The 144,179-nt window shown below is 38.6% G+C and overlaps 6 protein-coding genes, 1 long non-coding RNA gene and 2 pseudogenes across 10 annotated transcripts; 3 read left to right on the top strand and 6 right to left on the bottom strand.

The window, feature by feature from the left end:
- Nucleotides 1-2,849: 2,849 nt before the first annotated feature.
- LOC110892075 lies at nucleotides 2,850-4,720 on the bottom strand (annotated as a pseudogene).
- Nucleotides 4,721-21,054: 16,334 nt separating this feature from the next.
- On the bottom strand, nucleotides 21,055-23,118 carry LOC110904109 (agglutinin). The gene is made up of 6 exons (XM_022149933.2): nucleotides 23,037-23,118; nucleotides 22,567-22,599; nucleotides 22,251-22,472; nucleotides 21,876-22,169; nucleotides 21,548-21,775; nucleotides 21,055-21,469 (listed from the first exon to the last, which is right to left on the bottom strand). The coding sequence occupies exons 2-6, from the start codon at nucleotides 22,567-22,569 to the stop codon at nucleotides 21,212-21,214; spliced, it is 1,005 nt and encodes a 334-aa protein (XP_022005625.1). The 5' UTR covers nucleotides 22,570-22,599; nucleotides 23,037-23,118; the 3' UTR covers nucleotides 21,055-21,211.
- A 41,102-nt stretch (nucleotides 23,119-64,220) lies between these two features.
- LOC110892100 (agglutinin) lies at nucleotides 64,221-65,792 on the bottom strand. Its single transcript, XM_022139437.2, has 5 exons — nucleotides 65,670-65,792; nucleotides 65,352-65,576; nucleotides 64,983-65,273; nucleotides 64,592-64,819; nucleotides 64,221-64,515 (listed from the first exon to the last, which is right to left on the bottom strand). Exons 1-5 carry the CDS (start codon nucleotides 65,670-65,672, stop codon nucleotides 64,258-64,260), a joined length of 1,005 nt encoding a protein of 334 aa, XP_021995129.2. The 5' UTR covers nucleotides 65,673-65,792; the 3' UTR covers nucleotides 64,221-64,257.
- Nucleotides 65,793-83,392: 17,600 nt separating this feature from the next.
- LOC110892111 lies at nucleotides 83,393-84,837 on the top strand. Its single transcript, XM_022139442.2, has 2 exons — nucleotides 83,393-83,638; nucleotides 83,705-84,837. Exons 1-2 carry the CDS (start codon nucleotides 83,458-83,460, stop codon nucleotides 84,835-84,837), a joined length of 1,314 nt encoding a protein of 437 aa, XP_021995134.1. The 5' UTR covers nucleotides 83,393-83,457.
- A 753-nt stretch (nucleotides 84,838-85,590) lies between these two features.
- LOC110892163 (agglutinin) lies at nucleotides 85,591-125,406 on the bottom strand. The gene is made up of 4 exons (XM_035987102.1): nucleotides 125,250-125,406; nucleotides 124,861-125,154; nucleotides 124,530-124,757; nucleotides 85,591-85,842 (listed from the first exon to the last, which is right to left on the bottom strand). The coding sequence occupies exons 1-4, from the start codon at nucleotides 125,391-125,393 to the stop codon at nucleotides 85,591-85,593; spliced, it is 918 nt and encodes a 305-aa protein (XP_035842995.1). The 5' UTR covers nucleotides 125,394-125,406.
- On the bottom strand, nucleotides 91,042-96,880 carry LOC110917117. Its single transcript, XR_002580348.2, has 7 exons — nucleotides 96,637-96,880; nucleotides 93,293-93,456; nucleotides 92,704-92,966; nucleotides 92,399-92,620; nucleotides 92,083-92,221; nucleotides 91,671-91,775; nucleotides 91,042-91,201 (listed from the first exon to the last, which is right to left on the bottom strand). It is a non-coding gene; the product is annotated as an uncharacterized LOC110917117 (long non-coding RNA).
- LOC110892125 lies at nucleotides 100,520-101,341 on the bottom strand (annotated as a pseudogene).
- Nucleotides 101,975-109,226, top strand: LOC110917123. 4 transcript variants are annotated; one of them, XM_022161741.2, is made up of 7 exons: nucleotides 101,975-102,159; nucleotides 105,052-105,142; nucleotides 105,244-107,795; nucleotides 107,876-107,969; nucleotides 108,055-108,782; nucleotides 108,922-108,992; nucleotides 109,073-109,226. In XM_022161741.2, the coding sequence occupies exons 3-6, from the start codon at nucleotides 105,253-105,255 to the stop codon at nucleotides 108,923-108,925; spliced, it is 3,369 nt and encodes a 1,122-aa protein (XP_022017433.1). In that variant the 5' UTR covers nucleotides 101,975-102,159; nucleotides 105,052-105,142; nucleotides 105,244-105,252; the 3' UTR covers nucleotides 108,926-108,992; nucleotides 109,073-109,226. The 4 variants fall into 4 exon arrangements, with proteins under 4 accessions (XP_022017433.1, XP_035842992.1, XP_035842991.1 ...); XM_035987099.1 differs by having other exon boundaries at nucleotides 108,055-108,792; XM_035987098.1 differs by having other exon boundaries at nucleotides 108,055-108,805.
- Nucleotides 125,407-140,514: 15,108 nt separating the features above from the next.
- LOC110892175 lies at nucleotides 140,515-141,625 on the top strand. The gene is made up of 2 exons (XM_022139460.2): nucleotides 140,515-141,043; nucleotides 141,400-141,625. Exons 1-2 carry the CDS (start codon nucleotides 140,724-140,726, stop codon nucleotides 141,539-141,541), a joined length of 462 nt encoding a protein of 153 aa, XP_021995152.1. The 5' UTR covers nucleotides 140,515-140,723; the 3' UTR covers nucleotides 141,542-141,625.
- Nucleotides 141,626-144,179: the final 2,554 nt, after the last annotated feature.

Genomic DNA, 144,179 nt, shown 5'->3' with positions numbered 1-144,179 from the left:
GTCAAACCAGGAGGACGGTTGACTTGGTCAACTTACAGGACTGACAAGGACATCGTTTACATCGTGACCGAATACAGACAAAGTACAGACACAAGTGCACCAACAATAATAACTAGGGAAAGGCCTGGTGTGCAGGCTGGAATATTATTATCGAAATATATATTAAATTATTATCGAAATATATAGTCAAATTGCAGAGGCCACACCAATGCCTTATGAAACAGCGAAACATAACAAATTTCCGTTATGTTGTGAGATATTATCGAAATATATATTAAATTATTATCATTATCTTTTTTGTATTTATCTCACTACTAGGTTTAAACCCCGTGTATTAAATGGGCTGCATAAATTTAATTTTATATAATAAATAATAAAAAAATATCTTTAAAAAAAACTCGTGTACTGCACGTGTTGAATTAAATATAACGTCATATGTTAACACAAGCAGTCGTCAAGATTTTTTAAAAAAATGAACTTTGATGTACTATTTACTTATTATAACATTTTAGTTTGTTTTTTATTTATTATTAGGTAAAAATCACATTTGTTACATGGGGTTTCAATCCGGTTTTATGATACATTCAAATTATAAGATACAATGATTTTAGTTAATTTTATGCACCTTCATTATTTGTTTATTTCATTCATAAAACTTGTCTCAAATTTATATTCAAGAGGGTTTACGGTACAAAAAGGTGGAGATCGATCCCCACATTTTTATATATTTCATCATTATCGAGAATTAAATTCTCTTTTTGAATGAAGTATAGAATTGTTATATTTAAAAAATGATATTCTTTCTAAATGTTGAGGCAACCTGCGGTAAATGATGGATTTAAACCAATTATAACAGTTCTAATTCTAATATGACTCAAATATACTAAATTCAAAACTTAATCAACAACTATAAATACCAATTTTTAATAATAAAGTATAAACAAATCACTATTATCCTTTAATTCTCTTCCAAGACACCCATGGGAATTACCATGTCATCCCTAATGAACCCATAGTATCGCTTCAGTTAATACTCCCTTTCGATATCAGCTTCCATCATGCCTATGCCAAACTCCTCTTAAACATGTTAGCAGTTTGCTCCAGCTTGTTAACATACTTGAAGTCGATGTCCTTTTGCAACACTTTCTCATGAATGAAGTGATAGTGAACTTCAGTATGTTTTGTTCTAGCATGGAATGTAGGAGTAGGATTCTCACATAACCTAATCGAGGATATATTGTCTCCAAATAAAGTCACCTTGCTGCACATTTTCTGATGTAATTATTTCTGTAGTTGTACCAACCAAACACTCTCCTGAGTAGCCATTGCAGCTGCATAATACTCTGCTTTAGTATTAGACGGAGACATAATTGGTTATCTCTTGCAACTGCCCCCTTGTTATCATGATTAGAGTAAAATAGCGAAAGATAAAAAAAAATAAAGTTGCAGATGGTGGAGGGGTTTTGGTACATCATTACATCACTTAGTTCTCCTCCTTTATCCTATTCCATGGGTGTTAAAACAGGTTTTGAGCACTCAATTCCGATCTTTGTTAAGAGATCCACCACGTATCTTTGTTGATGTAAAATAATGCCATCGTCTTCATACTCTAGTTCTAAACCCAAAAATGACTGCAAGTCATTCATATGAAAGCGATAAATATGATTTCTTTTCAACTGATACACCACATGTACTAAGTCTCCAGTGATGATCAAATCATCTACATGCACTAACCACTGCGACTTGATCTCCCTCAGTTCGTAAAAACAAACTTGTATCGGTCATTGTAGGTACAAAACAATTCAATTCTAGGAACTCACGAATTTTCCCAATTCAGGCATGAGGTGATTGTTTTCACCTGTACAAGGCCTTTTTTAATTTGCAAACGTGTTCAAGAAAATCCTTGTTCACAAATGCACTCAGTTGCTCCATGTGGATAACCCGATCCAAATCCCCATAGAGAAACATTGCTCTTGTCCACTTGACATAAATCCAACTAAGAGAAATACTTGCAACTATGGCTATATTAACTCAAACTTATGTGAGCTTTGCTGCGGGACTAAAGGAATCCTCATAATCGGTTCCAAACTCATGCAAAACCCGTAGCAACTAAACGAGCCTTTGTATCACACTATTGAATTGCAGGCTTACATTTAATTTTAAAGACTCGTTTACACATAACATATTTTTTGTTGTTTGGTTTGGGACTCAGTTCCCAAGTTGGATTTTCATGCAATGTTTCTAACTCGTACTCCAAGGCTCGTACCCAGTTTTGGTCGGTTAACGCATGTTGAACAGTTTCTGGTTCCCTTTCTTGATACTCGGCTATAACCACATTGGCTGGATTGTGTGTTGGAGGAGGCTAGAAGTAGTTTAAAAAGGTGTCCGTATTGGTGGTTAATACAGATATTTGGATCCTATGGATAGTCCGAAAACAGATGAGGAGATCAAGATTCAAGCTTTTACTTGGGTCATGAACAGGGCGAGGAAGATTAGTTGTGATTTGGAAAAAAGTGATGCTCATGCCCATTTTCTGGAGTAGTTAAGGTGTAACCTTTTGTTATGGAGATGTAGTATTTACTTTTTGTTTGCTTGTTCTTGGTTTTGGATTTGATTGGGGTTTTCTTGCTAGTTTCCTATTAGATTCTTTGAATGAAATATTCATTGTTGCTGTAAAAAAAGGTTAAGTGAGCATGGTATGGCTCGTTGTGAAATATACTTCATTTTCTATAACTGACAGTTGGAAGAGAAACTAAGGCAAGTATATACAAAAATTCCTTCAAAAAAGAACACAAAATAATGACTTTTGTGTAAACCTTTTGGTTATAGTGCCCATAATGTAAAGGTTTATGATGCTAACATACAATATTGCTATGATTCAGATTTATGTCATAAATAGCAAACATTTAGAAAATCCTGAGTTTCGGGTCCACGAGTTCTAAATAATCAAGTTGGCATAGTAAACTGACAAACATTAACGAAATTCAAAGCAGCGTTACAAAGGAATTAAAAAAAAGGTCCATGCAGCTTTGAGGTCAGAAGTACTCCATATGAACAGCATAGCGCTTAAAAAACCATTATTCTTGCCATGAAAACCAACTACTTTCCCAAAAGACGCTGGTGAACTATAAGAAACATACCCTGCACTCCTTTCTTCTCCATAAGGGCCATGGATCCTCAAATTTGTATGAAATTTAATAGAAAGTACAGCTTCTAACCCATGAAACCCTTTAACAGGCCCACAAAACCCAGATATTCCAGTCAAAAACTCGCCATTATCATCCAAATTAACCTGCAAATAGCATGGTTTTGTTTACAGCCAATATGAATAAAGAAATTAGTGACACAAAAAAATTGTGTTAAAAGTACATACCAGATGTATTTCAACTCCATTTGTTCCTCCATGGATTTGTGACAATACAGATTTACCATCCGATTTCAGATATTCAAATTGCAGGCCATAAATGACATTCAGCTCTCCTAAATGAACGCGCACTTGTTTGATAGTAGAAAAAACTCCATCATCCCACGGTTGGCCTCCACATGCTCCCCACGGGCCTGCATCCCTTGGCAATGTCATTATAGACTTACTACAGCATAACTGTAAAGTAAAATAATAAGATAAAAAGGACTATTTCAATCCGCTTCAGAAAAGAAATACAATCAGAGACTTTAAAAGATTACAAGAGAATGAAACCTCATTCTTTATTTTGCCTTCATATGTAGAAGTTGGAGGTGATGCGGGTGATTTGTGTATCGCATAAACCCCAATAGCATTGAGGTAATAACTCTCTGAACGCCCATGAAATCCGACAATCACCTCGTCTTTGACTTCATATGAGAAAGCAGTTCCCTTATCAATGCCATACGGGCCATAAAGGTTCAGATTTGTCTTAAAGCATATCGACTTTACTACTAAACGATAAAGGTTCAGATATGCACTTACACTACCAACTGTCCCACTTATTGACATCAAATATTCATTAGGAGAGTCCAAGGAAATCTGCAAAAATAGAAACATAAGTCGTTGGACGTTGATGCTAAAATATGTGTGAAATGAAATCAAACAACAGTCAGTGAATATAAGTTACCATGGTAATTTTGCTGCCATTCCTATGATCTTTGCGACCAAAGAATGAGCCGTTGACATTATAATATGAAAAATTGGAAATATAAGCCGTTGACACTATAATATGCGTAAAATGACATTAACCAATAGTCTGAGAATATAAGTTACCGTGGTTACTTTGCTGTTAGGCCTGCTAATCTTGTCACCAAATAAAGAACTTTGAGGTTCACCTTTACTGCAGTTGGTTTGAAATTCGATAGAGTCAAGAACAGTTCCATACCGAACAATTATCTTTTCGATAGGGCTTTGAAGAATATAAACCCATTTATCCCCATCTGAACCACCCCATGGTCCATGAGTTATTAATCCTTTAAAATCGCTTGTACCTCCCTGCAAATTAAACAAAAGAATCGAAACTCAAACAACAATGTTTAAAACAGAAAATATATTAAGGAAATTGTAACATTACCATCTCCATATTGATATTTGGTTAGTTGCCTACCTGCAACAATCAGCCCTGATTAGAAAGTAGAAGTCAATCAGCTACTCTATATCACAGACTCGTAACCTTCAATTATCCACAATCAAAAACTAAATAATTTAATTATTGATCTTTATCTCACAGCCTAAGAAAATTACTTTGAATAAATGATGCAATGCAACTCACCCTGAAATGTAAACAAATGCATTGCACAAACCCCCTCACCATTAGATTTTAGTTTTAAAACAATATGCGTAACTAAGAGTACTTTGAATTAAGTGATGCAACTCACCCTAAAGTGAATTCTTAGTTCAAAACCAAATTAAAAAATAACACCCTAATCGAACAATCAATCGACAGACATAATCATCCCCAGCAAATAATGTACAAAAAAACAGATAATCCCAAACACTAATAAAGTTTCACCGAACAAATGCTCTGAAAATTTTACGCAATTGAAAGAACCTACCTGCAACTACAGAAAATGGTGATGAAGAATGAGAATCTATGAGCTATTACGGTATTTAACAACCGTGGGAAAGGCTTTATGTGTTTGTGTTAGGCCTGGAAGACGAACAGGCAAGTTGTAGAGGCGGCATCAATGTCTTGTATTGAAAACAAGCAAAACGCAGGAAGACGACCAGCTGATTAACCGTTTGAATTTAAATTTGATTTTTTTTTTTCAATTAATGCAAGTCGTGGAATATTGGGGGTGGCACTAGGGGTGCAAACGAGCTGAGCCGAGCCAGAGCTCGACCAGGCTTGAGCTCGAGCTCGATTAACTTATGAGAACTCGGGCTCGAGCTTGGCTCGATTCGAGCTTAGTTTTCAAAGCTCGAGCTCGATTCGTTTGTATTTTCTCAAGCTCGAGCTCGGCTCGGGCTCGACTCGTTTATTATCTATTAATTGGTATATTAAATAAAAATAATATAAATAATAGACTTTTTAAGCTCGCGAGCTCGATAAGCGAAGCTCGGGCTCGGGCTCGTTTACTAAATAAGCTTATTTTTAGGTTCGAGGTCGGCTTGTAAACAAGTTTAAATAAGCTCGACTCGGCTCGGCTCGTTTACATTAAGGCTCGACGAGCCTAACGAACTTCACATGCGAGGCTCGAGCTCGGGCTCGATAAACAAACGAGCTTTGTTTTTAGGCTAAAGCTCGACTCAGGCTCGATATGGCTCGGCTCAATTCGAGCTTTTTCTCGAGCCGATCTCGAGTAGCTCGCGAGCCGCTCGGCTCGTTTGAACCCCTAGGAGGCACTCTAGGGTAATACGTCTTTGTCCCAATCTATCAAATCCTGTCATGTTTGGACTGCGGATATTTGAAATATGCATAAGACCATGTGTAGTGGTTTTATCAATAATGTCCCCACTCTTAGGCGTTGTCTGCCACGTAGCAGTCCAGTCAGCAAGTGGGCATTATTGGGCGTTTTTACAAAATGGGCGTAGTGGGATAATGCCCAATAATGCCCCAACCAATCATTACACAATTATTGTTTTTTTAAATTAAAAACTAATAATACTTCATTAAATAAAAAAAATTACAATATTTAATATAAAAAATATAAAAATGGGTAAACTTAAAAAAATACTAAAAAAATAAAATACATCAATTTTCGTCTTCGCTTTCGTCATTCTCGCCAACCCCGTCTTCCTCGTCCTCCGTTTCTTCTTCACCCTCATGTGGGATATACCGAACCGACCACGTGTGTTGTTCCAAATCAACCATTAACGCGGAATGGTAGGGTTCGTAGCGCAATTCTCGTGCATTATTCACTCTTTCTTCCATTGACGCTTGCGGATGCTCCTCCTAAACGGCTTCCGGTACATAATTTTGGCATATCGCCTTTCCTTCGTCTGATCCAAAATCATGTTATGCATGATTATACAAGCGTACATAGAATCTCTCATTTTTTACCTGGTCCGTGCACAACAAGGATTTCTCAAATATTGCCATCGTTGTTTAAGAACCCCAAAGCATCTCTCAATGTCTTTTCGTGAAGACTCTTGAACCTTTTTAACGTGTGCACTTTTTTCATCGATAGGATCACTAAACGTCTTCACGACAATCGAATATCTAGGATAAATTCCGTCGCACAAATAATATCCATGAGGGTAGTAGTTTCCGTTTGTGTAAAAAGACGCTTTTTGAGCTCTTCCAGAACTCCAGTCCTCTAACAACGGAGATTGTTCAAAAAAAATTATATCATTGCATGACCCGATCACACCAAATTAAGCCGACCAACCCCAAACGCTTTTGGGTCCCTTTTTGTCACCCCGTGTGTGTTGACCTCGCCATGCGGTCAGACAGTTATCCCAACGCCAATGCATGCAATCCAAGATCCCGATCATACCTGGCAAACCATGCTCACTAGAATGTACCTCGTAAATCTTTTGATGGTCGTACCATGTGGGCGTTCTCAGATAACGCGCACCGTACAAATTTATAATACCTTTAACAAACGTATACAAACATAAGCTAAAAAAATACCTGTAATGTTTATAGTAAAGTATAGGAATGTACCACGACAAAAATGCTCCAAGGTGTCTTGCGTTGTTTTCTCGACCATTTTTAAATACTCGTCGTTGATGTCGGTCGTGTTTCCGTAAGCAAGGACTCGTAGCGCCGATGTACACTTTTGAATACCGGTGAATCCAAGTATCCCTTTCGCATCCGCTTTTTGTTTAAAATAATCAAATTTGTTTTCAAAGTCGTCGATGATGCGTAGATACAAACGCTTACTCATTCGGAAATGACGCCTAAAAACTCTACCTCCTCATCGGTGGATTCACCATCATCCGCTAAAAACTATCTATAGTAATAATTTGCAATGGATGAGGAACTAGGGGAAGCCATTTTTTTATAAAAATGGTTTAATATTTGATATTGTAGAGGCTTTTGTTTGTAAAAATGGAGTGGAAGTGTGTGTGTATATATATAGGTGAGAAATGAAAAAAAATAATAAAACTAGTTGTTGCCTTTTTTACCATTGCAACATATTTGATTGGTCAAATTTTCGCCCCAACCACGTGATTGAAAACACACCAAAACCAAAAAAAGAAGAAACACGCCCAGGGGGGCGGTGGGTGTGCAGTGTTGGGCGTGTTTGGTGGCTTTTTTGGAAAAAATTCCACTACGACGGTCTAAGGTATGGTGTAATTTACCTCCTTCATTTCTTTTCTCGACTGCGAATATTTGGAATATGCATTATGTGACACCTATGCCTCCACGGCCATCAAACAAATACTAAATCAATGAAATTTTGTGTTTCAAACCTGGGATTTGTAAAATATGTGTATCGTTTGCACACATCAATTCTTGTTTGATTTCGGGCTTTAAATCGCTTTCTGGAAGGTTATACGCGATCTGATGCGTATATATAACCAGTTTAATGCAACAAACACTCCGGAACAGTGAAATAGGCTTAACATACCTTAAATAACCTTTACATAACTTAGAAATAAGTTTTGGAAGGTTTGGTATGGCGAAATCAAGTTTATTCGCCTACAGGGACTAATTCGACAAACTGCGAAAGTATGCCGATTTGTACTGTAATGAACATTCCGGAACTTGATCATAAGTTAAATACGCCCCTAAATATCCTTTACATGCCTTAGAAATAGGCTTTGAGGTATTTGGTGCGCAAAAATAAACTTTCTTGATCAATAGGGACTAAAAGCGTCAAAAAGTGCATAAGTTGCATTTTCGCGCATATCTTACTTTCTGAATATATCCGGACATCCGAAAATATATGTAATAATTAAAATATTATGTTTTAGTGATTGGCTTGATAAAATCCATTCGTCGCTTAATTTGGATTGTTTTTGCGTTCGTTACGACTTTCGTCGTAATTAACCGAATAACGTGATTGTACGGCCAAACGAACCGACATCCGACATATTTTTGAGCATGTTTCATGTCCCCTATACTTAGGCATCATTGTAGAGTCTTGAAAATGGCATAAATGGCCTTAAACATGTCGGAAATGAGCTTAGAAACATGCAGTGACCAAAACTGCAGCTTTTGAAACTTATTTGCTGATCAGAGGCTCAGGCGGCCCGCGTAAGATCTCCCTTACTCTTACGCGGCCCGCCTAAAACTGTCAGAACTGCTAAAACCATTTTCCAGCAGGTTTCCAGCTGTTCCAACTGATTTGGGGGCTTGCAAATGGTATTTTTGAACCTATGGGCTTGTTTTCAAGTGCCCAAGGTATTACAAATCAAGGGGTACACATGTGAGGCCCGGATTAAAGCTCGTTTTCCAAGAAACGATCCTAACGGTTCTTGTTTTCCTATAAATACCCCCACCCTCTTTGTTCAAAACCCACATTTGTTTCGGAGATTTCTCTAAGTTGGGGTGTTTTATCACTTCATACCTGAGAATACTTGGAAATCAAATCTCTTGTAGACCCTTTGTAAGTTCTCTTTCGTTCTTTTTATGCGTTTTTAAATCAAACTGAGTTTGACTTTCTGCGTTGAGCAGTTTATGATCAACACAAAGTTCGTTTGAACTTCATAATGTGAGCGTAATCACGATGGTTATAGTACCTAGTGACTATACTTACTGATTACCACGTTATTTAGGCGTAGTGACGAGTCGTAGTTTCGGCCAAAATGCGTATTCTTGCGTATTTTGTAACCAAACTACTTTTAGATATGAAAACCATTTGTTTTGATACCAAACCTGTTTTCAAACCTCGTTAAACATGTTTTTAACATGTTTAACTCATCACTTTTAGATTTGTGCTTATATAGGGTCGTAAGGTAAGCGTTCTAAACAATCGCTTATACTTTCGAACCCGACCCATTTGGTCGATCATTAGGATCCGACCAAACACATTAGGTGACCATAGTTGTATAGGGAGTAACCTTCCAAGGTTATACCTTATGGTCACTTAGTTTAAGAAGTTGTATGATAGGTGTTTTTATGCCTTAGGAAAATGACCAAAATGCCTTTTTATGCATAATTGATATTTAAGCATTTGTAACCCAAACTTTTGTCATTTAACTGATTATGCAACATAATTAAGTATGTTAGGGCATATAATACTTGTCATAGGACTAGTTAGGCGGTCCGAACGCGTGTTACGCAAACGACGCGTTAAAGTAGCGTAAGCTACCTAAACGGGTCGTAAGCACTTAGGTTAGGTTTCATTTTAGTATGTAGGCTTTGTTAGACCATATCATATGAGTTCCAATACTCATTTGGTTAACGAAACCTCATACTATCCGATCTTCCGATTTAGGTTCGGATATTAATGTAGTTACCTATATTAGGTGTCGTTCGATTCCGTGATCCCTCTAGCTTTGCTTGGTTGTTATTCAAGACTTCTAAGCACCCTCATGTGAGTACATAGTCCCCTCTATTACTGTTTTTCAAACATTTAGGGGTGAAACACATGTGCCTACTTGTTACTTTCGTGCTTTCCATGTTTTCATATCATATATACTTGCTATGTTTATTAGTACACTATTAGTACATGATTTCATTATGTTTTATGCTATGTATGTCCATTTAGTGCATACTCAGTACATTGATTTACATTACATTTCTGCTATATATGTTGATTGAGCATGCTAGCACATTGTTTTACATTACATTTTATGCTTTGTATGTTAACTTAGCATTACTTAGTACATTGTTTTACATTGCATTTCACGGGGCGGATGTAATGTATTAAAATCATGGTGGATACGCCCCTGGTACTTCCTATATATAAGTGCTTTTAACACATTATATATCGTTGCGTTATCTAGATCACTTGGGCAAGGTTATCAAAACAAAGTTATATTACAAGGTTTTTCTAACAATATAAACCATACGAGTTTTATTAACGAGTTTTTACGAGATGTTTTACAAATTTTTGGCTTTCTTAAACAAATGTTTTGGGGTTAAGAACCATGGCTATGAGATTTTATAAGGTATAACCAACTTGATTTGAGTTGGTTAGTCATGATGCAATGCTATACTTTACAAAACAAGGTTTTTAATAAGGTGTTGCAACATGTAAACTAGCCATGGATCCGAAACTCATACAAAACCTATGTACTCGCCGGCCTTTTTATGCTGACGTATTTTCACATGTGTTTCAGGTACCATAGTTGATGATGTTTGATGATGATACTTGTGTACGATCATATAGGAATGGACGGGGCCTTAATGACCTAATAACAAGGAAAGTTTATGTGTTCCTATTTTGTTTCTTATTCCAATTTAATGTAATACATTTAATTCAATAATTAAACGGTTTAATCCATGGTTGTGAAAGAATGATTCTGTTACAACATTCCCCAACGTTTCCGCCACGTTTTGTTGTTTTATGTGGTCGGGGTGTGACAGAAAAGTTGGTATCAGAGTCAATGGTTATAGGGAATTAGGTTATTAGTAATGCTTTGACCTAGACAATAACCTTCCTAGGACCCTAACACAAGTTATCTTGTGTTTAGATTTTAAACAATACCGTCACTTGTCCTTAGGTGAAAACCACAATAAGAATATAAATTTAAATCTGCTTTGAAAGCTAATCATCTGTTCTAGGATGATTTATTATAAGGTTTCGAACCTTCAAAGTTTTCAAAATCTCGTCAGAGTTTGTGTCTAAATAATGTGAACACGTGCAAACTGGAAGGGTGGGTGCATTTACCCGGAGTTTTCTGTCTAAGGCTAGAGTGTTCGTACAAATCCGTAGTATCGGACCAGTCACTCTTACCTGGGAATTCTTGGGGTGAGTGTCCACTTATAGGCGAGCATGTCTTCGCGATACATTATGAAGACCTATTTACTTTGATTCATCCTTTGAGTGTCATTTGTTTGCTTCGTGGTTCAAACCAATGACCATCACCCATGATTTTGGTTGGTAAATGTAACATCCTATTCTTACCCAATGCCATTTCATTTGTTTTCTCTTTTGTTTCCCCTTTTTAGAATGCCTCCACGACGTGAAAACCAGGTACCCAATGAAGAGCAGGCAGTTATCATTACGCAGCAAATGAGTGTTGCAATCCCGAACATCGTTGCTCAATGCAACCAAGCTCTCAACAACAATAATGCCCCCTGCAACTTCAAGACGTTCAACTGGGCTAAGCCATCAAAGTTTTCTAGGTCTCAAGGAGCGACTGCACTTCTGCAATGGTTCGAGAGTCTAGAGAGCACCTTCAGACATGTTCAATGTCCAAACGAGCGAAAGGTAGATTTCGCATCTAGTGTCTTTGAGAGACGAGCTTTAACATGGTGGAATGGTGTGATGAGAGATAGGGGTGCCGATGTGACACTGGCTCAAACATGGGAAGAGTTTCGAACTCTGATGATGAAGGAATTCTGTCCTCGTCACGAGATCAGGGCCTTGGAAAGGGAATTCGACAATCTTAAGCAAGGCAGCGGTGAACATCGAGCCTACACTGATCGATATGAGCAGTTGAGCCTGTTGTGTCCTACCATGGTTACGCCTTTGGATAAGGCGATCGAAAAATACAATGATGGTCTCCCTGACCCAGTTCAGGACATTGTTACTGGTAGTAATCCTACCACAGTTAGACAGGCCATTGAATTATCTGCTACCCTAACCGAATATCAGATCAGAAAGGGCAAACTTTTCCGAAAAGGCGACAAGAAACAAGCAGCTAATGCTCAAGAGGAAACCAAGGAAAGCAAAACCGAACCTTCTAAGAAACGTAAGGCTTCGCAGAATTGTGCGATTGCTGCTCAACCCAACCAAAACACCCACAACCAACCAGCTCAACCTCCTGCAAGGAAACCTTATGCCGGTACTGCACCAATATGCAACAAATGTAATGCAAACCACTTAGCTCACCTACAGTGTCGTTTGTGTGCATCATGTGGGCGACTCGGTCACCTGGCAAATGCTTGTCGATTTAACCCAAACCAAGGTGGTCCAAACCAACCTCAAGTCAACCCTGCTGAAGCTCGTTTTCCACCAGGTCCTTGCTTCAACTGTGGCGAGATGGGCCATTTCCGAAGAAATTTCCCAAAGCTTGCTAATGTGAATCCAACGCAGGGATGAGCATCGGACCAACTAGAAGACAATGTTGTATAGAAATAATCAAGCCTTATGTATTATTTTCTTTTGTTGTCAAGGTCCATGAAACAGTTGTTGTTGTTTATAAATAAATCTTTTTATTTTAAATTGCAATGTACAAATGTGATGGCATGTATAAACAATGTATCCCCTACAATACCGACAATCAAGGAGTCGTATTCCTTGAAGAACAGACTACCCCCAAAATTCTTCCATTTTATGATCTCTTGCGTACTCCACAAAAATCCTAAATACATGTTTCTTCCAAGGAAACGAAGTACAAGGCGCAAGTTACAACTCTGTACGAATACCCAAAGTACCACTATAAATCCTTAATAGGGTACCTAAGGGTATTTCCATATGTCCTAAATTGTTGTGTACCTTAATTTGAATATTGCGTTTCCTTGAAAACGAAATAGAATTTTTGGTAGATCATCCTATCTTTTCAGATAGATTCTTGAGGACGTTGAAGTACATTGATTGGGTTCCTGGTATACCTTGAATACCCATGTACAATCGACAGCAAGTTAATAACAATTAATAATAGGACAATAACAAATAAATAACCAAGATAACAATTATGTGAATATATGTTTATGTGTTTAGTTGTGAATTCAATTACTCGCCATCCAAATCCTCATGGAACTTTCCATATTTTTTTTGCGATGGATTCATAGTAGGATATCCAAAGGTACTAACTTAAATCCATAAGGGTTTCTACGTCATAGTCAAAACCCTTGGATTGTGAAGTACTATTCCGAAGTTAAAGACATCCTCCATTGATGTAGTTAAAGATTCCTCTTGGGTAGTTTAGTTAAAGAAATTGATTCGTCAATCTAGTTAAAGACATCCTCTATTGATGTAGTTAAAGAGATCATTCGTCGATTTAGTTAAAGAGATTGATTCGTTAATCTAGTTAAAGATATCATGTGTTGATATAGTTAAAGAGGCCCTCTGGTGGTCTAGTTAAAGAGATCATTCGTTGGTCTAGTTAAAGAGATTGATTCGTCAATCTAGTTAAAGATATCATGTGTTGATATAGTTAAAAAGGCCCTCTGGTGGTCTAGTTCAATAGATTGTTCGTTGATCAAGTTAAAGAGACTCTATGGTAGTCTAGTTAAATCACCACACGATTATTCGTTTGATTTCTTCCCGTACATAGTATAAGATCACTGTGCGGACTGTGCAAGGAATTACAAAATTATGGATGCATACATAATTATGAAATTCAGTGCCTGGAAACCATAGTAAGAATTATCATGTGTAAGAACCAATAGTGGCAACAATAACGAAACGTGAACAATGTAATGGGGGTACGGTGGACGCACCAATAACGCTTTATATACTTGTATATAAGTGTCCCTCTCACATTGCAAGCATGATGTTATTTAAAGTTACTAGAAGTTCAGGACTCTAACCAGTGTTGTTTGATCTTTTCAACTTCATGTTTCAAGCCCTCACAAGTTTCCTCTAAAATAAATTTTGGGATGAAATTTCCTAAAGTAGAGGAGACTGTGACACCTGTGCCTCCACGGCCATCAAACAAATACCAAATCAATGAAATTTTGTGTTTCATACCTGGGATTTGTAAAAATATGTGTATCGTTTGCACATATCAATTCTTGTTCAATTTTGGGCTTTAAATCGCTTTCTGGAAGGTTATACGCGATCTGATGCGTAAATATAACCAGTTTAATGCAACAAACACTCCGGAACAGTGACATAGGCTTAACATACTTTAAATAAACTTTACATAACTTAGAAATAAGTTTTGGAAGGTTTGGTATGGCGAAATCAAGTTTATTCGCTTACAGGGACTAATTTCTACAAACTGCGAAAGTATGCCGATTTTTACTGTAATGAACATTCCGAAATTTGATCATAAGTTAAATATGCCCTAAATATCCTTTACATGGCTTAGAAATAGGCTTTGAGGTATTTGGTGCGCAAAAATAAACTTTCTTGATCAATAAGGACTAAAAGCGTCAAAAAGTGCATAAGTTTGCATTTTCGCGCATATCTTACGTTCTGAATATATTCGGACATCCAAAAATCTATGTAATCCTTAAAATATTATGTTTTAGTGATTGGCTTGATAAAAATCAATTCGTCACTTAATTTGGATCATTTTTGTGTTCGTTATGACTTTCGTCGTAATTAACCGAATAACGTGATCGTACAGCCAAACAAACCAACATCCGACATATTTTTGAGCATGTTTCATGTCCCCTACACTTAGGCATCATTGTAGAGTCTTGAAAATGGCTTAACGGGCCTTAAACGTGTCAGAAATGAGCTTAGAAGCATACAGGGACCAAAATTGCAGCTTTTGAAACTTATTTACTAATCAGAGGCTCAGGCGGCCCGCGTAAGATCTCCCTTAGTCTTACGCGGCCCGCCTAAAACTGTCAGATCTACAAAAACCATTTTCCAGCCTATTTCCAGCTGTTCCAACTGATTTGGGGGCTTGCAAATGGTATTTTTGAACCTATGGGCTTGTTTTCAAGTACCCAAGGTATTACAAATCAGGGGGTACACATGTAAGGCCCAGATTAAAGCTCGTTTTTCAAGAAACGATCCTAACGGTTCTTGTTTTCCTATAAATACCCCCACCCTCTTTGTTCAAACCCCACATTTGATTTTGAGATTTCTCTAAGTTGGGGTGTTTTATCACTTCATACCTGAGAATACTTGGAAATCAAATCTCTTGTGGACCCTTTGTAAGTTCTCTTTCGCTCTTTTTATGCGTTTTTAGCTTAAAAATCAAACTGAGTTTGACTTTCTGCATTGACCAGTTTATGGTCAACACGAAGTTCGTTTGAACTTCATAACGTGAGCGTAATCATGATGGTTATAGTCCCTAATGACTATTCGTACTGATTACCACGTTATTTAGGCGTAGTGACGAGTCGTAGTTTTGGCCAAAATGCGTATTCTTGTGTATTTTGTAACCAAACTACTTTTTGATACCAAACCTGTTTTCAAACCTCGCTAAACATGTTTTTAACATGTTTAACTCGTCACTTTTAGATTTGTGCTTATATAGGGTCGTAAGGTAAGCGATCTAAACAATCGCTTATACTTTCGAACCCGACCCATTTGGTCGATCATTAGGTTCTGACCAAACACATTAGGTGACCATAGTTGTATAGGGAATAACCTTCCGAGGTTATACCTTATGGTCACTTCGTTTAAGAAGTTGTATGATAGGTAGTTTATATGCCTTAGGAAAATGACCAAAATGTCCTTTTTATGCATAATTGACATTTAAGCATATGTAACCCAAACTTTTGTCATTTAACAGATTATGCAACATAATTAAGTATGTTAGGGCATATAATACTTGTCATAGGACTAGTTAGGCAGTTCGAACGCATTTTACGCAAACAACGCGTTAAAGTAGCGTAAGCTACCTAAACGGGTCGTAATGGGTCGTAAGCACTTAGGTTAGGTTTCTTTTTAGTGTGTAGGCTTTGTTAGACCATATCATATGAGTTTCAATACTCATTTGGTTTACGAAACCTCATACTATCCGATCTTCCGATTTAGGTCCGGATATTAATGTAGTTGCCTATATTAGGTGTCGTTTGATTCCGTGATCCCTCTAGCTTTGCTTGGTTGTTATTCAAGACTTCTAAGCACCCTCCAGTGAGTACATAGTCTCGTCTTTTACTGTTTTTCAAACATTTTGGGGTGAAACACATGTGCCTACTTGTTACTTTGGTGCTTTCCATGTTTTCATATCATATACTTGTTAAGTTCATTAGTACACTATTAGTACATGATTTCATTATGTTTTATGCTATGTATGTCCATTTAGTGCATACTTAGTACATTGATTTACATTACATTTCTGCTATGTATGTTGACTGAGCATGCTAACACATTGTTTTACATTACATTTTATGCTTTGTATGTTAACTTAGCATTACTTAGTACATTGTTTTACATTGCATTTCACGCTATGTATGTTCATTTGTTGCATATGCTTATCCAGTATATGGGCACATTGTTTTATATCTTTTTGAACCATTTGAAGCTGATTGAGTTATGTGAACCATTTGTAACCTATGATTTATGTGAACCATTTGTAACTGTTTGAACCATTGGGTTTTGGGAAGTGATTAGGTAACGGGGCGAGTGTAATGTATTAAAATCATGGTGGATACGCCGCTGGTACTTCCTATATATTAGTGCTTTTAACACATTATATATCGTTGTGTTATCTAGATCACTTGGGCAAGGTTATCAAAACAAAGTTATATTACAAGGTTTTTCTAACAATATAAACCATACGAGTTTTATTAACGAGTTTTTACGAGATGTTTTACAAATTTTTGGCTTTCTTAAACAAATGTTTTGGGGTTAAGAATCATGGCTATGAGATTTTATAAGGTATAACCAACTTGATTTGAGTTGGTTAGTCATGATGCAATGCTATACTTTACAAAACAAGGTTTTTAATAAGGTGTTGCAACATGTAAACTAGCCATGGATCTGACACTCATACAAAACCTATGTACTCGCCGGCGTTTTTATGCTGACGTATTTTCACATGTGTTTCAGGTACCATAGTTGGTGATGTTTGATGATGATACTTGTGTACACTCATATAGGAATGGACGAGGCCTTAGTGACTTAATAACAATGAAAGTTTATTTGTTCCTGTTTTGTTTCTAATTCCAATGTAATGTAATACATTTAATTCAATAAAACGAAACTGTTTAATCCATGGTTGTGAAACAATGATTCTGTTACAACACTCCCCGACATTTCCGCCACGTTTTGTTGTTTTACGTGGTCGGGGTGTGACACATAAGGTAATATCTGGTAATCAGGTTTGAAGGAAACTGGTCCAATGTATTATTAAAATTGGGTGTTGGCTTATATGGAAACACAGGAATGAAGTGGTATTGAAATCGAGCAGAATAGATATCGGAAGCACCTTGGTTGAGCTATGTACCATGGGTTTCTTATGGAAAAAAAAGGTCCAAACTGGAGTTTAATTGGGATCAGTGGCATAGATTTAATTTCTGTAGTTAGAATGTAATTTGGCTGGGTTTTTGGTCTGTATGTATGTTTGGTTTCCAGCTTGTGCTGTTTGTCTGTGGTGAATAAAGGTTAACTTTCCAAAAATAATATCCGGTCATGTTAAAAAAACTTAAAAACCACCTTTTAGTCACAAAACACTGGCAGCCTTACCGTTGCCATAAACTATTTTTTTAAAAATTTTAAAGTCAAATGGCTCAAACAATCAAAACCCACCAACAATTCCCAAAGTCATCTATGACCTCAAACAACTCAAATGGTTCAAAGGTACTCCTTAAGGCAAGCCATACCAGCTTATTGAAATTGGTAATGTTAGACTAAACAGGGAGGCACGGTTGATCTCAAGGGGTGGTTGGAGGAGATCTATTAAACCTAAGGGTTCTAATCGCATTATCACTATAGTTGTATTAATAATTGTTTAGATAAATGTTAAGTTATTTAGATAAGTATTAATGTGTCCTAGTCCTACTTTAATACGTATTAGTAGTAGTATAAATAGGAGGTCTTATTTATGTTTTTGTATTCAGTTTTTATCATCAATAAAAAGAGTCGAACATTGAGTTCAATCCCCTGTGTTCTGAGTCGTGTGTTCACGGAAGAGTCGGGTTGGTTCAATATCGCAACAAAGTGGTATTATAGCTTATAATATCGAAAGCTGAAATCCGACGCAAAGGATATGTCCGATCATAGATCAAGACTCGCAGGAAAAGAACAAGGCAAAAAGCATGGCTAATTTATAGATGAGTGGAGGAATCAAAAAGCTAAATCAGACAAACTACAAGACGTGGATGACTTATCTCCAAGGATAGGATCTCTGGCAAGTCATGAATGGAACCGAGACCCTGGTACCCACCAACGACAAAACGGAGCAGCCGGGAAGTGGCAGATTAAGGCGGATCGGGCGATGTTTGCTATAAGACAGCCTGGGATACTCTCGAATCGTTATTCTCAAAAAAGAATGATGCTCAACTGCAGCTACCGTAAGGAGAATTGTTAACAGCCTCTCAAGGTAACTTAACTGTGGCCCTGTATCAGGAAGGTAAAATACTTGTGCAGAGAAATTGGAAACCTCGATGCCCAATCAAGAATCAATGAATCACGAATGAAGCGGATTCTAATTCATGGCCTAAAACCTGAATACCGCAACTTTATTGTTGCGATTCAAGGCTGGGCGACTCAACCGTGTCTGGTGGAATTTGAAAATCTTGTGGCCGGTCAATTGCAAAACAGATGGCAGGTGTCCAGATCAAATCTGATTAGACAAGGCCCTTTATGCAGGAAAAAGAAAAGGTGGAGGAGGTAATAAACCATGGAATAAAAATAAATGTAATGATACGTTTAAGAAATCCGATTCAAATAAAAAAGAAGGAAAGCAATATAGAAACCTCAGGAGAACGTAAGGTCAAAGGTAATCGCAGGTTCCCCTTACAATTGTTATAATTGTAACAAACGTGGACACATGGCAAAAGACTGAAGACAACCGAAAGTATAAGGAAACTCGACAGCTACAGTCGAGGATGAAAAAACATAGAAGCTGAAGCCTTGGTTGCACAAGTAGTAGAGGTTACTTTGGGGAGGTCATTCTGTGGATATTAAAATTAAATGGATTGCATGGGAAAATATTCTCAAGCTTAAGTCTATATAGGGGTGTTAAACGGGTCGTGTTCGCGGGTTGGCGGGTTCAACCCGACCCGAACCCGAAAATTTTACACAAACCCGAACCCGACCCGAACCCGAAAATTGTATTATACATAAGAACCCGAACACGACCCGAAGTTTCGTGGGTTGACCCGAACACGACCCGTTTCAACCCGAATTTTTTTATTTTTTTCTGAAATTAATATATTAAAATTAAAATTTACTTAAAAACACAAATGTATATAATAATATCATATTTAAATTATAAAATCTATGTTAATTTCTCTTTTTAAGTTATAATCATTGCATAAAATACACACCCCATTTAATTTATGACATAAAATATATTGTAAAAAAATATAATATAATATAAATGTATTAACCGGGTCAACCCGCCAACCCGAACAGGTTGACCCAAATCCGACCCGTTAACCTAAACGGGTTCGCGGGTTCAACCTGAAACTGACCCGAACCCGTTTAGACTAAACCTAAACCCGCGAATTTCGTGTTAGGTTCGTGTCGGGTTTTCGGTTCGTGTCAGAAATTCACGCCCCTAAGTCTCTAGTGGGTATAGATGTTAGGGTAGAGAAAGTTAGACTTGGCTCTTCTTTCTAAATGGAAGTGGAGAGCTCTTTCGGATCCTAATTTCATATTGTCATCTTCTATCCAGGATATCATAATATGTCGTCTTTCTTTAGATGAGTTGAATAAGAAATCTTTGGTTGATCTAGGGACTTATATCTATTTGGTTTATAAGGATCTTAATTCGTTGGGCTAAAACTATAATTGGGTCAACCAAGAAAAAAAAGTCAGCAATAGTCACACAACTTGGTTCTAGAAATACTCTTGGTTATGATTCTTGGAGTTTGGGGTAAAGAGCCCAATGGGTGTTTTTTTACCGGTTCATGCACTTGGATAGAAGATTCCCAACAGGCAGCTTTGGTTGTCTCTGTCGATTGGTTTAACTGGGCTCCTTTAAAAGTCAGATGCTTTGTTTAGAGGCTATCGTGTTCCGATGGTGGTTCTGTTGGCTTCGAGGGGGGTTTGTACCCATCCCTTTCCTGTTCTTTGTGTGTTGGAAAATGAAGACCAAGACTACCTTTTAATTTAGTTCCTGGTTGCAAAGAAGGTTTTGTTAAAAGTTCTTGGCTGGATTGGTGCTAATGTGACCTTGCTTCATTCGGTTACAAGGAGGACTGAGGTGGCTAGATGTAGATAGGGCTGAGTTCAGGTTAAAAAGGTCTCTTTATTGGTGGTTTATACAACTATTTGGATCCTATGGATAGTTCGAAACAATTGGAAGTTCGCTACTAAGAGATCAATGGGTGTGCACAGAACAGATGTGAAGATCAAGATTCAAACTTTTACTTGGGTCATAAACAGGGCGAGGAAGGTTTGTTGTGATTTCGAAAAATATGATTCTCATGCCCGTTTTCTGAGGTAGTTAAGATGTAATCTTTTGTTATGGAGGTTTAATATTTTCTTTTTGTTTGCCTGTTTTTAGTTTTTGGCTTTGTTTGGGGTTTTCTTGCTAGTTTCCTGCTAGCTTCTTTGAATGAAATATTCATTGTTGCTGTTAGAAAGAGTTAAGCGAGCATGATATGGCTAATTCTGAAATATACTTAATTTTCTATAATTGACAGTTGGAAGAGAAATTGAGACGAGTATATACAAGAATTCCCTCAAAAAGAAACACAAAAAACTGACTTTTGTGCAAACCGTTTAGTTATAGTGCCCTTAATGTAAAGGTTAATGCACAATATGCAATGTTGCTGTGTTTCATATTCATGCCATAAATAGCAAACATTAAGATGATCCTGATTTTCGACTCCACAAGTTCTAGAAAACCAAGTAGGCATTATAAACCGACAAAAAAACAATAACCAATTTCAATGCAGAGTTATAAGTGAATTAGAAAAAGGTCCACTCGGATTTGAAGTCAGAAGTACTCCATATGAACACCAATCGCACTTAAAAAACCATTATTCCTGCCATGAAAACCAACTACTTTCCCAGAAGATGCTGTTGAACTATAAGAAACATATCCTGCACCCCTTTGTTTTCCATAAGGCCCATGGATCCTCAAATTTGTATGAAAACTAATAGAACCTATGGCTTCCATTCCATCAAACCCTTCAACAGGCCCATAAAACCCAGAAATTCCAGTAAAAAACTCACCATTATCATCCAAATTAACCTGCCAATATCATGGTTTGTTTACAGCTTAGATGAACCAAGAAGTTAGCAACAAGAAAAGATAGTTTATTGTACATACAAGACTCATTTCAACTCCATCTGTTCCTCCATGGATTTGTGACATTACAGATTTACCATCTGATTTCAAATACTTAAATTGCAGGCCATAAATCACATTCAGCTCTCCAAAATGAATGCGTACTTGTTTGATAGCAGAGAAAACTCCGTCATCCCAGGGTTGACCACCACATGCTCCCCAAGGGCCTGCATCCCTTGGCAATGTCATTATACACTTACTGCAGCTTAACTGTAAAGTAAAACAATCAATCAGCAAGATATTAAAAAGCATTTCCGCTTCAGAAAAAAATATACCAGCAGAGAGTTTAAAAGATTACAAAAAAATGAACCTCGTTCTTTATTTTGCCTTCATATGTAGAAGTTGGAGGAGACGCAGGTGATTTGGGTATCGCATAAACCCCAATAGCATTGAGGTAATAATTCTCTGCACGCCCATGAAATCCTACAATCACCTCGTCTTTGACTTCATATGAGAAAGCAGTTCCCTCATCAATGCCATACGGGCCATAAAGGTTCAGATTTGTCATAAAGCATATTGACTTTACAATTACACCATGTTGAGAACGACTACCAACTGTCCCACTTATTGACATCAAATATTCATTAGGAGAGTCCACGGAAATCTGCAAAATTGGAAATATAAGCCGTTGACACTATAATATGCGTAAAATGACATTAACCAATAGTCTGAGAATATAAGTTACCGTGGTTACTTTGCTGTTAGGCCTGCTAATCTTGTCACCAAATAAAGAACTTTGAGGTTCACCTTTACTGCAGTTGGTTTGAAATTCGATAGAGTCAAGAACAGTTCCATACCGAACAATTATCTTTTCGATAGGGCTTTGAAGAATATAAACCCATTTATCCCCATCTGAACCACCCCATGGTCCATGAGTTATTAATCCTTTAAAATCGCTTGTACCTCCCTGCAAATTAAACAAAAGAATAGAAACATTATAGTTTAAACTTTAAACAACAAAAAAGAGAACAGAATATGGGTTATTAAAACAGTAAAATTACCATCTCACTTTTGATTCTTAGTTTGTTGCCAACCTGCAACAATCAGCCCAGATTAGAAAACATAAATCAATCAGGTAGCATGTCTCACTCATCTGCTTCAGTTCTCCACAGTCCAAAACTAAATACTTTAATTATTGCCATTAGAGTTCAGTTTTAAAACATGAAACATAAGCGTTGCATTTCAAAATATTTAGTGAGTTACCAAACATGACACCGTCAAATTAAACTTTTTTCTTTTCTAAAGTAAGTTCTAAAGGCACAACCAAATTAGAGATAATTAAACCCTAATCAAACAAACAGTAATCAATCAATAGACCGAATGATTTCCAGCATAATTAAGCTAAAAGTTTAGCTAATTTTCTAGTTTTCAAATGCCAAACACAGTTTATGTACAAAAACAAGTAATCACAAATGCTAATAACCTTTTTTGATTGAAAGCTCTGAGAAAACTACGGAAATAAAAAACGAACCTGCAACTACAGAAAATGCTGAAGAAGAATGAAAAGTTATTAGCAATTACGGTATTTAACAACTGTGGGAAGGCCTGATGTGCATATTGTTAGGCATGGAAGACGAACAGGCAAGTTGCAGTGGCGATATAAATGTTTTGTATTGGAAACCAACCAAACGCAAGGAAGATGACCAGTTGAATAACCATTTTAGTTTCAATTTGACTTTTTTAATTAATGCTAGGCTTTTCACAATCAGTAAATTATTTTGTTAATGGTAAACAATGAAAAAAAAATCTATAACTCAAAAAGTGAATTATTAGGGACCTCTCACGGGTTCGAACTCACATTAAAACACCGTCGTCACCTATGCCGGCAAGGCGGGCCGGTAGGATTTGCCACAAAGAGTACCCGTGAAGTTGTTGTTCGATGCATGTGTTGACCATTAGGATTTGTGGGTGGGCTTTGATTAGTTAAGGGGTTTGACTTTATTAAATTTAAAAAAAATATATATATATGGCAAGAGTAAGGCGTCGCCAATGTTTTGTGACTATTGGGTAGTATTTAAAATTGTTCACATGGTGAGATTTGATTGGTCGGGTCAAGGGTACTACCCGTGGGTGCCCCTTCCCCCTAACTAATAGTGTTTGGTATATAAAATGAGAGGCGGAATGTAATGAATTATTACGAGAGAATGAAGAAAATAGTGTTTGATTGGTCAATGAATGGAATCACATATTCCATAAGTCATTTCATTCTCTCAAAATCATTTCATCCACCCCATGTTTTTTTCATTCCATCCCCTCTTGCAATATTTAACAACACCACAATTCACCACCTTCGCCACCACCCACCACCATCACCACCCACCACCGACGCCATCGTCACCTCCACCCACAACCCGTCACCGCCACCACCACCACCACCCACCCGCCACCGTTGCAACCCACCACCACCACCACCAACCACCACCGCCGTCAACACCACTCGTCGCCGCCACCACTAACCACCACCGCCGTCGCTACCCCCTGCCACCTCCACCGCTACCAACCACCATCGACGACCGTTGCTTCCACCCCTCGTCACTGCCACCCGCCTCCACCATCACTCACCGCCGTCGCCACCCACCACCGCCACCTATAACCACCTACAATCACTACCACCGAGCACCACCACTCACCGCTGATTTTGTTCTTTTGTTTTTCTTTTATACCAAACAATACACAATAATAGTTTATTCCATTCCCGCATGGTAACCAAACAAGACGTGAAATGTAACAAAACAAGGCATGAAATGAACAAAATGGTAATAATCCATTGCATTCCCTCTTGCATTCCATTCCCACATATCAAAGAGACCCTAAGGTAGCGTTTGGTATGCAGGAATGAGAGGTGGAATGGAATGGAGCATTGTGAATGAATGAAGAAAAGAGTGTTTGGTTGGTCAATGGAATGGAATCGTCCATTCCAAAATCTATTTCATTCCCTCAAAATCATTCCACCCATCCCCCTGTTTTTTTTTTCATTCCATTCTCTCTTCACCCTTCATTAACAACACCACAACCCACCAACGTTGCCACCACCCACCACCATCCATCCATCCGCCGCTGTCACCCACCCGTCGCCACCTCCCACCGCCGCCGCCACCCGCCTCCGTCCCTGCCACTGCCATCGCCGCCACCCACCGTCGTCGTTGCCACCTCCGATCACCACCACCACCACCCACCTTTGATCATCGCCGCTGCCACCTTGGATCACCGTCGTCGTCGCCACCAACCTCCGCCACCGCTATCAACCGCCACCACCGCCGCTACCACCTGCGACCACCGCCGCCACCCACCACCCCGGTCACCACCTGTCGTCGTCTCCACCCACCACCATCGCCGCCGCTACGACTGCCACCTATCACCACCCACCTACATCCGATTTTATTCCTTCGTCTTTTCTCGCATACCAAACAACAAAAAGTAATGCTTCATTTCATTTTCACATGGCAACCAAACAAGACATGGAATGGTAATAATCCATTCCATTACCTCATCCATTTCATTACCTCCTCCATTTCATTCCCTCATCAATTCTATTACCCCATACCAAACATATCCTAAGTGTAGTATGGTGTTTTGTTCCAAATGGTGCGTGTTCTAATTCTATTACGGACATTGATGTACTATTTAGGAGCACATTTAATGAATGTGTGCGTTTGTCATTCAAAAAAAAAAACTGAAAAGGAATATATTAGTTTTTTAAATATAAGGACTAATCCCTATACCAGTACTAGAACCATGTTCAATGAAAGATAGCGTCACTTAATTTCACGATGGAGAATTTAGGGCGTCAATCGGTACCATCACCAACGTGAAAGGTTTATCATTACACTAAACCAATTGGGAAGCTGAAGACTACTAATAAGTAAACGGTTTTCGCATCAAAGAAGTTTATTTTAAAACGGGGTTATACATGGTGACCCATTATCCCCTTTCTTTTTTCATAATCGTCATGGAATGACTTACGCTATGTTCCCGAGTTTAATAAATGAAAGAAAGGAAGAGAAAGGGAATTAAGGAGAAAATAAAGGGAGTTGAGAGAAAAGATTTAATTAACTACCGTTTTCACAAGTTCCAAGGAAATGAAAAGAAAAATGAAGATTTTATGTATTAATTTTCTCTTTTTTTCCAAATCTCTACAGTTTGGAAGGATTTGAAATGATTGAAATAAACATAAATTTTCTTTCATTTCTCTCCACTTCCTTCCTTCCACATCTCTTCTTTTCAATTGTTAAATGGAACTCAGGAACACACCGTTAGTGCAATCATGCACTCATCTTGTGAAATAAGATTTTAATGGTTTTGTACTACCTAATAACCAAAGGGCATGGGGTCTAGTGTTGGAATAATGTTTACCTCCAGGATTTCATTCATGTCATGTGGTAGACAAAATGTGTAGATGTGTGTACATTGTGTATTATTTAGGACCACTTCAACGTAGGTTTAGAAAATATTTGAATTATCCGTTCAAAAAATTCCATCCCACATCACCTATGTTGACATGGCATCGCCTGGAAAAAAGTGATAAAGTCTAAAGATCAACACGGGCTTTTAGTTGTCAGCCCTAGAACACTCAATTTGCCTTTGCTTTAGGCAATGGGGTATGGGGCGGGAGTTTGGGCATAGGTTGGGGGGAAAACGCCCAAGGCATCATCTTGGGTGGGCTTGAGTTGAGGCGTCGCACCTTGGGGCTTGGCTTTCAAGCGGGCGTGGGACGGGGGAGCAACTGACAAGGCGGGCTGTGAATGGTTATAAATATATATATATATATATATATATATTAGAAAAAAAAGCTGAACCCAAGCCCCAACCCAAGCCCCACCATACCCCCTTCAAAGTGGGTTGAAGACTTAAGTTTTGAATTTCCACGTGTCAACCAATGTCCCAACCCAAGCCCTACCATACCCTCATGGTCTTATGTTAATTATTTAACCCCTATTTGCGTGTATTTGAATATGGAAGGACTATATTTACTTGTTGATAAATATGGAGGGTCTAAGTTGATATGTTGGTTTAACATTGATTAGTTTCCTAATTTACAATATCTAATCTAATCTAATCTAATCTACTATAATAAAAAAAACAACTTTTGAACACGTGTCATTCATTGAAGGTATCATCAAATTTTTATTTATCTTATATTAACTAAATTAATAATAAATTAATATTAAATCTTATCATACTTTAATAAAATATTATCCTCAAATCTAAATTGTTAATTTAATATATTTTTAAAACAAATATCTCTCTTATCTACTTATCTTATATTAAATATGTAAATAATAAATTAATACTAAATGTTATCTTAATTTATTAAAATGTCACACCCCGATTTCCACACGTTTCACCGGTGGGCCCGGTGGGAGATTACCGTGACGTAGTTGGCAACATCATAGTCAAACCACACAATATATGAAGGCACAGCGGAAGCATAAAGATAGATTATATTTCAACCATCGAATGTAATATCCAAGTATCACGAATAGTCGAAATAAATCCACAGGGGATCAAAATAAAATAGAAATATTGTTCAACAGATAATAGCATTCCAAGCTTGCGAGACTCTAACGATGCTAAGGAGTGGCCAGCCTATTTCGTGTAGAACCTGCATTTAATCTTTTGGGGAAAATACGTCAGTTTACACTGGTAAATGCATTCAACCGAAACTTTTGAAAAAGGTTTAATAAAATTGATTTGAATGCACAAGGCATAAACTCTTTATAACTTGGGATAATTTATAAATTAAATCTTGTAAAAGAATTATATGTTCACTATGCGTTCGGTCGTCCGGGTCGTGCCGAGTTTAAGGTTAATAGACACGCCACATAGCATAAAGCCGTGGCGGGAAAACCAACGGTTATACCTTTAATACTATAGACACATTTTCGGGTGTACGCCTACACCCGTGTGTCGGGCTCGTGGCCATTTAGTAAAATGATGCCAAGGATATCCGAGACATGGTCATTAAGCTCCCAAAGGCGTAAAGCCAACAAAATAAATTTTTAAACGGGTCACATTGATAATACCCAACTACTAATGAGTTGGGTCAATTGCCCGACCAAGCGGTATTTTTTTTATATACCATAACCCAAGCTCGCATAACGGAAAACAAGTTAAAAGTATTTACCTGAGCAAGTAATAATCCTCAATCAAACAAATGCAAGTATCTTTTACTAGTCTCCTATTCTGGAACGAAGGGTTATAATAACCTATTAGAATCCTAACGGGTCTTTAATTTAGCCTTAGCTTAGACCGGTCAGTTTCGAAGGATTAATACGGTTTAATCGCGTGAAGGGCGAAAACCGGGAATGGAATGTGGTTTGGACCCAACAAGTTTGAAGACTTGTTTTATATGGGTATAATAACCACGCTCTGGATTTTGAAGTGAGAACGATAAGGTTTGACCCGTTTAGGCTAAGTTAATATGCTCTAAAGAGGTTGTGGTATCAGTAGGATACCTTCCATTATGCCCATAACGAGTTTAAATCCAATATACGCCCCGAAGGGGTATTTCGGTATTTTTAAAGATTATAAAAGAGCTTTCCGAGTTCTACAGGAAATCTGAGTTTTCCGAACAGTTTATAAAGTTCAAAATACTTTATTTATTACTTAAAATCAGTAGCAACTGGGATCGGGTCAAAATACCATGTAGAACTCAAGTTATGTCCGAAAAGGGTATATTCGGTATTTACCGAATCGATGCCATAACCGTAGGTTATGAGCAGGTTAAAAATAATTAAAAATCTTTAAAAATCCCAAAAATATTTTACATCAGTGTGTAAAAGGTTTGGTGTCGAAATTTGTGCTTAGATAGGCATTACACTAAATGCGCCGTTTAATTACTAAAGTTTCCGTAATTGCGCTATTTAGCATAACTCCTATTCTAGACCTCGGATTGACGTGAAATTTTAGGGACATGCTTAGAAATCAGTAACTAAGGTTATTGTTCTTTCACATATCCAAAATTCTCGTTTTAAAGTAAAAAGGGCGTTATGGTCAACTTTTGAGCTTTTAACGGAAATGTGTGAAAGACTAGGACAAACAACGAACCGGTCACAGAGGGTTATACCATCACGTAACCTGGTCCTAAGAGAGTCCTAAGGCATATCTAAATCATACCATAACGGGTCAGAACTGAAGTCAAAGCAAAAGTCAAAACTTTGCGACTTTCGGCTCCGAACCGAGTCAAAACAGTAAATGGTAGGATCAAACAAGCTTAGACTAATTATAATACTTATTATCATGTTTTATGAGTGTCAAAACAGGTTACATGCCATCTACATTACTGATTATGCATAAAATCGAAAGTTAGCATTCTGTTAACTTTTTCTAAGCAAGTTTGACTCGACATTTGGACTAGTTAGAGTGGGAATCAGAGGGTGCCCTTTTAGGGGTTTAAAACCCACATGATTACCAACATATATCTACTTTTATTTCGATAAATCACTGGACCATTTGTGATTAACCGTTAAGTCAATCGTTAATTACGACGGATTGACTTTTAAGCTATAACTAAGCAAAAACTAAACCACAAAGGGTTAAACATACTTACAAGAGTCCTATGCACGACTAGTGAAGCTTAGAGAGAATACTTGAGCTCCAGAGATGATCAGAAAGCAGAATGAAATCAGAAAGCAGAATGAAGGTGTGAAGAACTTGGTTGCAACTCATGGCCCTTTTATAGTAAATTTGGGACCTTAGATCATTGCCACACAAGTCTACAAGAGTTCTAAGATCACCAACATGTGTCCCTGAGTGCTAGGGGACGTTTAGGGGGCGCCCATGCTCTCATTATTGCACATAAAGTCGGTTAAAACACTCAACAGTACTTCTGTCCGAATTTTATGCATCTGGTGGGCTGGCGCGGCCCGCGTAAATGATACATCAACTCTTACGCGGGTCGCCTAAATCCTAATGTCAGAGCCCATATCTATACTGTCTGCGCGGCCCGCGTAAGATCCTTTGATTCTTTAACGCGGCCCGCCTGAGACCTGTTTTTTCAAGATTTTCAAATCTTTTTAATCATTGCACTGGCCTTTGGCGTTTCGTAGAGGTAACTTTGCGTTTTGGCCCTCGTAAATTTACGTATAAGGGCCCGGGACTTTTACCCAACTTATTAACCCTTGGTTAATTTATTATTACCCGAAAAGTTATAACTTTTAAAGTTTGCGCTTTTAACCCTTCGCATATGATTTTGATCATAACTTTCTCGTTTTAAGACGGAACTTCGCGAAATTTATATCGCGCATTCTAGTGAGTATAATTTACCATAACAAAGCCTCGGGTATGCCCAAAGATCACTCAGAGGTATAACTTAAACATGTTGACACATTTGGCCCCTGCAGTTTGTAATTCCTCACTTTCTTCCACAATTCGTTCCGTACGATCCATGATACATTCGTTTGAAGGTACGAGCATCATTTTGGGTTACTGTACAATATATTTATCCCTCGTTGACATTTTTAACCCTCGAATTTACATGCTTTCAATGTTTGTCAACTTCAGTCCTTTATTTAGTATTTAACACCACATGTAAACCTAAGACACGTGTCAATACATTATTGGATGCAAAAATTTCGAGGTGTTACATCCTCACCCCCTTAAAAGAAATCTCGACCTCGAGATTTATTGAAATAATGAGGGTACTTTTCTTTCATCGTGGACTCTACCTCCCACGTATACTCGGGACCTCTACGGGCATCCCATTTTACCTTCACAATTGGTATATAGTCCCTGCGAAGTTTCTGAACCTGTCGATCCTTGATCGACACAGGTTTTTCAACAAATTTTAAGCTCTCGTCGATGTGTACATCTGTATGCGGTATAACCAATGATTCGTTAGCGAAACACTTCTTCAGGTTACAGATGTGAAACACATTGTGGATACCACTAAGCTCTTCTGGTAAGTTTAATTTGTAGGCAACCGATCCGACACGTTCGATTACCTCGAAAGGTCCAATATATCTCGGGCTTAACTTGCCTTTCTTACCGAATCGCATCACCCCCTTCCAGGGTGATACCTTAAGCAATACCTTGTCGCCTACTTCGAAATTGAAAGGCTTACGCTTCAAATCTGTGTAGCTCTTCTGCCTGTCTCGGTCAACTTTCAATCAATCGCGAATTTGGACAATCTTGTCCGTTGTTTCAAATATTATATCGGGTCCTGTCATTTGGACATCTCCAACTTCTGCCCAACAAACGGGCGTTCTACACTTTCTACCATATAGGGCTTCAAAAGGTGCAGCCTTAATGCTCGTATGGTAGCTGTTGTTATAGGAGAACTCGACTAAGGGTAGGTGGTTATCCCAACTACCACCTAAGTCGATCGCACATGCACGAAGCATGTCTTCCAACGTCTGTATTGTACGCTCACTCTGTCCATCTGTCTGAGGGTGGTAAGCCGTACTGAAGTTTAGTTGTGTGCCCAAAGATTGTTGGAAACTTTTCCAAAAGTGTGGCGTGTATTTGGTATCTCTATCAGAGATAATAGACACATGCACGCCATGAAGGGCTACAATCTTATCTACAAACAACTGGGCTAACATTTGGAGCTATGAGTCTCCTTTGTGGGTAGGAAATGTGCTGACTTAGTCAGTCTATCAACTGTTACCCATATTGTATCGTTTCCCTTCTTTGTCTTTGGTAACTTGGTGATGAAATCCATTGTCACCATTTCCCATTTCCACTCGGGAAGTTCAGGCTGTTGTAGCAAGCCTGGCGGCTTTTGATGTTCAGCGTTTACTTGCGCACAAGTCAAACACTTTGCTACATAGGTGGTTATAGACTTCTTCAAGCCTATCCACCAAAAGTTTGCCTTCAAGTCCTGGTACATTTTATCAGCTCCAAGATGAATGGAATATCTGGAACTGTGGGCTTCCTGAAGGATAACGTCATGAAGACCTCCATAAACAGGAACCCATATCCTTCCATTCAATCTTAGAATTCCGTCTTTGCCATAGGATAATTGTTCTTCAGTTATTCCTAGCTTTTCGTTACGATAGTTAGCTTCTAACACAACTTCTTTCTGTGCAGCTAACAATCTCTCATTCAGACTGTTCTTGATTTCAATGCTCTTGGCATTGATTCTTATCGGTTTCACTCTTTCTTTCCTGCTTAGGGCATCTGCGACTACGTTGGTATCTTATTTCACAGTCATAATCGTTCAGAGTTTCCATCCAACGTCGCTGCCTCATATTCAAATCTTTTTGATTGAACAGGTGCTGGAGGCTCTTGTGATCAGAATAGATCACAAATTTAATGTCATAAAGGTAATGCCTCCAAAGCATTAGTGCAAATACAACGGCACCCAACTCCAAGTCATGGGTGGTGTAATTCTTTTCATGCACTTTCAATTGACGTGAAGCATAGGCAATCACCTTGACCTTCTGCATAAGCACACAACCCATCCCGGTGTGTGATGCATCACAATACACTACGAATTCTTCCATTCCTTCCGGCAATGTCAACACAGGAGCATTGCTTAGCTTTTGTTTGAGGATATCAAAAGCTTCTTGCTGCTTAGGGCCCCAATTAAACTTTATACTCTTTCTAGTTAAAGAAGTTAGGGGTGCGGAAATTCTTGAGAAATTTCCGATGAAGCGTCTGTAGTATCCTGCCAGACCTAAGAAGCTGCGAATCTCCGTAGGCGTCTTCGGCTCCTGCCAATTCATGACGGCTTCAACCTTGGCGGGATCCACTTGGATACCACGTTCACTGACTACGTGTCCAAGGAATTGAACTTCTCGTAGCCAAAATTCACATTTAGAGAATTTGGCATAAAGCTTTTCTTGATGAAGCAATTTAAGAATACATCGCAGATGCTTTTCATGGTCAGCTTGACTTTTAGAGTAGATGGGGATGTCATCGATGAAGACAATGACAAATTTATCCAAATAAGGCTTACAAACGCGATTCATGAGATCCATGAATGCGGCAGGTGCATTAGTGAGCCCAAAAGGCATCACTAGGAACTCGAAATGACCGTAGCGAGTCCTAAATGCAGTCTTGTGCACATCTTCGTCTTTGACCTTCAATTGATGGTAGCCTGACCTTAGGTCAATCTTGGAAAAGTAGCTCGCTCCTTGCAACTGATCGAACAGATCGTCGATCCTGGGCAAAGGATACCTATTCTTGATTGTAACTTTATTCAGCTCGCGGTAATCGATGCATAGATGCATCGAACCATCTTTCTTCTTGACGAACAGGATTGGTGCTCCCCAAGGAGATGAACTTGGTCTAACAAAACCTTTGGCTAGCAGATCATCTAGCTGCGTCCTTAATTCTTTCATTTCCGTGGGTGCTAACCTATAAGGTGCTCTCGCAATAGGCGCGGCTCCTGGAATGATGTCGATACTGAACTCCACTTGCCTATCTGGTGGAAAACCAGGATATTCTTCCGGGAAAACTTCAGGATAGTCAGAGATGACTGGGATGTCTTCAATCCTGGGTTTCTCCTCACCGATAGTTACCTGTGCCATATAAATGACACATCCTTTCTTCAAACATCTGGATGCCTTTAGCATAGATACTTGTGCAGGCAATCCATGTCAAGTATCTCCCTGGATGGTAAGCGGTTCTCCAGACGGAGTCTTGATTACCACTTGTTTCTTGTTGCACACAATTTGGGCTTGGTTATGCGATAACCAATCCATACCCAATGCTACGTCGAAACCAGCTAGTTTAAAGGGTAACAGGGATAAAGGAAATGAGTGATTCCTAATGGATATAACACATCCATCTAAAACAGTTGAGACTGTTCCCATAGTCCCATCAGCTAGTTCTACTTCATATTTCACGTTCAAGGTTTTAACAGGCAGTTGTAACAACTCACAAAACTTATCATCCACAAAGGATTTATCTGCTCCAGAATCAAATAACACTCTTGCGAATACATCATTGATAAGAAACGTACCGGTTATGACGTTGCCGTTCTGGATAGCCTCTTGAACATTCATCTGAAAGACCCTCGCATTGGTCTTTTTCCCCTCTTCAGCCTTCTTCACTATCTTCGGAGTTAATCTTGATGTGCCCTTTTTCGTTGCAACTATAACAAGTTGCATCCTTGAGTTTCTTGCACTCAAGAGTCCTATGCTCAGAGGACTTGCATATCCCAGATGCTTTTGGCTGGGATTTCTGCTCAAATCTGCACTTTCCGAAGTGGTGCTTCTTGCACACATTGCGCTTGGGCCTATCGCCTGACTGTCGATCATTCTTCTTGGTCTCTGATCCCTTCTTGTGGTCACGATTACCCCGGTGCTTCTTGCTAGACGTACATGAATCATCATCTTCACGTTTCCTCTTCTCACCGTCAGCATTTCTCATAGATCTCTGTCTTACCGCATCCAGCGTAAGAGATAGAGATATATCTGCTACGGATCTAAATTTAGCAGGCCTAGAAGCCTTCACGCTAGCTTTTATCTCTGGGGCCAAACCCCCAATGAAACGCGCGATCCGTTTGGGTTCCGGGTTCACAAGGTACGGAACCAATCTTGACAAGGTGTTGAAACTCGTGAGATACGCCTGGCAATCCAGGTTCTTCATGACCAATGATAAGAAACCAGATTCTATCTTCTCAACCTCGTGCTGAGGGCAGTAGTTTTCTTTGATGAGAGCAATAAATTCCTCCCATGACATGTTATACAACACAACCTTCCCTGAGGCTTGAACCAATGATCTCCACCATGCTAGGGCTTCACCATTGAATGACTGGGATACAAACTTCACCACATCCCTCTCAGCACAACCACTGATGTCCACCACGGTGTCCATTTCGTCTAGCCAGGTCATACAATCCACAACGCCCTTTTTCCCCAGTAAAATCCCGAGGCTTGCAGGAAACAAAATACTTATATGTGCAACCCTTGGCGCGAGGTGCATTATCAAACACTTTCTTCTTAGGACGGACACTATTCTCATTTGATGAGTGCCGATCGTCGTCCTTCTTAGGCTTAGACTGTGATGCTCAGAATGGGTTTTTGATTTGGAGTGCGGTGCAGATCGGCCCTGCTTAGAGACTCGCTATATTCTTCGTACTGCCGATCTAAGGCCGTCTTAACCGCGTTGTCTACCAAAGCTTTTAATTCCGCACCCGTTATATTAATCTGGGCGTTATCATTGTCATTCTCCTTCGGATGACTATTATTCTCCTCTGAGTTAGCCATTGAGTCCTTGATCTGCCACAGATGATAATGACAAAATTTTTATTTAGGAGTTTATTCTGGAATTGTCTTTTATGGCAATTCATTAACCATGGTAAACATAGACCATATTTGGTTAATTTGCTACTCACTTTTATATAGGATTTGAATATAACCTATCCTATTTACAAACAATATTGTTAGTGGCACAAAGCCTAGTCACAAGGACGTTTTATATATTATTAGCCAGGATTTTAGAGAATCAGGGCATGAAGGCTTGAACCATAGTTCTTTTACCTTTTCTGACAGGGAGTCATAGACTACAACTGTCTTTTGTCTTATATGACAATAAGTATGGCTCGTAGGCACTTCATCACTAATGGATGATTTAACCCATTATTTATAAATCATTAACTTAGGTCTTGGAATCCTATGAAGGATTCTTACATAAGAATGACGCGTGCGATTTTAACGAATCACATCTGCCAAGAATGTTAACATGTTTACAGAAGTTAACAGAAATCTGAACCTTTTACTCAGGTCTCACCATCTTGGCCGGGTCTTATAATGACACCAGGCTAGGTCTCACCATTAAGATTCTTTATTTAGGCAGACTTAGTTAAAAGGAATGATTTTTTTTAATTTATTTCATATAATAATGTATTAAAATGACAAAATGAAATTTATAAACTTAACATTCCATTAATAATAATAATGATTACATACTACCCTAAACGGGACTTTCAATAGACAAATACCTACGTAGAGGTTTATAGAAAACAAGTCCACGCAGGGACCAAATACAAGGATAGATGTCCGCACAGGGACAAAAAGATAAGTCCACTTAGGGACTGAAAGGCAATTGTCCACGCAGGGACTAAACACAATAAATGTCCACGCAGGGACTATAACAAATAGATGTCCACACATGGACTTGATTAAAATAGGAGATATAATAGAACATATAAAGACTAATGATCTCGCTTCTTCTTCCCCTTTAACAGGCTTGCTAGGCCTTTAAGGAATCCGCGATTGTTCTTGCGTTCTTTCTCAAAGTCTCTTTCAACCCTATTTAAACAGTGAAGGATTTCTTCCTGCTCCGGTGGGGAAAAACGTGGCTGCTGCAACGGTTGCTGAACCAGAGTTCTAGTGGGTATTAGGTACCCGTGAGTTGAGTGTCCCCTTCCCCAAGGTGTTTCATAAGGTATTTCAGGATGAAGGGCGTAGTAATTTGCCGCCGCTTCTATGTATGGGTCGCCACCCATATAGTTGTAGTGAGTGTGAGTTGGCTGCTTAAATGGATTGTACGCGGTGGAACCGGCGTACGCAGGTATTGGGTTATCATAGCCGAATGGTGGTGGAGGTGGTGCAACTAGTGCAGAATTCACCTCTGCTGGGTGGTTCGAAGGTTCACCCATTTGTGGTTCTTCAGGCAATGGCGGAAAATGACTCGCACTCGAGTGGCGAGGGGTGCTAAAGTGAAATTCCCCTCCTCGGGTGGACATCCGCGCGCCTGATCTCCTACGCCTTGGCGGATCTGGAGGTGCTTGTTGAACTGGTGGCAGTGGAGGCGGTGGCGTAACTGCCACGAAACGCGAATCCTCGGAAGGATCCTGCTGTTGCTGCTGCTGGTGAGGTGATGAATGGTGAGAGGGTGTAAAGTACCACTCGCACTGGTTAAACCTCGCCTGGTAACTGTCGGGACCCTGATAAGGTGTTCCATGAAAGGATGACCCATCAGAGATCTCGATAGGATGGTTGGGAGTACCTCTTGCAGGTTCGATGGGATCCGTGTCCTCGTCCATATCTACCGCATTATCTTCAGAGAAATGGTCTTCGGGTCCTAAAGGGTTATAACCTATTGGTTCTTGGACGTAGTCAGCCGGGTTGAACTGGCCTTGGAAAAAGGAGTAGGATCGCCATAGGAACGGTGCGAAACAGAACGCTGGAGAGGTATGAAAGAAGGTTGTGGGTTCCCGGACTTGTTCTCCGAATTTGGTCAAAAAGAGTGACGGTATGAAGGTGTTAAACTGTGTGAGGTGGACCATCTTGCTGGCTCAAAGAGGTTCCTCCTACGCCTCTGAGGTTTTTCACTCCTTGTACTGGAAGGAGCCCGCATATGTGAAGGTCCGGCCTCGTGATCATTATGAGTAGTGATCGGCCCTTTGCCTCTTCCTCCTCTTCTAATTGCAGGTTGCATATTTCCTGCTTAACAAATTTTTAAATCATAATAAACAATAAAGGACAAACTAGAATAACAGTTCGAATTTGTCCTATGTTCTTGTCTAGACTCGAGTATGTGCAATTGTGTCATTGAGATTAAACACATAAGGATAGTGTTTAATTCACTCAACGTTGGCTCTGATACCAACCTGTCACACCCCGATTTCCACACGTTTCACTGGTGGGCCCGGTGGGGGATTACCGTGACGTAGTTGGCAACATCATAGTCAAACCACACAATATATGAAGGCACAGCGGAAGCGTAAAGATCGATTATATTTCAACCATCGAATGTAATATCCAAGTATCACGAGTAGTCGAAATAAATCCACAGGGTATCAAAATAAAGTAGAAATATTGTTCAACAGATAATGGCATCCCAAGCTTGCGAGACTCTAACGATGCTAAGGAGTGGCCATCCTATTTCGTGTAGAACCTGCATTTAATCTTTTGGGGAAAATACGTCAGTTTACACTGGTAAATACATTCAACCGACACTTTTGAAAAAGGTTTAATAAAATTGATTTGAATGCACAAGGCACAAACTCTTTATAACTTGGGATAATTTATAAATTAAATCTTGTAAAAGAATTACATGTTTACTATGCGTTCGGTCGCCCGGGCCGTGCCGGGTTTAAGGTTAATAGACACGCCACATAGCATAAAGCCGTGGCGGGAAAACCAACGGTTATACCTTTAATAATATAGACACATTTTCGGGTGTACGCCTACACCCGTGCGTCGGGGTCGTGGCCATTTCATAAAATGATGCCAAGGATATCCGGGACATGGTCGTTAAGCTCCCAAAGGAGTAAAGCCAACAAAACAAATTTTTAAACGGGTCACATTGATAATACCCAACTACTAATGAGTTGGGTCAATTGGCCGACCAAGCGGTATTTTTTTATATACCGTAACCGAAGCCCGTATAACGGAAAAGAAGTTAAAAGTATTTACCTGAGCAAGTAATAATCCTCAATCAAACAAATTCAGGTATCTTTTACTGGTCTCCTATTCTGGAACGAAGGGTTATAATAACCTATTAGAATCCTAACGGGTCTTTAATTTAGCCTTAGCTTAGACCGGTCAGTTTCGAAGGATAAATACGATTTAATCGCGTGAAGGGCAAAAACCGGGAATGGAATGTGGTTTGGACCCAACAAGTTTGAAGACTTGTTTTATATGGGTATAATAACCACGCTCTGGATTTTGAAGTGAAAACGATAAGGTTTGACCCGTTTCGGCTAGTTCATGTAAACTAGTTACATAAACCGAACCGTGCGCGCAAAAGGCATAACGCTTAACCGTAAGAGTCCTACACAGGTTCCCTAAGTTAATATACTCTAAAGAGGTTGTGGTATCAGTAGGATACCTTCCATTATGCCCATAACGAGTTTAAATCCAATATACGCCCCGAAGGGGTATTTCGGTCTTTTTAAAGATTATAAAAGAGATTTCCGAGTTCTACAGGAAATCTAAGCTTTCCGAACAGTTTATAAAGTTCAAAATAATTTATTTATTGTTTAAAATCAGTAGCAACTGGGATCGGGTCAAACTACCATGTAGAACTCAAGTTATGTCTGAAAAGGGTATATTCGGTATTTACTGAATCGATGCCATAACCGTAGGTTATGAGCTGGTTAAAAATAATTAAAAATCTTTAAAAATCCCAAAATATTATTTTACATCAGTGTGTAAAAGGTTTGGTGTCGAAATTTGGGCTTCGATAGGCTTTACGCTAAATGCGCCATTTAATTACTAAAGTTTCCGTAATTTCGCTATTTAGCATAACTCCTATTCTAGACCTCGGATTGAAGTGAAATTTTAGGGACATGCTTAGAAATCAGTAACTAAGGTTATTGTCCTTTCGCATATCCAAAATTCTCGTTTTAAAGTAAAAAGGGCGTTATGGTCAACTTTTGAGCTTTTAACGGAAATGTGTGAAAGACTAGGACAAACAACGAACCGGTCACAGAGGGTTATACCATCACGTAACCTGGTCCTAAGAGAGTCCTAAGGCATATCTTAATCATACCATAACGGGTCAGAACTGAAGTCAAAGCAAAAGTCAAAGCTTTACGACTTTCGGCTCTGAACCGGGTCAAAACAGTAAATGGTCGGATCAAACAAGCTTAGACCAATTATAATACTTATTATCATGTTTTATGAGTGTCAAAACAGGTTACATGCCATCTACATTACTGATTATGCATAAAATCGAAAGTTAGCATTCTGTTAACTTTTTCTAAGCAAGTTTGACTCGACATTTGGACTAGTTAGAGTGGGAATCAGAGGGTGCCCTTTTAGGGGTTTAAAACCCACATGATTACCAACATATATCTACTTTTATTTCGATAAATCACTGGACCATTTGTGATTAACCGTTAAGTCAATCGTTAATTACGACGGATTGACTTTTAAGCTATAACTAAGCAAAAACTAAACCACAATGGGTTAAACATACTTACAAGAGTCCTATGCACGACTAGTGAAGCTTAGAGAGAATACTTGAGCTCCAGAGATGATCAGAAAGCAGAATGAAGGTGTGAAGAACTTGGTTGCAACTCATGGCCCTTTTATAGTAAATTTGGGACCTTAGATCATTGCCACACAAGTCTACAAGAGTTCTTAGATCACCAACATGTGTCCTTGAGTGCTAGGGGACGTTTAGGGGGCGCCCATGCTCTCATTATTGCACATAAAGTCGGTTAAAACACTCAACAGTGCTTCTGTCCGAATTTTCTGCATCTAGGGGGCTGACGTGGCCCGCGTAAATGATACATCAACTCTTACGCGGGTCGCCTGAATCCTAATGTCAGAGCCCGTATCTATACTGTTCGCGCGACCCGCGTAAGATCCTTTGATTCTTTAACGCGGCCCGCCTGAGACCTGTTTTTCAAGATTTTCAAATCTTTTTAATCATTGCACTGGCCTTTGGCGTTTCGTAGGGGTAACTTTGCGTTTTGGCCCTCGTTAATTTACGTATAAGGGCCCCGGAACTTTTACCCAACTTATTAACTCTTGATTAATTTATTATTACCCGAAAAGTCATAACTTTCAAAGTTTGACGCTTTTAACCCTTTGCATACGATTTTGATCATAACTTTCTCGTTTTAAAACGGAACTTCGCGAAATTCATATCGCGCATTCTAGTGAGTATAATTTACCATTACAAAGCCTCGGGTATGCCCAATGGTCACTCAGAGGTATAACTTAAATATGTTGACACATTTGGCCCCTGCAATTTGTAATTCCTCATTTTCTTCCACAATTCGTTCCGTACGATCCATGATACATTCGTTTGAAGGTATGAGCATCATTTAGGGTTACTTTACAATATATTTATCCCTCGTTGACATTTTTAACCCTCGAATTTACATGTTTTCAATGTTTGTCAACTTCAGTCCTTTATTTAGTATTTAACACCACGTGTAAACCTAAGACATGTGTCAATACATTATTGGACGCAAAAATTTCGAGGTGTTACATAAAAATATAACTTTTTTTTTAATTATTTGGTATACAAAATTATATTTATTCAACTCGTGTAAAACGCGAGGATTTTAAGGATATAATTTTTTTATTATTCGGTAGATTTTTCAACCCGACTATACACAAGTTTTTTAAAGATACGACGTTTTTAGTATTTAATATACAAAATTACATTTATTTAGGATATAATTTTTTTTTCTTTGGTAGATTTTTCAACCCGACTATACACGAGTTTTTTAAAGATACGACGTATTTAGTATTTAATATACAAAATTAAATTGATTTAATCTGTGTAATACACATGATTTTAAAGATATAATTGTTTTTTAGATCTATTCAACACGTGTAATATACGGGGTTTTTAAGAATGTAATTTTTTATTATTTGTTAGATTTAATCAACTCGATTATTCACGGTTATTTAAAGATACGGCGATTTTAGTATTTATTATACAAAATTACATTTATTTAATCTGTGTAATACATATGGTTTTTTACAGATATAACTTTTTTTATTATTTGATATATAAAATTACACTTATTTAACCCGTACAATATGCAGGGTTCATAAAGATATGACTTTTTATTATTTAATATATAAAATTTCATTTATTCAACCCGTATAATAGACGTGGTTCTAACCTAGTGATTATAATATGAAAATTTCTTGGATAACAAGTTAGGGTTAGTCTATACATACCGTTTTAAAGGTTTGACATTATAATAACACTAGGTTACAACCCCGTGTATTACACGGGTTGAATAAATAGAATTTTATATATTAAATAATAAAAAATTATATCTTTATAAACCCCGTATATTATACGGGTTAAATAAATGTAATTTTATATCAAATAATAATGGTTATATCTTTAAAAACCATATGTATTACACAGATTAAATAAATGTAATTTTGTATACTAATGTTGGTGCACTTTTTGTGTCTGTTACTAGTCTTTTATGTAATGTCGTATTTTGTAAGGTCTTAGACTTTTATCGAGTCTGTATCCGTAGTCGACCAAGTCGGATATCCTCCTATCCGCTTGTGTCTGACGTGTTTTGTCTCTCCTTGTATGTATTTACGGTAAAACTATGCATGTCGCATGTAAGGGTATTTATGTCAATATGTAATAACCTTCTGTGCTATCTGTTTCTGCAAACTGTTGTGCAGAAACAGTTTACAACTTTGCAGGCCTTGACGAAACAAGCCTGTTTCGTCAATTTGATGTCGACGAATCAGGCACATGTGTTTCGTTTGTGATTCGTCAAGGCAGTTAAAGAATCAGGTGTGATTCGTTGACTAGTGGGCTTGTTGTTGGGCTTATCTCTGTTTCGTCGGCCCAACTTCTGATTCGTCAAGTTTTTGAGCCCACCTGCTATATAAAGGCACAGAATGTTCACTGCAAAGGGCAGGGATGCTAGTTTACCCTTGTTGCTTGTAAGAACTGTGTTTGTATCAGTTGGCATTTCTCATCAAGATTAATCAAATGATTGTGTTTCTTTGGTTAACCGCGTGTTTATCTTGTTCTATGTTTGGTTGGCTAAGTTAAGTGGATTCCGCACACTTAACTTTGTTTGTTATAAACAAGGATTCCGTAGTGAAAATCGATCCTCCGATTTAGGGACCTACAAGTGGTATCAGAGCATTGGCTCTTATCCTTGTTTAAAATCAAACATAGTTCGGGTTGTTGAACAAGTTGTTGTGTTTTTATAAAACTTTGGTTTTTAAGGCTTTTATATATTTCTGGAAATTTGGTTCTTGAAATCTTGTTTTTCTTTGGGATTTTGCTAAAATTTTAGTGAAAACCTCACTTGTTTGTGTGCTCTTCATACTCACAAGTTGGTTTTGATTGAAATTTTTAGTTAAAATTCGTATTTGAAAATTGTCAGTTCGTCCTACAGTTCTAGTGTTCTTCATTTTCTCATACTATCTTCAAAGTGTTCGTGTAAAAGGTTGGATTTTGATCTAAAAGATAAGGTCTTGTTATTTGAAAAAGTGTTTGACTTATACTATTATCCACCATACTTCTAAGTTGGTGGATAGCAGGTGTGGGAAATCGTGTGAGGTAGACAGGTTGGGTATAAACTTTTCACCAACTTTCACCAACCTCTGACAGTTTCTTTTTGGCGAATCAGAACTCAACGAAACAGAAAGTCAACGAAACAGGAAGCAATTCGTCAAAGGTCCCTTCGACGAATCACAATCAGTTTCACCAAAGGTCCCTTCGACGAATCACCTCTAATTCGCCAAAGGTCCCTTCGACGAATCACAATCAGATTCGCCAAAGATCCCTTCAACGAATCACATCTGTTTCGCCAAAAGTCCCTTCGACGAATCAAAGTCTGTTTCGCCAAAGGTCCTTTTGACGAATCACAAGTCTGTTTCCTCAAACTTCTTTGAAGAAACAGGATCTGTCTCGTCAACTGCTGTTTCGTCAAAAGATTATTCTGTTTCGTCAAGACAGTTTAAAATTTTCAACAGAAGGTTTGCAAGTTAACCATAACAGTGTCTTTTCAAGTGTTTGTTCAAGTTTTCAGGTAGTGGACATCAAAAATGAGTTGTACAAATCCTTGGGACTGGAGTACGGACCCACAGCCCGGTCAAGATCAAACTTCCGCAGCAACGTGGGCGAGAAGTATGTTTCCACAACCGGCAATCAGTGCCAGTCAATGGGCTTTGGTATCCAATCAAAGTCAAAGTATTCAAAATCTGCTGATCAGTGAAAGTGAGACGGGCAGCAACAATCGTCCACCAAAGTTAAACCATATGAACGACTTTCCATCATGGAAAAGTCGGTTTCACACATATGTGCAAGGGCAAAGCACGGAGCTTTGGACGTGTTTCATCAATCAATTCAACGCCAATCTGGAAGTTGCAGCATCCACTTCAGCTGGTTATGCTAACATGTTGGAAGATGACAAGAAAGCCTATGATCTGGAGAAAAAGGCTTTTGCTACACTTACACAAGCACTTAACAAAGATATATATCATCAGTTCTCCTACTGTAGAGACACGAAAACATTGTGGGATGCTTTGGTTGCGAGAGGAGAAGGCAATGCAGCTACTCGAAAGTCCCGCCATGATCTGTTGAAGAAAGAATTTGAGTCTTTTCAGTTTTTGGAAAATGAAACCCTTAATGATATGACTACGCGTTTTTATCATTTGATTAGTGAAATGTGTGCTTATGGGGTCTTGGCTACTCAACAGGATATGGTGAACAGGTTTGCTGATGCGTTACCTCCAAAGTGGAGTTCGTTTATAGAGTTGTTGAAGCATACTGGTACTCTAGACACAGTAAATATCTATGAGTTCATCCAGAAGTTGGAACATAAAAATGATGAAGAAATCAGGAAAGCCAAGCGAGTTCCTGCTCCTCAGAATACAGAAATGTATCTTCCTGGATTTGATGCCTTAGCCAGATCTAATACAGCTCAGCAACCAAAACTGCAAACTGCATTTGTGTCCAACACAAGTTCTTTTTCGTTTCCTCAATCATCTGCTGCTCCGGCTTTCGATCCAAGAACTTATATTCCAACACCTCAACCTCCACCGCAAGTCAATCCGGCTCAACCACAATTTGATCCAAGATCTTACATTCCGGTTCCATCACAGCCACAAGTTCAACCACCACAAGAAGCTCATTTTACAAACAATCCTCAACTTCCAAACCCTAACACTGTTCGTGTTAACACTTCAAACCTTTCCCAAGTCAGTATTGAAGTAGCAAAGGAGCATGTAGAACTTATCAATACTATGGTTAGTGCTTACTGCGGGTTGGTTGCGGGTCATATTGGAAACATCAACATGACCCATGAAGATTATCAACAGATTGACAAAGATGAAATGGAGTTGATGGATATTAAGTGGGCTTTTGCTAGTGCAGTCAAAGGGCAAAAGATTTCATGGCCCGTACTGGAAGAACTTCCTTGGAAGGAAAGAAAGACACGAAGTATGGGTTTGATATTAATGCTGTCACATGCTTTAATTGTGGCGAGAAAGGGCACTTCAAACGTGAGTGCACTCGACCAACAAAACAAGGCAATCATAACCCATTTAGAAACCAGACGAGGACTTCAAATGTGAATCCCCAGCAAGAAAACCAAGACAGTAGGATTGTGGCAGTCAACAACAATCAGAACCAGTCTGGACCATCAAATCCCAATCGGGCTTTGACAGTTCAAGCTGATGAAGGATGTGACTGGTCTGTTAAGTTTGGAGAAGGTGATCAGGGTGGTGGAACAGCTTGTTATGCAAAGATTATCAATCACATCAAGCATGTTCATAAGGAAGAATTTTCTGAGAGTGATGACAGCTCTGGTTATTCTGGTAGTTCTGATGAAGAAGGCTCTATTTCTGGGGATAATCAGTCTGAGCCTGATGTGAAGGAGGAAGGAGGTGCTGATATTCAGGATCTACTGAATGAAGCTGATGAGCTTAAATGTCAGAAATCAATTCTGATTAGGAGGGCTGCTACTGCATCAAAGGAAATGGAGAAGTTCTTTTCTGAAGATGGAGCCTTTTCTTTTCAAACTGCCTTTATGGCAAACGTCTCAGCCTCTTCGAGTCAGGTAAATTCTGAACCTCCTGCTCCTAGTGTTTGTAAATCATGTGCAGATATGAAGCTTGAATCAGAAAGGCTTCATAGTCATAATCAGAATTTAGTTATTGAACTTTCGAAATGCAAAGAAGCAAACATGGCTTTAACTCGGAACGAAAAAGAATTTAAATCTGTAATAGAAACATTAAAGAAAAGTGTGTCCGAAGTTAACAAGGTGGTTTACCATAAACAAATAAGTATAAATGAATACATTAATCTTGTTGAGGAAACCAAGAAGCAACTAGCCATTGCCCAATGTGAGCATGATGCGATCAAACAAAAATTGGAAAGTTATTCTAACTCCCGATTTGTGCTTGATCACATCATCGATGTTCAACAACTGAAAGGAAATCAAAAGGGCATAGGATATAAGAAATGCCCGCCCCCTTTGAGGCATAACTATACCAAGATGCCTGATGAGGAAGATATGCCACGGTATGAACCTAGTGTGCCTCTGAACTTTGAGGAATTTTCTACTGGCCTAGGGTTCAAACCGGACAATTCTTCAAGCACATCCACAAAGCAGCAAGAAGCTTCAGCATCCATGAAGCAAGGTCCTCCAATTATCGAGGACTATGAGTCATCGGATGATGAATCAGAAGTGGATGTAAGTGATCAGGATAAATCACTTGGCAAGATGAAAGGAGTAGTGATTCCACTTGAGAATCACATCCTTTGTGATCCTGATACTCCTACTGCTTCGTCAGTCGAGAAACAAGTGATAGATCCTGTCAAGGTTGACAAGAAGTCTGTGTCTGCTGTTAAAAGCAGCAATGTGTTGTACACATTGGTTGGTGGTGATAAAATTTACTCAGATAATGACTTCCCAATTGAAAATGTTAATCAATCTTTGATTGATAAAGTCTTTGAAGATAATACAAACAAATTTTTGGGAAAAACTCTTCCGGGAATTGTAGTAACACAATGTGATCCAATTCCTAAGGATGAGATCAGAAAACAGTTTGGTAATCAAAAATCACCAACCACTCAACAACCCAGTGCTTCTAAGAGTAGAAAACCAATCAAGCGAGCTCAAAAGCCTAATGTCCCTCAAGTGAAATCTGAAACAAAAGGAGCTCGAGTTCAAAAGAAAGCAAAAGATGTCAAGTTCGTGTCATCCAAGGGTACTGATAAGATTGAAACTTTTGAGAACAAATCTAACACTGATTTTGTACAACAAGTCACAATCTTAAAACGTAACAGTGATAACAATTACACTCAACATACAAATGGGTGTGATGAAAAGGCTAGTACTTCTGGTTCCACGAGCTCGACATCCCATGGTCGATCAAGTTCTCCAAAATTTGTTGAAAGGAGAACATGCTTTAAATGTGGGGAATTTGGGCATATCATTAAAAATTGCCCAAATGCTCCAAAAGAAAAGTTTGTTGAGAAGGCTCCACCTGAAAAGGTTCACCCCCAACGTCAGTCAGTTTCACCAAAACGTGATAATCGAACGATTAAAGAACAAGAATTGAAACTACGACGTAAGAATGTAAAAACTATTGAGAAAGCTTTAAAACCTGAAGTTAAAACAGTTAAAAGGGAACCAAGTATGTCACAGCCGTTAAAACCATAATCTTCAAAAACAATTTACAACACTCAATCTGGTAGGCAAAAAGAAACTTGGAGACCTAAAACGGGTGATAGATCAGGGGGAGTTAATGTGTTTGAGAATCACCAACAGATCGAGATCACGTTTCGTGATGCTCAGGGACGACCCAAGACCACTAAGGCTTGGGTCCCTATCCTCAACTGATCTTTGAACGACATGTGCAGGGTGTTCCAGGAGGAACTATTAATAGTCATTGGATTGTTGATAGTGGGGCATCCAGGCACATGACTGGCGACTTACGGCTTCTGTACGACGTGAGAAATATTAGAGGAGGGTATGTCGCATTTGCGGGAGACAAGGGCGGATATATCACTGGAGAGGGAAGTATCTCCAATGGTATTTTGTGTTTCGATAAGATCAATTATGTTCGTCAAATTGATCATAATCTTCTCAGTGTGTCGCAAATCTGCGATAAAAAGTTCACCGTGCATTTTGATGATGCCGGTTGTTATGTGCTGAAACCCGGATTCAAAATTCCACAAGAATGGATTCTCTTATTGGCTCCGAGAGTTAATGATCTTTATATTCTCGATATGAGCCAAGCCATTACCACGTCTGCACAAGTCACTTGCTTTGTCACAAAAGCCACTGAAAAGGAGTCTATATCTTGGCACAGAAGAATGGGACACATTCACTTGAGAAAGATGAACCATTTGGTGACAAACAATCTTGTGAGTGGTGTCCCTGTGAGAAGTTTTCATTTACAAGATATCTGTGTCTCGTGCCAAAAGGGGAAGCAAACGAAGAAATCTCATCCTTTGAAGAAAATCAACACTGTCAGCATGCCTCTCGAACGTCTTCATATGGACCTTTTTGGACCAATGAAGCACAAGACAATGTTCGGTGATGCCTATTGTTTAGTGGTTACTGATGACTACTCTAGATTTTCTTGGGTGTCCTTCATGGCACACAAGAGTGAAACTCCTGGCATCCTCAAGGATCTTCTCACAATGTTGGAGAATCTCTATTCGTTAAAAGTGAAGAGGATCCGAAGCGACAATGGAACGGAATTCAAGAATCAAGTTATGGATGAGTTCTGTACTTCTAAAGGCATTCTTCATGAATACAGTTCTCGTTATACTCCACAACAAAATGGTGTCGCGGAGAGGAAGAATCGAACGATAATCGAAACTGCAAGAACAATGTTCTTAGAGTCGGAACTCCCTGTTCAATTCTGGGGGGAGGCTGTCTCGACTGCGTGCTACACATTAAACAGAGTTCTTACAGTAAAGAGACATGGCAAAACTTGCTTCGAACTCCTTCAGAAAAGGAAACCGGATCTTTCTTACCTAGAACCGTTTGGTGCTCTATGTACTATGATTGAGCCAGATGGAAAATTTGGAGCAAAGGCTATCGAGGGTTTCTTCCTTGGATATGCAACTCCGAACGTTCGTGTTTGGAATCTAGCTACCAAAAAGATAGAGCTATGGAGTGAGGTGAAGGTTCAAAGGTACACGAGTCCTGTTAGGGCTCCGGGTGATCCGTGGATGTTCGATTATGATGGACTGTTTGACTCCTTCAATCTGCCAACCTTTGATGAAGAATCAGCAGCTGCAAGAATGTTATTTGAAAGCGACAATGCTACTGTTTCGCCATTGGTCAGACTTGTTATTGTTGACCCTCAAGGTTCTTCATCGGTTAACAATACAGTTCAAAATGAGGTTTATGAAGATGCTGCTGATTATAATGAGTCTTCTGAAGATGATGAATATCATGATGCAGCTGAAGGATCTTCTGCTCCAGTTGCTCCTGTTCAGGGTGCTTCTGTTAATACACCTCATGTGCAGAATGTGGATACTGCTGAAGGGAATGCATCCACCTCTACACACATCCCTGGTGTGGAATTGGTAGTTGATCTTAATTTTAACAATTTGGGTATCAATGCTCGTGTGCCAGAAAATCTTGAAATGAGGATTCATGATACCCTTCCCCAGCAGAACATAATAGGAGATGTCCATCGCGGAGTGCAGACGCGTAATCAGCTGAGAAACAACCAGAATGCTGGTTTGTATTCAGCCATAAGAGAATCTGGTCTGCAGAATGACTGGTCCTTCGCGTGTTATGTGTCACAAGAAGAACCAAAATCGTGGAAAGAAGCATTGAAAGATAATGCTTGGGTTGAAGCAATGCAGGAGGAACTGCAGCAATTTCAAAAGCTTGGTGTTTGGAAGCTTGTTGAAAGACCAGAGAACTACAAGAAAATTGGCACTCGATGGGTTTTCAAATGCAAGAAGGACGACCGTGGAGTGGTTATTCGTAACAAGGCAAGATTGGTCGTTCAGGGTTTTCGTCAAATTGAAGGGATTGACTACAATGAAGTCTATGCACCAGTTGCTCGTCTGGAGGCTATTCGGATCTTTCTTGCTTATGCATCATTTAAGGGATTCAAAGTCTACCAGATGGATGTGAAAAGTGCTTTTCTTCATGGGATAGTTCAAGAAGAGGTGTATGTGGAACAGCCTCCAGGTTTCGAAGATCCAGTTCATCCTGATCGGGTTTGGTTGCTCATCAAAGCTCTTTATGGTTTACATCAAGCACCTAGAGCTTGGTACGCAACCCTATCCAACTATCTTCTGGAGAATGGATTTCGGCGAGGCCTTATTGATTGCACCCTCTTCGTCAAGGAACAAAATGGAGATCTTCTGCTGGTGCAGGTATATGTTGATGATATCATATTTGGTTCTACTAATGAATCTTTGTGCAGGGAATTCGAGCAAATTATGCAGGAAAAGTTCGAGATGAGTGCGATGGGGGAGATGAACTTTTTTTTGGGCCTACAAGTGCAGCAAACTGAGTCTGGGATATTCATCCATCAGACTAAATATGTTGGTGACATCTTGAGCCGGTTCCAGATGTCAGATGCAACGCCCATTGGTACCCCACTTCCGCAGAATCACGGGATTACTCCGGATTTAAAGGGTGAAAGCGTCAACTCCTCCTATTATCGTGCTATGATCGGATCTCTCATGTATCTTACTGCTTCGCGGCCTGACATCATGTATCCAACATGCCTGCTCGCAAGATATCAAGCTAATCCGAAGGCCTCCCATTTGTCAGCTGCAAAAAGGATTTTTTGCTATTTGAAGGGTTGTCCAGACACCGGTCTTTGGTACCCTAGGGATGATAGCTTTGATTTGACCGCATACAGTGATTCTGATTTCGGCGGTTGCAAAATTGACGGCAAATTAACAACAGCAGGATGTCAGTTCTTAGGAAGTCGCCTGGTGACGTGGCAGTGCAATAAGCAGACATGCGTTGCTACATCAACCTGTGAAGCAGAATACATCGCTGCCTCCAGTTGTTGCTCCCAAGTCTTGTGGATTCAACAACAAATGCGCGACTACGGTTTTGAATTCCTAACTACTCCTATTTTTGTTGATAACAATGCTGCCTTATAGATCACTAGAAATCCTGTGCAGCATTCCAAGACCAAACACATCGAAATTAAATATCACTTCATACGTGATTGTTTTGACAAAAGATTAATCGATGTAATTCATATCCCCACCGAACACCAACGTGCCGACCTGTTTACAAAAGCTTTTGATAAATCACGGTTCGATTATCTACTTTTGGTCAATGGCATTAAGGTGATACCTGAGTAAACTACTTTGGCTAATCGTTTTTGTAAATATTTTCTTTCAAAATCCGAAAAATACAAAAAGATTTTCCTTTTGTAATCTTTTAGCATTTTAGGGGGAGAAAATTTTCAAGAAAATACAAGAACATTAGAAAATCTCAAAAATCCAAAAAGATGTTTTATGTTTCTGTCTTTTAATTTAGAAAAATTCAAAAATCAAAAAAATAGAAAACCCAAAAATGAGTTTCTTGGGAAAAGGAAGGTGATGATATTCACTGGTGTGGTCAGTCAACATGGTCAAAATCGTTAAACAAATGATAAGTATCTCTTCTAACGATGTATCGGTAGGCTCACAATCAAACTAAAATGTGCAGGATGATACAAACCTAACAGACTTCAAGTCAGGTGGGAACCATTCATTGGCATATGGTCTTAGTACCGAAATTTCGTTTGATAGATTGCCGAGGTTCTGAGATATTCGGTCTTTATGCTGCTTATCATCTGGGTATCATGGTTGTATCTTTTACCGAAAAATAACGGGGACGCAAGTCTAGATCTTCCATGCTACCATACATACGTGTACATATTGCATCCGACCTCAATAAGTGATAAACAATCACATGTACATCAAATAAGTGATAAAATATCACATCTATCCGGGAGTCAAGTTCGTCTCTCTGCTGTACGAAAGTACTGACCTGTTCACGGACTTGCTCCTGTGCCCTCATGCATCGAAAATCAAGTTCCTCATCAATAAGTGATTCTATCACATAGGGCTTGGTTTTCAAATCAAAATAAGTGAGTATCTCACATCTTATACGGTCAAACAGATGATAATCGATATACTCACCGGTAAGATGAATTCTCGTGCATGCCTTGATACGGGAATGTGTCGTGAGGTGGATTCACATCGACTTGTAAGTATAATTCTTACCGTAAAGCGTATCTCCTAAGTGTGATTACGTTTGATAAGCATGAGTTTATGTGGACAACAATATCGATAATCGAGGTAGTATACTTATCAGAAACTTTAATCAGAAATCAAATCATTTCATTTGCATTTAGTTTATTTTTCAGCATTTTAGGAAATGTAGTGTTTATGCTTGTTTTTTATTATGCCAAAGATGTTGCTTGGTGTTTATGACTGGAAGCCTGAAACCTACTTCATAAATCGTTCTTGTTTTTGAAAACTCAAACGAATGTCAAAATGGTAAAATTGCTAAAACCCTGTGTGCAGTATGCAAAATGTTTCATGCCTTGGTGTTTTTGGAACTAAAATTGACGAATCAGAAACTGGTTGACGAATCAAACTGACATTGACGAAACAGAACTGGTCAAAGTCAGTCTTAGGTCAACCTGTTTAATGTTGACGAATCAGTCTTGTCTCGTCAAAGGCTTTGACGAAACAGGGAGCCCAAACTTGTTTCGCCAATGGGCTTACTTCAGAGGCCCAGGATAAGGCCCACTGTCTGTTTCGTCAAGGCCCAAAGTGTGATTCGTCAAACTTCAGTTTCGCCAAAAAGGTGGGGCGGTGTATAAAGTCTCTGATGTCAGAGAAATGGTTCACTTTTTCAAAATCACTCAAGTTCCATCCCTGCTTTTTCTCTCCAAACACCCAAACCCAAACCGGCAGTTACCTGTGATTTCTCATCAAACCTTCATTTCTTCAACAAAATCTCTTATAAATCAAAGGTGCAAACTAGTTTTTGTCATGATTTTCGTATTTTGTACCAATAGTTTTCACCGGAAACCTTTCGGAGACCCTCGGTGACCGGTGTTTACATGTGATATTGAATGTAGTGATTTTTAACTTGTTTAGTTTGCTATTGACTGTGAAGTCTAAGTGCATCAAGGGTTGTTTTTACCTATGTTAGGTTTGGGGCTTTGAAATGAAAAACAGAGCATAGTTTTGGCCATATGAATGTTAGGGTTTTTACAAGGTTATGACTGAAAAACAGAAAATTGATCAATCCTGGGTAGAATTATGACTTTGTTGTTGGTTATTTTCTGTTGTTTGTAATGATCTAAACCTGTAATAACTATTGTTTGGCGAAACACCCAAAACCCAGAACCCAACTCTGGCGAATCTGAAACGTCGGCGAATCTGAATTTGGGGAAACAGATATGTTGACGAATCTGATGGTCAACGAATCAGCTTCGTTGACGAATCACAAGTATCTTCTGTTCCATCAACGGATGGTTTGTCGAATCTGAATGGTCAACGAATCAGAACTGGTCAACAACCAATTCTGTTTCGTCAAGAACATTTCTGTTTCATCAAAGGATCCTTTGACGAATCAGAATGGGTCAACAAAACAGATCTGGTCAACAGTCAGCTCTGTTTCGTCAAATATTGTCTGTTTCGCCAAGATGCCTTAGTGAATTTCACAGTTTGCAGTTTGTTCACAGTGGACATGGCTTGACAGTCTGTATGTCAAATGGATACATGAACTTGTATCCATACATGTCCAAATGTATATGTAAGTGACTATTATTTACTGTGGACGTTTTAAACTTGCAGATGACACCTAAAGAAGGAAAACGAAAGCCGGCAACCAAGAAAGAAAATAAGACAGAGGAGGAAATCATGTCTGAGAAACGGCACAACCAGGTTGCATATTTGGATCCAGAGGAGAAACTTACCGAGCTGAAAGATATTACAAGGTGGATCCGGGAATCACGCATCAATTATGCAATTACATTCTCAACGCCTGTCTACAAATCTCTGATCAAGGCGTTCTGGGATTCGGCAAATGTTGGTGAAATGGATGGCAAGGAAGTTATCAGCGGTCGGGTAGAGAACGTGGACGTGATTGTGTCACCGGAGATTCTAAATGAAGTTCTTCAGCTACAGGATATTCCGGACGCACCAGTTTCGATCCCTATCATGTGCATCCGTGGATGTTTATTACGGATGAAGTGTACTGGTGATATCTTCAGCATGCAGATAAACAAGGGTGATCTTCCGCTGAGATACAAGTTTCTTTTGCATGTTCTTATCCAGTGTTTGAGCAACAAACGGGCTGGTTATGACATGGCCAGCAATGAACTCATGGGTCTCTTTGTGGCCTTAGTACTAAACAAACCGTTTAGTATTTCAAGGTTCATATTCGAGAATATGAAGGAGAATCTGACAAGAACAGGAAAGAATCGAACCATCGGAAACAAGTATTGGATGTACCCCCGTTTTCTGCAAATGATTATGAACATTCAGCATCCAAGCCTTCCAAAAGCCGACAATGATTTGCTGAAAATTGAAGCCACGAACTTCCATTCACTTCGACTTATCAGGAACTTAGCCCATAAACGGTACAAGGAGAGTGACCCTCCAAGGAAATTATTCGATGCTCTTCACAATACAGCTTATGTTGCTCCTGAAGACAACAAGTGGCGTCATGCAGAAAGTGATTCTGATGATGAAGAACCTGAACTGAAGAGAATGATGAGTGAGAAGTTTGGTCCAGAACCTGTAGTGTCAGATGAATCTGACAGTGATGATGATGGTGGTGATGGTGGTGATGGTGGTGATGCTGGTGCAGTTGGTGCATCAAGTGTAGGCACTACTGCTGGTGCTTCAGCTGGTGGCACCTCAGCAGGGGGAGTGTCAGCTGGTGACACCTCAGCTGGTGGTGATGATGAGGCGGAGTCGGATTCTGATGATGATCTCCTGCGTGAACCCGGATATGAAATGTACCTGGACGAACGTGGGGTACGGAGATACAGAAAGATAAGACAGGAAGATGATCCTGAATATGTTCCATCTGATCCTGAAACGGAGCGTGCTAAGAAAAGGAGAGCTGATAAAGTCGCAGAACATCAAAAGAAAAAGAAAGCTCGAAAGTACTTGAGTACCTCCTCCAGAGGATCAGCACCTCAAGCTCCTACTCCTGAACCTCCTGTGATAACATCTCCTCCTGCAGCACAAACTGTGCCTCCTCAATCTACTCCACAACGCTCTATGGCAGCATCAATTAGAGCAACGACATCGGGGCCAAGTGTTGAACGACAGACGATGTTCGCAGACATGACACAGGAAGAAAAGAATAACTTTCTGTTTCTGCAATTTGAGGCTGCAGCTGATCGGATTAAAAGGCAAACTGACTTCATTCACATCACAAAGCGTGATCAAGTCAGTCAATTGGTTGAAATTGAAAGGTTGAAATCTGCAGTTGGTGCACAACAAGCCACTATCCAACATCAGCAGGAAGAGATCGAAAGGCTTAAGGCAGAGAATGAAAGGCTGAGAGCGTCTGAGGTGGAACGGGATAGGCGAAGTTCGGTTCTTCAAAAATTGGCCGAAGACTTGAAGGGTCGGTGCGATTTTATGAAGAACTGGTATGAAACCAGGAACACAACCATTGCTGAGGGTGTGAAGACAATGACGAAGGGGTATGAATTCCTAAGAAAGCGCGTTGCAACTTTGTGGGAAGATCGGTGCAAGCATCAGGAAATCTTGCAAAAACGGGATGAAGATCCAGAGGATCAAGGGAATCCTGATACAGCTGCTGCACCTCAGCAACCTCCAGCTGGTACGTCATCTGCTATCGTTGTATATCAGCCATCAACTCTTGGGTCATCTCAAGCTGGGTCTAGTGGAACTGTTGGTGAAGAACAGCTCCTAGAGGCATTAGCTGGTACATCCTCTGTTCCGAGTACTGCAGAATTTGCTTTACAGGTTGTACCCCCAGTCACCGGAGAGTTACTGAAGGAGGGTGAGATAGTTGAAGATCTCACACCTCAACAGATGATCACACTGACGGCAATGCGTGATGTAAACGATGATGAATTAGAGAAAATGCCTAGTGAACCGGAGTCTGTGGAGTCTGTGAATGTGGAGAATGTTGAAGAAATAGTGTTCGAAGGTGAAGTCAAGAAATCAACGTATGTGAGAGAAGACGGTACTGAATTTGCTCCTTTTGATGAGGACTGGTTAAAGGATAATGTTGAGGATATTGATGAACACTTGAAGAACCGTGACACTTCTGAGAATGCCACAGATGCGTTTACAGCGTGGCGTCAGCGGTTTCTGTCAAAGGTTGCAAAGCCAGCTCCTGAACCTGCACAGGTCGACTTCTTACGGCTAGAAAAGGCCAAGCCAAGTGGGCGTATCTTATGTTGGATGTTTGTAAAAGAAATCCATTGTGTAGCGATCAAAAGGGAGTTCGGGATTCAGTATTTTCGGTCATTGCTGAGTATCTTATCACTACCATTCTATGACGTGGCAGCACTTACAAAACTTGAGCTCATCAATCGCTCAAATTTTGAAGGTGCTTCTCTCTTTGCACGTCTTATCAAGATGAACAAGAAGTCGGGATGGAAAGACAAGTCCTACAAACCGCAATTCCCAAGGCATCAGCAGATCAGGTTCACACTTGATCCGGAAACAAATACAGGTAGGTAAAAGCTAGTGTATGAGCCTGCAAGAGTGGTTGAAAAGATTCCTCTTATGCCGATGCAACAGGACTTTCTTGGAGACATGCGTCTATGGTGTTATGATTCAGATATGCATGAAGCAGTGATTGTGTTCAACGATGACAGGAATTTTAGAATACTGGACCCGATGTGGTTGGTGAATATGTCGGCGTCTGATATCACGAAGTTGTATAGGCACGACATCATTTATGAAGATAAGGATGCTCATCAAGCCTTGAAGTTTCAACGGATTGCTTGCTACTGCTATTACCGGGGAATACATTCTGGTAGTTCCTGGTCCGAGCGTCACCTCTGAAGATCAAGATGAAGACCGAAGACGAGTAACAGACAAGGGGGAGTTTGTTGGTGCACTTTTTATGTCTGTTACTAGTCTTTTATGTAATGTCGTATTTTGTATGGTCTTAGTCTTTTATCGAGTCTGTATCCGTAGTCGACCAAGTCGGATATCCTCCTATCCGCTTGTGTCCGACGTGTTTTGTCTCTCCTTGTATGTATTTACGGTAAAACTATGCATGTCGCATGTAAGGGTATTTATGTCAATATATAATAACCTTCTGTGCTATCTGTTTCTGCAAACTGTTGTGCAGAAACAGTTTACAACTTTGCAGGCCTTGACGAAACAAGCCTGTTTCGTCAATTTGATGTCGACGAATCAGGCACATGTGTTTCGTTTGTGATTCGTCAAGGCAGTCAACGAATCAGGTGTGATTCGTTGACTAGTGGGCTTGTTGTTGGGCTTATCTCTGTTTCGTCGGCCCAACTTCTGATTCGTCAAGTCTTTGAGCCCACCTGCTATATAAAGGCACAGAATGTTCACTGCAAAGGGCAGAGATGCTAGTTTACCCTTGTTGCTTGTAAGAACTGTGTTTGTATCAGTTGGCATTTCTCATCAAGATTAATCAAACGATTGTGTTTCTTTGGTTAACCGCGTGTTTATCTTGTTCTATGTTTGGTTGGCTAAGTTAAGTGGATTCCGCACACTTAACTTTGTTTGTTATAAACAAGGATTCCGTAGTGAAAATCGATCCTCCGATTTAGGGACCTACAACTAAATACTAAAAACGACGTATTTTTAAATAACCCGTGTATAATCGGGTTGAATAAATCTAACAAGTAATAAAAATATTATATCTTTAAAAACTCCGTATGTTACACGTGTTGAATATATCTAAAAAAGAGTTATATTTTTAAAAACCATATGTATTACACATATTAATTAAATGTAATTTGTATATTAAATACTAAAAACGTCATATCTTTAAAAAACCCGTGTATAGTCGGGTTGAAAATTCTACCAAATAATAAAAAAATTTGTATCCTTAAAAAACCCGTGTATTACACGTGCTGAATAAATCTAATTTTACGTATCAAATGCTAAAAAGTTATATCTTTAAAAACTTCGTGTATTATACGTGTTATATAAATGTAACTTTGTATAGTAAATAATAAAAAAGTTATATTTTTAAAAACCCGCGTTTTACATGAGTTGAATAAATATAATTTTGTATACCGATTAATAAAAAAAATTCCTCACTATTTCAATTTGCTTGTACAAATATTAATGCACAAGTTACTTCCTAATGCCTGAAGTTTTAAAAGAAAATAACCTGAATGATCTTACCTACGAAGGTTTTGATAATTATCTTTCGATAATTTATTTCTTGGAGTGATAATGACGGAACGTATTTGTTGCATTGTATTATGTCTCACCATAAATTCCATAAGATATTAAATATGTAGAAGGGTTAGAAAATATTAAATTAAAATAATAATTATCTATAAGAGATGCTCTAGTATGGTTTCTTTTATTATATAGTATAGATTTTTGAGAAGTTTTCTGATATTAAACATTTGGGAGTTGGCAAATTATTGTTTTTTGTTTAGGTTTGCCTTCCGAATAGAATTTGGTTTTGTGGTCTTGGCCGAAACCAAAGAGCTAAGATGCATGTTCATGTAACCTTGAACAATCGGAACCAGTTACACCTAGCACAACATTCACCAACATACGTAAGAAGAAGAAAATGGCTAAGGGTGATGCACCAGAATCACCCACAAACGCCAACGTTAACCCAAAAACTACATCAGTTAATTATACTATTTGGGTTATGTGAATCCTGGCTGTTATTAATGTTTATGGCATGTGGGATGCCATAACCGGGAACAAGGGTGGATGTGAAGAAGAATAACATGGCAATCACTTTGTTGTTCCAATTGATATTGATACCTAAAGATCATAGTTTTCAAGTCGGCAATTTGAATACGACTAAGGAGATGTGGGATGCAATTATATCCCATCACCTTGGTCTTGATCGGGACGTGAAGCGAGGCTTCAAACTGCTGTGATGGAACTTGATGCAATGAAGATGAAGGATTCATGTACTGTGACAAGTTTTCTAGCAACTTAGCTGGAATCTCGTCAAAAGTTGTGTCTCGAAACTGTTGTTTGGTATGAGCCGATTTGGGTTTGGAATTGTTTTGAATTTTATTGAAGTTCATCAAAAAAAAAGGGTTACAAGAATGGTGATTATATAGGACACCACTTTACATACTAGCCCCTACACTATCTATTAATCTCATTTCTGACACTCCCCCTCAAGTTGAGTAGTGGGGTCACCAATACTCAACTTGCTCAAACAACTACTAAACGCGTTTCCGTTAACTGCCTTTGTGAGAATATCTGCAAGCTGATCTTTTGACGCTACATACGGGAGCTCTATGATTCCTCCTTCCAACTTTTCTTTGATGAAATGTCGATCTACCTCCACATGTTTTGTTCGATCATGTTGAACTGGGTTTTCTGAGATTTGTATTGCAGCGGTATTGTCACACATAACTTTACTAGGACCCTTTTGTGAAAAACCAATGTCTTCTAGCAGCTTCCTGATCCAAAGAACTTCGCTTAACCCTCGAGCTATACCTCTGAACTCTGCTTCTGCACTTGACAGAGCAACCACCTTCTGCTTCTTACTTCTCCAGGTAACTAGGTTTCCGCCAACCAAGGAGAAGTACCCTGATGTAGACCTTCGGTTTCCCTTATCTCCTGCCCAGTCTGCGTCAGTGTAGAGTTCAACCTTTAAATGCCCATTTGTTTTGAACAGCACACCATGGCCTGCAGTTCCCTTGAGATACCTTAGAATTCTCTGAGCAGCTTCCATGTGGGCAACTTGTGGTTGGTGCATAAACTGACTTACCACTCCAACAGCGTAAGCTATATCAGGACGAGTGTGAGAGAGATAAATTAACTTTCCCACAAGCTGTTGATACCTTCCTTTGTCTGCAAGTTCTCCATTGAGTTCCATGTGAAGATTGTGATTCACTACCATTGGAGTATCTGCTGGTTTACAATCAATCAACCCAGTTTCTGCTAGGAGGTCAAGGACATATTTCTTTTGGCAGATGAAAATCCCCTGCTTAGACCTGAGAACTTCTATTCCGAGGAAATACTTAAGATTCCCAAGGTCTTTCATTTCAAACTTTGAAAACAGATTCCTTTTCAGCCGTGCTATTTCTTCTGTATCATCTCCGGTAATAATCATGTCATCTACATATATGATCAAGCAAGTTACAAGGCCGTTTCTTCTCTTGAGGAACAGAGTATGATCAGCGTTACTTTGATGATATCCATATTCTTTCATAGCCAAAGTGAACTTCCCAAACCATGCCCGAGGAGACTGTTTTAGCCCGTAAAGGGATTTTTTCAACCGACAAACTTCCCCTTCTTTAAAACCCCCTGAAAAACCTGGAGGTGCGTCCATGTAGACTTCTTCTGTTAGGTCTCCATGGAGAAAGGCGTTTGTAACATCAAACTGGTGAAGAGGCCACTCCTTATTGGCTGCTACGGAGAAGAGAACTCTAATGGTATCCATTTTTGCAACCGGAGAAAAAGTCTCAGAGTAATCGATCCCATACGTCTGAGTGTAACCCTTGGCTACAAGCCGAGCTTTGTATCGCCCAATGGAACCATCTGGTTTATATTTAATCGAATACACCCACCTGCATCCAACTGTTTTCTTTCCTTTAGGAAGAACGCACTTCTCCCATGTGTTGTTTTTCATGAGAGCACACATCTCCACTTCCATTGCTTCTTCCCAGTTCTTCTTACCTTGTGCTTCCTTTACGGAATTAGGTATTTGTTCAGTGTATAGAGAAGTAGCAAACGCTTTCGCACTGTTAGATAAGTTCCCGTTGACCATATTAGCTACAGGATATCTTGAATTTCTGGTCTCCTTCTCTGGGGAGTACCGTTTTGGAGGAACCCCTCTATTGGCTCTCGGCGGAAGAGAGTAGATGCACCTGGTGGTTCAACATGTTCAACCACTACTGGCTCATTTTCAACCTGATTTTCAACCTGCTCAACATTTGGGTCAACATGTTCTGTATTTGTCGGTTCTATGTTTTCCCCTGTTGTCTCATAATTATAAGACGTAGGACTTTCAGGGTTCTCAGTATTTCTTACCTCAGGCATCACGTTGGATGGACTTTCTTCAGTGGTACTGTGCTCCGCGGATTGTATGTCTGTGTTTGAAGGACTCGCAGTACTGTGATAGTTTTCTGTTGTGACTTCTTCAGATGAGGGAATTTGGATTAACCAGCTCAGAGTGTCTATACTGTCACTCTCCCCCTGATCACTGAGTTAGGTGTTATAAAAGTATTTTGTTTCAAGAAAGTCAACATTCATTGTGGTGAACATTTGACGAGTTGTTGGATTATAACACCGGTAGCCTATTTGATCGATCCCATAGCCGACAAATACACATTTTTCAGCACATGGGCCAAGCTTGTTTCGATTGGTTTTGGGTATATGAACAAAAGCAGTACACCCGAAGATTCGAGGTTCAAGTGTAAGGGGATGAGGAATACTGGCAGACTTAGACAGACAATCTAAGGGAGTCTTAAATTTAAGAGCTTTTGTGGGAAGCCGATTCAGCAGATACACAGAGGTTGCAACTGCCTCCGGCCAGAAGGATTTAGGGACTTGAGATTCGATCAAAAGGGCTCGAGTCATTTCAAGAATAATACGGTTTTTTCGTTCGGAAACACCATTTTGTTCTGGGGTATGGGCACAAGAGGTTTGATGAATTAATCCTTTGGTTGTAAAGAATTGTTTCATAGACGTATTGACAAATTCCCCCCATTGTCGGATCGAAGGATTTGGATTTGAGTTTGAAATTGAGTTTGGATCATAGCATAAAACATGACAAATTTTTCGTAAACTTCGGCTTTATTTTTTAAAAAATATACCCATGTCATGCGAGTGCAATCATCCACGAATAATATAAAGTACCGAAGACCCTGCCCCCCCATCACAGGAGCAGGACCCCACACATCAGAATGGATTAACGAGAAAGGTGAAGCAACTTTCGTATTGCTAGGTTTGAACGGGTGTCGATGGCTTTTGGCGCGAAAACAGGTTTCACAATCTATTTTCCCATTTGAAGGGAAGAGTTTTGGAAACAAAAGGTGCGAATAACCATGGGATGGATGTCCCAAACGTCGATGCCATAGCCAGGCTTCCCGGTTATCAGTTCCATGAGCCAACATCACAGTACCCTGTTGAGTCACTTCATCCACATAGTACAATCCTTGGCGCTCAGTACCACGTCCAATAATCACACCCGTCCTGATATCCTGTAAAAGGCAGAAAGTAGGATGCATTAATACTGTGCAATTTAGCTCCTTGGTAATGTGGCTAATTGAGAGCAGTTTGTGCGATAATGACGGAACGTAGAGACAATTTGATAATTTCATAGTTGGTGAAATTTCAATTGTTCCTCCTCCTTTCACTTGCATCATTCCATTGTTTGCAGTGTGGATTTGAGTTTTTTGAGGGTTGGACATTGATCGTATGTCTGATGGTTCAAACGTCATGGTGTCAGTGGCACCGGAATCGAAAATCCAAGCACTGTTCTTACTATGATTGATTTCCATTTTTTTATTTTTTTTCTTTTCCTTTTTTTTTGGACAATAAACAAATGAAGCGTATTTATCAACAATCAAATACGCCAAAATCGAGTAAATACGCGGTCAAGGTATCGCTATTGAGCAAACAACTGACCCGGCGTATTGATTAAATATGCTGGGCACTTGAACTCGCGTTCAAGATTTTCGTTCGCAATACCGTCGCTAGGAAGCAAAATTATTTTACCGGAGTATTTATTAAATACGCCGGCACTCGAACTCGCGTTCAAGTATTAGAAAACGCCCGCAAAATCGCTACCGACAGCGGAGTATTTATCTAACAGTGGCGAAATTGGTTTGGAAACAATAATTACAAATTCGCAAAAGTAACTCCTAGCGAACTTGTCTGCAGCGTATTTATAAAAAGGAAGGCATTGGTTTGGAAACAATAATTTTTTGATTGGAAACAATATATTTCCCTTTTTTGATTGGAACAATGCTTCGGCTGGTTGCAAAGGATTGGACCAACGTTTAAAGGAGACAATTTTTGAAGAAATAGGATCAAATGGTTGGAATTTCAATAAAGTTCTAGCAATTGATTGGGAAAAAAAATATATTTTTGATTGGACCAATTTTTCGCTGGTTGAAGAAATAGGATCAAATGGTTGGACAACTGATTGAAATTGATTTTGTTGACTCGAACACGACAATCGAACGGAAAACTGATTTTGGTTTGACTTTGCCGTTTTGCAATTGAACACGACAGTAGAAAATGATTTTGATTTCCAAGTGAAGATCGATAAGCGAATCGGTTTTACGAATCGGAAACCTGCTCTGATACCATGTTGTTTGGTATGAGCCGATTTGGGTTTGGAATTGTATTGAATTTTATTGAAGTTCATCAAAAAAAAGGGTTACAAGAATGGTGATTATATAGGACACCACTTTACATACTAGCCCCTACACTATCTATTAATCTCATTTCTGACAGAAACCATCGTTGAGAAAGAAGAATTCGTGAAGAGTTCATCCATAGGTTGCCAAAACGCTTTATCCACATGGCAACATTGATCGAGCAGTTAGTGGATCTAAAGTCCAATGGTTTTGATGATGTGGCTGGTAGGATGAAATCGAACCTCAATCCGATCACAAAGTAAGCTCGTGTTTGATAAATCTGATTCATCTTTTAATTCTTCATCTAGACAAGGTTCACGCAAGTCTAGCCGAGGCCATGGAGGCTGGTCGAACAAAGGACGTAGCGGTGGTTGCGGTCAAGGTTAGTCGAATCAAAATCATGGTCGAACAGACAAGTTCAATGACGGGGAGAAGTAAAAGAGAACGAATCAGGATTACTCATAGGTGCAATGTTATGAGTGCCGCAAGTTTGGTCACTTTGTTGCGAGGTGCCTAGAACGCAGAAAAACTAGCAAGTAAATATGGCCGAAACGAATGAGGTAGATCCATCCTTATTCATGATGCAAAGTACTCAAGAAACGGTGTACTTGAATAAGGAGAAGGTTATTCCAAAGAACTACGAGGACGATTCGGTTGAAAAAGACTTATGGTATTTGGATAACGACGGTAGCAACCACATGATGGGTAATTTTTCTTTTTTCTCTGTAATAAGTACTTGTTGGTGGTTAAGTGAAGTTCGGGGGTGTCCTATGTTGACATTTACGGGAAATGGTACATTTCGTTTGTGGCAGACGGGGAACAAAGTGTGGTTGTGATATTCATACATTGGGCAAGCAGTGTGGTTGTCAATATTCGTATGAAAGACGATTATTTACTTATGCATCATAGTCGGTAGAAGTTGATGAAAGTAAGTTGTTAAAAGAATATCTTTATACAATTTAAATGAAGACAAGGAAACCCGTGTGTTCGCAAGCATGAATTGATAATGGACATGGTTATGGCACGTGAGACTGGGCTCTATCTTTACTTCAAAAGCGGTCAAGATTCAATCCACAGCTTGTCAATTTTGTTTTCTTGAAAATAAATATAATCAAATTCGTTTCTCCTTTGTCCCTTTGTTAATTACTTGTAAAGGTTGGTCTCTACGTGGTGTGCCATCGACTTCTCAGGTACGCCTTCTATTGCTCATCTGCTATCTATCACAAATTTGTCATCAATGCCTGAAGATGGTAAAAACTTCCTACATGCACTTCTTTACTTTGTTTTCTGGTTTGTTTGGAACCCATAATTTGCCGATATTCAGGAACGTTACATACACAATGTCAACAGCGGCGGCTACTATCATGTCGCAGCTCTTCTCAAGTCTAATTAGTAATTTTCTTTCTATTGGTTGGTATAATTGGCATTGCTCAGCGCTACAATGTTTTTAGTTGTCTTTTTGTATGTTTCTTCGCCGTTTGGTTATTGTTTTACATCTCCAGGATCTGTTTTGGCGCTTTTTCTAAACTGTCTTCCTTCTTGTATGATGTTCAGCCCCACGCTGGTTTATACTAATATATACTTGTTTGCTGATTAAAAAAACATACCATATTTCTTGTTAAGTTTGATTACTAATTGTTTTTAAAAATCTATTAGTGAAGTTGTACGGGTAGATAAGGCATTGGTATACTCTTCAACATCAACCTCAACTTTGAGCTTAAAAGTCCAAAAACAACAAAATATGGATAACATAAACTTAGTTCAACAAGTGACAAGTGATTTATGCATCTTACAAAAAGGTCAACACAGCTTTTAAGTCTACCATCTTCAGAAATACTCCATATGAACACCAATCGCACCTAAGAATCCGTTATTCCTTCCATGAAAACCAACCACTTTTCCTGGATATGGTGTTGAACAAAAATAAACATACCCTGCACCCCTTTCTTCTCCAAATGGCCCATGAATCATCTTGTTTGTGTGAAAACTAATTGATGCAATAGTTTCCAATCCATTATACCCTTTAACAGGTCCATAGAACCCGGATATTCCAGTAATAAACTCATCGTGTTTATCCAAATTAACCTGCCAAAGTCATGGTTTTGTTTTCAATTTCAGCCAAAGATAAATTTAAAAGAAACATGTCTTTACACATTTATACCCTTTTTATTTCAAGTCCATCTGTTCCTCCATGGATTTGTGACAAAATGGATTTACCATCCCTTTTCTGATATTCAAACTGAAGCGCGTAAATCACATTCAGCTCTCCTACATGAACATGAACTTGTTTGATGGTAGAAAAAACTCCATCATCCCAAGCTTTACCTCCACCTGCTCCCCACGGGCCAACGTCCCTTGGCATCACCACTCTAGACATCCTAGAGCATAACTGTAGTAAAAACTTAAATCAACATATTAATTCAACTTCAGAACAACATGAGTAGCGACAAAAAAATTGAACCTCAGACATCAACCAGCAAGATATTAAAAAGCATTTCAGCTTCAGAAAAAATATACCAGCATAGACTTTAAAAGATTACAAGAAGATGAACCTCATTCTTTATTTTGCCTTCATATGTAAACGTTGGAAGAGACGCAGGTGATTTGGGTATCACATAAACCCCAATAGCAATGAGGTAATAATTGCCTGCACGCCCATGAAATCCTACAATCACCTCGTCTTTGACTTCATATGAGAAAGCAGTTCCCTCATCAATGCCATACGGGCCATAAACGTTCAGATTTGTCTTAAAGCATATTGACTTTACTACATCATATGCCTTTACACGACCAACTGTCCCACTTATTGACATCAAATATTCATTGGAACAGTCAATGGAAATCTGCAAAATTGGAAATATAAGCCATCGCTATTATATGTGTATAACGACATCAAAAAGCAGTCGGTGCATATAAGTTACCGTGGTTACTTCACTGGTAGTCCTAAGAACATTGTCACCAAAGAAACGACCTTGAGATTCATCTTCACTGGAGTTACTTTGGAATGTGATGGAGTCAACAGCTTCTCCATGCTGAACAATTATCTTTTCAATAGAGCCTTTAGGCTTATAAGCCCATTCCTCCCCCTGGAAAAAAGTACCCCATGGTCCATGAGTTATTAATCCTTCAAAATCGCTTGTACTTCCCTGTAAGTGAAAAAAAAAAGAATAGAAACATTATAGTTCAAAAAAAAAAATAATAAGAGCAGATCATATAGATTAATTAAAATGTAGCATTACCATCTCAATGTTGATTGTTGCTGTGTTGCCTCCCTGCAACAATCAGCCCCAATTAGACAGAATCATTTCCAGCAAACTTAAGCTAAAAGTGAAATAATTATCTAGTTTTCCAGTTACTAAAATACTGTTTGTGTACAGTAAACTAATAATCATAAACGCTAATAACCTTTTTTCGACTAAATGCTCTTAAGATAATTACGAAATTGAAAAAACGAACCTGCAACTACCGAAAATGCTGGCGAAGGATGAGAACTTATTAACTATTACCGTATATAATACAAACTGTGGAAAGACCGTATGTGCAAGGCAGACGTAAAGGCTAGCTGCAGAGGTGACATCAATGTCTTGTATTGTAAATCAGCGAAACGTGGGTATATGAACAGCCGATTAACCATTTTGGTCTCTATTGGAGTTTTTCATTCAATGCTAGGCGTCTAATATTATTAAATTATTATCAAACTTTGTGTAGCGGGAGGGGAAGATAATGCCTCCTATATTTGGGCGTTTTGCGACATGTGACAGTTCAGTCAGCAATGGAGCATTAGACCATGCGTAATCGTTCGAAATGGGGCGTTTTTAACGCCCAATACACGCCCAAGCTCGGCCCTCAGGGGCGTTTTTAAACCTAAATTGGCATTTGGCGTTGTATTTTCCACGCCTTGCCCCTTTTCTTGTGTCCAATCACCTTCATTTTCCTTTCTGTAAAACCAATCAGATTTTTTTTGATGTTTTTTTAATTTAATTTTATTACAAACATAATGCCCCACAATGCCCACACCCCCACTACACCCATTTTAGAAAACGCCCCATAATGCCCCATAGCTGACTGTGCTGTCACATGGCGCAAAACGCCCAAGGGTGGGGTGTTAACCACTACACATGGTCTTATGGGGGTTTTTCTAAAATGGGTGTAGCGGTATAATGACCATAATGCCCCATCAATGATTACCCAATTATTATTTTTATTTTTTTTTTCAAATTAAAACTAATAAAATTCATCAAATAAAAAAATTACATTGCTAAAAATAAAAATATAAAAGCGAAAAAAAAACAAATAAAAAAATTACATTGCTAAATAAAAAAAAATTAATAATCTAAAGTCCGTGTTTTTCAAGAATTTGTTGTCGACGCATTTGCGCTAGGATCAACGCGTCGCCTACGAGGTGATCGATCAGCTTAGACAAAAATATATGTCTTTCACCATTTGCCTCGATTCTTGTATCGCGACAATTTTTTTGTTTTCGTCGTTTCTTTCTTGCATAGTTTCTAAACGCCTATGATCGAGGTCTCGAATGTCTTGTAAGGGTCGGTTCATCCCTTCGAAATCTTCCTTCATTTCGAAATTAGCCGAAGACAACTCCACTGTTAGGAAACTTTTATGTATCTGTTGTTGAAAATTGTTAAAGTTACTTAGAATTAATTCCGTCAACGCTAACCGACTGATGAACCGTCCCAGAATCACTAATTATAAAGACTAAGAAAGAAAATAATCAAACTTCTAATTATTTGACTAAAAGATCACTACAAGGTTACAAGACTTCAATACGTTAGCGGGACATTATGAAGTTTACAAGATATAAATCAAAGAATTGTGTTCATAAGATATATTATCTTATGAATACATTAAATATCTCAAAACTATGATAGCTTTCAATAGAAAAAAGGAACAAGTTGGTATACACAGAAGATAAGCCACATGACAATTGGATGGACACACAAACCAACATTCTATTAACAAATTACATTTGAGATAGTGCAAGTGGAATCTCTATAAATACATAATTCTCTCGTAGGAATTATGTGTGTCTTGTGAAGTAAATTTTCTAAATAGAGTTCCATGTGAGTTTACGTCCTGGATTGTTCCTGGGGTGATATTGACGATGCGAGTTTATTCTCGGATCGATCCCTTCTACTTTGTTTGATTCCACCAAACAAAGATAAATTCTTATGTTCATAGAATATATATTTATTTATAAGAATTAATCATTGAAGAAATCACACTCTCAATATCTTTATTTTATTCTTTGAATGTTTATATATTTCACAACACCCGTCTCTACGATCGAAGAATGTTGCATCATTCGAACAACATCAGAAAAGGGGACCAACATCCACCCTTTCCCCTTTTTTCCACTTCTTATATCGGGTCGTCGTTCCAACTCCAAATCCTCATCGTTGTTGATGCACTTTGTGGATGCGGCCCGGTTCGGTTCGACTCGGTTCGGTTTGACTCGGTTCGGTTCGGTTCAAGCCTGATGTCACAACATTCCTCCGTCGTGCGTCCCAGAGTTCGACACCAAAGCACGAAGAGCAACGAGATGACATCACCATGACATCACCATGATGTCATGATGATGTCACCTTATGTAATATGAGAATATATCATGGCCTTCACAAACGATCTTTAAATAGGCTTGCATGAAGTCTTCGTAGGTCTTGTAATATGAAGTCTACGAAAAGTCTCAACAAAGAAGGGTTCGTCCATACCATAACTGTTCGTGGCCCTTTAGAGTGTTCGCAGGTCAGTCCACGAAGACTCCTAGTCTTCGTGGGTTTGTGACTGTTCGTGGTTATCTAACTGTTCATTGGGTATGTCTACGAAGACTATAGTCTTGTGGACTTGTACACTGTTCGTGGCCCAGTAACACCTTTCGTAGTGTTACTGGGTATTAGGCCTATATAAACAAAGACTTGTTCCATAGGAAAAAAAAAGAGTCCAGAAAGTTTCTGTGTTAATATCGTAAACACTGTGTGTATGCGTTACTGATTCTCTTCACTTAATCAAAGTTGTGAATTTTTGGTTACTTTGTGTTTGTTCCATTTTGCTTTGGTTTGCATACTCTCGTGGATTCCGCACTGGTTAGTGTGTTAACAAACAAGGAAATAAGTTTAATCTTGATCCTCCAAGTGGAGCAGGTTTAATCTTGATCCTCCAAGTGGACCTACAAGTGGTATTAGAGCTTTGGCTCTCTTCCTTGTTTAAAACCAAGCAAAACCTTGTCTTTGAAGTTAAAACACATGAAGACATGTTAGGACTTGGTTTGTCTTAAAATTTCTTTCAAAATTTGTGTTCGTCAAGTTTTCCGGTGAGTCGGTTAACCGGAAAAGTCACCGGAATTAGGTTGGTAAAGATAAGGTTCAAAAGATTTTCTGGAAAAAGCAAAGATTTCGACTGCTTGTTTATTAACCAAGTTAAGATACCCAGCTACATCCTTTCTTCAAATCAGAAAAAGCCTGTAAAAAGAGGAATCTCACCAACCTTTGTTTAACGAAGAATTAAGTCTTCGTGGGTTTCTGTGATCGACGAAAGGTCCTTGGGTCTTCGTGAATAGAGTCTTCGTAGAAGGGGACTTGACTGTTCGTGAAGGATAGTGTTCATAAGGATAGGGTTCGTGGACATATATTGATACATAGTCTTCGTGACATCCATCACTAATGGGCCTTTGTGGTATAACATTGGGCTCCACAGTTTTCTTAGTCTATAGTCTTCATCGGCCCAAGAGATCTTTACATATTCTTCGTGGACTATAGTTGTCACAGTTAGTGGTGCACAAAAAACCCGAACTCGGACCCGGACCCGAAAAAAAAACCCGGAACCGGGTATTATAAAACTCAGGTTTTTTATACCCGAACCCGAACCCGACTCTACCCGTAGGGTAGGGACCGGGTATGCATATTTGATCTAAAACCCGAACCCGGAACCGGTTTTTTTTATACCCGGTTTATACCCGAAACCCGGTTTTATAAATACCCGAACCCGGAACCGGTTTATACCCGAAACCCGGTTTATACCCGAAACCCGGTTTAAAAAAACCCGATTTTGATGTAATCTTGTTTAATTATGTATGCGTTAAGACTTCTAGTTCTTATGATTTTACAAAATTATGTATGCACTTTGATGTAATGAATCTTGTTTAAGTATTAGGTTTCTAGTTCTTATGATAAACAAAAATTATGTAATCCACATATTTCTTTTCAAAGCCCAAAAGAACTAAACCAAAACCCCACTAAATCTCGTGACAATGCATGGCTGGTCCTGGTTGTTCTCATTTGATTTTTTTCGGCTCAACATGCAATTGCTTGAGCCACCTGCATCACTCGTCTAGCCTTCTCCAGCCACCTGCATCACTCGTCTAGCCTTCTCCAGCCACCTGCATCACTCGTCTAGCCTTCTCCAGCCACAACCGCACTACCCGATTCGGTTTTTTCCCAACCCGATGCGGGTTTTTTAATACCCGGTGCGGGTTTTTTCCCAACCCGATGCATACCCGAACCCTACCCGATGAATACCCGAACCGGACCCGAACCCGGAAATAGGGTATTATAATACCCGGGTTTTATAAAACCCGACCCAAACCCTACCCGAACCCGGGTATATAGGGTATACATTTTTGGTAGAAAACCCGGACCCGGACCCGACCCGGTTTAAAAAAAAAACCCGATTTTTTAAAACTCGATCCTACCCGAACCCGATCCTACCCGAAACCCGGTTTTTAAAAAAACCCGATTTGTGCACCACTAGTCACAGTGCATCAAACATTACTCTTCGTAGACTAACAATAACATGCTATGGTCTTCGTTGACTATAGTTTGACTTAGTCTTCGTAGGTATCACTTCTTTTAAACAACAGTCTTTGTTGTTTTTTTTTTAAACAACACTAGTTGATTTTTTATCGGCGCGTTGCGGCGGGGACCCAATGACTGCAAAACGCGTGTTAGTAACGGCAAGCAGATACCGAATATCAAAATAATAGGACCCACGCGTCCTACACGTTGGAAATTCGGTTGTTTTCAGTTCAGTTATTACGGTGCTAACACGTTAAAATATGGATGAGCTCGGTACCGATAACGGCACCGAAAGTACCGATCCGGAAAATCATCGAAATTAGGTACCAGCACCGAAAATGCTCGGTACAGTACGGTATGGTATTTGAAGGTAAAAATTAATAAATACAGGTATGGTGCTAGACCGTTGTCGAACCGAAAGTAACGATTCTGAAAACGCCAAAAGGTGGGTACCAAATTGGTACCGAAAATGATTTGGTATAGTAAATTTGGTACCGATACGATACCGGTTTGATTACAGGATTTGATACGATTTGCACATCAATAATCTAAATACCTAAGTTAATTTTACATGCTACAATTCATTCATTACAGAAAAAGACAAAAAATAAAGCAAAATAAGTTGTTGTGTATATAAAACCTCATTCAAACGAAATACAGTTTACTTACTGTGTGTATGAAAAATATTCAAACGAAATACAGTTTATTTACTGTGTGTATGAAAAATAATCTAAATGGTGCAATTACTTACATTGCTACGTTGCTACAGGATTTGATGAGCTCGGTAACAACCGGTACCGAAAATACCGTTACCGAAATCCCAAAAGTGGGTATCGGTACCGAATATACCTGGTACGGTACGGTTCGGTACCAGTCGGTACTGATACGGCACCGGTATTTGAGGGTAAAACCGGTGAATACCGTGGCGAATTGGTACCGAAAATACACCCGGTTTGGTAAATTTGATACTGGTACCGGTACTCGATACCATTTGCTCATCCCTTAGTGATGTTACTATTCATTCAATTCTATTTTTATTACTATTCATTCAATTCTATTTTTATTAGGGTAAAAACTGGTGAATACCGTGCCAAACCGGTACCGAAAATACACCCAGTTTGGTAAATTTGGTACCGGTACCGGTACCCGATACCATTTGCTCATCCCTTAGTGATGTTACTATTCATTCAATTCTATTTTTATTACTATATATTCATTCAGTTCTAGTTTAATTATATTTTTGTTACTTAGTGATGTTACTATTCATTCAATTCTATTTTTATTACTACATATTCATTCAATTCTATTTTAATTATATTTTTGTTATATTTTTATTACTATTCATTCAATTCTATTTTTATTAGGGTAAAAACCGGTGAATACCATGCCGAACCGGTACCGAAAATACACCTAGTTTGGTAAATTTGATACCGGTACCGGTACCCGATACCATTTGCTCATCCCTTAGTGATGTTACTATTCATTCAATTCTATGTTTATTACTATATATTCATTCAATTCAATTTGAATTATATTTTTGTTACTTAGTAATGTTACTATTCATTCAATTCTATTTTTATTACTATATATATTCATTCAATTCTATTTTAATTATATTTTTATTACTGTTTATTCAGTTCAAAATTTAATATATAGGTGAATAGATAAATTTCTTTTAAATTGTCCATACCCACTCAAAATGAATTTATTTTAAATTGTCCATTCACTAAAAGCAAAACAACATTTCCATTTTAAATTCTCAATTCACAAGGAATTGTTTTTAAACAACAGTCTTTGTTGTTTTTTTTTAACAACAGTATTAAAGCTTGTAACTTTGTCAAAACTTACAAATTTGTATTCTAACTTAAATTGTGTTTTATAAAACTTCACAATGAGTTCAAATCCTTGGAGTTGGAGTGAAAACCTAAGTACACCACAAGATCCTTCACAATGGGTGAAAGGATTGATACCCAAAAAGGAAATCACCGAACATCAATGGGCATGTGTCGCGAATCAAAACAGTAGCATTCAAAATCTTCTCTTAAGCGAGAGTGAAACGGGAAGCAACAATCGTCCACCAAAATTGAATCATATGAACGATTACCCATCATGGAAAAGTCGTTTTCATACGTATGTTTTAGGGCAAAACACCGAATTGTGGACATGCTTTATCACACCGTACAATCTAGCTCTCGAAGAAGCGGGTTCCAATGCACAAGCTTTGGTGGCATTGAGCGAGAATGATAAGAAGGCGTATGATCTCGAGAAGAAAGCATTTGCTATCCTTACGCAAGCACTTCATAAGGATATCTCTCATCAATTCGCGTATTGCACGAGTACAAAGAATTTGTGGGACGTGTTGGAAGCTAGAGGAGAAGGTAATGCTGCAACGAGAAAGATTTGGCACGATTTGTTGAAGAAGGAGTTTGAAGGATTTCGGTTCATGGAAAATGAAACACTCTACAAGATGGATACTGAGTATTATCACTTGGTTAGTGAGATGCATTCATACCAGGTTCTGGCTACACAGCAAGAAATGGTTATGCGTTTTGTTGAGGCTTTGCCACCTAAGTGGAGTCAATTTATCGACTTGTTGAAACATACTAGTGTTTTGGATACGCTTAGCATTTATGAATTCGTCCAAAAGCTCGAGAACAAGGACGAAGAAGAAATTTGAAAGGCTAAACGACTTCCAGTTCCACAAAATCCCGAGATATACTATGGAGGTATTAATATGGGGGTTAGTACCAGTCAACAACAACCGAAGCGTCAAACCGCATTTGTATCAAATACAAATCCTTATGGTCTATAACTACCTTGTCAACCATCTCCTCAACAACAACCCTCTTCATTCACAGAATCTACCCTACAACTACCTTGTCAACCATCTCCTCAACAACAACCCTCTCCATTCACACAATCTACCCTACAACTACCTTGTCAACCATCTCCTCAACAAACCTTTTATGGGAACAACAACACTCAATCTTCAAACCCCAACATTGTCAGATTCGATACCTCATACTTCACCAAAGTAAGTGTGGAAGGTGCTCGGGAACATATAGAGCTTCTAAACACAATGGTGAGTACATATTTTGTGGATTAGTCGCCGGTCAAATTGGGAACATTAATTTGACAGATGAAGACTATCAGCCAATAGACAGGGAGGAAACTGAACTGATGGATATTAAGTGGGCATTTGCAAGTGCAGTGAGAAGAGCTAAGGACTACATGAGAAGAACGGGTAGAACAAGTTTGGAAAGCAAAAGGGATACAAAGTATGGCTTTGATAAGGATGCAGTTACGTGCTTCAATTGTGGTGAGAAGGGCCATTTCAAACGGGAATGCACTCGACCGAGCAGACAAGGAAATCAAAATCCTTTCAGAAACCAGTCAAGATTATCCAATGCCAATCAAGGGAACAATGAAAGGGGCATTGTAGCAGTTAACAATCCGGGTAACTCAAACTAGCGGGGCCTTCCAATTCAAAAAGGGCCTTAGTAGTTCAAGCAGATGAAGGATGTGATTGGTCAGTTCAACTGGGAAATCAGGGAACGGAAGGCAATGGAGGAACTGCTTGTTATGCTAAGATCATCAAGTACATCAAGCATGTTCACAGTGAGGAGTTCTCTGAAGATGATGATAGTTCTGGTTACAGCGGTATCTCGGATGAGGAAAGCTCCAATGCGGGTGGTTATGGTTCAGATCCAGAAGTAAAGGAAAATCTCGATGCTGAGGTTGATTGTCTGCTGAAGGAAGCTGAGGAATTGAAAGAAGCCGAGGAGTTGAAAAACCGGAAATCTGTGTTGATAAAGAAAGCTGAAGTTGCATCAAAGGAAATGGAGGAGTTCTTCACCAAGGATGGATCTTCTTCTTATCAAACTGCCTTTATGGCAAATGTTGCAGCCTCGACTAGTCAGGTACGCACTGAAACTCCTAGTGTATGCAATGATTGTGTGGAATTGAAACATAAGCTAGAAGTTGTTACTAGTCACAATCAGGGATTGGTAGTTGACCTTTCGAAATGCAAGGAGGCAAACATGGCTTTAATTCACAATGAAAAAGATTTCAAATCTGTTATTGAAACGCTTAAGAAAAGTGTGTCTGAATTAACAAAAATAGTTTTGAACAAGCAAACAGGTTTTATTAACTATATTAATATTATTGAAGAATTAAAGAAAGAGTTAGCCATTGCCAAATGTGAGCATGATGCGATCAAGCTCAAGTTGGAGAGTTATTCTAACTCCCGATATGTGCTTGATCATATCATCGAGGTTCAGAAGCTGAAAGGAGATGTTAAGTGTATTGGATATAAGTCGTGTCCACCTCCGTTGAGACACAATTATACCAAGATGCCTGATGAGGAGGAAATGCCACGGTTTGAACCATCTGTACCTCTTAATCCCGAAGAGTTTGTAGCAGGTTTAGGGTTCAAACTGGATGATTCATCAAAGGAATCGGAAAAGACAGAAAATGTGTCTTGTGCTGTGGAACAAAGTCCTCCAATAATTGAGGATTATGTTTCATCAGATTATGAATCAGATGATTCAGATGAGAGTTATCTGGATCAATCTCTTGATAAGAAGAAAGGAGTAGAAATTCCAATTGAGAATCATATCTTGTGTGATCCTCCTACTTCTGTTGCACCCGTTGTGCAATCAATTGCAAAACACTAGATTGATTCGATGAAATTTGTGTCTACGTTTGAGGGCGATAATATGTTGTATACTTTGGTTGATGATGATAAAATTTACTCAAACCAGGATTTCCCTATTAAAAATGTTAATCCATCAATGATTGAAAGAGTTTTGGAAGATTCTACTAGTAAGTTTTTGGGTAAGGCGATCCCGAGAGTTACAGTAACTTAGTGTGATCCTATTCCAAAATCTGAAGCTAGAAAACAATATGGGAATCAAAAATTACCAACTGAGAAACAACCAATCACCCCTAAAGGTAAACAACAGGAAAAACGAGCTCAACAACCTAAGTTTGAACCAAAGGGAGCTCGAAACAAGAAAAAGGGAAGGGATGTTAAATTTGTGGCCTCAAGCGGTACTAACAAAATTAAGACTTTTGAAAACAATTCTAATACTGCTTTTGTCCAACAAGTCAAAATTTTGAAACGTAACAGTGATAACAATTACACTCAACATACAAATGGGTGTGATAATGAAGCTAATACCTCAAGGCCCGCAAGTTCAACATCAGGACATCGATCAGAATCTCCTAAATTTGTTGAAAAGAGAACATGTTTTAAGTGTGGGGAATTTGGGCATATAATCAAAAATTGAACAAACCCACCAAAACCAAAGTTTGTTGAAAAAGCCCCTCCTGAAAAGGATTACCAACGTCGTCTTGTGCGACCTAAACAAGACAAACGAATTGTTAAGGAACAAGAAGCAAAACGACGACGTAAAAATGTTAAGGTAATCGAAAAAGCATTAAAACCGGATGTTGTTGAAAAGGGACCAAGTTCATCAAATTCGTCAAAACAAGAAGTGTCTAAAACTGTAAATAATAATCAATCTGGCAAAAGACAACAATCTTGGAAACCTAAAACCGGTACAGTTTCAGGGGGAGGCACACCATTTCAGAATCATCAAGAAATAGAAATCACATTTTTTGATGATAAGGGTTGACCCAAGACCACTAAGGCTTGGGTCCCCATCTCGAACTGATTGTGTAGTGTGTTGTGCAGGGTGTTCCAGGAGGAACTGTGAATAGTCTTTGGATTGTTGACAGTGGAGCATCCTGACACATGACAGGCGACTTAAGGCTCCTGTACGATGTGAAAAGCATTAGGGGAGGTTATGTTGCCTTTGCTGGAGATAAGGGTGGATACATCACTGGAGAAAGAATGATTTCCAATGGTGTTGTTAGTTTTGACAAGATCAATTATGTGCGTCAAATTGATCACAATCTTTTTAGTGTTTCGCAAATCTGTGACAAGAAGTTCACGGTACATTTTGATGATACCGGTTGTTATGTGCTGAAACCCGGTTTCAAGATTCCCAAAGAATTGATTCTGTTGATGGCTCCAAGAATTAATGACTTGTATATTCTTGATATGAGCCAAGCTATTACCACGTCTGCACAAGTTACATGTTTTGTCTCAAAGGCCACTGAAAAGGAGTCTATATCTTCGCACAGACGTATGGGTCACATTCACTTGAGGAAGATGAACCATCTGGTGAGAAATAATCTTGTGAATGGTGTTCCAATCAAAATTTTTCATTTGCAAGACGTCTATGTATCGTGCCGAAAAGGAAAGCAAACGAAGAAGTCTCATCCAATCAAGAAAGTCAACACCGTCAACATGCCTCTTGAACGTCTTCATATGGACCTCTTTGGACCTATGAAGCACAAGACTATGTTTGGAGATGTTTATTGTTTGGTAGTTACTGATGACTATTCAAGATTCTCATGGGCATGGATGATGGCACACAAAAGTGAGACTCCGGGAATCCTCAAAAATCTGCTCACTTTACTCGAGAATTTGTACACCTTGAGGGTAAAGAGAATCAGAAGTCACAACGGCACGGAATTCAAGAATCAGATTATGGACGAGTTTTGTACTTCTAAGGGAATTCTGCATGAGTACAGTTCTCGTTACACTCCTCAACAAAATGGTATCGCTGAGAGAAAGAGTAGAACGCTTATCGAGACGGCAAGAACTATGTTAGTGGAGTCGGTGCTTCCTGTTCAGTTTGGGGGGGGGGCTGTGGCTACTGCTTGTTATACTTTGAACAGGGTTCTTACTGTTAAAAGGCATGGAAAAACATGTTTCGAATTGTTACAGAAAAGGAAAACAGATGTGTCTTACTTAGAACCTTTTGGCGCTCCATGCACTATGATTGACCCACATGGAAAGTTTGGTCCAAGGGCTATCGAAGGTTTCTTCCTTGGATATGCTACTCCAAATTTCAGGATGTGGAATCTGGAAATGAAAAAGATTGAGGAATGGGGTGAAGTCAGGGTTCAAAGGTACGCTGAATGTGTGAGAGCTCCGGGTTCTCCTTGGATGTTTGATTATGATGGACTGTTTGATTCCTTTAATCTGCCAACTTTTGATGAGGCGTCTGCAGCAGCACAAATGTTGCTTGAAGGTGATGCAGCAGTTGATTCATCTTTAGTACGACCAATTATTGTTAATCGACAAGAATCTGGTTCGGTTAATAATGTTGTTCAAAATGAGGAATTTAAAGATGCAGCTGATTATAATGTTTCGTCGGAAGATGAGGAATTTCATGATGCAAATGAAGCAACTTCAGCTTCTATTCAAGCTCTTGTTCAAGGTGTTTCTGAAGCAACTTCTCAGGTGCAAGTTCAAGACAATGCTGAAGGGAATGCATCCACATCTAATGCGTCTCCCGACTTCGATTTAGTTGTTGATTTGAATATCAACAATTTGGGTATTAATGCTCGAGTTCCCGATGTTCCAGAAACTCAAATTCATGATACTCATCCTCGGTAGAACATTATAGGAAATGTCCAAAGTGGTGTGCAGACACGTAATCAGCTTCGAAGCAACCAGAATGTTGGGTTATATTCGGCAATTAGAGAATCCGGGGAACAGAATGATTGGTCTTTCGCCTGCTACGTTTGTCAGGTTGAGCCGAAATCGTAGAAAGAGGCAATGAAAGACGATTCATGGGTTGAAGCAATGCAGGAAGAACTTCAGCAGTTTCAGAAATTGGGCGTGTGGAAATTGGTTGACAGGCCCCCGAACTATAAGAAGATTGGTACTCGATGGGTTTACAAGTGCACAAAGGATGACCAAGGTGTCGTTGTGAGAAATAAAGCGAGATTGGTTGTCCAGGGCTTTAATCAGGTAGAAGGCATTGATTATAATGAAGTTTATGCACCGGTGGCACGTCTTGAGGCGATAAGGATTTTCTTGGCTTATGCGTCCTACAAGAAGTTAACTGTTTATCAGATGGATGTGAAAAGTGCATTTCTTCATGGTGTGGTCGAGGAAGAAGTATATGTTGAGCAACCGCCTGGTTTTGAAGATCCGATTCATCCTGACAGAGTTTGGCTTCTAAACAAGGCACTTTATGGTCTTCATCAAGCTCCGAGGGCTTGGTATGAAACGTTGTCTACCTATCTGTTGCAGAATGGTTTTCGTCGTGGGTTGATTGACTGTACTCTCTTCATCAAGGAAAGAAACAAGAATTTGCTGCTGCTTCAAGTGTATGTGGATGACATCATTTTCGGGGCTACAAACGATGAAATGTGCAAGGAATTTGAGCGGGTGATGCAAGAGAAGTTCGAGATGAGTGCTATGGGAGAAATGAATTTCTTTTTAGGTTTGCAGGTTCATCAGTCTGAGAAAGGGGTCTTCATTCATCAGACAAAGTATGTTGGGGATATCTTAAAGCGATTTCAGATGGAAAATTCGAAGCCTACGGGAACTCCTCTGGCTCAGAATCATGGAATTACTCCTGACGGTACCGGTGAACATGTGGAACCTTCTCTCTATCGTGATATGATCGATCTCTCATGTATCTTACCGCTTCAAGGCCCGATATTATGTATCCAACTTGTCTTCTTGCTCATTACCAGTGTAATCTGAAGGTTTCTCATATGATGGCTGTTAAGAGGATTTTTCGTTATCTGAAGTGTTGTCCAGACACTGGTCTGTGGTATCCTAAGGATGATAACTTTGATTTGATTGCATTCAGTGATTCTGATCATGGCGGCTGCAAGATTGATGCAAAGTCAACATCAGCGGGATGTCAGTTTTTGGGGAATGGTCTAGTCACGTGGCAATGTAAAAAAGCAGACCTGTGTAGCTACTTCAACCTGTGAAGCTGGGTACATTGCTGCCTCAAGTTGTTGCTCCCAAGTTCTGTGGATCCAACAGCAAATGCGCGACTACGGTTTTGAATTCCTAACTACTCCTATTTATGTTGATAAGTCAGCTGCTTTACAGATTACTCGTAATCCTGTACAGCACTCAAAGACAAAACACATCGAGATAAAGTATCATTTCATACGAGACTGTTATGAAAAGAAAATTATCGATGTTGTGAAAATCCACATCGATGACCAACGTGCCGACCTTTTTACCAAAGCATTTGACAAATCACGATTTGACTATTTGCTAATGGTAAACGACATTAAGGTCAAGTCAGAGTAAAACCAACATCGGAAAATCATTTTTGTAAATATTTATTTGTGTTTTCTTAATTTCTCGTACTTTTTGCATTTTAGGGGGAGTAAAAACGAAAAATACAAAAACATTGAAAAATTTTAAAAATACAAAAACATCGAAAAATTTCAAAAAACACAAAAACAATAGAAAAACAAAAATGAGTTTCCTGGCGAGAAAAAGAGAAAATGATATTATATCAGTGGTCTGTCGAAACCTCTTTAAACTTAAAATGAAAAACGATAAGCAGCTCTATATAAGATGTATCGGTAGGCTCACAATCATTTTAAAGTGTGCAGGGTGATATAAACCTACTCGACTGAAGACCGTGTGGGAACCGCTCATTGGCATATGGTCTTGGTACCGAAATTTCGTTTGATATATTGTCGAGGTTCTGAGATACGTGGTCCTTATGCTGTTTATTATTTGGGTATCATGGTTGCTTCTTTTACCGAAAACAACGGAGACGCAAGTCTAGAGCTTCCATGATACCATACATACGTGTACATATCATTCAAACATGTATATAATTCATGATGCATACGACCTCAATAAGTGATAAACAATCACATGTCTCAATCAATAAGTGATAAAATATCACAGTTATCCGGGAGTCAAGTTCGTCTCTTTGTCTGTACGATGGTACTAACCTGTTCACAGAATTGCTCTTGTGCCCTGCATGCATCGAATATCAAGTTCCTCATCAATAAGTGATTTTATCACATAGGGCTTGTATTCATCCAAAAATAAGTGAGTATCTCACATCTTATACGTTGAAAACAGATGATAAATGGTATATTCACCAGTAAGATGAACTCTCGTGCATACCTTGATACGGGAATATGTCGTGTGTTGATGAACACCGGTCGGTAAGTATAAATCATACCTTAACGTATCACCTAATCGCGAGAACATCTGATAAGTTGAGCTTAAGTGGACAACAATATAGATAATCGTTATAGGATGCTTATCTTAATGTTAACTAACTGAACAACAAGAGCATTTTGGCATGAGCGTACACTGATATGATTCTCTTACCCTCGAAACTCGCAAAAAGAATCTCTGTAAATATTTATTTAATGCTTTCAATTTCTGCTTCTCTATATATATTTATTTACTGCTTTCCGTCTTTACGTTTGAAATATTCAAAAATGGCAAAAAGATTTTAGGTGTGTTTTAATATAAACTTTATAAAAACCAAAAAGATTTTATTTCTATATTATTTTTGATTGTACGATGTTGGATCTCGAGTCTTTACCTCCTGAAACCTGATTGTAAGCCGGAAAACAATTGCACCTTCATAAACAGTTGAAGTTAACAAGTTTTGAAAGTTAAAAACCCAAAATTGATCAAAATTTTTAAACTTTCAAACTGTTGTCGGTCGGTGTTTGATTGAGAGTTGGTCTCATGTGTGTCATGTGTTGTTTGACTATATTTCAAGCGGTTGTTCTCATTAGCGTTCAGCTCTGTTGTATGTGCAGATGTGGCACTCGAACCAGCTAAAGGCGAAGAGAACATGTTAGATGACAAGCTGTGGAATGAAAACACGACGTAGATGCAATCAAAGGATCAAGATGATCGAGTTGCAGCTGACCATTCATTAACACCAAAAGGATCTGAAGTATTGAAGACCAAAGTCTCACGAGCAACGTTCAAGGGGGAGTTTGTTGATTCACCTCCTTACAGTAACAAGTGAAGACATCTGAAGATCCTACAACATGTGAAGATCGAACCATCACGAGCAGCATCCAAGGGGGAGTTTGTTGATGCACTTTGTGGATGCGGCTCGATTCGGTTCGGTTCAAGCGCGATGTCATGACATTCCTCCGTCGTGCGCCCCAGAGTTCGACACGCAAAGCACGAAGAGCAACGAGATGACATCACCATGACATCACCATGATGTCATGATGATGTCACCTTATATAATATGAGAATATATCATGGCCTTCACAAAAGATCTTTAAATAGGCTTGCATGAAGTCTTCGCAGATCTTGTAATATGAAGTCTACGAAGAGTCTCAACAAAGAAGGGTTCGTCCATACCTTAACTGTTCGTGGCCCTTTAGAGTGTTCGCAGGTCAGTCCACGAAGACTCCTAGTCTTCGTGGGTTTGTGACTGTTCATGGTTATCTAACTGTTCGTTGGGTATGTCTACGAAGACTATAGTCTTCGTGGACTTATACATTGTTTGTGGCCCAGTAGCACCCTTCGTAGTGTTACTGGGTATTAGGCCTATATAAACAGAGACTTGTTCCATAGGAAAAAAAAAAGAGTTCATAAAGTTTCTGTGTGAAAATTATAAACACTGTGTGTATGTGTTACTGATTCTCTTTACTTAATCAAAGTTGTGAATCTTTGGTTACTTTGTGTTTGTTCCATTTTGCTTTGGTTTGCATACTCTCGTGGATTCTGCACTCGTTAGTGTGTTAACAAACAAGGAAGTAGGTTTAATCTTGATCCTCCAAGTGGACCTACAATCGTCCTCCAAATTAATGTTTAAGTCGACGTTACGAGCATCGGAAGTGGGTGTCTCCGGGTCAACCGAGGATGATGTTTTGGACCTTCGTGCTTTACGTCTACCACTAGACATCATGGTCGGTACGTTAGATCATTTGGGACTTCCGTGTAAAAGCTCCTAACATCTCAAGTATGTGAAAACGCTTCTCGCTTGGTTGTACTCTTCCAACGCTTTTGTTAAAATACCCACATCGTTTTGTCTGCTTCCCTAGTTGTCCTTCGTGCGTTGGAAGACTTCTTGGAACTGATGACATTTTTGGTTTATATTGGTCCATTTTCTAGATATCGAATCTTTGTCCCGATATTCATCTTTACCCATCGCTTTAAAAAAAGTTTCAGGAATTTTATTCCAAAAAATTGGTGAAGTTTGATAGTTTGCTACAAAAAATACAAAAAATATAATGTTATATTCTTAAAAAATAAAAATGCTTACAAATTATTTAAAAAAATAAAACAAATGTAAGTCCCAAAACTTCAATCAGATATCAATAACACTAATCAAAGTGCGAAAAACTAAGAAAAGTGTAGAAGAACAAGAACAATCAATCGATTATATGATCAAAGTTCACACGGTTTCTAAGAACCGTCTAGTACACAAACAGAGAATTTCGAAAAATAACAAGAAGAACTAGTTTCTCTCTAAAGTGCTAACCCTAATAATGAACTAAACATGTCATTATATAGGGTCTACTATGAACTTAGCCCACATGGCCTAATAATCAATCGTTTACAAGCTGGAGAATAACCCCCCTCTGAAATCTCCAAAACTTATCATCTGATGAACACATGGCCCTATTTATACATATCATCTAATGAACACATGACCTATTTATACATGGAGTTTGGTGAGGATGTGCTACGTCCGTGCGGATGTGCTACGTCCGTGCGGATGTGCTACGTCCGTACAAACGTGCTCTCGTCCTCTCCAAGGTCTCATGTGCTACGTCCGTGCGGATGTGTTACACACGCTCTATCTAGCCTATACGCACAGTCTAATCTAAGGGCATATTTGGATAAGCTTTTTCATTTCTCCTTATTCAGTTATTAGCCTCCTTATCTTCTTTTGGAAAAGTCACAACCAAGTGACTTTTTCACATTTCATTTTCAATGGCTAAAAAGCCACTTTTCACCTTATTACCCAAACACGTACCATTTTACAAAAAGTCTTTTTTCAAGAAATCAATAAGTCATAAGGAGTTAAATAAGCTCATCCAAACTTTTCACCTTATTACCTAAACACCATTTCACATAAACTACACTTCTAAGACTAGAAGGTATGGGGGCCGGCTTGGCCCGGCTTGGCCCGGCGCCGGACCCCCACACCGCCCCCCTGCTTCGGCTATCGGCGCAAACGGCCACCCACCGCCGGGTGGGCCGACCCTCTTTCAAATAATATAGCCGTTGTAACGGCTCTTTCCTTTAAAAAAAAAATCATTTTTTTATATATAATCACCCACTTTCACTATTATTTCCCCACTTTCAACCCAAAACCCTCTCACTTTTATACCAATTTCTCCCTACTTTTATAAAAAAAATATCTTTTTACCCACAATGGCTTCTAATCCTTGGTGGCCCTCGTCTTCGGATGACGAAGAGGAGATGTTTTTCGCAAACGCTGTACTACGGGCGGGACAGATTTTAATCGAAGAGGAAGAGGAAGAGGAAGAGGAAGAGGAAGAAATTGGTGAAAATGTTATTACCACACGAATACGCATTAACAGAGACCGCCAAGGTTTTCATTACAAAATTTCATTGTCCTTATTTTTTTTAACTCGTACTTATATATTATATATGACAGGAGCGCACGACAAATTGGTGAACGATTATTTTTCGGATGAGCCACTTTACAACGCCGACATTTTTAGACGCAGGTTCCGAATGAGTCGCCGCTTATTCACAAGGATTGCCAATGATTTGGCGGGGCTAGACCCGTTTTTCACGCAACGTCCTGATGCTCGAAATTATCAAGGGTTTACAACGTTACAAAAGTGTACTGCGGCCATTCGACAACTGGCGTACGGGACAGTGGCCGACGCTTTGGACGAGTATTTACAGATGTCGGCAAGAACTACGCGGGAATGTTTGTATCGGTTTTTCCATAATGTGGTGAAACTGTATAGCAAAAAATATTTGCGGAAACCAAACGCGTATGATGTTCAACAGTTGTACCAAGCTCATGAAGCAAGGCACGGGTTTCTGGGAATGCTTGGTAGCATTGATTGTATGCATTGGGAGTGGCATAGTTGCCCGACTGCGTGGCGCGGCCAATATACGCGAGGTGATCACGGATATCCAACCGTGATACTTGAAGCTGTGGCATCACAAGATTTGTGGATATGGCATTCTTTCTTTGGTCTCCCTGGTTCACTCAACGACCTCAACGTGTTATACCAATCGGCCATTTTTACCGATGTCGTTAATGGAACGGGACCGGACACACGTTTTACAGTTTCTGGGGTAGAGTATAGACGTGGGTATTATCTTGCTGACGGAATATATCCGTCTTGGTCTACAATTGTGAAGACTATTCCATATCCCGAGGACGAAAAACGGAAAAAATTTGCGAAGCGTCAAGAAGCGGTAAGAAAAGACATCGAACGTGCTTTTGGTGTCTTACAAAAAAAATGGGCCATCCTTGCACAACCGGCACGTGCGTTCACCCCAAAAAGGCTGCGTCTTTGTATGTACGCTTGCATTTTGCTCCATAACATGATTATTGAAGACGAGGGTCGGGCGATTTGTGAGTATGATGAGAATGCACCTTGGGGGAACACTGTCCCGGTTGATCCCCCACAACAGGATTTAAACTCGTTCTCGCTAACAAACGACTTCACGCATGCAAACCTTCAACAAGATCTGGTAGAACATATTTGGAACAACGTTAACATGGTGGACGATGACGGAGCCGAAGGCGAAGACGAAGACGAGTAGTGTGTTTGTTTTAAATTTTAGACTTCGTAGGCTTTTTTTATTTTTTAGTTTCGGTATTTTTTTTTTAGGAAATGTAATTTTTTTTATTTTTATGTTATGAAATGAAATTATTTTATGTTGTTTTATATTGTGTTTTTTAAATTTTATAAAGATTTTATTACCTTGGGTTATTAAATTAAAACAAAAGAAATTATAAAATAATGAGGTGGGGCCCCATCCTCCATCCCCCTCCATCCTTCATTTGGCTCATCCCCCACGAGCCGCCTACGTGGCGCCTACGTGGAGGCTCATCCCCGTGGGGATGAGCCGAACCATACCCTCTAGTCTAACTATTTTCACTTTGACCCATTTAACTTTCTTTCAAACTTGGTAACAATTAAAGTCTATCTTAACAGTTTATATCATGCAAATGGTATGTAACATGTGCAGCTTTTGAAGGGTTTTTTTTTTATCTAACAGGTTCTAGATTTTATTAGTGTCCGAAGGGTCAAGTATGTAAACTCTCAATTGTATAATTGGTGTACTTAGGGTTGCGACGTATCAAAAGACACGTCGTTTACACACACCGTTCTAGCATGTATATATGCACATTGAACAAGTCAAGGATGATCAGATTGATTCCTTGCAAATTATGATTCAATGAAAGTTTGTTTGATTCTCAAAGCATGTTCATAAACCTGTGATCTTGGGCTACATAAACTATGTTTAACGCATCTTATTTAAAAGCCCAGACATATTTTTAAGTGATCATCTTCAAAAATTCTCCATATGAACACCAATTGCATTTAAAAAAGCATTTTTCCTTCCATGAAAGCCAACCACTTTTCCAGGAGATGGTGTTGAACAAAAGCACCTTGCACCCAGTTCTTCTCCATAAGGTCCATGAATCCTTTTGTTTGTATGAAAACTAATCGACACAATAGCTTTCAATCCTTTATACCCTTCAACAAGTCCATAAAATCCAGATACTCCTATAATAAACTCATCTTTATCATCCATATTAACCTGCCAAAGTCATGGCTTTTGTAACATACAGAACTTTCAATCCTAATACAATAAATGCTATAAGTATCGTGACATATTAGCATGTCGGGTAATAAATATTTTGAACACTACCCTATCCAAGACCTTATTATTTAGCATTATTTATTGCTATAATAAAAATAAATAAATTATGTTATGGAACAAACTAAAACTAAGTAAATATACCACAATACTTATATAGTCAATATAGTAATTACTTCGTAACCGACAAAAGAAAAGAAAAGAAAAGGGTATAAGTTTAGAATGATTATACAGCTATCACCTTCCCAAACTTTTTCAAATCGTCGACCAAAAAAATTAGGAACTATTCCTTTTGCATGCTTAATCAACAAATCAATTTATATCATTTCCAAACTAAGGAAATCAACCCCAATATTAATCAAAGCCAACCTTAGTCACCCTCTCCTTGCCCTCATTCTTGATCCTTGTCCATTCAAAAAGAAAAACAATCCACCAAACTCACCTCCGGAAGAGAGAGCTCCGACGAGACAAAAGCGCGACTAGACGGTTCCCCGAAGTAGGCTAACGGTATGCTACCACTTCTTTTTTTTTTTTTTTGATCTTCTCTTGTCCGTAACCGTATTATATATCATATAACATCCTTATCTCGTCGTTACTAAACATACGAACAACTTGAAAACTTCCAGCTAGTCGCCATATTCGAATCAACGCCATTTGAATCTCGCAGCCGATCCTATTCAGCCCCTTTCCTGAGCCGCGACAACTACCAACGCAGCACCGAAACGAAACCCCACTGACTCCGTATTGTATCTTGGTCAACACAAGGTCCGTGTTCCTCTTATATTCTCATGTTTAATCAATCTAAAAATATGGGTATATGTAATCTTGTTTAATCAATCTAAAAATATGGGTATATGTAATCTTGGCTAATACATTGAAGGAGATGAACCGGAAAAAAAATAAAAAAATAAAAGTAGAGTCTGTTAATTTGATTGGATATATGTGTGTGTGAGTTGTGTGTACGTATGCATATGTTATTAAAATCTGTGTGTGCTTCAACATATATATTATGTATGTATTAAAAGGTAGGTATAATGTTCATGTGTGTGTTTATATATGTAGAGATGGGTCATGCATGCTTGTGTGTTTATATGTATTACATATATATATTTACATTCCAGGGACTTTTATAAAGAACAAGGAAACAAGATTGACACTTGTTAACTCTTTAAACTTATTTTTTTTTTTTTTTTTTTTGTGTATACAGCAACCATTTCAATTCTATATACTTCTATAATTTCTATTATATGTATAGTTTACTGAAACAAAGTGTTAGTATTTAAACGAAAGAGTGGTTGAATTAAAGTTTCAAATATATTTATTAATAGTTTTCCGTGATCAGAATGCCTACCAAATACTACATTAATTATTTTAATATAACTAGTATTTGTTGATTAATGGTAAAGTAAATCAAATAATTTGTACGGAACCATGTATAAAACAACTATATGACAAATTCTAAGAGCTTAGTGATCAACAAACAACTAGCCAATATGGCAAATTTCAACAAATCTAATGGGTAAAGTATATTTTAGGTTTTTGTGTTAACTGTGGGCGACCTAGACTGCTTTGCTAGTTCACTTATCGGAAAAAGGTACGGATTCTTTGGTCTTCTCATCAGAGTATTTTGTTATCATATCCGTCACTTTGCAGTACGGATTTTGTCTGTTTCAGTTAGTTGTTTCGGTCCACATTTATTATTTGACAAGTTCTTAGTGGCATGCAATAGACTTTAGCAATTGTAATCATTGTTGCATGTTCCCATGAGAATCAGTTTAAGTTGCCAATATATTAATACATGGCCTAAGTTTCTGTACTCTGTCACCCGAGCATGTCTGGCTTGCCGTTTGGGCGTCAACGGCATGGCACTTATCGTGAAAGTGCGTAAGAAAAGTTCACGGCGTCTCTAGTTTGTGCTTGTGTAGCACCTGGCCCCTAGAGGCGTATAGATCGATCTTAGCTCTAAGTCTGAGTTTGTTGTCTGGAGTTGGAATTATGGGTGAACGCCACACTCACCATCTGATAGGTGCATGGACTAGCTAGCCGTGTACCCGTCTGTTTAGGCTCATGGGTGCTTCCGTCTCACGTGACTCGGGTTGTTGTTATTTGTAGTCACGTAGTCTGATATCTGTTTCTAATCTGATATGTTATAATATTGTCTGGTATGCTTTGTATGTCTGATTACGTACTGCCTCAGATTATGTTTAGTATTTGTTCAAGTATCAGTTTTGGTTTTGTGTTCAGAAATTTCATATTTCTTTCTTTATGTCCTTTCTTTACTTGCACTATTTGATTTTTCCGTTACTGGGCAACCTTTGGCTCAGCCGTAGTCTCTTTGTTGTGTTTTTCTTATTTGTTGACAGGTAATCCGGAGAATGTTGGGAACTAGTGTTGAGGAGAGTAAAATGCAGTTCAAGAATAAAGACTTTTATTTATTTAAGTATTTTGAATTAATTAATAATCAGGATTCTTGGTTTGTTTTCGAAACTTTTGGTTGTCTTTTGGATCCTATTTTCCGTGTTAAACGGCTTGAGTTTGGTTTTTGATATCTGTAATAGTAACACGTCAGCCCTATTCGGGTCGGGGTGTTACAGTTATGGTATCAGAGCCCAGGCTCCTTCCTGTAGAAAACTTTAACATTAATAATTAAACATGTGAGTTAATGGGTAGACGTCGGGTTAGGATTTCTCTCTTTTATTATCCACGTGATTTGAAATTTTCGCTTCTCACACGTGAACCTTCTTTTCAGATGCCTCCTAGAAGAAGTGTGAACAACCGTCGTAACGAAAATAACGACATCCCTATTGAGACCCTCATTGCTAATGCTGTGAATACGGCTATCGCGGGTTTGGTTCCTAACTTGTTGCAACAGCTTCAGCAAAATAACAACAACGGGCCACAAGGGGGCAATAACAACAACGGACCACAAGGGGGTAACAACAACAACGGCCCTCAGGGCGGAAATATTAACCCTCCTGTTGCCATTCATGAATGGCTTGATCGCTTCCAAAAGTTAAAGCCAAAATCGTTTAGTATCGCTGCTACTCCCGTCGAGGCGGAAAACTGGATTGCTCATATGGAAAAAAATTTTGAAGTGTTGGGTGTGAATGACGAGTTCAAAGTCAGGCTTGCTAGTTACAAATTGGAGGACGATGCTCATAGGTGGTGGAAGACTTTGAAGAATGCTCGTGGAGGAGATAATTATGCAGCCACACTTGCTTGGGATGAGTTTGGTGCACTGTTCTATCAGCAGTATTTCACTGACGCTGATCGCAGTGAGTATCTAAGGGAGTATGCCTCTATCATGCAGGGCAATGATGAGCCCATCATGGAGTTTAAGAACCGTTTCTGTCGCTTGGTTAATTTTCTAGGACCGGTTGCAGGAACACCAGAGCAGCAAACCAACACTTTCAAGTGGGCTATATGTGACCGGGATAGGAAGTTCATCCTAAATCTTCGTTTTAACGACATTACTGAGATAGTTGATGCGGTTAAGAACCTGGATAATGATAAGAAGCATCGTCAGAAGGTGTTTGATGAAAATCGCAAGCGACCACGAGAAAATATTCAGGGGCAGTCTTCTACTCATGCTGGAAACGATCAGTCTTTAGCACCACGAGACCGTAGGCACCGTTCTGACAGGTTTTACAACAATCAGTCAAGAAATGGGGGAAATCGAAACCAGAATCATAGGCCTACATAGAATAATCAGGCCCCCATTAGAGCCCAGCCTATGAATCAGCAGAATCCCCAACAGAACCCACCTCTGAATCGTGACCCTCCTTGTGCCACTTGTGGGAAACCACACAAGGGTCCATGTCGTCGAGCCGAAGGCCTCTGTTTCAGATGCGGAGGTGCAGGACACCTTCATTAGTAACTAATTTTCAGTCCCAATTGTATTAGGGACTGATTTTGCCAGTCCCTAGTCAGTCCTAATTGCTTAGTCCTAGATACCTTCATTAGTAACTAATTTTCAGTCCCAATTGTATGACACCAATAGAGACTGACATTCAGTCTCCTATACACATAAAATCAGTCCTCAATATATGTTGTCGTACAACATCATTTCAGTCTCGAATACAATTTATCGGTGACTGAAAATCAGTCCTTGATACTAGGCCTTTCAGGACTGAAAATCAGTACTTGAACCTTGTCTATTTTGTCCCAAATACATTTAATTAGATTTGGGTTCCATGAGAATTCAGTCTCTAATAGACGTTGTAGAGACTGAGAATTAGTCCCTGATAACATGCCATTTCATTCCTTAATATATTTTTTAGGGACAGAAAATATGTAGCTTTTAAGAACTTTTTCAGTCCTGAATACGTTCTTTTAGAGACTAAGAATCAGTCCCTGATTATATGTTCTTTTAGAGACTGAGAATTAGTCCCTAATAACATATTCAATTTATCTTTTAGGGACTAAAAAATAATCTTAGATGTCATTATTTAGTCTCGAATATGTTTTTAGAGACTGAAATTTTGTATCTTTTAAGAACTTTTTCAATCCCGAATATGTTTTTTTAGAGACTGATAATCACTCCCTAATATGTTAATTTTGTAACTAAAAAATAGTCTATGATGCTATGACTGTTTCTAGTCATGAGTTTTTTGAAGACTAAAAAATAGTCTTTGATACTACATTTGATAGTCGATAGTATGCATGCACATTTGGTAATATATTTACTTTTTAGGACTAATAAGAATCTTAAATACAATGACATTCTCAACAAATTTAATCCATAACATTATAGCATGTTAATTCTAAACTTTAATAAAGTTAACGGTCAAACATATAAGTAAAAGTACTTAGTAGATCAATCCTAAACTTCAAAAAAGTAATCAAACAAACACCAACAAAGTAAGTGTAACTAACTCACATCCTAGATCAAACTATCATTAACATTGAGTTGCCCATCCAAATCATTTGCTCCACCACTCACATGTGCGGATATTGAGCTATCAAAATCCAGAAACTTTGAGCTCATGAACATCAACATTTTTTCCGAGTTCTCATTGCTTTGTTTCAATTTCTCTTCTAGTAAAGCCACCTGATTTCGAAGTGCTTCCGTCTCGCTTGAAGATGGTTGAGACTATCCAGCTTCCGATGTCATCCAAAAATCTTTTTTTCTAAAAACCGGTCCAACGCCTACCTTCCATGCAGATTTTGTTGTTTTTTTCTTGGCACATACACTTTCAATTGCCTCCTTTTCGAGCTCGTGATCCATGGTAGTAGTTATCATTGTCCCATTAGAAATTAACTTCGCCACTGCCTCCTCTTTATGTTGAATAAGATTTGCCTAACAAAGAGAGTGTAACAATATCATCAGTAATTAGTAAATGAATAAACAAATCTCTCAAATTTCAAACAAATAATGTGACTTTTCTAAATAAAAATCTTTGATAACTATATGGCTCAACCTCTAAAAAATAAAATTGATGAGATTGTAATAATATCATCAGGTTTTATTTATCTAAAAAGTAATATAAAAAAGGGATCATTCACATTATATTTGATAAACAATAGGCTCTCATCATTCACATCATATGCTAAAAAATCAAAAAAAAAAAAAAATGGAACCTGAATGTGGCTAAGTTGTTGTCTTGGTCTGATGATGATTATGGATCGCAATACGCAAAGAAAAAGAAACTTGGATATCCTTACGTATTGCCGCTCAAAATTCAGCCTATATATCTCTAAACCTAACTTGCATTTATCATAAATCTAGTTCTAAAAAATGGGTTGTTTCAAAGAGAGTAATAACTTACATATTCAGTTTCTGCCTCCTCATTTTGCCATCCTTTTTTAGCATTATAATGCAACTTGTAATAGACTTCAAAGGGGCTAGGCGGTGTTTGAGTCTCGCGATTTGTCTGTGACAACAAAAAGCAATAATATAACATAGGGCTTGATAAATGTGTTTAGAAAACATTGAAGTTGGAACTAACAAATAATGGTTAATAATCTAGATATGAACATAAATGGTCCATAAATGAAAAGAGAGTACTAAACTAATTCACTAAATCAAATAAAACCCTTTAAGTTTAAACAATAAATCTTCAAAACTTACCATGTGGTATACGTGATTGGCATTCAGCCTATATATCTCTAAACCTAACTTGCATTTATCATAAATCTAGTTCTAAAAAATGGGTTGTTTCAAAGAGAGTAATAACTTACATATTCAGTTTCTGCCTCCTCATTTTGCCATCCTTTTTTAGCATTATAATGCAACTTGTAATAGACTTCAAAGGGGCTAGGCGGTGTTACTTGTAACAACTTGTTTTCCACGATTACATTCCATTTGATCACTGTATCTCTATAAAGTTAAGAAGAATAGGCTAGTGAGTTATATGCAATCAAATCACTATGATCCAATAGTATTTACATCAATATGTAGGACCTTATATGTATGTAAACTACTTTGTGTATGTATGTATATATGATGTTAACATAAAGTTTGCATAAATTTGTTTCAAGCATTCAACAAACTTACCCGAGTTGATTCTAACTCCCAATAATCGCATAAATGGTTCCAATCTTCCGGACTCCGACAATTGGATTTCATCATTGATCTAGCCAACCGAGGATTGGTTTTTCCTCCATTATTCTTCCAGTGGGCACTCAACTCACCTCTGGTACGTTTCCATTGGTAATGTAGTCGAGAATCCACATATCCCATGAAAACTCTATCTGTTCGCAACAAATTGAATTTTCCCTGCATTGAATTTGTATGTTAACAATGCAAATTAAAATGTGAGTACTCTTCAATAATTAATAAAAAAAGTATATCCAACTTACTTGTAACTTTTCATACATCAGATTTTTTATATCAGCAGGTACGGACTCCCATTTATGAAAGTTCATTGGACATACACCACGCATTACAATCCCACACTCATTTGCAAACTAAGTAGCTGTACGCCCAACAAATCCTTTCGTACCGCCAGCCATTGTTAAAGAAATTTTGGAACCCTCAGGCAAATTCTCAAAGTCTTTTGTAGCGCTAAGATTGAGATTTGGACCACGCCTTTTTGGTGGATCAACCTGGGTTTGATTTGAATCTGTACATTTTTTTACAATTAGGGGAGCTCAAAGACTATTTCAATATAAACAAACAAACATAATAATTTTACTTTAAATAATTCTTGTTCATCTTTTTGATTTGCCCATCTGATCGAGTCAAAAATTAAGATCAGCCTAGAAGGTTATCTCAATAAACCCAATTCCGACCCATTCCATGTGAAAGAGCCACCCATATCAACCCAAAGTTTGAAAACTGCTCATACCAACCCAGATTTGGAACAACGGGTCAAGATTTCCAGGCGTAGTTATAAGTAAAACACGAGTATGTTATAAAATTTAAATAATCAAAGTCTATGATATTTACCAGTAGTTGTAGTGGCGTTACGCTTGCGTCTACGGGTCGAGCGCGGTACCATATCAGATGCACTTCCAATGGCCACCGACTGATTTGTAGGTCCTCTAGAATCTTCTTCAGGCCTCGTTCTTGTAAGGACCATCATCATCGAAAACATAAACTTCCACATTGTGCTACAAGAAATTAATAGCCAATTACTAAATGATATATACATTACACAACTAGTCATTTTGAAACAGAACATAAACATACGAAAGATAACTATTACTGCAATTGCTACGAGAGCCTTCAATACTTCATAATTGGCAACATTCCAGTAACAATTAAGCCTCCAAATGTCTCTACATAAATGTTCTTGCTTAAAATGTAATAATTTTTTCTAACTCTATTGTAAACAAATCTGCACTTACATTATCAAAATGGCATATGCATCCACCAGGAAATTATTAATATATGTTAATAAGAGAAGTGAATGAATAGGGTTAACCCACTGTTGGCTGTTTTTATAGTTTTTTCATCTTCAATTCATCTTTATAAGTTATTTAATACAGTTGTGTTTAGTATAAGTTATGTTGGTCCAGTGGTTAAGTCGCCATTTAATTATCTCGTAGGTGTGGGTTTATTTATAGCTGAATTTTGGGTGCTTTTGCGCCCCAGCATGGGACCTATCGTCCTGGTGCATAGTTACCTAAAGGTTCACGAGTTAAAATATTAGCTATAAATATTTTTTAGTATTTTTAAATAAAGAGCACCTCACATACGTGATGCGCGTGCTTCGCGCATCACGCATCGGGTTTTGAGATCAAAACGCATCGGATCGCTACACGCATTTTAAAACCAAGATCACTGGTATCAGAGTGGTTAACGCTGAACTACCAAAATTTGTGAATCAATCGGAAAAAATAAGCTATAGCAATCAACGCAATCAGGAGTTGGAGAAGACGATAAAAAATGAAAATACGCTGTTGTTTGTTAAGACTAGACGGGTCAGTAGAGAAAACAAAGAAATCATTTGCTAAGATTTGCACAACACTAGAGAATGTGGTTAGCCTCACCGGAGACTTCATTAGAAGCGCTAGTAAGAACAAAGAACCTGAAGAACTCATCAACTAGGAAAACTTGTATTTCCCAAACTCAAGGAAAACGAAGTGGATCACTGAATTTACCGCTGTGAAACTTCTTTGCGATAGATGAGACACCCAAGAACTTCAAACTGAAGTTATGCAGTGATACATTTAGAGGGAATTGCTCTTTAGTGGCATTAAGGGTGTGAATTTCTGACACGACCCGAAAACACGACACGAACCTAACACGAAATTCGTGGGTTTAGGTTTACGTCTAAACGGGTTTGGGTCAGTTTCAGGTTGAACCCGCGAACCCGTGTAGCTAAACGGGTCGGGTTCGGGTCAACCTGGTCGGGTTGGCGGGTTGACCCGTTTAACCCCTTTATATTATATAATATTTTTTTACAATATGTTTTATGTTATAAATTATATTGGGTATGTATTTTATGCTATAATTATAATAAAGAAAAAGAAATTTATATAAGATTTTATAATTTAAATGTAATTGAATTATATATATTTGTGTTTTTTAAGTAAACTTTAAATTTAATACATTAATTTGTGTAAAAAAATTAAAAAATAAAAGTTTTCGGATTGAACGGGTCGTGTTCGGGTCATCCCACGAATATTCGGGTCGGGTTCGGGTTCATTGGTATAACACAATTTTCGGGTTTGGGTTGGGTTCGTATAAAATTTTCGGTTTCGGGTCGGGTTGAACCTGCCAACCCACGAACACGACTCGTTTAGCACCCCTAAGTGGCATCAATCCTATATGAAGCCAGGAGGAGCCACAATCATTGAGTTGGCATGGGATGATTATGTAAGAGCAATTACAACAAGATTTTTAGATACCATGCTAAAAGATGACATAAGATAGTTCATTGTTCAATTTGCTGACTCAAACAAGATATCTCCAAGACCAAGATTATTCCCATGATTAAGCTTTGAAACCATAGATCAAGTTAATGGTAAAACAATCAAGCCAGAGTCGTTAGAGGGAAGCTTATGCACTAGCAAAGATGCAACATAATGCTGTTGTTGCTTTAAGCAACAATCAATGACAGAACATGTACAGATCTTGGTTTTAAAAGATGCACCTGAGGCGCGCCTAGGCGCAAGCCTTGGAACCTCTAGTAGCCTAAGGGCTGTAGTCACCGGAAAGAACGAAGAAGATAGGGTTTTGATTAACCCTAAGAAAGAATGAGGAAGAAAGTAAGAGGCGTTCCATGTGTATCGCAAAAGAAGACCCAGGTAAGAGACCGCGTCGGAGAACCGTGGTCAGAAAGCGAGTTCCGGCGTTAGACCGAAAAGACCGACGAGCCGCAAAAGACTGGCGGCAACGAGACCGAGAGAATGAAAGAAAGCAACAAGGATATGAATGAACTGGTATCTCAAACACAACACTAGAACATCCGGTCTATAAAACTCTATAGTCCCTATCAAGAAAAATATTCCTGCTTGTGAAAATCTAATCGTGCAAAGTTCCTAAGGTGTCCTCATCCCTAAAAGCAAAAATCACTAAAAGGTAAATCTTGCCATTCTACAGTTTTAGAAAACAAACAAAAAAGTAATGGTGTTTGGAGGCGTGGATGAGAAGAAGGATTTGTATGAATCAAGGTTGAATAAGAAAAGCACAACTTAAAGTTTAAACTTTTGGACAAACCCAGAATCAAAATAGCTCAAACCCGTACTATGATAAAAATCATGTAAAATAAACAGTAAAAGAATAAAAGGCAATGCGCCTGACAAGACTCGAACTGGGGATACGTCACACATCAGCTGATTTCCACTTTCAAAGAAAAGTCTTACACACAAGTAATTAAAAAGTATAGGCTACACCATGTATAAATAACCTCTAATTCTATCAAATTTCATCAGTTTCTTATCCTCTTCTCCTAAATTTCTACACAAAAATGGTGTTTGGCAAAAATAATTCTTAAGCAGATGGTTAAACACACATAATGAAACACAAAATTATGTTTATATAAAAGATGAGGTTCAGCAAAGTTATCCAAATTCAACATCAACAACGAGTGGAAGTCGAGCAAGTGGAAGTCAGGGAAATAAACAATCATGTTAATACTAAAAATCATCACAACGGGCAAACAATTAGTCAACTTCTAAAGGAATATATCCATCAATATACGAATAGGTATTCAAATTATAGCTAAATGAAGACACAAATTAGGAACCAGCAAATTAATCCAAAACTGAACTAGGGCTTATAAAATCTTAGACAAGTGTGTGTGTAGTACTGCTTAATTGCTTGAAAAGTAGTTCAATTAATACCTTAATCTTCAAATACAGGCTGATTGAATGAGTGAATCCACCGAATCTCATACGAAAACAGATGGGCGTGGTAGTAGAATGTTCGTGAAGGAGTAGTTGAGGGATAATGGGATCTTGAATCATCGAACGTGTATGTAGAACGAACGTGTATGCAAAACATCCGATTTCCATGGATCAGTTTGGGCGGGGAGTTGCAGATTTATTAAGTTTTTCCAAAAATTTTAGTTCCCCTGGTATTTATCCCAATTCTCTATTCTCTCTCTAATGACTAATAAATGTAACGAAATTAATATATTAGATATTAAATAACATTCCTTAAATTGAAATTATTTAGCAAAAAGCCATGCCTAAATGAAATGGACGGTTTTTGAGGAAATGGACGATGGATATGTGGTGTAGGGCTGTTGATGAGCCGAGTCGAGCCGAGCTAGGGTAAGCTCGGGCTCGGCTGGATTATAAACCAAGCTGGCTCGGTATGGCTTGGATTTGAAACTGAGCTGAAAATCTAAGCTCGGGCTCGGCTTGGTTTTAAACCGAGCTGGCTCGGCTCGGTTTGGCTCGATTTAAAAAAAATATATATATCGCTCTCAAAGTTCAGTAGCCTAAAATATTATTCAATACTTCAAAAAACATATTCAAAAAAAGTTTATCCTAATACATTACAAGCCAAAATCATGTTCAACAACGAAAAATAAGTTTTAAATTTCAATGAAATACAATATTAGTTCATTAGCAAGTTAATTAAGATTCAAATATGCCATGGATATCAAATTACAAGCCTAAATACATTTAAATAATAACAAGTTTTGTAATATATTATAATGTATATAAATATAAATATATTATAAAGAAAATAATCTGAACTAAGCCGAGCTGAGCTACCAAGCAAGCCAAACCGAGCTGGCTCGGCTCACTTTCAAACCGAGCCATATTGAGCTAGCTTTTTCCGAGCTAAATCCAAGCGAGCTTCGAGCGAGCTCCGAGCTGCGAGATTTTCGGACAGCCCTATATTGTGGTGGTTGTGTGCGAAGTCGGTGCTAGAAAGATGAGGTTTCATTTAAATTTAAGTGTAACAAATACCTATTTCATATATATTATTTAATAGTTGATATCTAATAATTTATTCTACTACTTTAACTTAGGTTAGAAATACTAGGAGTGCAAACGAGCCAAGCTCGTCTAAAAAAGGCTAAAAACAAGCTCGAGTCGGTTTGCAAACCTAAACAAGCCCACAGTTTATATACTTTTTTTAATATATTAAATAAACATTTACATAATCGTAATCACTATTTACAAAATTATGAAAAAATAACTGAATTATGTACAAATTAATTAGTTAATAACTATAATTAATATAATATAATTAATAAATAATAATCGAGAAGAGCTCAAACTTGAAAAACTACCTACGAGCCGCTTGAGCATTCATAAGCTTAACGAGCTCTTGAAAAACTACTTACGAGCCGCTCAAGCTTTCATAAGCTAAACAAGCTCAATCCTGAGCCTAGTCGAGCTCGAGCTCCACTCGTTTGCACCTCTAGGTTTTAGCAATATAATTTAGTTGTTGATAATTTAGTTCAACTACCTTAATTCTTGCGCACTGTGTCAGGATTTGGGCGCTGTCGATTCGGTTAATTACGATATTGGCATGGTAATGACACTAAGCATAGCAACCTAAAAATAAAACCAAGTCGTTATCGACACTCATTATAATGACTCTGATAGACTAGCTTTGACATTTGTTCACGAATATTGAATTTAGTTGACAAATATAGGTCGTTTGAGTTATATTGAGTCATCTTTTGTTGGATCGTGTTGATTAACAAAGTTGATATATCTTGACCAAGATATATCCTAATAAGTTGTAATAGATTATGTATGTCTTAACCATCAATCACCCTAGTCGGACATCATCAACTCTAGTTGACCATTAATCACCTTGAACGACCATTAGTGATCCTAACTAATCATCAATGACTCTTCTTGACTATCAATAGCTCTAACTAATAAAAAATTGACCCTAATTACCATAACTGGCACTATTTGGTTGTTAATAAGTTTAAATAACTATGAACTACCCTAAATGTTCATCAACGACTCTATTTCACCATCGTTTACCCTAATTGGCCATTAATGACTCTAACTAACCCTAATTGACTGTAAATGACTAATAACGACTCTAAATAACCATGAATGGATCTAACTGACCATAAACGACCCTAATTAATAATCAATGGTTCTAAATGACCATCATTAGATTTAAATAACCATAATTAACCCTAGTTAACTACCACGAACTCTAATTGACTTTTACTTCTTCTTTGTTAATTTGTAATTTTTAGGATATGGTACCTTATAGCTTCAATGACAAGTCACTTTGACCACTATGGACCCTAAGTGACCAACATTGACTATAATTGACCAGTATTGATCTTAATTCAATAACATGTGTTGTCATTGACTAACAATTACCCTGATTGATTTAATTTGCCGCCAATTAACAATTATCGGCAGATATTGGCCTTACTTGATTATCATTGACCAACTAATACCATACTTAACCATTATTGAACAATTCGATGAACAAAGCAAAATCAATTAATACTAGGGGTGTAAACAAGCTGAGCCTAGCTCGAGCTTGAATATGATCGACCTTGACCTTGTTCAACTTAAAAGATATAGCTCGAACTCAAGATAGGCTCGATGTAAGTTCTATTTTTGAAGCGAGTTATTATCATATAATTTATCACAAACTTAACTCGAGTAATTCTAACATCTTTTTGAACACCATGACAACGTAATGATACGGGTTCACAACTTAGGTTACACTGTAATGATACGGGTCAAAGCGGGTTGACAGCTTTGAAGAAATGGGTCAATGTGGGTTAGTGTCTTAAAGAAACGGGACACGTTTCAGATTGGAATGGGTTTCGAGCCGGCGCAAGTATCCGCACGAGACGAGTTACGACATGAAACGGGTTTAGTTCGAATTGAGTTTCAGGCCGAGACGGGTTTCGACACGACGCAGGGTTTGGATTAGAACGAGGTTGGTTCAGATCAGGTTTCGGGCCAACATGGGTTTCCGCACGGGACGGGTTTCGGATCGCAACGGGTTTAAATAGGATCTAGTCCGACTAGGCCCGACTAGATCCGCCTAGGCCCGACTAATGATTAATGGACTGATTAACGAAAAATTACTCAGTTACTAGCCGACTAACAATTAATCGCCGCCTAGTCGCGATTTTTACAACACTGGTCCTACCATAGTGGGCATGTAGGCGGTTGATTTCCCCTTGAATAGCGGGCGGGCGTGGTCACCATCGTTGTATGTGTTCGCAGGGCGTAAGTGACCTTTCGACAATTGGTTTTCTTGGATGACCGGGCTTGTATAGTATTCATAGGGTGTTTTAAAAAATATTTTAAAACATCGTATATTTACTCGGTGTTTAAAAATATTTGAAAACAGTAATAACTAAACAGATAGCAATATAGTTAACCAATTGTTTATTATTATATTATATCATGTTACTAAAACATTTAAATAAATATGGGTTATCACAACATCTTAAAATTAGGGGTGGCAAAATGGGTGGGTTGGGTAGGTTTAGGTAATGGGTTAGGATGGGCATGGGTTAGAATGGGTTTGGGTTAAGATGGGTTTATTAAGAGATGGGTTAGAATGGGTTTAGGTCAAGATAGGTTTTTGTCAAAAAATTCAAAAAAATAAAAAAAATTCAAAAAAATCAAAAAAAAAAATAAAAAAATAATAAAAAAATTCAAAAAAAAATCAAAAAAATCAAAAAAATAAAAATAATTCAAAAAATTCAAAAAATCAAAAAAATAAAAAAATTCAAAAAAATTCAAAAAAATCAAAAAATTCAAAAAAAACATCCATAACCGACCCAAAATCCGCCTTCACATTCACCGGCGGATTAGCCAACTTACAAGCCATTTCCGGGATTGCTTTAGAGTGATAATCAATCTTCGACTGCGTAAACTTCAACCCATGTGCAGTACTCACTACAACCGCCCTATCAGTAGGCTTTATCACACCACTATTCCTAAGCTTAACCAAAGCCGTCAACGCAACACCAGTATGCGGACAAATAAACATCCCCGTTGCATCCGCTTGCGCCATCGCATCCATCAGTTCCTCTTCAGTAGCCTCCTTAACAACCCCATTCGGATTCTTGAGCGCGTAGACAGCCCGATCTATAGAAACCGGATCACCAATCTGGATAGCGGATGCAAAAGTCGTTTTCGCCTACACAGGACTAAAATCCTCCCACCCGGATTGAAAATGTAAATAAAGCGGGTTCGTGTTTGCAGCTTGAGCACACACAAGTCTCGGAATCCTATCAACTAATCCCAACTCTTTGCACATGTGAAACCCTTTGTAAAACGCGTATATGTTCCCCAAATTCCCACCCGGAACAATCACCCAATCGGGTACTTCCCAATCAAACTGCTGCAAGATCTCAATCGCAGCCATTTTCTGCCCTTCTAACCTCAGACTATTCAAACTATTCGCCAAATAAATCGGCAATTCAGACGTCACTTCCCTAACCAACCGCATACACCCGTCAAAATCGGTATCCAAGCTCAACACAAACGCCCCGTTGGCAATCGGCTGCACCAATTGCGCCATGGAAATCTTATCAGCAGGCAAGAAAACAATGCTGGGGATACCAGCAGAGGCAACAAAAACAAAAACATGTCAATCCAAACGTCACAACCGAGTAAGCAAATCATCAAACACTTGGTGGGCATGAAACCATATTTTCTAAACCATAGCAATTTCAACATTTTCACCATCAGAAAACTTCAATTAAAAGGCAACGAAAGTGCAATTTCTTCATTTAGTTACAAGAACTACAATCACACAATCAAGAAACGCAAATGGTTGTTGCAGAATTACCTGTAAACAGCTAAAAATGCGTCTTCAAAGGTTGATTGTGCATAGTAGAGAGGGTGTTAACGTTTAATATGGTGATGAAAGAAGGAAGGAAGACCGAGTCACGTGATGACGAGTTTGAAATCGACGAAGAAGGTGATTTAGAGTTTAATCCACGAAGGGGATTCAAAAGCGTCACACAACTCCCGTATGAAGTCTGATGTGTTTTAGGTTGGATAGTGAAAAACCCATTCTGGCCCATGTTAGAATTTAAATGAGTATTTTAAAACCCATTCTAACCCATCTTGACTAAATTCTCAGCCCATTATAACTTATTTCATTTTTTAAAAGGCCCAAAATAACCCAAAATATCATGGTTGGGTTTTTGTTGCCACCCCTACTTAAAATCGAATCTTAGTAATCTGTTCTTTTTTCATTTTTTAATTCTAAATACTAACATAGGGTTTTAAAGAAAACGTGAAAACATACCAGAATCCAAGTCGGAAAATATACAGCGGCCTTCCTTCATCATAATCTAAACCTCAGTCTCTTCCAGCGTAGCCGGATTCGTTGCCTCCTCCGCGGGACTGCCCCTCCTTTGCCGGCTCTGCCCTGTTACCAGCTACAAGGTACGATCACTTCATGTTAATTCGTTTGAGTTTAATAATTCCGGTTGTATGATCGATCATGTGACTCCGATTAATATTTGTCCATTCGACTTATGTGAATTTTAATTGTTTCTCATTATATCTTGCCTATAGGATGTAGCTTTTCATTGATGAGTCTCCATTACATCATCTAGGTTAATTGGATAGGAGGAATCTCTGTTTTAGTGAAACATAGTAACTTTGATTGTTACGACTTTACCTAAATAAATATTTTTGTATTGCTCAAGGATCAAGGCACCAATCAGGTTCATATTATTCAATATTTCATCAAATAGATAATGAAGAAAACTAAATTAAGTGATCAGGTTTGTTTGTTACTTTGTTTGACTAAATGACCAATTCCTCCTTTTTTCCATCGTATTCAATCCTTTTTGGTTGGGGAGTATGTGGCTGGGTAACAGCTCGGGTCGGGTTCGTTTTCAGTGGTGTGGCATGCGAGGCATATGGTTTATGATACGGAAGTTGCGATTAATGAGATTGTTACTGGAAAGTTGAATAAAAAGTTGGAAGAGAGTCGTGTCTACATTGAATTGGTATATTTACTAGTTACAATTTTCATGCCTATTTTTTATCTAATCCCAGCAACTGATGCTAGCTAGTATCAGCTTATTTTGTCGGATACTGTAAATTTTAGCAATAACTGTAAGTGGTCATTTATATGAATTCTTTTAGAAGTTTATTGGTTAATCGAATAAGAATCGGAGTTAGCTTGCTTTTTGTTTTGACCACCTGTTCGAATCAAGTTTAGTAGTTTACTTGTTCAGTTTCAGTTTGTGATTTTCAAGTGCAGTTGAGCTATTTTCAGCCATGGCCATTCTAAAAAAAAAAGACCTGACCCGACCCGAACCCGTTCTGAACCGGACCCGTTCCGACCCGGACCCGTTTCGACACGAACCAAAACAACCCTTCTTTATTATTGACCCATTTTGACTCATGACCTGACCCGACCTGTTTGCCAGGTCTATATTTGTTTATTCGGTTCAAGTCCCAGGTACCAAAAGTAAAATTAGTATGCTTCTCTTTTTGAACAATATTTCTGCATAACTGTTTTTTAACCAGCCCATTCTGACCCATAACCCATTCCGACCCCTGACCCGACATCTAATTTATTCAGTTACACCAACATCATTTAAAAATTATACATCTAATTTATTCAGTTACACCAACATCATGCTCTTGATTAGTCATTGGAACTAATTACTCATTCTTGACTTTTAAAGTCAAACATAACACTTTTGTAACATCTAAAAAAACTCAGTATCCTCCTAGAAAAAGAACATGAAAAAGTAATTATGTACAATTATGATATTAGGATTTAGTAAAATAACACAATTCTCTGAAAGTTTAGGAAAGGATAGCATCAAAATATATCACATTTGACCTTTAGCGGGTAGTGCCGGTAACAGATCTCCAAGGTAATTGAAGTGCATTCCAAAATTTACTAGAAACTAACAAGAACTAATACTTAATGAGATTGTTACTGGAAAGTTGAATAAAAAGTTGGAAGAGAGTCGTGTCTACATTGAATTGGTATATTTACTTGTTACAATTTTCATGCCTATTTTTTATCTAATCCCATGCTAGCTAGTATCAGCTTATTTTGTCGGATACTGTAAATTTTATCAATAACCGTAAGTGGTCATTTATATGAATTTTTTTAGAAGTTTATTGGTTAATCGAATAAGAATCGGAGTTAGCTTGCTTTTTGTTTTGACCACCTGTTCGAATCGAGTTTAGTCGTTTACTTGTTCAGTTTCAGTTTGTGATTTTCAAGTGCAGTTGCCGATGGCCATTCTAAAAAAAAAGACCCGACCCGACCCGAACCGGTTCTGAACCGGACCCGTTCCGACCCGGACCCGTTTTGACACGAACCAAAACAACCCTTCTTTATTATTGACCCATTTTGACTCATGACCTGATCCAACCTGTTTGCTAGGTCTATATTTGTTTATTCGGTTCAAGTCCCAGGTACCAAAAATAAAATTAGTATGCTTCTCTTTTTGAACAATATTTCTGCATAACTGTTTTTTAACCAGCCCATTCTGACCCATAACCCATTCCGACCCCTGACCCGACATCTAATTTATTCAGTTACACCAACATCATGCTCTTGATTAGTTGTTGGAACTAATTACTCATTGTTGACATTTAAAGTCAAACATAACGCTTTTTAACATCTAAAAAAACTCAGTATCCTCCTAGAAAAAGAACATGAAAAAGTAATCACTTTCTCTGTGATCGTTTAATTATGCAAATTCATTTAAGTGATCAGGTAGTCTTGATTATTTTATTCGTTTAATTGCAACTCCTTGCAAGAATGGGAATCCTAGACTTTTCATCATCATGGAACTTATAAGCCATGACCAGGTCATAACCTGTGAGCTCAAAACCCTTCTGGACCATCATGTCACATAGCCGTTCAATGCTGCCACTAGGCAAAGACTGTAACCTAGCTATCGCTTTGCCTGCGTATTTGTAAGACTGTAGAGAACCCACAGCTGTCGTTGGGGTTTCATTAGGTATAACGGGCTCGAAATTGCTTAAAACGGCTTCCCGGATTTTTTACAGTGGACCAAAATGGGATTCGGCAAAGATACCTCCCCAAATTTTATGGCTTTAAACAACGCATTCGCGCTGGGACCGGAAAATACTGTTCTAACATCTGTTCCTATACCGATAACTGGTTGAAGTAGCATAGTGATTAAATTTGAATACTGAAGACAAGAACTTTTGATAATCAGATATATAAATTACACCAAGATTATTACATAAATCAAATCAGAACTACATCTTTGAAAGTTGAAACTAATATTTGAAGCCCTAAATGACCAATTCTTCCCTTTTGATTAACAGATTCTGCCACACCGCCAACTCGACACCGTATCACGGTTCTGCTAAACTACTTGCTGAAACATTCTATTTGTTTATCCAATTCAAGTCCCAGGTACCAAAAATAAAATTAGTATGCTCTTCTCTTTTGAACAGTTTTCTGCAAAATTGTTGATCTAATATTTTGTTAATTTGTTTATGTTTGTTGTTAACCAGGATTTTGCAATGACATTGGATAAGAGCTGGACTAAAATCACTAATAAGGTAGATCCAGTGTTCATTAATGGAGCGATAGCTTTTGCAGAAAGGGGTAAAACATATGTTGATAGTGAAGGTAGGATACATTGCCCGTGTAAAAAGTGTGTGAATGCAAGAAGACATGTTCCCACAGTCGTTGCTGATCATATCATCTATAATGGTTTTGAACCATCATACAATGTATGGATTCATCATGGTGAACATCTTCCGGGTTATGAAATAGATGATACAGATAGTGACTATGAAGAAAGTGAAAACGAATCAAATGATGGTGTCAATGAGTTACTTGATGATGTTTTTCCTACGGGCGGCGAAACTGAAGCTGAAAACTTCATGGACGATGCCAATCTACGTAATAACCCAAAGGTGGAGAAGTTATTTGTCGATATGGAGAAGCCTTTATACCCCGGGTGTGATGAGTTTTCTGTACTAGGCTTTTTACTAGAGTTGATGAACGTGAAGGTAACATGCAAAATGACAAATGTGTCAATGGATATGATTCTGTATTTATTTAGTCGGGCCTTCAAGGATGCAAACTTGCCGAAGAACCATTATGAGGCGAAAAAGTATTTACGTACTCTTGGACTAGGATACGAATCTATTCATGCTTGTAAACATGATTGTGCATTATTTTGGAAAGAAAATGCAGAATTACAAAATTGCCCCGTGTGTGGCACTAGTCGTTATAAGGAAAATAGTAAAGGGAAGAAAAAACCGGTAAAAATTTTGCGTTACTTTCCCATCACAAGTAGACTTAAGCGCTTATATGCCTCAAGACACACTGCTAAGGAAATGTTGTGGCACGATAAATACAGAACCAAAGAGGAGGGGGTTCTTAGACATCCAGCAGATGGAAAGGCATGGAAACACTTTGATACAATGTTTCCTGATTTTGCAAAGGATCCTAGAAATGTTCGCCTAGGGCTTGCAAGTGATGGTTTCAATCCGTTTGGTGCAAAGAGTCTCTCATATAGTATGTGGCCTGTTGTGCTCATACCATATAATATGCCTCCTTGGAAGTCTATGGTCGATGCTTCTTTTATGTTGACATTGTTGATTCCTGGAAGCGATTCACCAGGTAATGATATTGATCTATTTTTGCGTCCACTAATAGATGAGTTGAAACTTCTATGGGATAAGGGTGTTGAAACATATGATTGTGAATCAAAACAGAAATTCAACATGCGTGTTACACTTCTATGGACAATTAATGATTTTCCTGCGTACGGTTATTTGTCTGGATGGAGCACGAGTGGATATAAGGCATGTCCAATATGCAATGAAGATGCGAGCAGTATACGTTTACGAGATAGAATAGGATATGTAGGTCATAGGCGATTTCTCCCGACCGATCACTCTTGGAGGAAAGCACGAGATTTTAATGGACAGAGAGAGACTAGGCTTGCACCTAAAATTGTCAACGGAGATGATTGCTTACATCAGTTGAAACATCTCCCTATACATCAGCATGGAAAACATCCGGATCATGTAGGTAAAAAGAGAAAACGGAACTCACATGATATAAACTGGTCAAAGAAAAGCATCTTCTTCGAACTCCCATATTGGCCTAAGTTATTGATTCGTCACAACATTGACGTGATGCATGTGGAAAAAAATGTGTGTGAGAATGTGTTGGGAACCCTATTAAACATAGAAGGAAAGACCAAAGACACTGACAAAGCCCGACTAGATTTGGAAGATATGAACATACGTAAAGAGCTTCACTTGGTTAGAAAGAATGATCATTGGGTTAAACCACATGCTTTGTATGTTTTAACTCGAGATGAGAGAAAACAATTTTGTAATTTACTTAGCTCTGTGCGTTTCCCAGATGGGTATGCTGGAAATTTAGCTAAAAATGTGATTGCTGAGCAAGGTAAGGTACATGGGCTAAAATCACATGATTGTCACGTCTTAATACAACGCCTAATTCCTATTGCAATCCGTCCCTTTATGACAAAACAGATTCGTGAGGCATTAGTGGAGTTGTCTCAGTTTTTTAAGAAACTTACTCAAGTCACATTACACGTGAATGAGTTGGAAACGTTGCAAGAAGATGTAGTTAAGATTTTGTGCAAGCTTGAACGTATATTTCCCCCATCATTTTTTGCAGTTATGGTGCACTTGTGTGTGCATCTTCCTCAAGAGGCAATTTTGGGAGGACCTGTACAATCGAGGTGGATGTATCCAATCGAAAGATACCTTGGCCATTTAAAAAAATATGTTAAAAACTTAGCTAAACCCGAAGGCTCGATAGCAGAAGCTTATGTTGTTGAAGAAGCTATAACATTTTGTTCACACTATTTACGAGGTGTTGAATCCAAGTTAGACAAACGTGACAGAAATGATGACAAAACCTCTAGTGATGCTCAAAGTTGTGCGTTGGATGTTTTTAGATTGAATGGTCGAGGTATTGGGAAGAAAGAAGTACATATCCTTCCTAGTAATCTTATGAAAAAAGCAATATGGTTTATCTTCAACAATTGTCAAGAGGTTCAGCCGTACTTAGAGTAAGTTTTTTTTATATTTGGTTGTGAATTGGTATTAACTATCATATGTCACTAAATTTATAGTATACTACATGTGGCAGAGAACACTTGCGGTTTTTACAAATGCAACATCCGGAATCATCAGATTTTTACGAGATGCAGCAATCTACATTCTCGACTTGGTTTGCAAAACGGGTAATGCTAACACTCTATTTTACTTACTTTACTTTGTGACATTGCACTCTGATAACATGATTACTATGTTGAAAATTGGGTACAGATTCAAGAGATGTATGCGCTAAATCCATCTCAAATTAATGAAGAGTTATATGCATTGTCTTGCCTTCCTGATAATCGAGTATCGTCACACAGGGGTTATATCGTGAACGGGGTAAAATTTATAGTTAAGTCAAACGATGACGGTAGACAAACACAAAATTGTGGAGTTACGGTACCGGGCGTTCATAATGATACCGAAGATGACTATTATGGATTTCTTGACGAAGTCATTGAATTGTCATTTATAAGAGGTTATCGTATAATATTATTCAAATGCACATGGTTTGATACTGATCGTCGAAGAAAGAACGTGATATTTGAACCTCATTTTATAAGCATAGACACGTCTCGACATGCTTACAAGGAGGATCCTTTCATCTATGCAAACCAGGCTAAACAAGTGTTTTACATAAATGATCCACTTAAACCAAATTCACAATGGAAAATCATTGAAAGAATTACCCACAGACACTTGTGGGATATTCCAGAAGACAAGAATGCAGAAGATTTGTTAGAAGATGTCAACCTTCACCGTAAAGATGTTGAAGAAGAAATTGTTGAAAACGTTGATGTTGATGGCACTATAGGTGATTTTATCAATGACAAGCTAGATGATTCTGATCATAGCATGGAAGATTTTGGTTCAAAGTCAAATCTGGATGATTCAGACACAGACACTGATAAACCCAATGATGAAATGGAAAATGATGAGTCAGACGATGATGATTGGTAATGTTCAGTATGTAACATTTGTAAGAGTTTCAATTATTAAGCTTTACAAAGACTAGTTTTATTCTTACTAATATACATGTAAAAGTAGCATTGTTTCACATTATCTAAGCATTTACTATGGATATTGTGTTTGCAGGTAAAAGTAGAAGTATCAAGAAAGGAATTACATTGAAGGAAAAAGTAGAAGTATCAAGAAAGGAATTACAGGTAGTATTTAATAAAGCTTTTTTTTCTAATTTGGCTAGTATCTATTAAAATTTAAGATAACTTAGTATAAATGTTTTCAGAAGGATGAATTTGGAAGAAGCTTATCTTAGAGGCTTGTGCTACGTGGACTTATGAAGGTTGTTGATATGTTGTAGTAGGTTGATTTGGATGCTAATGATCTTATTTTGTACTTTGTTGAACTTTGAACTTGTTTTATATTTTGTTAGAATTGATTTGGACATATAATGTATTATGTTAAACGTAATATGTTTTTAAAATTATTCAATAATACATATGTTCATCGAAGAAAAATACTCCTTTTTTAACTTTTTAAGTATTGAACCCGGTCCAAAGCTTATACCATATGTCCATATTTGGATCTAATTGGATTGTGTATCAATGTATCATTTCATTTTACGTGTCATATATGGTGTTACGAATGAAACATAATTGAGATTAAAATTCAGCTACCAATAAGATGTCAATATATTAGTGACTGAATATTAGTGATCAATAAAATTGTGCCTTTTTTATTAATTGGGCACTTATTTGGGACTGAATTTCAGTAACCAATAGGTTTCCATCCATTTTTTTTGGCAAAAATGTTTGTGACTAAAATTTAATTTCAAACAACTGGTCAAAGTATTAGGGACTGATTATCTGTCACAAAGATCATCCGAAAAAAATCAGTCTCTAATACAATTAGTAACTGAGAAATTAGTCTGGATACCATGCATCCGAGACTCATAGATCAGTCCTTCATAATTTAGTCCCTAGGTGTCAATATATTAGTGACTGAATATTAGTGACCAATAAAATGGCACCATTTTTATTAATGGGACAATTATTTAGGACTGAATTTCAGTAACCAATAAGTTTCCCCCAAAATTTATTTTTAGACTAACATATTTGTGACTAAAATTCAGTCTCGAATAAATGGTCCAAGTATTAAGGACTGATTATTAGTCACGGACATCAGTCACAAAAAAAACAACCTCTAATACAATTAGTAACTAATAAATTAGTCCCGGATACTATGTATTCGAGACTGATAGATCAGTCCCTCATAATTTAGTCCCTAGGTGTTAATATATTAGTGACTGAATATTAGTGACCAATAAAATGGCGCCATTTTTATAAATGGGGGCAGTTATTTAGGACTGAATTTCAGTAACCAATAAGTTTCCCTCCAAAAATTATTTTTAGACAAACATATTTGTGACTAAAATTCAGTCTCAGATAAGTGGTCCAGGTATTAAGGACTGATTATTAGTCACGGGTATCAGTCACAAAAAAATCAGTCTCTAATACAATTAGTAACTAATAAATTAGTCCCAGATACTATGTATCCGAGACTGATAGATCAGTCCCTCATAATTTAGTCACAAATGGTCATTTTTCTTGTAGTGTTAAAGAGTGCCCTCAGCTTAAACCTAGAGCTAATGCTGGGGGAAATGCCAGGCCTGCTGGAGGACGAGCTTTTGCACTTACAGCTAATGCCCCAGGTACTGTTTCCGGTTATGTGCATATTGGTGAACGTGAATTGTATGCTCTTTTTGATACTCGCGCTACACATTCTGTGGTTTCTCTTTTATTTGCTAAATATTTGAAGTCTATGCCTACTGCCTTAGAGTATCCTCTAGTTATATCTACACCTTTGAGAGATGCTTCTGTTATCTCCTATGTTTACAGAAATTGCCCAATCCGAATTGAGTCCACCATTCGTGTAGCAGACTTGTACCCAATTCACATGAGTGATTTGGATGTTATTCTCGGTATGGACTGGCTATCGCAGCATAGCGTTTTAATTTAATGTCAGACTCGTCGTGTTCTGTTTGGAAATCCTCGGTGTCCTGAACTTATTTATCAGGGGACTCACCCTCGTAAGTCCATTAAGATTATCTCTGCACTTAAGGCTCAAAAGTTTTTATCGCATGGTTGTGCCGGGTTTCTTGCTTCTGTAAAAGTTACATCTTCTGAAGAGCCTATTATCTCTGATTATCCGATTGTCTGTGAGTTTCCTGATGTTTTTCCTAAGGAGCTGCCTGGACTCCCACCTGATCGTGAAGTGGAGTTTACTATTGATCTTATTCCTGGTGCTGAGCCGATTTCTAAGGCACCTTATCGCATGGCACCTCTTGAGCTCAAGGAGCTCAAAGAGCAACTACAAGAATTATTGGAACTTGGTTTTATCAGACCTAGTGTCTCGCCTTGGGGTGCACCAGTCCTGTTCGTCAAAAAAGAAGGATGGCTCTATGAGACTCTGTATTGACTATCGAGAGTTAAATAAAATCACCATTCGAAATCGTTATCCGCTCCCTCGCATCGATGATTTGTTTGACCAGCTTCAGGGTGCCAAAAGTTTTTCTAAGATTGATCTAAGGTCGGGTTATCACCAACTGAATATTAAGGATTCTGATGTGCCTAAGTCAGCTTTTCGTACTCGGTATGGTCATTATGAGTTTTTGGTTATGCCGTTCGGTTTAGCCAATGCTCCCGCTGTCTTCATGGACCTAATGAATCGAGTCTTTCATGAGTTTCTTGATAAATTTGTCATAGTCTTCATTGACGATATTCTGATTTATTCTAAGAGCAAGGAAGAGCATGAAGACCATCTTCGTATTGTGCTTGAGATTTTGCGACAGAAGAACCTTTATGCAAAATTCTCGAAGTGCGAATTCTGGTTAGACCAAGTAGCTTTTCTTGGTCATGTAGTTTCTGCTAGTGGTATCTCTATGGATCCTGCTAAGGTGGAGGCAATCACTAAATGGCCTACACCTACCTCAGTCACTAAGGTTCGTAGTTTTCTGGGCCTCGCCGGTTATTATCGCAGATTCGTTGAAGGATTTTCGACTATCGCTTTGCCTCTCACTCAACTTATGAGAAAAGGGGTTAAGTACTTTTGGAACGAGGATCGTGAGAAAAGTTTTCAAGAATTGAAGAAAAGGTTGGTGTCTGCCCCGATTCTCACACTCCCATCAGGTACAGGTGGATATCAAATTTACAGCGATGCCTCGAAGAAGGGTCTTGGATGTGTTTTGATGCAGCATAACAAGGTCATTGCTTATGCCTCACGTCAGTTAAAACCGTATGAGGTTAATTATCCGACTCATGATCTTGAGCTTGTTGCCGTTATCTTTGCTCTAAAGATTTGGCGACATTATTTATACGGAGAGACGTGTGATATTTTCACTGACCACAAGAGCTTGAAGTACATCTTTACGCAGAAGGAGTTGAACATGAGGCAGAGACGTTGGCTAGAGTTGCTAAAGGATTATGATGCCAACATTCGGTATCACCCGGGTAAAGCCAACGTTGTGGCCGATGCTCTCAGCCGAAAGAGTTCTGGGTCTATTTCTTCTCTTCTATTGCAGCCACAGATTCTCACAGATCTTGATAAGTTGTGTTGGGATTGAACCCTAATAGAGGAACAGATAATGTAAAGCCAAAACCGGATCCCATCAGTGGACACTTAATAAGCAGCAGTTTGCTCTAAACTTTCCCCTTAACAGTGGTTATCTAACAGCTGATGGATGTTAAGTGCTGCTCAACTATAACAACTGATAAACCAAACTCTGATGATTATCTAACAACTGCTGAAGACAAACTCTGTTGCTCTATCTACTGCTGTGTCCTAAGTACTGCTGAAGACTCATGCACTGCCCTCTCAAAGACTGATCACCTTTGAAGAAAGCACTGAAGACTCAACATCTGTGCTAAGGCTACAACAGTGGAACGTGAAGCAGTAGTTTCCTTATGTTTTGTACTTTAGTGATTATCAGATGTTACATAACAGTAGTTTGTATAGAACAGTATTTATAGTTTGTTAGGTCGTTAGATGTCACTATCATGGTGACGTCAGCTGAAGCATATCAGTAGTTTGGTTTGCCTATAAGTATGACAGTACTCTGTACTGTTACACTTGATCATTTTGAGTGAGTTTTTCTCCTCAATTCATCCTTTCATCTTGTGCAACCAACTCTGGTGTATCAGGCTGAGGGGGAGTTTAGATTGTAAGCCTGCACTGTAATCTTTTGCTTTTATGTAAATCTTTTGACTCAATGAAAAGCAATTGTTTATCAATCTATACTCTCCTTTGTTTGTCTTTACAAAGTTTGCTACTCATTTCCGCTGCATTTATTCGTTTTATGCAAACAAACACAATCACAGACAGCCCTCAGATCCTAACAATTGGTATCAGAGCCTGGACAGTCAAATTCGATCTTACAATCAATTTGACATAACAGTTCAGCTCAAAAGTTATTGATACTAAAGGGTTGGTTGTATCCAGTTGAAAAACAGAGTAACGAGTGAATCATGGTCAAAATGGTTACTCAAATACTCTGCAAATCAACCAAGATGTCATAAGACACACAAATCTCACACAACAAGTGTTTTCATGCATATGTCACTCATAGTTTTCAGATCTGTAAAATATCTGATAAATTATGGGATCGTTCGATGCTTTCAAAATTGATTTCAATTGTTGTTTTGATATTTGTGATGTTTTCAATAAACAACTAAAGTATGTACCTCAATTCAGCAAAACTTGTGTTCATCTAAAATACTAGAATACTGCTGAAAAGGAAAAGAGGGAATAAAACTTTGGTCAAAATCTCTCATGTGCTCAAAGGCAAGTTGAGTACCTTCAAAAGGACCAAATCGACTTTGTCTAAACACATTGAGAAAATAAGGTGTCAAAACAGTCCTAATCATAAGTAATGTGAGATCTGTAATGAAACATGATCAAATATGGTCAGATCTCTCAAAACATTGCTTCAAAGTGATTATGGACAAAGCATGTTCAAAATATAATCTCCTAGTGAGTATTTCTTAACATGTAAATAAACAGGGTAAAAAGGGAAAATGAACAAATCTCAAAGTATAGCTATCTCAAAACTTTTGAAATCAAAAGAAAAGAGCATAAGCAGAAAACACTTTTGAGGTTAAAGTTAGGTCATCAGTGGTCATCATGCAACTGTGTGCATTTATCAATACAGAAATTGTTCTGGTAACAATGGCATCTCAAGTGATTGTGCTTAAAATGGATTTACAATCAATTGACAAGAAAATGACTCAAACAATGGTCAAAATAACTTGAGAATAATATGATTATGAATTTACTGGAAAATTGTCGGATCCTTTTGATTTTTTTCAAAACTTCCTTTGATTTTTGTTAAGGTGTTTTCTTCTATAATAAAAACCAGATGTATTTTATTTTAAAATATATTATGATCTTTTTACTCATTTTTTATAGTAAAAGTTCATCTCTGGTCTGGATGTAATTACCTTATTTTTGTGTGTAATTAATATCCTTAAATTTAATCAAAAGGAAATGGCACACATATCGAGATCATATTAAGCTCAAGTTAGGTCTTCACTGATCATAAATTGATTGCAAATTGACTTAGACTATTGAAGTACTCATGTTCTAGTTCCAGTAATTAGACACAAAATGAGCAGCTCAAGTAGAAATGTCTTCATCATCTGGGATGCTAAACCACTGTCTGAAAAATAGACAGATGGCAAAACCTTGAACAAAATTTCTGAGAATCACTGTTGACAATTTAATCTTGATATTATGCATCCAAAATGTGTATTGTTTAGAATAACATTTCTGGTACTCAACAGATGATAGACAAGAGATTGTGCTTTTACAAGAACAAATCTTTCTACATCTGAACAAACAGGTGCTAAAAGAATTTGTCAAAAGTCAAAGCACTGCCGCACAAACAGTTGTTAAACATATGATCCTCATTGGTTTTTATCCACTGTTGTTCCTAAAATGCTGTTGTGCCATAACATCTGCTCTCTAAAGTCTGTCCACTGCTAAAGTGTCAACCTCTGCTCTTCAAAAACACTGATGTTTAAAATCTTTGTTCCATCCACTGTTACACCCACCATTTCATTTTATTACCGTTGTAACTACTGATACTTGATCCATCAGTAGTTGTCAAAACAACTGTCCTCCATCATTTACCATTCCATCAGATGTTTGACACGTGGTCAGTTTTTAACCTTCAGATCAAAATAACCGCTGCCACATCAGCAATCACTTTTTCCCTAAATAAAACCTTGATTAAATCCAAACAGGGTTTTACTGTCGAATTGAATTCCAAAAGTTCTCTTCTCATAACAGTTTCCCTCTCATAACTCCAAAAACTTCTTCGATCTTCTTCATCCAAAATGACGAAACCAAAATCGAAGTCAAAATCAAAACCAACATCTTCTTTCACAACAGCAGATGCCACTCAAATGGCTGCTGAAACACCGGAGATTCGCTACAAATCTCCACACAACTATGTAGGTATACTCACAAAACCTACCGATAACCACACCTTCGATTCCATTCTTGACATCCTTTCTGCATCAAAGTACAAAACTTTGATAATAGCAGACGCTCCTATTTACCTTGACACCCAGAGAGAGTTCTGGAAAAATGCCACCCTTGAAAAACAAGGAGATATCATCGCCGCAATCAACTCCTCGATACAGGGTAAGAAGGTAAATATCTCACCAAAATCCATCTCTGAAACCTTTAAACTCGATGATTTAAATGGAAAAACCTCTTTTACAAAAGACGAGTTGGTAAAGGATTTCATGAAAATGGGCTATGCAGAACAACTAAACAGGGACACCCTACAAAAGGGTTACTTCCCTTCTGCACCCAGATTTTTATTCCACACACTGCTCATGTGTGTTTCAAATAAAACAACGTCCTTCAATGAGATACCAACAAAAATCCAATGCCTGGGGTATGCAATTTTGAACAATGAAAACTATAACTACTCCCAGGAAATATTTGATGATTTGGTAGAGAACGTTGATAATAAGGCATTTCTGCTCTTTCCGAGGTTTCTAAGTTACTATTTTGAACAAAAATTTGTCGAGAAAGAGGCAGAAGTGCCCAAACAAGGTGTCTCATTCAAAATAAACAGTTTAACAATAGAAACTTTTTCAAGAATGATGGCACCAATAAAATTAAAAACAAAACAGGGTGAGCAGGTTTTAGAAACTGCCACTGACCCTCAAGAAACCACTGCTGAGCCCACTGCTCCAGGTGATCAGAGTAGCACACCCACTGCTCTGAAACCCACACCTGCCACCACCAAAAAGACCAAAAGAAAACCATCCAGAAAACCCACCAAACCCAAAACAAAGGCAACTCTGGAAGATGAGATCCCAGAGCAACTGCCAGTGACAACACAAAAGTCACCAGAAACCACTGCTGCTACTTCCTCACAGCAGATGGAAGAAAGATCTCAACCCCAGCCCAAAACTCCTCCTGCATCCTCACAAAAGGATCAGGTTGTAAGCACAGGGAAACCAAATTATGAAGCTTTGTATCCACTCGGATCCATCTTCCATAGTCCTGATCCCAAGGACATGTCTCTTTCAACACCCATACCCTCACCAATCACATTACCACAATCAATAATACCCCTGTTGCATGCAGTTGATATGGCACAGACACAAACCAGTTCCTCTCTATCACCTGTTACTGAGAGTATACCTCCACAAGTGACTGGGTCTGATGCTCATACCTCTGCTATCCCAGCAACAGCTGAGGAGGTTACACCACCTGAGTTACAAGTAACTCTCGGTGGTAGTTCAAGTGGAGCAGCAACTACAACTGATGGATCAACAGATCTTCAGTTGGACAATTGTTACATTACTAAGACTCCCTTAAAGGCAATTTCTTCTATGGCAACATCGGTAACCACCAGCAAGTTATCTTTAGCTGCTGGTAACATCAAAGGTTCATCGATTGCTGAAGAAAGAAGTCCCCAGTACCAAGAAAAAGGGGCATCAATGGATGACTTTTGGGCTACAGCTCCTAAGGTATACATTGATACAACCACTGCTGGTGGGGACTCAGATGATCCTGTTAATTCAGGTGATGACTCAAAATACAATGAATTGACGGCCAGAGTTGAAAATCTGGAATCTACAGTTGCAGAAATAAAAGATATGGTGCAGCAGCTGTTAGAAGCTCAAATAGCCCAATCTTCTGCTCCTCCTGCTCAAGCACCTGCTCCACAAGCATTTGCTGCAAATGAGCTTTGGAATGTCTTCCAACCCATGCTTGAACAACAGCAACAAATGGCTGGTAAAAAGCATGCTCTTCAAGTAAAAATGCTGACCAACATGGTGGAATCAAAGTTCAAAGACACTCAAGCAGATATCAAAGCTATAAAGGCTAGTATCCAAAAGACTGCTCAGAGTCAAAAAGCTCCATCTACCATTTTCTTCATGGATACACCCCTGGCAGATAATGCCAAAAAGGGGGAGAAAACCAAGCTGAAAAAGAAAGGTATAGAAGATGGAATATACAGTGAACCAGAAAAACCCAAAACCTCAAAAACTTCAACAGCTGATACAACAGTACTTACAAAAACTGTTGTCAGTAGCCAAACAGCTGCCATCTCATCAACACACACACCTCCAACACACACAACTACTGTTTCAGCACACACCACCACAACTACTGTTCCACCTCCATCACCATCTGTGTCTATAACACAAAAACCACCACTATCATCATCTACAATCACATCACCACCACTGCCTCCTGCCATAAAGCAGAAGACAACAGATGTTATAACATCTGTTGTAATGACAACAGTGGTTGAAACACCAGTTGTTTCAACTACTGTCAGTCAGTCACAATCACAAACCACTGATCCACCCAAAACATCATCAACATCTCCTCCATTAAAAAGGAGAAGGGTTTTCATTCCTGATGATGAGTCACCACCACCATCACCACCATCACATCCTTCATTTCCTGCTTAAAAGCAGAAGACATCTGCTGATACATCAGCAGTTGTAATGACAGCAGCAGTTGAGACACCAGTTGTTTCAACAGTTGTTTGTCAACCATCCACCACTGCTCTATCCTTTCCTATATCTCAACCAAGGCTCTTTAGCAGAAAAAGAAAGCCTATTACTGCCGATGAAGGGATACAGGATCCAAATGCTGAAAAATATCCACTAGAGCTTGAAGCCATCAAAAATGAGATGAGGCAGTTTTATACAGAAACAGATCCTTCAAAAAGAAAATTCTCCTCACTCATTGGCTACATAGCTCCAGAAGATATAACTGATTATCTCAAGTTAAAGGCTAGGCAAGCTAAAGTTAAAGCTAAGGTTGACAGTGAAAAGGAAAGACTAAGCGAAGTAGGCATTGCTAATAGACTGGAGTTCTACCTTGCAAAGGTTAAGCAGATGGAAGAATTTGCACAAGAGCTAGAAAAGGAGAAGGCAGATCAAAAGAAGAAATTGAGAGAACAGCTTCTAGCCTTCATCATGAAAGAAAAGTTCTATCCTGCTGAAGAATCCCAGTTTAAAGAATAGTCTTTAGTAGCTTTGAAGCATGAGGCTGAAAGGATCCAAAAAATCAAGAATGATCCTTCAAAGAAGAAGACTGCTCCAAACTGGAGTAAGTACAAAAGACTCATTGCTGATCTCACTGCTGAAAATAAAGGAAATAAGAAGGAGTTAGTGGATGCTAAAGTAGACACTGCTGAAGCCATATCAAAATGGTCCAGGCAGCAAACTGATGAAGCCTATGAGATGCTGAAAAAAAGGAAGAAGAAAGAACAAATGATGAAGATGGAACAACAAATTGAAAACCTCAAGACATTGCTAAAATCAGCAGACAGTCCTACACTTGGGTCAAAACAAGATGAAGGCAAACAGCTGACTGAAGAAGAGGTCAAGGAGAAGGAAGCAGAGTTCTTCAAAGACACCATCATGAAAATGGGTCTGAAAGAAGATAGCTCATCAAAGCTTCAAAGCCTTGTTGTGAAGTTGTTAAACAACCCTGCATCCTCAAACACTGCAACAGACATGATAGACAATGAAAAACAAGAGCTTACTGGACAAGAAACTGCAGAAGACATAGCTGCAGCAAACAAAGTCATAGAAGAAGCTTTCAAAAGAATGTCTAAGAGTTTGCATGTGTTTTCAAGGCCGTTATCCCTCAACTCATCAGAAGATAAATCTCTCCCAAGAAACCCATTAGGCTTTAAAATACTAAAGTGGATGTCTGATCAAAAGACCCACGTATTGACCCTGGTCAGAGCCAATAGTGAGGTGAAGCATATATCAAGGAAAGAAGCACTAGGCCTTAGTGTTAAAGATTTGCAGGATCTCTTTGAGCTTTCACTGTGCAGGGATGAAGATGACCAGAGTGCCAAAGAATTTGAAGCTGAATTCAAAGAACAAGCTAAGGCACTCTTGATGAGTAATAAAGGTCCTGAATAAGGAAGGGTTTTGGCATTATCTGTTCCAGGGGGAGATTGTTGGGATTGAACCCTAACAGAGGAACAGATAATGTAAAGCCAAAACCGGATCCCATCAGTGGACACCTAATAAGCAGCAGTTTGTTCTAAACTTTCCCCTTAACAGTGGTTATCTAACAGCTGATGGATGTTAAGTGCTGCTCAACTATAACAACTGATAAACCAAACTCTGATGATTATCTAACAACTGCTGAACACAAACTCTGTTGCTCTATCTACTGCTGTGTCCTAAGTACTGCTGAAGACTCATGCACTACCCTCTCAAAGACTGATCACCTTTGAAGAAAGCACTGAAGACTCAACATCTGTGCTAAGGCTACAACAGTGGAACGTGAAGCAGTAGTTTCCTTATGTTTTGTACTTTAGTGATTATCAGATGTTACATAACAGTAGTTTGTATAGAACAGTATTTATAGTTTGTTAGGTCGTTAGATGTCACTATCATGGTGACGTCAGCTGAAGCATATCAGTAGTTTGGTTTGCCTATAAGTATGACAGTACTCTGTACTATTACACTTGATCGTTTTGAGTGAATTTTTCTCCTCAATTCATCCTTTCATCTTGTGCAACCAACTTTGGTGTATCAGGCTGAGGGGGAGTTTAGATTGTAAGCCTGCACTGTAATCTTGTGCTTTTATGTAAATCTTTTGACTCAATGAAAAGCAATTGTTTATCAATCTATACTCTCCTTTGTTTGTGTTTACAAAGTTTGCTACTCATTTCCGCTGCATTTATTCGTTTTATGCAAACAAACACAATCACAGACAGCCCTCAGATCCCAACAAGTTGGGTATTGGTATTCATCTTGGTGACGCCAATGGTTATCTAGCCAGATTTCAGATAGATCCTGACTTAATCTCGCGGATCAAGAACGCCCAACAAGACGATGGAGAACTTTGGGCTATTATTCAGAATTTGGAGGTTGGGAAGCAGTCAGAATTCTGAATTGATGAGAATGGAGTAGTCTGGTGTGGAAAACGGTTATGTGTGCCTAATGATTCCACTCTACGAGAGTCATTGTTAGCTGAGGCACATAGTTCACCATTCTCTATTCACCCTGGATCTACAAAGATGTATCGGGATCTTCGTCAGCACTTTTGGTGGAGCGCTATGAAAGAGGATGTTGCTAGGTATGTTAGTAGATGTCTCACTTGCCAGCAAGTCAAGACCGAACATCAAAGAGCTGGTGGATTGCTTCAACCGCTAGACATTCCGGTATGGAAGTTGGATGACATTTCAATGGATTTTGTAACTGGTTTGCCGAAGATGTTTAGAAAGAATGATACCATCTGGGTTGTAGTTGACCGGTTGTCTAAGTCTGCTCACTTTCTCCCTATTCAGCAAGGTTTCTCAGTCAGTAGGTTATCTGAGATCTTTACTCAAGAGATTATCAGACTTCATGGTACTCCAGTCTCTATTGTTTCTGATCGTGACCCACATTACACTTCTCGTTTCTGGAAAGGTTTGCAAGCCGCGTGGGGCACCAGGTTGAGATTCAGCATCGCGTTTCATCCTCAGACCGACGGCCAGTCGGAGCGTACCATTCAGACACTCGAGGATATGCTTCGGGCATGTGCCTTAGAGTGGACTGGAAACTGGGATGAATATCTTTGTCTTGTTGAGTTTGCCTACAATAATAGTTGGCAAGCTAGCATTGGTATGGCACCATTTGAGCTTCTTTACGGTCGAAGGTGTAGAGCTCCTATTTGTTGGGAGGAGGTTGGCGAGAAAATTATTGAAGGACCCGAATTACGAGCGAGAAAGTTGCTATCGCTCGGGAAAAGTTAAAGGAAGCTCAGAGTCGACAAAAGAGCTACGCAGACCGACATCGTCGAGTATTGGAGTTTAATGTTGGTGATCGGGTATTCTTGCGAGTTTCGCCTTGCAGGGGCGTTCGCCGTTTTGGGATTAAAGGGAAGCTTAGTCCTAGATTCATCGGTCCGTTTAAATTCTTGAAAAAGTTGGAGAAGTTTCTTATCGTTTGGCACTACCACCTCAGTTATCGCACGTGCATAACGTTTTTCACGTATCTCTTCTTAGGGGATATAACGATCATCCGTTACACGTGGTGAACTATCCACTTCATCAGATTCGGGAAGATTTGTCACTCGAAGAGGAACCCGAAGCTATTCTTGACAGACAAGAGCGTGTTATGCGCAAGAAGACTATTCCTTTTGTTAAAGTTCTATGGAAGAACCATTCTGAGTGTGAAGCTACTTGGGAAATGGAAGACAATGTCCGCTCCCAGTATCCGAATCTATTCGCGTCTTAGCTCTTCGTAGATCCGGTTAGTTTGATTTATCTCCTTCTATTTTGTGTTACATAGCTTTGTTTTGTTCACATCCGAAGTTTGTTCTGTTTCAGTATCCAGTTATATGTCATCTCAGAAATACGTGCGTTAGTATGTCTTTTATGGTTATAAGATGTTTAGAGTCCGCTATGCTTGCTTTTCCTGTGTTATTCGTACATAGCAAATTCAAGGACAAATTTTTTTAGGGTGGTGTAGTTGTAATATACAGAACTTTCAATCCTAATACAATAAATGCTATAAGTATCGTGACATATTAGCATGTCGGGTAATAAATATTTTGAACACTACCCTATCCAAGACCTTATTATTTAGCATTATTTATTGCTATAATAAAAATAAATAAATTATGTTATGGAACAAACTAAAACTAAGTAAATATACCACAATACTTATATAGTCAATATAGTAATTAGTTCGTAACCGACAAAAGAAAAGAAAAGTAAAGGGTATAAGTTTAGAATGATTATACAGCTATCACCTTCCCAAACTTTTTCAAATCGTCGACCAAAAAAATTAGGAACTATTCCTTTTGCATGCTTAATCAACAAATCAATTTATATCATTTCCAAACTAAGGAAATCAACCCCAATATTAATCAAAGCCAACCTTAGTCACCCTCTCCTTGCCCTCATTCTTGATCCTTGTCCATTCAAAAAGAAAAACAATCCACCAAACTCACCTCCGGAAGAGAGAGCTCCGACGAGACAAAAGCGCGACTAGACGGTTCCCCGAAGTAGGCTAACGGTATGCTACCACTTCTTTTTTTTTGATCTTCTCTTGTCCGTAACCGTATTATATATCACATAACATCCTTATCTCGTCGTTACTAAACATACGAACAACTTGAAAACTTCCAGCTAGTCGCCATATTCGAATCAACGCCATTTGAATCTCGCAGCCGATCCTATTCAGCCCCTTTCCTGAGCCGCGACAACTACCAACGCAGCACCGAAAGGAAACCCCGCTGACTCCGTATTGTATCTTGGTCAACACAAGGTCCGTGTTCCTCTTATATTCTCATGTTTAATCAATCTAAAAATATGGGTATATGTAATCTTGTTTAATCAATCTAAAAATATGGGTATATGTAATCTTGGCTAATACATTGAAGGAGATGAACTGAAAAAAAAAAAAATAAAAAATAAAAGTAGAGTCTGTTAATTTGATTGGATATATGTGTGTGTGAATTGTGTGTACGTATGCATATGTTATTAAAATCTGTGTGTGCTTCGACATATATATTATGTATGTATTAAAAGGTAGGTATAATGTTCATGTGTGTGTTTATATATGTAGAGATGGGTCATGCATGCTTGTGTGTTTATATGTATTACATATATATATATATATATATTTACATTCCAGGGACTTTTATAAAGAACAAGGAAACAAGATTGACACTTGTTAACTCTTTAAACTTATTTTATTTATTTATTTATTCATTTATTTATTTATTTATTTTGTGTATACAGCAACCATTTCAATTCTATATACTTCTATAATTTCTATTATATGTATAGTTTACTGAAACAAAGTGTTAGTATTTAAACGAAAGAGTGGTTGAATTAAAGTTTCAAATATATTTATTAATAGTTTTCCGTGATCAGAATGCCTACCAAATACTACATTAATTGTTTTAATATAACTAGTATTTGTTGATTAATGGTAAAGTAAATCAAATAATTTGTACGGAACCATGTATAAAACAACTATATGACAAATTCTAAGAGCTTTAGTGATCAACAAACAACTAGCCAATATGGCAAATTTCAATAAATCTAATGGGTAAAGTATATTTTAGGTTTTTGTGGTTAACTGTGGGCGACCTAGACTGCTTTGCTAGTTCACTTATCGGAAAAAGGTACGGATTCTTTGGTCTTCTCATCAGAGTATTTTGTTATCATATCCGTCACTTTGCAGTACGGATTTTGTCTGTTTGAGTTAGTTGTTTCGGTCCACATTTATTATTTGACAAGTTCGTAGTGGCATGCAATAGACTTTAGCAATTGTAATCATTGTTGCATGTTCCCATGAGAATCAGTTTAAATTGCCTATATATTAATACATGGCCTAAGTTTCTGTACTCTGTCACCCGAGCATGTCTGGCTTGCCGTTTGGGCGTCAACGGCATGGCACTTATCGTGAGTGCGTAATAAAAGTTCACGGCGTCTCTAGTTTGTGCTTGTGTAGCACCTGGCCCCTAGAGGCGTATAGATCGATCTTAGCTCTGAGTCTGAGTTTGTTGTCTGAAGTTGGAATTATGGGTGAACGCCACACTCACCATCTCATAGGTGCATGGACTAGCTAGCCGTGTACCCGTCTGTTTAGGCTCGTGGGTGCTTCCGTCTCACGTGACTCGGTTTGTTGTTATTTGTAGTCACGTAGTTTGATATCTGTTTCTGATCTGATATGTTATAATATTGTCTGGTATGCTTTGTATGTCTGATTACGTACTGCCTCAGATTATGTTCAGTATTTGTTCAAGTATCAGTTTTGGTTTTGTGTTCAGAAATTTCATATTTCTTTCTTTATGTCCTTTCTTTACTTGCACTATTTGATTTTTCCGTTACTAGGCAACCTTTGGCTCAGCCGTAGTCTCTTTGTTGTGTTTTTCTTATTTGTTGACAGGTAATCCGGAGAATGTTGGGAACTAGTGTTGAGGAGAGTAAAATGCAGTTCAAGAATAAAGACTTTTATTTATTTAAGTATTTTGAATTAATTAATAATCAGGATTCTTGGTTTGTTTTCGAAACTTTTGGTTGTCTTTTGGATCCTATTTTCCGTGTTAAACGGCTTGAGTTTGGTTTTTGATATCTGTAATAGTGACACGTCAGCCCTATTCGGGTCGGGGTGTTACAGCTTTAATATGCTTACAACGAAAATGATTAAAAAATGTAACATGTCTTAACACATTCATACCATTTTTATTTCAAGTCCATTTGTTCCTCCATGGATTTGTGACAAAACGGATGTACCATCTCTTTTCTGATATTCAAACTGAAGCGCGTAAATTACATTCAGCTCTCCTACATGAACACGAACTTGTTTGATAGTGGAGAAAACTCCATCATCCCAAGACTGACCTCCGCCTGCTCCCCTCGGGCCTACGTCTCTTGGCATCACCATTCTAGACATACTAGAGCATAACTGCTACAAAAAACAATAACCAGCATAATATAAAACATTTCCAACTTCAGAACAACATGAACAGTGAGTATATGCAAAAGACTTTTAGTGACAAAAAATAAACCTCAGACATGATTTTTCCTTTACTCTTAGAGTTTGAATCTAATTCAAGTGATTTGGGCATCACATAAATCCAATTAGCATTGAGGTAATCGCTAGCACGCCCATGAAATCCTACGACCACCCTGTCTTTGACATCGTGTGAGAAGGTAGCGCCATAACTGACACCATAGGGACCATAAAGGTTCAAATTTGTCATAAAGCATATAGAGTCCACTACTACAGTTTTGGTACCAAACAAGCAACTACGAGTCCCACTTATTGACATCAAATACTCATTAGTTCCATCAACGCAAATCTGCAAAATTTAAACGAAACCTTTATCAGATACAACCGCTGTAACATGTGTGCAATGATATATATATCAATCAATATTCGGTGAATATTAGTTACAGTATCCGTTAGCGTGCCAGCCTGACCACCAAAAATGGATATTTGGCCTTCACCTTCAGTGCAGTAACTTTGAAGTTCGATGGAGTTAATGGCAGATCCATGTCGAACCCTAATCTTTATCTTGTTGGTGAAGGGTTGAGGCATATAAACCCATTTGTGCCCCTCTGTACCACCCCACGGGCCACAAGTTATGCACCCTTCGGAATCTCCCGAAGATCCCTGCGAATCAAGCAAAATATAGTAAATTTAGAGTTTAAACAATTTAAAATAAAGAGATGGAAAGTACATAAAAAAATGAAGCCACACCATCTCTATTGAACAAACAGATGAAAGAGAAACTATGAGGTATTGCAATATATAATACTGGTGTGTGCTGACTGTTAAGGCATGGAAAATGAACAAGCAGACCAAATGTCTCATAAACCAGCGACAAAGAAGGATTTAGACCAGCCATGGTTATTTGTATCTGTATTCCTTGGAAACTTAATCTTAAGAGTTAAAAGCCTGGTTGGTGCCTATAGTTTGTCATTTTCACAGAAATGGCCTTAAAGGTTCAATAATTACAAAGTTGGTTGTAGTAGTTGCAATTTTTAAACACGAGTAATCCTTATCATTAACCTAAATTAAGTATCTCAGTTAAATGTGTGTAAAATGTCTAGTTTACCCCTAAGATTATAAAATACAAACAAAAATAATTGGTCCCATCCCATCCTATCTTCTTCTTCCCCACTCCACTACCACATGTTACAGCATTTGTATCTCATAAACGAAACTTTTAATCCTATTACAAGAGCTAGAATGAAATCATGAAACTTGAATTAATTAGACATATAATATTTTACTAGATTATTAGACCAGTATACTACACAGGTTTAAGGATATAAAATTATAAATTATTTAATTTTATATTGTTCGTAAATTTACATAAGTGATTTATTTTACCATAGATGACGCAAGAGTTGGTCATTGGTAAAACCCGATTCTTTTAGAAACAAACCAACTATACATAGCAAAACATAGGGCGAGAGGAAACTGTATTCTTGTCAATTTAGACGGAATCCTTATATTTGGCGGTATTAAACGAAATCCAGGGATAAACGTTCGAGTGCCAGTATTACTTCCGGATAATATGATGCCTTAATAACATGATCAAACAGTGATAGGACCTGAAATCGAGTTCCATTACATAAACCGTTAATTCCATCAATATTTCTTGATAACGTCACTGAAACACTGACCTTTAGTAATTATCAATGGTTTGGCAAGCCTAAATATATAACTCCATTTAGGACATCTAGTGAGTATAGACTTGCATTAAATTATTATTGATTATAAGCCTGTGTATTACACAGATCTAAAGATAGAAATCATGTAACTTTACAACATCTGCACAAATTTAGACAAGTGATTTATTTTTATACGTGCACCAATTTATATAACTTAGTTATTCTTTTTCTCTGTCGGGAAGCAATGAAAGTAAGTGATCATTTACTTTCTGTACAACTTCGTTCATAGCAAGTATGACTCTGTTATTAAAAATTTCAGATTTTTTTTTTTTTTTGAAATACTGAAGAATAATAGTGGTAGTATGGTATTTTATGGTATGTTAATAGAAAAGGTAACCTCTATGCTTTGGTAAAGTTAAAACTGTTATTAGCGGTGATGTTTATATAGATTGCCATTTAAATAAACATGGATAACTTGGGATTAACTATTCTTTTTTAATTTTGAAATCATGATATGCATTTTGATAATAGATCTGAAAATTAGAGTCATAAATGCAATGGTTATGTTCTCTGATTGGATTGATCGAACCTGTTGAGAACCTAATTATCTTTACATCATTTAAATATTGAAGTTGTTTACAATACAATATATTAATGATAATAATATTAGATATTAATATAATAAATAATATTTAAATAATACTATTGGTAAATTAATATAATTCATAACACATCTTAAAAAATGAAGTACCGTTATTAATTATAATATTAGATACCTATTAGAATTATTGTAGAACTAAATATTATATTAATTATATTTAACTAATATAATATTAAATTAAAGGAGAGAATGCTATTCACATCATGAATAAAGAAAAACTATAGTATTAATATTTATAATGTTTAAATATATTATATTTGCAATAATATAATTTATATTAATGTTTTTATCGCTAATATTAATTTAGAATATTTTGTTATTCATTCATTGCGAAAATTTAAAATATTTTGAGTATTCAAATAAAACTAATCAAATAATATACATCTAATATTGATAAAAGAATACTTTTAATGTCACATGGCATTCTTTTCATTGATTTAGTAATAATAAAGGTACATGTCATTTGCTACTTCAATCTTACAATTTTTATTTATATTTTTTAATTTAATTCTTTTATTTAAAAAATATAAATAAAAATTGTAAGATTAAAGTAGCAAATGACATGTGGCTTTATTATTACTAAATCAATGAAAAGAATGTCATGTGGCATTAAAAATATTCTTTTATTAATATTATAATTTATTTTTTTTAACTGCAATAATGTAATATCACATAAAAATGGATAGCAGGAAATTCGCAAAAAGCCCCAGAACAATGTGACGGAAACAACAAAAACCCGAGCTATACAAACACCCAAACCAATTAACAAAACTTTGCCAAAATTAAACTTTATTAGCACTAAAGAAAGGATTAACTTGACATTAGTCTGAAATGACTAAAACCTTTGTAGCCCAATTAGGTTGGAGGGGGCGCCTCAGGGGTGGGGTGAACAGGTTGTTACCCCATTTTGAGGACACCACTGCCACCCTATGTCACACCCTAACAGAAGGCGTAAACTTCAGGGCATGGCACTTAGCAAAACAGATTGTCTAGGAGAAATCCATAACAACTAATTTTACCAAATATTTAATTTAAGTCCCATACCATAACATACTTAGCAAATCAGTTAATACAGATATTGTATCTCACAGACAAAATAACTTGTTTCGACGACTCATATTTTAAATAAAAGTAAATTGTTCGTTTGTTTCTAGACTCTTCCTAACTCGGTTCCTCATAGAAAGCATCCTAGCAGATAGCATCCTAAACACCTGTCACATACGTTAAAATACGGGTCAATACACATAGTGTAAAGGTGAGCATACAAGTTTGATAATAGCATAATAGAGTTCGAAATAGTTTACGCATAACCAGCATGTAACATGTACAAACTGAAGGCAAGTAGGTTATCGACAGAGAAATATGCAAAGACGTGACTGCGAGTTGTACAATGCGCAACACATATCCCCACTGGGACACGTGAAGTAAAGCCCTTAACAACCCCTCTCCACGATAGGTGCTGAGTCCAAACTATAGTACTATCATTGCTAAGGTGTCAGGCAACAATCACTGTCTTAACATAACATACAAGCATTCATCGAATAACATGTAATACATACGAGAACGATTAGCGTATAAATAGCGTTTGCGTTGTGTGTAGATTGTGATTTAGAATAAGTAATGTATGTAACACCCAAAAGTGCGTAAAGCAAAAAGGGTTCGAGTATACTCACAGATTGTGTTTAACAAATAAACACAGCCTTGGATTGAAGGGAGCGCTGAGAGAGATTAGCCTAAACAATTAACGATAGCATGAACGATAAGCGGCGCGTAAAACGGTGCAAAGTGGTAAGTGTCGAATGGTAATCCGATCGGATGGCAATCCGATCTGATGGCCAGTCGATCGAATGTCAATCCATTCATATGGTCATCCGATCGGAAGGCCATTCGATTGGATTGACACCTCATTTGGTGAGGATGTGTTTGTGTTTGTGTATGATGGTTTGTCTTTTAAAGTTTTCGTTGTAGCATTTTGAAAACAGAGAAGTATCTCTACCCTTCAGGTCGATCGATCGAACGACGGTTCGATCGGGTGATGATCCGTTCGGCGAGGTATTTCTCACAGAACAAGTTCACAGCAGTGTTGTCACTCGATCGGATAGTCTACCGATCGGGTGGCAATCCGTTAGAACTAGTAATGCATTAAACACGTTGAAAATTGTTTAAGTGTTGAAGTCACAAATGTCACACGGTCGGACGGTCGTTCGATCGGATGGCAATCCGATCGGGCAGCAATCCGTTCGACGTTCAAAAATTTGAAAAGTTTAAGAGAAAGGTTAAGTGTGGGACCAAGTGCAAGCCGATCGGACGACAATCCGATCGGACGACAATCCGTCCCAACGGCCTGATCGTCTTGACACTTGATTGTTTTGAAGGTTTGCAGTTTTGATCGAGACGATGTGTAACGTGCCAAACAACAGAGACCTCGTCAAGACTCAAGTGACCCGATCGGACAGGAACCACCCCTAGTCCGACCAGCTAACTGTTCCAGACGATGTTTCATGTTTAACCCAATATCGGTAGTCTCCTTGATAGAATTTAGATCTTGAACCGACTCATCACTAAGAAAGAGTAGAAGATCAGAACGAGCTCCGATTCTATCGGTTTTTGAGTGCATTGAGTGTAAAAGAGTTGAAAGAAAGTTAGAAACCATCTTTCAATCCTTTTCACCGTGAATATGTTCAGATCTATGCAAGATCTTTGTTCATTCATGTGGAAATCGTCCAGATCTAAGTTGTTCTTGGTGGGTTGAAGTCAAAACATGAAGTTCATAAGAACTCCATGATGACATCACCCTAGAACACCTCAAATCCGTTGATTTCACGGTTAAAAGTTAAGATTCAAATGATAGAAAGGTGAAGGTGTGTGTATAGAGCATAGAAGTACAAGATTTAGGTTGAAAACTTACAAGAATCGCGAGATATCAAGAGAAAGAAGAGATTGAGTGCGGCTGGTTCGAGTGAGAGCTGCCACATCAAGTGATGTGACAAGTGAGGGTATTTATAGGGTTTCCCAAAAAGGAAAGTACAAGGGATCGCGTGGGTCACCGATCGGATGAATGTCCGATCGAGTAGCAATCCGATCGGTTAACCATCAGATCGAGCGGTCACTCGATCGAGTAGCTCTGACGATTCGAGTTTCGGCGTTTCGTTTTGTGCGTTGGGTTTTGCGATGCGTGCTTCGATTTAGCGATGCGATAGAATTACCCATTAGTTACACAAATAACCTAACTACTATATCAACATACAATCATCCTATGTAACTTGCGTTAGCGTTTGCGATTTAATTGCGATTGTGTTTCAATTAATCACCATAAATATAAAGTAAACATGCACAAGTAACACATAAGTAACACACACACGTAAAACTATACTCAGAACGTATAATTCGGGTTGCGAATGCGATTGCGATGCGATAAGAGATAAAGCGATTAAACCATGCAATAAATAGCGATAAATCTCGATCATTAACATGTACTCCACATAATACAACTAATGCGATAAAATAAATAGATTATCTATAAGTCAAAGAAGTCAAAACAGGAGTTGAGCAAGGAGTGGCGGATCGCAATTAGCAATCTTTTCTTCCTTCGACTTCAATCTTGACTTTGACTTTGACTTTCGAAACACGGGGTGTTACAGCCTCCCCTACTTAAGGGAATTTTGTCCAGAAATTAGGCTTTAGCTGTAACAAACAACTGTGGGTACTTCGCCTTCATGTCGCTTTCGAGTTCCCAGGTTAACTATGCGCCTCGTTTGCCTTCCCATCGGACCTTCACAATGGGAATGCGTGAGCGCCTGAGCTATTTGGTTTCTCGGTCCATGATCTTGACAGGCTTCTCCACGAAGTGTAATGTTTCGTTCACTTGAAGATCCTCCAACGGAACCTGCAAATCATGCTCAGCCAGGCACTTTCTAAGGTTCGATACATGGAAAGTCGGGTGGACGTTGTTAAGTTCCTCCGGTAGTTCGAGTCTGTAGGCCACTTTTCTGACCCTTTCTAGAATCTTAAAGGGTCCAACATATCGAGGCGCGAGCTTCCCTCTCTTGTCGAATCTGACCACACCCTTCCAAGGTGATAGCTTTAGGAGTACATGCCCGCTAACGTCAAATTCAAGGGGCTTGCGTCCTCATCGGCGTAACTTTTATGACGACTCCGAGCTTTCAGCAGGTTGTCTCGAATTTGGAGGATTTTTTCGGTCATTTCTTGCAGTAGCTTGGGACCGGTTAGCTGCGCAGCCCCGAACGGAGCATTTGTATACTAGAATGATAATTGTTATCGTATGAGAATTCGACTAAAGGAAATTATGCATCCCAATTACCACCGAAATCTATGACACACGAACGGAGCATGTCTTCAAGGGTACGAATCGTTCTTTCAGTCTGACCGTCGGTTTGGGGATGGAATGCGGTACTTAGATTAAGTGTAGTACCGAGAGCAGATTGAAACGTTTCCCAAAGACGCGAGGTAAACCGACCGTCGCAGTCAGAGATGATGTCACGAGGCGTCCCATGTCGACAAATGATCTCGTTGGTGTAGATTCGGGCAAACTTTTCTACCTTGTAGTCTTCTCGAATTGGCAGAAAATGAGCAGATTTAGTCAAACAGTCAACGACAATCCAGATGCTATCATGACCAGAGATTGTACGCGGGAGTTTCGTATTAAAGTCCATGGCTATACTCTCCTATTTCCACATGGGAATTTCGGGCTAGACGAGTAAGCTAGAGGGTCTTTGGTGCTCGGCCTTGACTTTTGAGCAAGTCAGGCACCTTGAAACATAGAGAGTGATATCTTTCTTCATGCTCGGCCACCAGTACTTGTAGCGAAGGTCCTGGTATATTTTATCGGCACCGAGATGAATAGAATATCGAGACTTATGGGCTTCGTCCATTAGAATCTGTCGTAAATCGGTCCGTTTAGGGATCCAAATTCGGTCCAGATAATGGAATATCCCATTCGACTTATTCACTAGCTGGGCTCCATCGTTGAGAATCCTTTCCTTCTTCAAAGTGCACTCGGTAAAGCAAGCATGTTGGGCTTCGCGGATGAGAGTTTCGAGATGATGCTGAGCGTGAACATTACGAATGCTATGCAAGTAGCTTCGTCTGCTGAGAGCGTCGACAACATTTGCTTTGCCAGGATGATAACGAATCTCCCAGTCGTAATCATTGAGAAGTTTCACCCATCGGTGTTGACGCATATTCAGTTCTTTCTGGCTGAAGATGTGTTGTAGGCTCCTATGGTCGGTGAAGACCGTACACTTTGTACCATAAAGGTAGTGTCGCCAAATTTTCAACCCAAAAACAACTGCGCCTAGCTCGAGGTCATGGGTTGTATAGTTCTTCTCGTGGATCTTGAGCTGACGAGACGCGTAAGCGATAACCTTGTCCCATTGCATGAGGACGCAACCAAGACCAAGGTTCGAGGCATCGCAATAGACAACGAAGTCATCGTTTCCGTCGGGTAAAGCGAGGACGGTAGCATTGCAAAGCATATGCTTGAGGGTTTGAAAGGCAGTCTCTTGTCCAGTTCCCCAGACAAAAGGCTTGTCCTTGTGCATGAGAGAGGTAAGCGGCACGACGATTTTATAGAATCGTTTGATAAATCGGCAATAACAGCCCGCTAGTCCAAGAAAAGAATGGACTTCAGACGGGTTCTTAGGCGTTATCCAACTCTTAACAGCTTCGATCTTCGCGGGATCGACATGAATACTTTTATTGAAAATATGAGCGACGAATTCAACCTCCTCCAGCCAGAATTCACGCTTGGAGAACTTGGCATAGAGTCAATTTCCTTGGAGTAGTTCGAGAACAAAACGTAGATGTTGCGCGTGTTCGGCTTTCGACTTGGAATAGATCAGAATATCATCGATGAACACAACGAAGAAGCGGTCAAGAAATGGTTTACACAAGCGATTCATCAGATTCATGAAAACCGCGGGTGCGTTGGTTAAACCAAAAGGCATAACAACGAACTCATAGTGGTCGTGTCGAGTGCGAAAAGCGGTTTTGGGTATATCCTCCTCTTGACTGCGAAGTTTGTGATAGCCTAAGCGTAGATCGATTTTCGAGAAATACATAGCACCTTGCAATTGATTGAACAAATCATCGATTCGAGGCAGGGGATAGTGATTCTTGATTGTTAGCTTACTTAATTCCCTGTAGTCGATGCACATCCAGAACGACCCATCCTTCTTTTTGACAAAAAGGACTGGTGCGCCCCAAGGAGAGGTGCTAGGGCGAATGAAGCCTTTATCAAGTAATTCCTGAAGCTGACTCGAGAGTTCACACATTTCGGACGGAGCGAGTCGATAAGGGGCTCTAGCAACAGGGTTGGCTCCAGGAATGAGGTCGATGCGAAAGTCGATATCACGACTTGGGGGGTAAACCGGGTAATTCATCGGGAAAGACGTTGGGAAATTCACAAACAACGGGGACATCTTTCACACCAGGATTACCTTTCTTTCCCTTCTCCGCTACTACAATGTTGGCCAAGAAAGCTTTGTATTCCTTGCGGAGATACTTGCTAGCTTGGACACACGACATGAGTTGGAGTTTCTTCGACGCAACTTCACCATAAACACACAATAGATCACCAGTAGCGAGCAAGAAGCGAATCATCTTAGCGAAAGAAACAACTTCAGCACGATTTTCGCGAAGGAAATCCACGCCTACTATGACGTCAAAACTACCGAGCTGCATCGGAAAAAGATCGATAGGAAAGATGTGATTGTTGAGTTCAAGATTACAATCACGAAGGACAGAATTGACAGCGACGGTTCTTCTGGTGGCAACTTCAACATCGAATGACGAAGGGAGATGGGCGCGCTTACGATTAAGGAGCTTTTCGAATCCTAACGACACAAAACAGTTATCGGCACGAATATCAAATAAACACGAAGCACATATATACCATTCACAAGGAACGTACCATTGACCACATTGTTGTAGGCTTGAGCTTGATGGACGTTAATGTTGAAAGTTCGTCCGCGTGCTGCTTGCTGTTGCTACTGCTGCTGGGGCTCTTGCTTCACCACCCTTTTCGGGGACATGTTCGTGAAGTGGTAGGGATCACCACACGCGAAGCAAGCTCTAGCATGGGCCGCGGGTGCAGGAGCCGCTTGTTGTCCTTGAGGAGCGGGAAGTAGAGCTTGATGAGCCAGAGTTGGAGCTGTAGCTTGACGAGGACCAGTACGGCAGTTAGCGGTGAAGTGGTCGTACATGTTGCAATGCACACAATATTGACAGGCGATTCCCACTGGATGATGGTAGGTAGATGTTGGGCAAGTAGGGTGAGCACCAGTATATGCACGCTTTGCCGGCGGTGCATAGGTAACTGGTGCTGCAGCTGGTCGGTGTTGAGGTTGCTGCTGAGCTGGTACAGCTTGAAGCGGGGCAGCGGTGGTGACAACACAGTTCTTGTTGTTGTTCTTCCTCTTGATACGAGAGGACTTTGAGGATTGCGGAGCGGCAACGGTTTCAGCGGATGCGACGGTTGTAGCTTGATGCAGGTTCTTTGAGGCTTTGTCCCAGACACCAGCCTTGACTCGCTTATCATTGATTTCAGCGGCGAGCAGAAAGGTCTCCTCGATGGTCATTGTCTTGGCAGGTCAGATTATGCTGAGCTGCTTGAAGCGAGCAGTCAGAGCTGCGCTATCACCGTCCTTCTGCTTCAGATGCAAGAACTCGTCCTCTGGCTTTTGGAGTTCATGGGGAGGGCAGAACTCTTTCATCATCAGGTCCTTCAACTCATTCCACGATAGTCCATAAGCTGCGTCGTTTCCCCTCTTGTTTCTCTCGGCCGTCCACCAGTCTAATGCGCGGGACTGGAAGACGCCAGTGGCGTTAACAGTTCAGAGGTTGTCAGGACAGTTGCTCTGTGGCAGAGTGACTTCTATCGAATCGAACCATTGAAACATGGCCGTAGGACCATCTTCGCCGATAAATTCTTTTGGACCGCAAACTTTGATCTGCTTGAAGCTAAAAGCAAATATGGCGAATCCGTCCTAGACTCTTCAGACGTTTTGCTACCACTTTCGTTTAGTTCGCTGACGATCTGGGGGATGACTTTCGCTATTTACTTAGCGACTAGAGAGTTGATGCATTTGTCATCGTGGTTGCGGCGCGCTGATCGTGAGTGAAATGATCCAAATGATGACATTGTCTGCAATAGACAACGCCATAGGATTCAAAACGCTATTTCGATTAACCTATTATAGTCTAGCGAAACATCAAAAGCTACCTTATATAAAGCACAGGAACACGTCTACCATACAAGCACATAACCACATAACCACATATTCACATAACACATAACACGTAGGAGCACATAATCCACAGAAGTACGTAAAACATAGAAGCATATAAGCACATGAGGCAGTCAGAATACAGAAAGCTATCATTCCAGGTTCGCACGTGTTCGAGAATAGCGATTGCGATTAGCGAGCATACAGCGAGTAGTATAGCATAGTGACATAACATGCAATCATCCATAAGTAGCAACGATTTGTTAGTGTATTGAGATAGATGTGCAGTGCGATCGTGTGTGTCGATCAAAGCGAGTAGCGAAAAGCATATAAATCACCAAAAATCAAAACATATAAAGAGATAAAACCACATAAGTCCACATAAAACGACAAATATCAATGTCAGCAGTTGCGGGCTCAAAATTGAAACACATAAATCGGCGATTTGCGAGCTTCAAATCAAAAATAGATTGTCCTAGGATCGATGGACATTGACTACCCAAAGTGACTCGACTATTCTAAAGGACACCGAGTCTGCGTTTTGGCCTAATGAACTATGCTCTATCACCGTGGTACGGTTAATGGCATGCATACCTTCGGCTAATCACGCACTCGAGTCGTTGAAATCCATCGAGACTTTGGTGAGAGTTTTGTAAAACCAAGATAGAGTTCGGAACAAGTCGTCAAGGTTCGGGTTTCACCCCTGACTTAATAGCTTAGTTCCTGTTTTGATAAAATAGAGAAGAAAATTTGCGTTAAAGTGCGGATTTCACTCTTGATTCAACGTAAATTCTCCTATTTATAGATAAAAGTGCGGTTCGAACGAGCGATTTAATCGAGAGTTTACGGTTTTCACACCTAGTCTCGATCCGTAAAGCCCTTTACAACCCCTTTCCACGACAGGTGCTGAGTCCAAACTATAGTACTATCATTGCTAAGGTGTCAGGCAACAATCACTGTGTTAACACAACATACAAGCATTCATCGAATAACACGTAATACATGCGAGAGCGATTAGCGTATAACTAGCGTTTGCGTTGTGTGTAGATTGTGATTTAGAATAAGTAACATATGTAACACCTAAAAGTGCATAAAGCAAAAAGGGTTCGAGTATACTCACAGATTGTTTTTAACAAATAAACACAGCCTTGGATTGAAGGGAGCGCTGAGAGAGATTAGCCTGAACAGTTAACGATAGCATGAACGATAAGCGGTGCGTAAAACGGTGCAAAGTGGTAAGTGTCGAATGGTAGTCCGATTGGATAGCAATCCGATCGGATGGCCAGTCGATCGGATGTCAATCCATTCGGATGGTCATCCGATCGCATGGCCATTCGATTGGATTGACACCTCGTTTGGCGACGATGTGTTTGTGTATGATGGTTTTTCTTTTGAAGTTTTCGTTGTAGCATTTTGAAAACAGAGAAGTATCTGTACCCTTCAGGTCGTTCGATTGAACGGCGGTTCGATCAGGTGACGATCCGTTCTGCGAGGTATTTCTCAGAGAACAAGTTCACAGCAGTGTTGTCACTCGATCGGATGGTCTACCGATCAGGTGGCAATCCGTTAGAACTAGTAATGCATTGAACACGTTGAAAATTGTTTAAGTGTTGAAGTCCCAAACGTCACACGGTCGGACGGTCGTTTGATCGGATGGCAATCCGATCGGGCAGCAATCCGTTCGACGTTCAAAACTTTGAAAAGTTTAAGAGAAAGGTTAAGTGTGGGACCAAGTGCAAGCCGATCGGACGGCTGTCCGATCGGATAGCAATCCGATCGGACGCAATCCGTCTCAACGGCCTGATCGTCTTGACACTTGATTGTTTTGAAGGTTTGCAGTTTTGATCGAGACGATGTGATAACGTGCCAAACAACAGAGACCTCGTCAAGACTCAAGTGACCCGATCGGACAGGAACCACCCTAGTTCGACCAGCTAACTGTTCGAGAGGATGTTTCACGTTTAACCCGAAATGGTAGTCTCCTGGATAGAATTCAGATCTTGAACCGACTCATCACTAAGAAAGAGTAGAAGATCAGAACGAGCTCTGATTCTACCGGTTTTTGAGTGCATTGAGTGTAAAAGAGTTGAAAAAAAGTTAGAAACCATCTTTCAATCCTTTTCACCATGAATATGTTCAGAGCTATGCAAGATCTTTGTTCATTCATGTGGAAATCGTCCAGATCTAAGTTGTTCTTGATGGGTTGAAGTCAAAACATGAAGTTCATAAGAACTCCATGATGACATCACCCTAGAACACCTCAAATCCGTTGATTTCACAGTTAAAAGTTAAGATCCAAAAGATAGAAAGGTGAAGGAGTGTGTATAGAGCATAGAAGTACAAGATTTAGGTTGAAAACTTACAAGAATCGCGAGAAATCGAGGAAAGAAGAGCTTGAGTGCGGCTGGGTCGAGTGAGAGCTGTCACATCAAGTGATGTGACAAGTGAGGGTATTTATAGGGTTTCCCAAAAAGGAAAGTACAAAGGATCATGTGGGTCACCGATCGGATGTCTAACATCCGCCAAAATGGGTTCCCAAAATCCGACCCGTTTTGAAAATCCGAATCCTAGTCTTTGAAACCTTAGAATTTTTTCGTGAATTTATTTTACCGAATTAGAAACTCTATGCTATTGATATAATTATCAATGTAGTTATTTAATTAATTAATTTAATTAATTTAAAAGTTTATAAATATATAAACAAGTTAATTATTAATGGTTAAAAATGAGTTTCTAATTTTTTTACCAAGTTAGTCCAGCCTTTAAAAGTCAAGGGACCAAAGTGTAGGGTTTAAAAGTTTTGTGAAAAAGAAAAGAAAAGAAATGTGGACCACGGGACTCGAAGCCGGGTCTACACATCCAACAAACAACAACTTAACCGCTCCACCTCTGTCTTCATATTAAACAAGTAACCTACCTTTTAAAATTTAAATGAGCGTTAATTTCACTTCATTTTCAAGTTTGCAGCCAAAGAAACAGTTGACCGAAGACCATCATTATTTCTTTCCTTTTCTTTCTCACTGATTACTCGGGATATAAATCGATTTCGCGTTTTCTTTCTCGCCCAAGACTATTTAGGACAACACGCTGATTTGTCGGGGTTGATTGATCAGTTACGCATGTTACCATTTCTTCACCAAGTAACAACCGCTGATTGTTCGGAATTAGCTATAAATTCCGCGTTCCATTTTTATCCGAATCAAGAACCTGCTTATATAACATCTAGGGCTGGCCCTTTGGGCTTCACACCCTAGGCACAGGACTAGGGCCACCCAAATTAAAAGGCCTCCAATTTTGTAGTAGGTTTCTTTAACACTAGGACCATTTTTAGTTTTTTTTAACAGATGATAACTTAAATTGATTAAAGGCCCACCGCCCAAACTAAATACGTCGGACATACTCTTGAATGGCGGTTGATTATATGGAAAAAGGAAACCTCGTAAACTGCGGCAGTGAACATGAAGCATCGATTGAAACATGTGCGCAGTTGAGTAATCCGACGTCGATGGAATCATTATTCATCATGAACTTGAATCGTCGATTGAAACAGGTAAATTAATGGCTCTCTTTATACTCTTTTACATATATATTGTGATTGTTAACAGTTGTTTCATTAATAAAACATCAAGGTTAATTTGTTGATTATATATAAACAAACCCTCATTTCATCATCGAATATTAAGTCAAATATTCAGTTTTATATCTTCGATTTGGCAGGCTTGGAAATTAGTTTTGATTTGTCGATTGGTTGGGTTGGAATTCGGACACTCAGTTTGATTTGACTATTCGATATTTGTGGCAGACGTGAATTCTTGGAACTCAGAGTCTCAGGTTAGATATCGTGGCTTGGAAATCGGTTTTGAGGTGACGATTTGGCTGGGTTGGAACTCAGACACTTAGTTTTGATTTGACAATTCAATATTGTGGCTGGCTTGGAACATGGCAGTGTGGGTGTGTCACTCAGGTTAGATAAGATATCTGATATCCTCATTTGTTATTATGGAATTAGTGCTTATTCTTGTTTCATTATTTGCTATTTTGTTGAATCACGTTAAATTGATCTTGTTGTTTAGGCATTAGGGCTTGGTTGTTTTTCTATTTTAATTTGTTGTTTAGGGAATTAGGGCTCATTATCAATCTCTTAAATAGATTTATATTTTACCAATGTCAAATCGAATTCGAACTTTTGAGTCGAGTCATGCAAAAAGGCAAAGAATAGGAGGGTTTTGTCACTAAATATGTTAAAAGGGTAATTTTGCAAAAAGGCCTCCACTTTGTAGTTTGCGTATGGTCTCTAAAAACATAGGAACGACCCTGATATCATCATCCCTCATCTCATAAACCTCACCTTTCACTCACTCACAAACACCCTCTCTGATTTGAAACCGCCGCCGCCGGAGACACGCGCCGCCGCCAGAGCACCGACCCGTCGCCGGAGCATTCGGAACTTGCCGGGGCCATCCAAAGCTACGGCGAAGATCGCTTCACTCGTTCTCGGTATACCCTTACCTTTAATCCCTTCATTGCACCTTATATATATGTACATATGTATCAATTGAACAGCAAATCTTTGGTTTTCATGTTAACAGTGGGATGGGTTGTTCGGCTGGGTTAAAATGAAGATGATAACAACTGTTGATCATTTTCAAATAAGATAAAAATTAATATATCTCCATGGGTTAGTGGGTGAGTACGTCAAGCCGAAATCACAAGTTCGATCCGAGCACCCACAAGTCCATGTATTATTTTTGTAACTCTTATATGTTAATTTATTTTAAAGGTTAACTTAAATAAGTTTTGGTTATTGATTTATGAGTAAACTGCAATTTTACCCCCTGGGGTTTAGGGCAATTAGCATGTCTACCCCTCCTAAGGAAATAATTGCAATTTTACTCCCCAAGGTTTGCTGTTATGTCACAAGTTTACCCCCTGTCGTCAGTCAACAGTTATTTGACTTTTATAGGCAAGGGTATTTTGGAAATCTTACCCTATATGTATTATTATTATTATTATTATTATTATTATTATTATTTTTATTATTATTATTATTCATAAAATCAAATTATCATCATCTTCTTCAAATAACTCACAACAGATCCATCATCATCATCTTCAAATTATAATCATCTTCAAGTAACTACGGTGTGGTTCTTATTCCTATGGCTCCTCCACCACTAGCCACCGCTCCTCCACCACTAGCCGCCGCTCCTCCACCACCGCAACCACCCACCCCCCTTCTTCCTTCAACCCACAAGAACTGATCTGAATCCAAACAAAGCATAAGAAGATTGTACAGTTGATTCAAATCACAAACCACCATTCGCTCCATACACAAACACAAATGCTGACAGATTCAGAGCTGCTACAACACCTCCACGATATCCTACGAACCTCCAACCTTGACACCGCCACCGGCGCCACCGTCCGCCGTATACTGGAGGACGAATTAGGTGTCGATTTGTCCGATAGGAAACCCTATATTAGACAACAAATTGATCTTTATCTTCAATCTAGGTATACGAATGGTAATACGGACGGATGCGGTGAGGAATTGGAGAATGTTAAGGTGGAGGAGAGTGATACTGGCGGAAGTTGTGATGAGGAGGGTGAAGATGAGCCTGATGAGGAGGATAGTGATGTTGATGACAAGAAGGTGAACAGGTGAGTGTGTTTTTTGTTAATATTGCATAATTAATTTGAGTATGATTAATTTGAGTATGATTAATTTGAGTCTGTATTGGAATGTGATCTTGTGTTCTTCTTAATATTGCACAGTTAATTTGAGTATGATTGCTTATGGAATGGGAAATTGTGTTTTTAATGTGTTTTTTTAATATTGCACAATTGATTTATGTCTAATTATTTGTCATGTTATGGAATGTGAAATTGTGAATCTCACATTTTGCTAGAAATTAATTGTTAATATTGCACAATTAATTTGAGTCTGATTAATTTGAGTATGTTATGAAATGTGAAATTGTGTTTTAATGTGTATTTGTTAATATTGCACAATTTAGCTCTGGGAAACCATCTGCACTCCAGCCGTCGAAGAAACACAACACGAAGAACGTGGTGGGTGGTTCAGTCGCTGCTTATTTGTACCATTTGTGGGTGGTGGCGGCTGATGGTGATGGGGGTACAACACTCAGATGGAATTGATCTTTTAATTGGTGAGTACAACACTCAGATTTTGTGCACATGATGGTGTTTAATTGGTGGTTTACTTATAACCAGGTGGGTGGTGGAGGCTGATGGTGGTGGAGGTGGGTGGTGGTGGAGGTGGGGGTGGGGGTAATTGTGCGACATAACAGGAATGTTGGGGGGAAATTGAAGGGTAATATAATCATTTCAAGTCATAGTTAAAAGATCTGTTAACAACTTTGACGCCGGGGGGTAAAGTTGCGACATAACAACAAACGTTGGGGGGTAAAATTGCAATTATTTCCTTAGGGGGGTAGACATGCCAATTGCCCTAAACCCAGGGGGTAAAATTGTAGTTTACTCTTGATTTATTATTAAATCTGGTAGGATTTTAAATCAGATCATATACATTGTTTTGTAACAACTAGACTGTTAACACTATAGAGATAAGAAAGAGAGATTGGGGAGATAGATATATCTTATTAATATGTAAAATGGATTACATATGCCTCTATTTATAGGCTTACAAGAATGGGGGTTAAATATATGGAGAGTCATATGAAAAGTGGATAGTCACACAATTAATACATAATAATTCATAACACTCCCCCTTGACTATACATGTGACAAAATAATATATTATTCTTATAATATGCTTGGTGATGCTGCTTCGTTAAAAACCTTGCCAGGAAAACCCAGTGGGATAAAACCATAGCTAAGGGAAAAAGAGTGCAGCGCGTATTATTCTCCCCCTGTTGATTTAAGCTCCTTGAGTTGACGCATCCCAATGCCATGAACCAGTTTCTTGAATGTAGAGGTCGAAAGTGATTTAGTAAACAAGTCTGCCAAATTATCGCTAGAACTAACTTGTTGGACAGTAATATCTCCATTGTTTTGTAAATCATGTGTGAAAAAGAACTTTGGTAAAATGTGCTTCGTTCTGTCACCTTTGATTTATCATTCCTTAAGTTGAGCAATGCATGTTACGTTGTCTTCATTTAAAATTGTCGGTCCCTCATCTCTCATAGAAATACCACAAGACCCACGAATGTGTTGTATTACACTTCTTAACCAAACACATTTTCGACTAGCTTCATGAATCACCAATATTTCTGCATGGTTAGATGATGTGGCTGTGATGGTTTACTTTACAGAACGCCATGAATAGTAGTGCCTCCACTTGTGAATAAATATCCAGTTTGAGATCGTCCAGTGTGAGGATCAGACAAATACCCTGCATCTGCAAAACCAACCAAACTTGTTGTCGATTGGTTAGTAAAATACAACCCCATATCTTTTGTACCTTGAAGGTATCGAAATATTTGTTTTACCCCATTCCAATGCCTCTTTGTAGGGCATGAACTATATCTTGCCAATAAATTTATAGAAATGATATATTTGGTCGTGTATGACTAGCAAGAAACATTAGTGCACCAATTGCACTTAAATATGGTACTTCTGGACCAATAATTTCCTTTCCATCGTTCGGAGGTCGGAATGGGTCTTTCTCAACATCAAGAGATCTTACAACCATTAGGATACTCAATGGATGTGATTTTTCCATATAAAACCTTCTAAGTAACTTTTCTATGTAGTTTTGTTGATGTACAAGAATTCCATCCTTGAGGTGTTCGATTTGTAACCCGAGACAAAATTTTGTCTTTCCAAGGTCTTTCATTGAAGGTATCGAAATATTTGTTTTACCCCATTCCAATGCCTCTTTGTAGGGCATGAACTATATCTTGCCAATAAATTTATAGAAATGATATATTTGGTTGTGTATGACTAGCAAGAAACATTAGTGCACCAATTGCACTTAAATATGGTACTTCTGGACCAATAATTTCCTTTCCATCGTTCGGAGGTCGGAATGGGTCTTTCTCGACATCAAGAGATCTTACAACCATTGGGGTACTCAATGGATGTGATTTTCCATATAAAACCTTCTAAGTAACTTTTCTATGTAGTTTTGTTGATGTACAAGAATTCCATCCTTGAGGTGTTCGATTTGTAACCCGAGACAAAATTTTGTCTTTAGAAGGTCTTTCATTTCAAATTCTCTTTTCAAGCATTCAACCGCCTTTTGGAGCTCCCTTGGAGTTCCAATTATATTCAAGTCATCAACGTATACAACAATTATAACATATTCAGATTCTGACCTTTTTATGAAGATACACAGGCATATTGAATCATTTTTGTAACCTTCTTTCAACAAATACTCACTAAGGCGATTATATCACATACACCCAGAATGTTTTAGCCCATATAACGATTTGTTTAATTTAATTGAAAGATGTTCTCGAGAACTAGATGTACATGAGTTTGGTAATTTGAATCCTTCAGAGAGTTTCATGGAAATATCAGTATCAAGTGAGCCATAAAGGTAGGCTGTCACAACATCCATTAGGCGCAGATCAATCCCTTCTTGTTTTACCAGACTAACAAGATAACGAAAAGTTGTCGCATCCATCACCGGAGAATATGTCTCCTCATAATCAATCCCAGGTCTTTGCAAAAATCCTTGTGCTACTAATCGTGCCTTGTATCGTACGATTTCATTTTTCTCATTTCGTTTTCGCACAAAGACCCACTTATATTCGACAGGCTTTACACCTTTAGGTATAGGAACTACTTGTCCAAAAACTTCTCGTTTATT

This window comes from Helianthus annuus, chromosome 2 (assembly GCF_002127325.2).
Source record: "Helianthus annuus cultivar XRQ/B chromosome 2, HanXRQr2.0-SUNRISE, whole genome shotgun sequence".
In the NCBI taxonomy this organism is placed as follows: Eukaryota; Viridiplantae; Streptophyta; class Magnoliopsida; order Asterales; family Asteraceae; genus Helianthus; species Helianthus annuus.
The sequence above is the reverse complement of the archived record's forward strand: the minus strand, read 5'-3'. Positions and strand labels throughout refer to the sequence as shown.

What these genes read in the sequence shown, in the direction of transcription:
- LOC110904109 (XM_022149933.2), bottom strand. An exon ending in AAGGCAAAATAAAGAACGAG is followed by an intron (nt 21,776 to 21,875) that starts GTTCATTTTTTT and finishes TTTACTTTACAG; the next exon opens with TTAAGCTGCAGTAAGTGTAT. An exon ending in ATGGAGTTGAAATGAGTCTT is followed by an intron (nt 21,470 to 21,547) that starts GTATGTACAATA and finishes TGATATTGGCAG; the next exon opens with GTTAATTTGGATGATAATGG.
- LOC110892100 (XM_022139437.2), bottom strand. An exon ending in CTACCAGTGAAGTAACCACG is followed by an intron (nt 65,274 to 65,351) that starts GTAACTTATATG and finishes CCAATTTTGCAG; the next exon opens with ATTTCCATTGACTGTTCCAA. An exon ending in ATGGACTTGAAATAAAAAGG is followed by an intron (nt 64,516 to 64,591) that starts GTATAAATGTGT and finishes TGACTTTGGCAG; the next exon opens with GTTAATTTGGATAAACACGA.
- LOC110892111 (XM_022139442.2), top strand. Translation starts at nt 83,458, where the DNA reads ATGGCTTCTAATCCTTGGTGGCCCTCGTCTTCGGATGACGAAGAGGAG. An exon ending in CATTAACAGAGACCGCCAAG is followed by an intron (nt 83,639 to 83,704) that starts GTTTTCATTACA and finishes TATATATGACAG; the next exon opens with GAGCGCACGACAAATTGGTG.
- LOC110917123 (XM_022161745.2), top strand. Translation starts at nt 105,253, where the DNA reads ATGACATTGGATAAGAGCTGGACTAAAATCACTAATAAGGTAGATCCA. An exon ending in GAGGTTCAGCCGTACTTAGA is followed by an intron (nt 107,796 to 107,875) that starts GTAAGTTTTTTT and finishes TACATGTGGCAG; the next exon opens with AGAACACTTGCGGTTTTTAC. An exon ending in CGACTTGGTTTGCAAAACGG is followed by an intron (nt 107,970 to 108,054) that starts GTAATGCTAACA and finishes AATTGGGTACAG; the next exon opens with ATTCAAGAGATGTATGCGCT.
- LOC110892163 (XM_035987102.1), bottom strand. Translation starts at nt 125,393, where the DNA reads ATGCCTCAACCCTTCACCAACAAGATAAAGATTAGGGTTCGACATGGA. An exon ending in CTGGCACGCTAACGGATACT is followed by an intron (nt 125,155 to 125,249) that starts GTAACTAATATT and finishes TAAATTTTGCAG; the next exon opens with ATTTGCGTTGATGGAACTAA. An exon ending in AAGGAAAAATCATGTCTGAG is followed by an intron (nt 124,758 to 124,860) that starts GTTTATTTTTTG and finishes TTTTTGTAGCAG; the next exon opens with TTATGCTCTAGTATGTCTAG.
- LOC110892175 (XM_022139460.2), top strand. Translation starts at nt 140,724, where the DNA reads ATGCTGACAGATTCAGAGCTGCTACAACACCTCCACGATATCCTACGA. An exon ending in GATGACAAGAAGGTGAACAG is followed by an intron (nt 141,044 to 141,399) that starts GTGAGTGTGTTT and finishes TGCACAATTTAG; the next exon opens with CTCTGGGAAACCATCTGCAC.